Source organism: Vicugna pacos, chromosome 33 (assembly GCF_048564905.1).
Source record: "Vicugna pacos chromosome 33, VicPac4, whole genome shotgun sequence".
NCBI lineage: Eukaryota > Metazoa > Chordata > Mammalia > Artiodactyla > Camelidae > Vicugna > Vicugna pacos.
This window is the reverse complement of record NC_133019.1, coordinates 10,594,347-10,735,503: the sequence shown is the minus strand read 5'-3', so window position 1 is coordinate 10,735,503 and position 141,157 is coordinate 10,594,347. Positions and strand designations below refer to the sequence as shown.

The 141,157-nt window shown below is 54.4% G+C and overlaps 1 protein-coding gene across 1 annotated transcript; it reads right to left on the bottom strand.

Annotated features, from left to right (window-relative positions):
• Positions 1-20,069: 20,069 nt before the first annotated feature.
• Positions 20,070-85,605, bottom strand: NECTIN1 (nectin cell adhesion molecule 1). The gene is made up of 6 exons (XM_006207723.4): positions 84,658-85,605; positions 36,289-36,639; positions 35,442-35,744; positions 34,897-35,014; positions 33,282-33,433; positions 20,070-24,365 (listed from the first exon to the last, which is right to left on the bottom strand). The coding sequence occupies exons 1-6, from the start codon at positions 84,734-84,736 to the stop codon at positions 23,818-23,820; spliced, it is 1,551 nt and encodes a 516-aa protein (XP_006207785.1). The 5' UTR covers positions 84,737-85,605; the 3' UTR covers positions 20,070-23,817.
• Positions 85,606-141,157: the final 55,552 nt, after the last annotated feature.

Below are 141,157 nucleotides of genomic sequence, written 5' to 3'. Positions count from 1 at the left end.
TCACTGAGCCTCAGTTTTCTCTAAAATGGGGGCAATAGTAGGACTTATCGCATCGATTGTTGTTAGGAGTCAGCAGAATAGTGTTTGAAAAGTCGCAGCAAAGTGCCTGGTACCCAGTACATGCTCTGCCCTTCCATGAGGATCCCTCTGTCAGAACGGGCAGGGCCACACACTGCAGCCTGGGATGTGGGGGTGTGGGCGCCCTCACATGGGAAGAGCTTGTCCAGCTGCTGTCTGAGGAATGGACTTTGTGTCCACAGTGAGTTCCAACTCACTTCCAAGCCTCTAGGTTGACTGAGGAATAGTTAACGGCTAGTGGTCTTCTTACCCCCTGAGTAGAACCAGAAGGTGGGGGTTGGGTTGGTCCTCTGGACTTGGCACCCTGGGATAGAAATGCTACCTCCCCTGGGGCAGGATTTGGCATCTCAAAATGGGCTCACTTTGGCACCTCCAGGTGAGTGGAAGGATGGCTGTGTTGTGGAAACAAAAACCTGGCTCTCCCCGCAGTGCCAGGAGAGAATGTGTTATCTTTGGGCCCAGGCGGTCTGGCCTGGGTCTCTGGGCTGGCACCGTATGGGTACTGCCCCTGCCCCCAAGTCTGCTGAAAGGAGCAGCTTTGGGCAGAGGTGGCAGCCATTCAAGTGGACGCTGGCCCTCTGAGCTAGGAGTGGGGCCAGGAGGAGGGGCTGTGGCTGGCTTTCTGGCGGTCATTGGCAGGACCAGGGACTGGGGTGCAGGGTGTAGATCTGGGGTGTGGGCCTAGGGGAGGGAGAGCTGGACATCAGGTTGGGGCTTCGCCTCACTGGAAACCTCACCCTCCCACCCTGGCCTGTCAACATCCCACGTCCGCTTTGCTCAGGGTCCCTGCAGTGGTGCAGCCATGAGGGGCCTCCCCTGTCCCAGAGTGGGCTGCCTGGTGCCCTGCCTGCCCCATCTCCTCAGCCTCCTCTGTCCTGTTTCTCTCTGAGGCAGCTGGGCTCATGGCCAGGCCGGGTGGAGCTGGGTTGGGGGCAGCAGCCTCGAGGTTCAGTGGTCCTTACCGAGGGGCAGTAGGAGGGGGAGGCCCTCAGGTCATAGTAGTGGGTCTGCAGGGGCAGCTTCTGTGGGTCTTCCTCTTCCTGCTGCTGCTGCTGCTGCTGCTGCTTCCTGGGCTCCAGGCGAAGAATCTAGAAGAGAAGAGGGTGAGCGGCTGCACGGCCTCTTCCAGGCCCCTGCTCCAGGCAGCCCTCTTGGCCCCCCAGCTGGATGGGGATCCCCCTGCTCGGTCCCCATGCACCCCATCCTGGCAGTCACCACTCCAGTGATGTCCAGGAGGCACAAGGGCTGTCTGAGCATTTAACTTTACAGGCTCTCCCGGGGTCAGGCATCAGTGTTTTATGTTTTTTTTTTTTCTGACTGAATGAATGGGCTGAGAGGTGGAGGTTGAGGTTCCCCCAGGAATCCTGGGTAGGAAGGGTCCTAGTTTGTCATTTCTCAGCATGGGGGAGGGGAAAGCCCTAACCACGGCCTCTAGCCTGGACCTAGCTTTGTGGGAACCAGCCAGGGCTAGTGGTGCTAGGGACGGTTCAGGGACCCATGGAGTTGGGAGGGCTCTGCCTTCAGGTTGGGCCCCGTCCCTGAGGCCCATCTTCCATTTTTTTCTCCCCACCCCCTCACTCTAGGGACCCGGACCCACCTGGATGTCCTCAGGTGCAAGGTGGCTCTGCCTGTTGGGAGAAGGCTCCAGCTTCTGGGAGAGGGTCAGGGCAGTCCTGGAGGAACAGAAAGGCTCACATGGGGATCTCTGCTCCAGTCAGGCCACCTGACAGTCACTGGCCTCTGAGCCCTCCTCACAAGGATGACCCCGAGGCTCTGTTCCCAGGCAGCCTCCTAAGTAGCCAGAGCTTGGGGTGTGGTTAGCGTAGTGGGGTGGAGGCTGAGAGGCTGAGAGAGCCCCTTGCATCTTCCCAGGTGTCTCTACCCCCAGCCCAACCTGACCTAGCCTGTCCCTCCCTCCAGCCTGGGCATAGGAACCAAGCGAGGCACCCTAGCTTGAAGGACAGTGGGAAATCCCCATAGGCCTTCACTCGGGGCCAGGACCAGGGTGAGGGGACTGGGGCCTCAGGTGCAAAGCCTGTGGGGGCACCGTAGGTCTCAGACATCATGATAAAGAATGTTTTAACGCAATATTTAAAAAATCAAAATGCGAAAAACCCGTGATGAACAAAATATCAACATTTTAAGTAAAGACGAGATCAGTAACTGGGCCATGCCAAGCATATTGGAGCCCGAGGCAGAACGAAAAATCGGTAATGCTGATCCTGTGTTTAAAGTGTTGACATTTTGTTCATTGTGGATTTGGGGCATTAAATTTTGATTTAAAAAAATATTGCATAAAATTTCTCACAGTGATGGAGGTTTTTGGCACCTCATTAAGCTTGGTGTCAGAGGCAAGAGCCCACCCAGCTCCCCTGGCCCAGGCCCTGCCCTCAGCCTTTATCGGAGGCCGGGAGACAGTAGGCTTGTGTGAGGTCTTTCACCGCTGTGCCTCAGTTCCCTCACCCTTAATCCATGGATTATAATCGCACCTGTGCTTCTCAGAGTTGCATCTTCATAACCCAGTGGGAGCCTTTATAACCCAGGGTGGCGCCTGCACACAGCAAGTACTCTGAAGAAGGGCTAGTTCCCTCCCGCCCCACAGGTGGCAGGAGGAGGAAAGGAGGCATTGGGGGCAAGGTAGCCCTGAGTCTCTTACGAGTGCAGGTGTTTCAGCAGGAGACTGTGGGAGTGGGCAGCAGGGGGTGGGGGGAGTTAAGTGGGAGAGGATGGGCTTATCTGCACTCACCCGCCCCCATCCATCTCCATCTGGCTCTTCTGCTGCCGGTGATACAGAAAGGAGACAGTGAGAGCCACACCAAGTATGAAGACCACAGCCACGGTGCACCCCAGGAACCTGGCCACACTTCCTGGGCCCCCCTGGGGGAGGGGCTTTTCTGGAATCAAGAGACCAAGGCAGAGAATGAGAGAGAAGGGGAGAGAGAGGGAGGCCAGGCGGGGAGAAGGAAAACTCCTGGAGTCAGAGGGGTGGGTAAAGGGTAAGAGAATCAGACCCTGAGGCAGTGCCCTGCCCGAACCCTCCTCCTCTTTGCTCCCCTCCCCCATCGTACTCCAGTTCTGTCTCAGTTAGGGTAGGACAGACCTTATACTCTGGCTCCCTGGGGCCCTATAATCCCGGCCGCTGCTCTGATCTTGGGATCTGGGGCATGGAGGTGGGGTTGGAGGATGGGGAACACAGGGCAGGCAAAGGGGTGCTCAGAGATGGGGGTCCCCACCTCCTTGTTCCATCTCTGGCCCTGCAGGGAAGATCCCTGTTGAGTTTAATTTCCTTCCCCTTCCTACCCAATTAAACAAGCAAATGAACTAATTGGTGCTTTGCCCTCCCAGCTCTGGAAAGAGCTCGAGGATCCGGGGAGGGGAATGATGGGGATTCTTGGGTGAAACCTAGCCTGTCCAGTACCGAGAAACTGAAAAACCCAGAGGGCTGTGGTCTAAGGTGAGGGGACTAAGCTCGCCTGCTGTCTGGACCCCCCTGGCCATTGCCCTGGGAGGGCTGGCCCATGGATGGGATGTGGGACTGGGCTATGCAGCAGTCCCTCTTGACTTGCTCTGTGATGACCGGGGCAAGTCCCCCAGTACCTCTGGGCCTTGGAAAGAAAAGGGCCTGGGAGGCTGTGAAGATTTGTTGAACAATTTCTCAGCCTGAACTGGGGCTGCTGGCCATCCCTGAATATAAGGACATCACGAAGCTGCTGGGACTGAGCTTGTGGCCAGGAGCACGTGCTGCTGTCCAGCCGGCCCTGCTGGCCCAGGCTCAGCGTCAGAAGCCATGGACAGCGCCAGGCCTTACCCTTCCCTCCCTCTGCTGGGCTCCATTTCTCACCTCTGACCTTCCCAACACCCAGGGAGGAAGGGATGGAGGAGAAAATCATATACGCTCTCTTCCCTTCTTCCTCCCCATCCCGTATTATATATAATTAAACAGGAGAGCACCTGAATAGAGACGCTAAATTGCAGTTTGCAATAAACATCATGGAGCCAATTTTCCTAAAGTGGGATTGACGGGCACCTGCCTCTCTGTCTCTGTCTCTGTCTCTTTGCTCCATCCCAGTGCCCTGAAGGAGGGGCTGTCTGACAGAGACCTCAGTAACAACCTGGATCCCAGTGACTCTGCAGCCCCTCTGGCCAGGCTCCTGACAGTAACTGGAAGGAGGACTCTTAGCAAAGGCCCTGGGCCCAGCATCCATCCCTCTGCAGCTAGTAGGCTGTGGTCCCACTGGAAGGGCAGTTTCTGCTTGGGTGTATCTGGGGACTTGGGAGCCCCAGACTCCTCCGTGGATCCTGGACACTCCCCAGCCCCTGCTCTCCTCTCCTTCACAGACCTCTTGGGCTGGGATACTGCGATCAATTAAACAAACCTTGTTCCCTTTCTCTAAATCTTAGCTGCTTAGCACCCAGCGTAATCTCCTTCCTGTCTCTCTTTTTAATCCTCAAGCTTTCCGGCTTCCGCACCTGCAACCTTCTGACTCTGCTTCTTCTTTGGTTTTGGAGGCATTTATGGAGCATCTCTTGTTCCAAGGCACTGTTCCGACACTGGGCAACAGTGTGTACATACCCTGCCCGGCTCACGAAGTTCAGGTTTTTCTCCTGCAATAGCCAGCTTAGCTGGGTGGGCCAGCCCTGCATGGGATCCCAGCCAGAGGGAGAGACAGCTTCATGTCACCCCTGCCTTGGCTCCCTGCTTCCGTGAGCCCTTTCTCAGGGGCGCTCACCCGTCGCCCCCTCGGTGACTCTGGGGCCACGTAAGCAAGAGAGGGAGGCAGCGGTCCTTCTTGGGGGCCTTATAGGATGCCTACAGTGCAAATAATATATGCCAAATGAGTTTGTAAAGGCACTAATGTGGTTGTTTGGGAGGTCTAGGGCCAGAAAGGGTGCGAGCAGGGCCTCAAAGGTGCCAGGACCAGAGTGGATAACTGATTTTGTTCCCTCAAATTGCCCTCTCTCCATGTCCCACCTGCTCAAAGTGTAAGTGCCAGTTCCCTTGCAGACCCCGGGCCCTGCTTGCTCCACATGGAGGGCCCTGCGCTGGAGGAGGAAATACTAGTGGAGGGAAAATGGGAAATGCAGACGAGAAAAGGGAAAAGCAAAGAGGAGAATCGACCTGAAGTCTCAGGCATGCCAGGCACTGCCTAGCACCTTGGCTGATTTGGGTTTTCTTTGATCCTCACATCAGGCCTGCATAATTAATGTTATTTCTGGTGAGCAAAATGAGGCTCGGAGAGGTTAAGTGATTTGCCCAAGGTCGCCCAACTGGTCAGTGGCAGAGGGGGCAGTGGAACCAGCATCTGTGTGACATTCCCTGATCAGGCCGTGGGGTCTTAGCGGTCCTGGTCCCTCACGTGCATGGAGCTGCCATCTTCCCACCCTCTCCAGACACATCCCTACCTACCCCCTCGTCCCTGGTTGCTTTCTCTCTCAGCCTCCTCCCCTTGACAGCTGTGAGGTGAGGGTCTGGCGCTGGCCCCAGCTGGAGCCCTGGCACTGAGCCCCCAGACACTCTCTGGTTACACCGGGACAAATCCGTTCCCCAGCCCTAGCTACACTGGCTTTAAGACAGGACGGGTCACCTACAGGCAGCTGAGTCCAGCCAGGGCTGGAGTGCAGGAATCAGGGTGTGAGGGAGAAGGGTGGGAGTCTCCACCGAGCATCTCCTGTGGGCTAGGCTGGGTACTGGGCCAAGGCTGGTCACGTTGGCCTTACTCTGTTGAGAAGGCTCAGAGACATTAAGTCAGTTGTCCAGAGTCCCATAGCCAGGAACTTCATAGCTGGGATTGGATCCAGGTCGATGTCTGAAGTCTCTCTTTTCCCTACTGTGTCAGCAGGACTTGGTCGCTCTGTGTCCTGGGACCCCCCCGCCCCCGGTCCTGGCAGAGTCTGCATCTGTCCTGGCTCAGGCCCCAAGGATGGCAATGACCAGCTCCCTTTTGCCTGTCTCTGGGGTCACGCCAGTGACATCCCCTAAGCTTCACTTCTCTTACCTGTCAGTTGGTGACAGGAGCTCTGGTTTTGCCGTCCCTCAGACTAAGAAAGTGAAATCCCCAGTTGCGAGGTAAACACAGACCTGGATTCCAGTCTTGAGGGGTGAGGAGCTGCGGGCCAGGGACAGTCATGGGCTTCTTGGCTCTTCCTGGAACCGGACCTGCCCGCTGCACTGAGGTCTCATGGTGGGGGAGGGAGGAGCTTTGGATCCCACCCAAGTGTCCAATAATCTCAGCCTGCTTCTCCCCATCACCCCCACCATCAGCCAGGCCTCTGTGGTCCTGAGCCTCAGCCTTTGGTTGGTGGTGGAGACGCAGACCTAGACCCAGATAAGGCCAGCTCCCTTGCCTACCTTTTGCCTCTCCTTCAGTTCTGTAAACATGTCCTGACACCTTCTACATGCCAGGCACTGTGCCAGGTGCTGGGGGTCTTGCCCTCTGGCTAATGGGGGAGTCAGACAGGTCCCCAAAGAAGCACTCTGTTTTATGATTCATCCCTCAAGAGACGTCTGTCCAAGGTCCAGGACAGGGGTAGGGAAGAGAGTGATTATTTCTGGGAGTTCATGACTTCACAGATAAGGGGTCTTCTGAGCAGGGTTTTGAAAGCGTAATAGGAGTTCACCAGGAGCATACAGGGAGAAGAACATTGTAGCAGGATGAGGAGTGCTGCAGGGACATGTGTGTGAGATGTGGGGTATACCAGGGAAAGTCCAAGCATTGGCTATGGCTGGAAAACGGGGTGCAGGAGTGGGTAGGAATCCAGGGAGAGGTATGGAGCGGGCCGACCTGGCTCAGAGGTTTAGATTTTATCTATGGGTAACATAATACCCTCTCTCCTGCTGCCCCTGCCTGGGGACAGACACATTGCATTCTCAGGGGCTGGACTGACCCGGGCTCTCCTGTGGGCCACCCTTCCCAAAGCCTCTTTTCTTTGGCCACAGAATTTGCTCTGGTTCTGCACTTAGGTGGAGGTCAGTTTGCCATCACGTTCCTCAGACCTCCTGGATGGAGGCTGGGGGCTCTGGGCTCTGGAGCCCTGCCCCTTTATCTCCCTTGCCTCTGACTTCTGTGTCATTTGCGTGGACAGACATGAATTATGAAAAGTGTTTAGTACAGTGCCTGGCACATAGTCAATATGTGATAAATGGCTGCTAGTTTTGTTATTAGCTACTCAACAAATGCATATTGACGGTGGCCATGTTGGTGCTTCCCACCTCCCTGCCGTCCTGTCTTCCTCACCTAAGCTGGCGCACTGGGCCAGGTTACACCGGCGGCCACCTTAGCAGATTCACATATGTAATATGATGCCTATATATCTTACATGCACTTTTACTTAAATTACCTCATTTGGTGCTCCCACCCCTTTGCCTCTGTTGATAGGTGGGTAACTGGAGGCTCAGAGAACGTTAGTGAAATGCTCAAGGTCACACAGCTCACTGATGACGGAACTGAGATGGAAACCCTGGCGTCCGGGACCTTGGTGCGGAGCTCGGAGTGGTCCTGATGAGGCTCTCTCCCCGTCTGTCTGGAGAGGAGGACAGGCCAGCTCCCTCTTGAGTTTGCCACTTGCTGTAGCTGTAGGATCTTGGGAAAGTCACTCAAATTCTCTGGGCCTCAGTGACCTCACCTGTAAAGTGGGAATCTCCACAGGGTTGTTGTCAGGTATACATGAGCTCAGGGATGTTCGAGCCCTCAGCCCAGTGCCTCTGCCCAGTCAGTGCTTCATAAGCATTGGTCCTAGGAGGGCAGCTCCCAGGCAGCTGGGACGGGGACCCCTGCTCTAATTCTGCCTGTTGCCCAATCTCATCCCTGCCCTCAGCTTTTCCTAGTCCCTTGCTGGTCACGATGCACAAACCCCAACTTGTCTAGGCATGTGTGGGCCTTAGGGCATCCATGTGTGTGTGTGTGTGTATGTATGTGCATGTGGTCTATGCATGTGAATGTGTGTGTGTGAGAGAGAGAGAGAGAGAGAGAGACTCTGACACTCCTTCGGGAGGGTTGAGGACAGTCACTTCCCACTTTGCACACCTGGAATGTTCTCCCCAGTGTCGCCAGGGTTCCAGCCTCTCCCACCCAGCCCTTCACAGCTTGTCATTAGGAGGAAGAAGGAAGGCATAGAGGCTAACATTCCTAGAAGCCCGGCCCTAGGGTTTGCTCTCAGAGCCCCCTCCGAAGTCAGGTCCAGCTGGAGAGAGTTACTGGGATTTCACGCACATTCCTGAGGGGAGAGGGACTGTCGCCCTGCTGGGGACCCTGCTAGGCAGGGTTCTGACCCCCAGCCCTCTCGGAGGCAGAGAGGTGAGTGAGGATATGGCCCGGTCAGGTGGGGAGGGCGGGGAGCTGATGTCTGTCACACACCCTGTGCTCTGGGCACTTCCTCCCCCCTCTCTGGGTGCCCTCTTCCCTCACCTGCCAGCTCCTAACCCTTCCCTCCCCTTCTCACAAAGGGCTGCTTTGAAGGGGGAAACTGGGACCAAACCTGAGGAGGCTCACATAGCAGTGGGGAAAATAATGGCCTGGATGCACCAGTATTTCTAGTGCTGTGACCTTGGCTGTTCTGAGCCTCAGTTTTCTCGTCTGTAAAGTGGAGAAGCGGTAGAAATAGGTGAGATGACGCACATGGACCTCCTGGCACAGGGCGGCCTCTGGTGACAGCAGTGTCCCAACATTAGCGGTGGTGCTAGTTTTCTGACGTTGAAGTACAGTGTGATGAGGAGAGAAAGTTCTCTCCTTTGTCCAGATGGTGGTGAAGGGACTGGCCACCTGTTGTGAGCTCTAGATTCTTCCAGCACCAGGAAATCTTCCTTCATCACCCGCCACTGCTGCCAGCAGGAGAGCTGGGCGGAGCAAGGGGTCCCAGGCTCAGTCCCCACAGAAACTAAGTCTTGCTGGCTTGGCATCTGTCACCTGAGGTCCCAGCCAGGCTTTCCGGCCACCTTCCCACTCAGCTGCTGGCACTGCACAGCCACTCCTCACACTGATGGACCCTCCACTGTCTCCTGCAGGTGGGGATTCCGGTGGATCAGGGTGTCCCTGAGGGAGCCTCCTCTCTCTTCTAGTCTGGTTGGAGCTCTTACAACCTTGGCCTGCCTCCCTGGGGCTGGGGTGAGACGGTGTCAGTGACAGTGTTAAAGCAGTCAAGTCTGACCCTGCCCCACTGCAGCGTGGTGGTATCAGCACTGTCCTTGGAGCAGAACGATGTGAGGTCAGGGGCAGCTGGGACACTCCCTAGGCATCTGGTGATTAGACTGAAGGCTGCAATGGCCAGTGATTCCAGAGCAGGCCCCAGCCACAGAGCACTGTCTGGAGCTGGTTCAGGGTGCGAGTGGTGGGTGGGGGGAGGGGGCAGCAGCCCCCGACATACACACTGCCCCAGGTCGCAGAGACAGGCTGTCCCCTGAGCCCCCTGCCCCCTGTTTTGGGGGCTCATTACTCCTCCCTTCACTTACCCACAGACCCCAGGACCTGCCCTGCGTGGCTTGAGGGGTGGCCTGGGAAGGGGCTGTGCTTCTAGCTCTTTCCGGCTCTTCCCCTCCTGGTCCCCCCTCAACAGGCTCTGGATTTGGGGGGATCCTCCACCCCACTGCCTCACAGCCTGAGCTTCCTGCCATGACAGTCACTGCCTATGAGGATAAACTTCTTCCACTTAATTTTATCTGACACAAGGTGAGCATTTTGCAAAAGGAATGTTACTAGGAAAATAAGAAGAATAAGAAATACAAAAACACAGGGACAGCCGAGTTCATGGAGAGCCTATTTCTTCTCCTGATATAATTTACCGTCCAGCCACAGACTAGAACACTTCGAAGGTCAGCGCTGCTGGCAGAAAGCGCGGGCTGCCCTGGGAGGAAGTGAGGGCTGTCACTGGAGGTATTCTAGCAGGGCCTAGACGCCTCCCTGGTGGGGGATGACCTTGAAAGCTCCCCACGTAGTGGTGATGCTTCACTTCCGCACGGAACTTCATGGTTTACCAAGGGCTTTCGCTTGCTTTCTAGTGTTTTTGGTGTGCTCCTGGGAAATAGGCAGAACAAGGATTAATATCATTGTTTTACAGGCAGGAAAACTGAAGTCCAAGAGGGAAGTGGCTCTTCCAAAGTTGCAGGGAGGTGGTGACCACACTTGCTAGGATTCACGTGAGCCCCGGGGAGGGGGTGCGCAGAGCTGCTCCACCCTCAGGGCACCTGTGGTTCTTTACTTGCGTCTCCTGTGGGAGCCCATCCCCCCCCACCTGCATATTTAAGAGGTGGCTGGAGGTGACTGTGGAGTTAATGGGCCCTGAGCAGGGAGGGGGAATCCTCTCCACAGAGATAGTTGGTAAGATGGCTGGCGGGGCGGGGTGGTGTGTGGTGTGGTGGGGGTGGCTGGGGGACACTCTTGAGGCTTCTGGGAGGGTCTGGGTTGGGAAGGGGACAGGAAGAGGCTAGAACTCCGTAAGCAAAGACCTGGAAGCCGAGGGGCTGTCTCCCTGGGAGTCTTGGGTGTCGATGGTCTAGCTGTCTATCCATTCCACAGGACCCCTCTCCTTGTGGTGAATCCCCGGATCAGTGTATTGAGAGTAACCTCAGCGCTGTCTGAACTGAAAATTAGGTGATTTAGATGTGGAAATTCTTATGTTAAAATGTCATGAACTTCAACGATGCTCCTCTGGGCCTTGCCAAGGTGGAAGTCACAAATGTACCCCACTCAGGAGCTCTGGTTCTTTGATGGGCTGTACTGCAGCTGGGGAGGGGATGAGCTCCAATACCCTGGGGTGGGGTGGGAGATTCAGGAAATCCAGAGGATTTCAGGATCTGGACACATCTAGGGGGTGAGGAGGAGTGGGCTGGCTTAGTTCTGCCAAGTTCTCTGGGTAGCACCGTGGGAAGCCTCAGAGAGAATATTTGATTATCTTGTTTACCGCTCTTGAGGGGAAAACCATCTTCAGAAAAGAAACAGGGGACACCTGGACTCTGGTGTGGGAGAAACACTGGAAGACATTGGACTTGGACTGAAGTGGGCATCTGGGTGGGGGGCATGGGGCTGGGTGCGGGGCGGTGTGCACAGGCCGCGTGCATCATGACGCCGGCCCCTTCTGCAGCTTTCAAGGTAAGCGTTGTTGTCTCATTTCACACCACTTGCCCCAAATCACCAAGCTACTAAGAAACAGATTTGGTGATTGAGCCCAGGCCTTTATGACTCCAAGCTGGGCCCGTCCACCAGTGTGCCTGGGCTGTGCCCTGAGACTCTGGAGTACTGCCGCAAAGGGGACTGTGTATGGTCCGTGCATGTCATGAGTTATAAGCCAGTGTAAAACTGTGACCATGGTGGCATTTTGTTTCTTTTTAATGGGAGACTCATACAGTGCAAAGAGCACTTGGCTTGGAGTCAGATGGCCTGGGTCCAACTTATGAGTGTCCTTAGCACCACCTGTGTGACTTTAGGCCAGATGTTTAACATCCCTGAGCCTCAGATTGATCATCAGCTAAACGGGGCCCCTTCTTACCTCCCCAGCTGGCTGTGAGGGCCCTGGGTGCCGCGTTCCCTCTCATGGCCCTCGGCACCTGGCTTAGTCTAGTTGATTCGTGCTGCAAACACTTACCTGGAAGTCCTCCCCCGTGCTGGATATTCTACAAGTTTGCCAGATCACTTCCGGTTTACAGTCATCCCTGATACCACCTTTTCCCGGAAGTCCTTTCGCATGAGCCCCACCTGCCTCTGATGACTTCATCCGATACCAGACGTGGTTCCTACAAGCTCAGTGGAACTCTGCCTGGGATACCTGCTGCTTTGTGTACTGCATGTGTCAGGCCCAGGGTCCACCCAGGAGTGATGCTGGTGTGGCTCCCTTTCCAGGCTCTCCTCCCACTCCGTTGTCAGTACATGGCTCTGCCCTTTAGGAGAGGCTGCGGGCAGTGGGCAAGGTAGCAGAGTGGTTATAGCATGGCCTCTGAGGACAGACTGCCTGGGTTCAAAGCCCAGACCTCTTCCGCCCCAGCAAACTGTGACTATGGGCAACTGTCTTCATTTTTTCGTTTCCCTGGTAATGATGGTAATAATAATTTTAAGTTTGAGGTAAGGATTTAATATCATAAAGTACTTTGAACAGTGCCTGGTACGTAGTGATATTATAAGTCTTAGCTGTTATTAAAAGATCTTGATGTACTTTGTAATTTCTAAGCGTTATATAAATGTAAGAAATTCTTACTGTTGTTAGCCTTCTGGGACTCACTTTCCCCATTTGAGGGTGGGGCAAATGATCTTTGAGGTTGCTCTGGTTCTAATGGTCTGTAATTCTAAAATAGGTAGATAGATGTCTTGCTTTGGACCTGCATGTGTTGCCCTGTAGGGGCAACAGAATAGGGCACAGGGTGGGGCACCCTAGGAACCGGGCTCAGGAAAGGAGAGCTGATCACCTGGGAGGTGATGGCAGAAAACACCCAGGAGGAGGCAGCTGATGTTGGAGGGCGAGCCTCCCCAGTCAGGGAGGTCCTGCAGTCCCACCCAGCTCTGGGCCCTGGTTCCTATGTGGGCCTGCGATGTCTCCTGAAAGAGCTACATGTAAGGGACCTATACTTTTCATTGATCAAACCCCCAAATCTTCCTAGAGTGAACCTGTCCAGAGGAAAGCCTGGAGGCAGATAGCAGCCACAGTCCTTCCTGGGGGTCTGGCCACCCCTCCCCAGCACTCCCTAAGTGCACTGTCAGAGGAGACATGGGGGGCCCACTTCAACAGCAGTTTTCTCAGGGGACACCCCTTCTCTGCTCAGCTCTTACAGAGGCTTGGATCTCTGCTCTGCTTTCGGGGCAGATCTGTCACTTCTCTGCAGAAGAGGGCAGCATGGGGTGTTCTCACCAGGGAGGGGGCTGCTGCCCACCCTCCCCCACACGCCCACTGCTGCAGAGCCGGTCTCCTCTGGGAGCTGCTCCTGGCCATATCACTGCAGGCACCTGGCCGCAGGATCAGTTACAGAAGACAGAGGTGATGAAATGGGGTGTGGTGATTCATCACTGCCAGGGCTGCCGTGGGATCTTCCAGCCTGGCCCCCACTTTCTCCAGGAGTAGCCCAGGAGAGGTCACCAAGCTCCCATCTCCCAGGTTCTTTGTCCTATACATAGAAAGTCATGGAATCAGAGAGGCCTTGCTCAAGGTTACTTGGTGAGAAGTAGCAGAGAGGAAGCAGAGCTCAGCCTTCCGACTCCCAGTCCAGGCATCTTTCCAGCATGTTACCTGCCTCCCACCTGTGGTCCAGCCCTGACCACCCACACTTCCTTGCCAACCCATTATAGTTATCAGCGAAAACCCCATCTGAGTGTGGCTCACTATCCCCTGCCCTTTTTTTGATGAAACCTCAGGAAATCTGCATTGCTTAGGAATTGATCATGGTGAGCAGAAGAAGGTTTCCCAGCTAATTCCACCCAGTGTGGTCATGGTGACACTTCAACAGCTTATTTCAGCCACAGGGTATTGCTTTGTGTTCGTGTCAGAATTTCTGATGGATGGCCCTTCCTTCCTGCTACTCTGGGTCTCCTCCAGGGCACACTCTATCCATCCTGTCCGCACCACCCCACTGCCTCCTAGGCACCCAGGACAGGGTCTTCAGAGGACCACAGCATGACTGGATGGACGCTAACCCTCCTCCAGAGAATGCATGATAATGGGTTTTCAAACTTTTTTTTTTTTTAAGTCTAGGACTTCTTCAAAATTCCAAATCTCTGATAGTCATATGAAAGGGCTCGACATCTTTAGTCATCAGGGAAATGCAACTTAAAATCACAATGAGATACCACTATGACTTGCCAGACGGCTAAACCTAGAGGGACAGATGACACTAAGCTTGGGCAAGGAAGTGGAGGCATCAGACCCTCATACACTTCTGGTGGGGGTAGAAAAGGACACAACTGCTTTGGAAAACTGTTTGGCTGTATTTACTAATCCTAATTTCATGCTTTCTCTGGTATATACACAACGGAAATGAGTGTTAATGTGCCCCAAAGTTACATGCAAGAATGTAGCAATTCTATTCTTAATTGCTCCAAACTGGAAACCACACACATATCTGCTGAAGTCAGAATAGAGGAATAGATTGCGGCACATTCACACAATGGAATACTATACAGGAAGGAAAAGAGCCACACCAGTGCAGCTCACAGACATCATACTGAGTAAAAGAAGCCAGACACACAAGTGTACACTTTGTCTGATCCACTTATGTGAAGTTACAGAGTGGGGTGAGAGGGAGCCTGAGAAGGAGCTGGAGCAAGACTCTGTGTCTTGATCCGGGGGTGATGACATGGGTGTACACATATGGAGCTGTTCTCTTAAGATTTGACACTTTACTCTTCATGTTCCTCAATAAAAAATTTTTTTTAAGTTTAAAAATAACATAGTAAAACCTTACACAGAGTCCTGGTAAGTAAAACAGTGGGAAGTTCTTGTTTTCCCACCTTAGGTGGCTCTGGGTGCATTTCTGCAAATGAAACTTTGGAGGACTCTGCGCTGGAGTAAATGTGGCCTCCTGTTCCCACAGCTGGCCCCAGTCCCCCCCACCATGGGGTTGGCCCAGCGCAGGGATCCCCACCAAGAAAGACCATCTCCTGAGGGACACATTGCAGCCCTTCCATGCCGGTGTCCCTCCCACCAGCCAGTGGGTCGTCAGGTGGGATGATGCGAATCAGGGAGGAAGAGACTAAGGGGATGATGGCCACCAGAGCCAGGAAGGCATAGAGCTGGGATTCTACTCAGGACTTGGCAAGTGTCCTGACACCTGATGTTTCCGTGCTGGGTTCTGTTTTCCTGCTGCAGTTTGCTGCTGTTTAGGGAAGATGCACGGTGGTGGAAATAATGGTAAGAGATACTGTCATCCTAGCTTAACTGAGCACTCACTCTGCTCCAGGCATCGTGTTAAGGACTTTACAAAGGGATGATTCTCCTTTAGTCCCTACAGCAGCTCTCGGTGGTAGGTGCCCCTATTATCTGCTTTACAATGAACTTTTTCCGTATACAACTATCTCTGTTGATCCCAGCAGTCTGTTCACATGGATTGAGAAGTAAAGTTCAGGGAAGGCAAGCAACTCGCCTAAGGTCCACACAGGTGATAAGTGGTAGAACCAGGGATTGAATCAGCATCATTGGACCCTAAGGCCCTGCCTCTTTCCTTTTACCAGGTTTTCCATAAATGTCTGGTGTGAACTAAACTGATGATAGAACCAGCCTGTAAAAGGACCACAACAGGCTGAAATGCTGACTCTGTCATTAAGATAAAACATAGCAGAGATGCACTAAAGTCACCACATTTAGGGCAAAAATAGTCCAAGCACAGGGTGAGAGAGACCTGCCTAGAGGCAGCACATGTGAAAAAGACTCAAAGGTTTACTCATCCATCCATCCATCCACCACCCGCCCAGGAATTTAACCACCAGGGTTGAGCCCATCTGGCTCCACGCCACCACCATGAGGTCAGCTGTGCTGGCTGTGCCCACAGCGTAAGAGAGGGTAGGCCAGGCTCAGGGAGGACGCATGGATAATCCCTCATCCCCTGCTGGTCAGATCAGTTCCAGGAAACAGTATTTATTTCCTCAGAATGAGAGGGAGCTGGTAATGTATTTTTTTCAGCAACAGCTGGAGTAACTGGGATTTTTTTTTTTTAAATGTAAGGGCTATTTTTTTTTTTTAGAGCAATTTTAGGTTCACAGCAAAACTGAGTGCAAGATACAGAGATTTCTCATACCCCCTGCGCCTCTATATATGCACAGCTGCCACTACCAAAATCCCACACCAGAGTTGTACATTTGTTACTATTGTTACCTGTATAGATACATTATGACCACCCAAAGTCAAAAGGTAGCTGGGATTTTTGATGTGGTTTTGAGAGCTTTTCCTGTGTTGGGCATTGTGCTAATGCTTTTCTGTGGCTGCTGGTCAACTCAGCCAAGACTTGAACCCAGGTGTGCCCGACTCCTAAGTCCAGGTTACTAACAGATGTGTTGCTAAGTGGCCTGATGGCTAGAGCAGAGGGAGAAGTATATGAAAAAGAGGTTTGGCCAGGAATAACCATCTCCGAATACGTGAAGGACTGTCCTAGGAAACCCAGACCGTGTAGCTTCTCAGGGAAATACCTAGACCAGTGGGAGGAACTTAAGGGAGGGACATTTCGTCTGAAAAGAGAAGTTGCCCTCTGATGGTAGGGCTCAGTTCCGGAGGTAGTGAGCTGCCCGTCTCCAGAGGCACCTGGGAATTTTGGAGGAAAGCCTTGTCTCCGGGAGGTTGGACCACCAACCTGCAAGTCTCTTGACTCTCACTTGGATGAGTTCAATTCTGTTCAACCTTTACTGAGCACCCGCTCTTCCTGCCCTGGGGCAGGTGCTGGAGATGAAGAAGACAGGATCCCAGCCCTCAAGGGGCTTACAGCCTCGTGGGAAGGCAGCTTGTGTGGTTCTATCACTTGCTGCCTCTCTTTTCACCCGTGGAGGCTCTTGTGGGGCTGAGGGTCCCAGGCTTGTTGGACCCCATGGAAAGGAGCTGACCACCAGCTGAAGGGAGAGTGGGTGTGAGGGGTTCAGGCTGAGGGGATCCCAGCCTGCCAGTCTCTGAGTCAGCCATCCCCAAAAATCTTGGCTCCCTGTGGAATAGAATACCTTTCTCAGACGAGGCTCTCGAGGGGCCCTCCCGCCCAGTCCTCGGGCAGAGAGGAAAGGGCTTACGGGGCGCCGGTGGGCCACCTTCCCCTTCTGCCTCTCTCCGAGGGCCCTCCGTCACCTGCCTAACAGGGCTCTAAGGGGTCTGTTGTCCTTTGTAAACCTCGTTTGCTTCTTCCAAGGTGGATAACACTATGGAGCAAGATTCCCATTTGGAGAGGGCCTGTGGGACTGGCTGCCTGGCTTTTAACTCAGAATCCTACTTTCTCCTCCAACAGGCACCCAGAGACCAAGTGCCCAGGAATGGTCTGAAACCAGAAAACTGGCTTTGTTAGCATCAGAAGCATGGCTCCATCCTGCTCCCTACTTGCCTCTAGGCTCTGGCCTCCCTTGCAGACACTGTCTTCCAGGATCCTGTCTCAGAGGTAATGAGGATGGCGATAATCAGTGATGATGAGATGGGAAACTGGGACTGAGGCGGCAGTAACTGCGTGATTCGATGATTTAATACACATTAAAGTCTGAAAGGATGTGTTTGGAGGGCTTCCAGGTTGGTGAACACATGCAGGGACTGGGAGAGGGGTCCTCCTGGAGAGGGCATGGAGACCCCACACCCCTTCTGAAACACCTTGCCCTATGCATCTCTTCCATCTGGCTGTTATTGAGTTGGATTCTTTTACAGTAAACCAGTAATCTAGTGAGTAAACTGGTTTTCTAAGTTCTGTGAGCTGATTTAGCTAGCAATAATCGAACCCGGGCTGGGGGACATGGGAACCTCTGATTTATACCCAGTTGGTCAAAGCACAGGTCACAACCTGGACTTGTGATTGGCACTCAGAGTGGGGGCAGTGTTGTGAGACTGAGCCCTTAACTTGTGAGATCTGATGCTATCTCCAGGTAGATACTGTTAGAATTGATTTTATTGCTTGGTGGTGTGGGAAGAAACCATGCCAGAATTGGTACCATCCCACCTTGTCCAGGAAGTCTTCCCCATGGGCTCTGACTGACTCTGATGGCTCAACTCAACACCAAATATGGCTCCCGGAAGTCCAGTTGATACCCTATGGGCATTCACACTATGCTGGGAGAGAAAGTGAGACTTGGGTCAGGTCTGGTATCCCCTCAGGAATCAGGCTGGTGCCACCCCCTCCCCTGGTTTCTTCCTGCTCCTACTGCTCTCAGAACATGGCTTTGTCCTTGACCATGATTAACACATGCTTTCTGATGATCTGGTTGCCCAACCTTAGTTTCCTTTCTAGGTTTCAGTTCTCTATGTGCTGAATGAGCATGTTGGACTAGAATGGTCTCTTTTCGAACATTAATATAAGATGCTAAATTCAAAGGTGGCTTGGAATACTCTTAACATGGCTCTATTCTGGAGAACTCCTACGCACCCTTCAAAGCCCAGGTGAAATGTCACATGATCTATCAAGCCTTTAAGACCTTCCCCGACAAAATTAGCCATTCCCGTTCTGTGCTACCATAGCACTTTATATATAGCTCTGCTTCAGTTCACGGCTAGCATGGCATTGTTTTGGGGTTTGGGACCCTGGAGGTTCTGAATTCTTTGAGAGCGGGTACTCTGGGTGGGACTATCACAGTGTCTCACAGTGCCTGGCCCAGGATGGCCAAATGAATGTATCTGTAGATAAATGAATCCCTCAATTCATTGAGTTCGTTTTCTTAACTATCTGCAGGAGGTAAGGTAAGGAGGCTGGGAGAGAGGTCTCCATGGTATACAGAGAGGAGCTTTGCCCCCCAGCTATCTCAGTTCTGGGCCCACAGTCGAGGCAGGGCAAAGGTGGGCACACCCGTGGGGGACCTCAGCCACTCAGGTGGATCCTGTCTCCAAGCCATCCAGTGTCTGGTCCTCTGCTCTGCTGAGCGTAGGGGTGGGGGGATGGGGGCAAGGGCTGAGGTTTGGGCAGAACTAGCCTAACAGAAGTAGCAGAAAGTTCTTCCAAAGCTTAGCTCAACTGGAAAGCTAGGTGTGTCCTGGCCTCCTGGTGTCCTGGGGGATGGGGCCGGGTCTGGCTTCTCCAGCCTGGAGAGGCTGTGCCTGGGACTAATTGGCTTGCCCTCCTTCCGCTGCCGGAGAAAGTCTTGGCTAATTTGCCGGAACGCTCTAGTTAAATGCCAATTAGGACATTCTGTCCACTGCTCTCTTCCAATATATTAATAATGTAATTAAGCATTTATTGCCTGCACAAATTAAAAATTAACTTAAACGGACAGCCTGGAAAACTGAGGAAGTGACCGCTTAAACAACCAATTTGCATCTCATTCGAGTATCAACATCTAAGCACAGTCTGGGGTGCTGGATTTGGCTTCCCAATGAGGGGTCCAGCTAGCTGCCAACAGCTGCTGACTTCTCCTGCGCAGGCCGATTCCGCCCCAGTCCTAGGTGTGAAGGGTGTGGTCTTGCCCCAGATGGGCGGGAGGGCTTTCTGCTAGGCAGCCACCTTGGCTTCCCATATCCCCATCCCCTTTTCTCAGGGGTGTTTGGTGTGGATTTCAGTGAAAGGAGATGCTGCTGGGGGTGGCTGGGAGGGGGCAGTCACCGAAGCCCCTGCCACTCCCACCCCAGGATCGATTTGTCCTGCATTCCAGCCCAGGAGATGGGAAGCAGATGGTGCTGGAGTGGGGAGGAGGGGAGGTGACCAAGGAACTAGGAGACCCTCCCTCCAACCAGCCCCCTGGAGGGAGGGGGGTGGGGTCTCTGAGAGAGCTTGCGGGGGGATGGGGCCAGCAGTATCCTCCAAAAAAAAAAAAATGATGAAAGGATAAAGTTCCTGTCTCTTCCCTGTCCTCAGGCATCTGTCTAACACAACAGGTGTGACACTGCTAGTTTTCTTCTCCAAACAGCCACAGGGGGATCTTGGCAGGAGGAGCAGGACAGCAGGGAGTGAGGGGAACTGGAGGGGCCTGAATGGGAGCTCTGCAGCCCTGGGGCAGGAGGGTAGGAGGGCAGGGAACACCAGCCAGCACGGGGCCCTCCCTCCGCACCCTCGGCCCCCAGACTCTCAGGCCTCACATCAAAGGCCTCTCTGCCTGTGCCCCCGCGGCCGAGCCCTCCTGATCCACGGTCTTCCCACTCGTGTGGAGGGCGGTTCAGCAGCAGCCTGTGCACTGTGGTGAGGACCCCGGCAGGACTCCTCCGTTCTCCCTTGGGGCGTGGATTGGGTTCCTTTGGCCTGTGCAAGGGGGGCTCCTTTGGGGTCCGAGTCATTGTCCCAGAACCATGGGACCCGGGCAAGGGGTGGGGACTGCCTTCCTTTCACCAGGGTGCTGGCCTCACCCCGGCTGTATGCTGTCCCGCCCCCAAGGCCGTGGGGAAGGGCCCGGTCCCTAAGGGAGATGAAAGGAGTGACTCGAGGCAACTTGTTTTAAAGACTTTATTTATAAAAAAGTACATTTTTTTTCCTCAATACATTTTCAACCCATCATTTTTTTTTTATACAAGTAAAAGGGGGTGATGCAAACACCCCCCTGGGTTAGAACCAGGAGAATCTGCTGGACCGTCCCCGGGACCAAAGACGAAAACGGTGACTCAGAACCTGAAGCAAAGGTGGTGCATCACACTTGGGGACTAGGGGGCGGGGAAGGGGGCAGCTTCTCCTGGATTTTGTTTCCATTTATACAAAAAAAGAAAGCCATTTTTTTTTCCGGCCTCGAATCCCATTCCTCACAGCAGGAGTCAGAAGAGCAGCAGCACCAGTGGGGTGGGGGCTCCTCTGGCCTTAAAAACAGGCAGCAGCAGTGAGGCCCCAAGATGCCCTCACCGCCTGGGCCATGGCACAGGGGCTGGAGCAGGTGTCCCCGCGGGTGCGGAGCCTGGAGGAACCCACCTACTTCTCACTAGGAGAGGGTTCTGGGTGGCAGTCAGGCCTCGGAGGTCTCTGTCTGGCTCCCCGGGGGCCTGGCAACCCTCCCCTCCTCCCAGGTGAGCTGCCCACGTCACCTAACACAATCCCCGATTCCTCTTCTTGGAGGATGGCGGAAAAATTATTGCATCAGTGACTTGGGCACGTGGGAGGGGTTTGGCAGAGGGGGCAGAGGCCTGGGAAATGGCCCCTGTGAGTCTCTCTTAGGGCCCAAGCACTGAAATCACTGTTTTGCTGAAGGGCTTTCAGCAGGACCAGCCCATCCCCCTGGCCTGTCTGTGGGGCTGTGAGCACACACCTGTGCTGGTGCCCAGGCACCTGTGCTTAGGTCTGTCAGAGGGGTGTGTGCCCCTAGGTACGCGTGTGCAGGCCCCAGGTGGCTGCACACGCGTGCCTGTGGTCCCCCATTCTGTGCTGCTGCTCTTCAGATCCTTCTGATCAAAGAGGACTCAGAGGGTCTGTCACACATTAGAACAATATCAAAATCTTAAGGAAATAGGGGTATCGGTGGAGTGGGGGGCGGGCAAGGATAGGGAGGGTAACACGAGGCAGAATGACAACTGGGGAGGTCTTGGCACAATGAAGACCAAGTTTATTTCACGTCCAGCAAAGGCAGAAGCTCAGCTCACGCTGGGGGCACAGAGAAGCAAGACATCCTTGTCTCTTGATGGGGCCAGACCTCCCCTGTACCAGCTGGCTGTGTCTGGGCCTATCTCCCCACAAACTTGGGGCACAGAAAACCCTGTCTTCCCAGGGTCAACCCTGGCCTCATAACCACTCTTGGCCCTGGGTAGCAGCTGCCTGCTGGGCCCCTGACAAGGCAGGAGCCTCCCACGTGGCCCATGCATGTGGCCCGGACCCCACAATTTGTGCTTTGCAGGAGGGGAGGGCTAGGAGGTGTCTTAAGGGGGACTCAGTGCTTTGGCTAGGCCCGGGGGCCTCCTAAGTCCATCATATAATGAGGAAGAGGAGATGGCAGTGCAGGATAAAAAAGACACAAGAGGAGTCTTTTCAATCTTGTGATTTCAAGGGGACACAGTGCCTCTGTCAGGCATGCCCCTGGGATTTCCTCCTGCCTGGGGACAAGGGGACCAAGCGGAGGGGACAGAGTGGTGTGAGGTGGGATGGGGCAGTGATGTAACATGGAAAAGGTCCTCTGCCCTGGGGGGACACATGCTGCTGGGACATGCAGCCCAGCTCCTCCACCAACCTCTGCCTTGTGGTTAGACCCCAGAATTTTCTCCCAACTCTACCCCATCCAGTACCCCCAAAGCCAAGAGGGGAGAGCCGCCCCAGGGCTGGCATGGCTTCAGACTTCTGCTACGTGGCTACTGGGCGGCCTGGGCTGGGGCTAGGGCAGTGGGGGCCAGGTGAGAAGGGTGGCCCATTTGGTGGGCCCAGGGTTGCCAGGGCAGAGAGAGAGCTGGCTGGGGGTCCAATAGCAGCACCAGGGAGGGGAGGAGTAGGGCGGGGGCTGGGGGCTCCCTTGGGAAGCCTATGGCAGGGTAGATTGGTGCCCGTGGGGCACAGAGTGGTCTGCCTCCCTCCCCCGACACTTGCCATCCCACAGAGCCCCTGCACCCTGGGCTGAGCTACCTAGAATCCTGATGGGCAGGCATGAACCTGCCTCTCCCATCCTAGAGTCCTTCCCATCTAGAGTGCTGGGGGGACGGGGTGGGCAGATGGAGGAACTGAGGCACTTTGAGCTGGGGGAGCTGAGAGAGGGCTGAGAGGGGTCTTCCTCCATGGTATAGATGGGAAGACCATCAATCTTGGGTGATTGGCAGGAACCCAGAGCCCCATCTAAGGAGGGAAACTACAACTCAAAGGGAAAGCTTCTCCAAGGTCCCCCCTCATCCAGAATGGAGACCAGGGACAGCTGAGCAAGACGGGAGGGTGGCAAGCAGGAGCTTCAGACTCAGGATCCCTGGCTACCCCACTCCCCTTGAACTTTCTGCCAGGCCCGGAACATCTACGTTGACCTTTGTGGGTGAGGAGCTGCCTACACTCTCCAGGGTCTTATCAGACAGTGTCTGCAGAGCTTCTATTGTGTGAGCTTTTTTCTCTGTTGCCCTCCACATCAATCCTCCTTCACCTGTAACTCCTGGAGGTAATCCCCTCCTGGGATCCCAGCTCTGACTCCCCGAGAGAATCAAGAGTTAGTTGCTAGCACTTGATAGATAAGGGAGAAATCTGAGGAACTTCCATGCTGTAAGAAGCAGTGAGGGGTCAGCCCGAGATCCAAGGGTGGAGGCACCAAAGGGCCTAGTTGCTGCTACCCTTGGCAGCTTCTGAAGGCTGCCCCCGTCCTCAGCTGGAAGGAAGGGGGAAGAGGCAGAGCAGAAAGGCGGGCCTTGGGCAGTGTCCAGCCTGGGTAAGGCATGTGACCCCAGGGGAGCACAGGAGTAGACACGAGTGGCGTGTGTGTACATGTGGGTGTGTGTAGTGTTGGTAGGGGTGTATGGACGTGTGGGCCAGAGTCTACCTGGAGCCCCGCTCTGTGGGGAGCGGACTGGGGTAAAGAGGAGAACACACCAGATCTGGGCCGACTTAACTCTCTGGAGGCCAATGAGGAAAAAAAATGTAAAACCCACCTTGCCAGGGAACACACTGTCCAAGGCCGTAGGTGGGGGCCTCAACTTGATTCACTTAACAAACAAGGACAACCCTGGGTGCTCTGGAAAGCCACCCCCACTCCTTGGGTGCAATGGCTGTCTAGACGGGAGGCCGAGCTCCTGCTGCGCCAGCTCGTGGCAGGGTGGGGGGTGGGTGCCAGGTTCCCTCTCCCAGGGAAGGAGGAGCAGCATCCAGGGTCGGGTGGCTGAGGGGTGGGGGCTCTTCCTCTTGGAGCCCCTTCAGCCCTCCACCCGCAAGGGAGAGGACACAAACAAATTCCAGTGTTGGGGGGGAGGGCTGGCTCCCCAAACCCTGGAGGGACGCCCAGGTACACAAGACGAGAACAGGGCTCCCTGCAGAGGGCAGCAGGTGGGGTCAGGAGGGAAAGGTACAGCAACACTGAAGCCACAGTGAACACAACTCCATGGGGGAGGGTGGGGGCCAGGGAGGAAGTCAAAACAAAGCCAGGTCCAGGCCCTGGGCTCCCGGTTCCCTGGGGGCGTGGGGCCAGCTTTGGGCAGCTGAATGAGTCTCTGCTGAGCTCCTGGAGGAATGGGAGGTGGGGGGTGGGCAGGGGGCGTGCGGGTCGGGGCTGGGACCCAGGGGGCGCAGAGGCTCTGGAAAGGGGGCTACACGTACCACTCCTTCTTGGAAATGAAAGACCCGTCGTTCTGAGAGACCATGTTCTCGGCCAAGTCCAGCTGCTCGGGGTCGTACTGGTAGCCCAGAGTCCGGTCCCCATAGCCGTCCTGACGGGCCTCTGCCTCATCCACGGTGAAGTAGGGCCGCTTGGCATCCTCGTCGTATTTGGGGTGAGGGCCGCCCACCTTGCGCTCGCCCCCACCGCCGCCCTCCTCCTCCTCTTCCTCCTCATAGCTGCTTCCGCCCAGTGGGCCGGCTTTCTTCTCGTCGTCTGAGTCCTCGGGGTACTGCAGGTTCTGGGCCATGGGCGGGTGGTGCTGGGGGATGCCCGCCTTGCTGTAGCCGTTGCCGTACACGTGCTTCTTGGTGCTGTAGTCACCCTTGAAGGTGTGGCGGCGCCGGCGTAGGGCCACCACTATCCCGCCGACCACAATCAGCACCAGCAGGATGCTCCCCACCACACCCCCAATGATGGCCGTGGGCACTGGCCCTGCGCGCCGCCCATGTTCGGGAGGAGAAGGGGTGTAGGGGAACTCTGGGTGAGGAAAAGAGATGGAGGGGGACAGAGTCAGTGTCTGCTCCTGGGGAGTCGGGAGGTAAGGAGGGAGGGAGGGAGGCAGGGGAGGAAAAGCCAGGAAGTGGGCCCAAGGCCCAAGGAAGATTCTAGTTCCAGAGGCCCCGTGAGCACCCCATCCCTCCAACGTGCTGCAGCGTTGGTTGCTAGAGCAAGGGAAGAGAGAGGCAGAGACAGTCCCATAGCCCTAGAACCTCCCTGCTGACTTCTCCTTGGATGGGGTGCTAGCCCACCCATGACCCAGTGTCCACTAGATGCCAGTCACTGCCACGACCCCCCGTGAAACAGGTATGCTATTAATTTTCATCCAGTACACGAAGACATGGGGCTTAGAGAGGTTAAATAACTTGCCTGAGGCCACCAGCCAATCAGGCATCATTGGTTCTCTTGCACAGAAAGCCCATGCAGATCTCACCACCGTCTGGTCCAACACCTGCTGGTCACTGTGCCCCGGCACCACACCGTGGCTTCCGAGATTCAGAGCCTAGAGTAGACTGGGTGCCCTATGCCTGATGTCATCTGCTCCCAGAGTACAGGGAAGGGAACAGGCTCCCAGGTGCTCGCCCTGTAGATACATCCTGAGTGCCAGAAACCCAGGTTCTTGGCTGCGTTCTGGCCCTGCAGGGTAAGGGGGGAGCCAGGGTGTGCAGCCATCCTGGGCTGTGATCATAGGATGCTCAGCATGGCCGCGCAGAAAGGGGGAGTGAGAGCATGTGAGCAGCACAGATGACAAGTATACACAAGAGGGCACGCGCGTGGGCACAACGAGCCCGCACACCTGTGCTGATGTGATGAGCGTGTGGGTACACACACGTCCACGCTGAGGACAGAGGAAAAACAAAAAGGCAAAAACGGTGAAAAGAAAAAGGAAGTGGGTGGGTGGAGAGAGAAGGCTGGGTCAGTGACTTGGCCAGTGGGGCCAGGCCAGAGGCCTTTTAAAAGGGTCCCCAGGTGAGGCTGAGGGAGGCGCTTCCCAGCACCACCACAGGGTGGCACTGGAGACCACCTCTGGCCTTGGACCGAAGGAACTGGTGGGCAGGTCCAGGGCAGGCCTGGAGGGCTGACCTCGGCAGCTTGCACCCCTCCTCTCTTCAGGCCAGAGGAGAGGGTGGATTTGGGCATACGGTCAGGCCTCTGGGAATCGGTTTCTGCCAGCTTACTCCCTGATTCAGCATCACTCACTCCGTGGGAATCCTGTTCCTCCTAGGAGACCAGTCCCTCCCCCGGGGGGTGGAGCCAGTCTTATGTGTGTGAGCATGTAGGGTGCTGTCTGCAGCAGGCGGGAGCAGGGCAAGGATTCTAGACAAGAAACGGGAGGGCCTTCCAGGAGTTCAGGCTCGAAGAGCTAATGAAAACACTGGGGCCAAGGAGGGGATGCGATTTGCCCACGTCGAATGGCTGAGTGGGGACCACCCAGATGCTCCCATTCCTGGCTTCCCCACAGGCGGGAGTTGGCAGAGAAGCACAACCACTGAAGACTCAGCTTCCCACTTGTCACCACCGTGTCCTCAGTGCAGGTCACGAAGTGACTGTCCAATAAATATTTATTGAATATTTGTCCTCACCGCCCACTTCCAGAACAGCCTCCCTGAACCTCAGGCTGCTTCTCCTGGTTTACCAGGTCCCATCTGTTTACTGCCTTGAAAAGGGCTGCGCACCTGCTCCCTGTGAGATGGGAGCTGCCACCACAAGAAATGCCCAAGGGGCAGCTGGCAGGAACCTAGCTGCCTCTGTACTTTCAACCTGCCGGCTCCCTCATCAGTTCTCACCCCAACCTGCGTGCTCTCTCCTCTCGCCACCTGCCTAATCATCGCTCTGTCCACCCGCCCACCCACTCAGCAACATGTACCGAGCATTGACTTTGCTAGTCACAGGATACGAAGAACTAGCTGCCCAGCTGAGGAACCAAACGACACTCTTAGAGACAAAGCAGCACGTGGACATCAGGGTGCTGGCAGTGCTTCGGGCGTGCAGGGAAGGAGAGCACTGTGGCCTGGTTTTTGAAAAGGCCTCTTGGAGGAGAGAAGACGGGCCAAGTTGAAGGATGACTAAGACTTGGAGAGGCCAACAGAATAAGGAAGGCGTCAGGTGGAGGGGCCTGCCCTCCCTTTCTGACATGCTCCCTTTGCCGTCTAATACAAGTCCTTGATCCTTGTCCCTTCTGAGTGTTCTGTCTGCAGACAGCATTGCTGGGCCTTCTCTCTGCTCCAGCCGCCTGGCTGTGGGCTCTGTTCTTGGGCCTTCAGCCCTTACCCTCTGCTTTCTTTCCTAGGGATAGACCTGATAGCAGTGTCCTGAGTTACCTTCATCCTGCTGGCTCTCCAACCCATCTTGGGTAGCTAGCTCTCACCCAACTCTGGGGCTTTATCTCCAAAGGCTTCGTGGATAGCAGTTCCCAAGCTGTGGCCATGGGACCCTAAGCCATTGGCTCAGAGGGTCAGCAAAAACACCGGGGTCAAACTCTTTGGGAAACATTGGTGGAGACAAAGCCTCAGAGCCCCTCATCTTCTCCGGCACACTGTGAACTGTATGAGGAGCATGTAGGCTGCAGTGTTTCCTAACCTACTGGAGCATGAACCCTACCCCTCCTGATGCAAGGACCATTCACAGGACGAGTGTTTGGGTACCCACTTTGAAAACTCTTTTTTATCTAGCACATCCTCATTTGGAATTCTGTCTACCACCTTAAAGCCCATCTCTCTCAATCCTGGTTCACCATCTTCCCTCCAAACCCTCTTCCCTTCAACACAACTCCCACCACCATTTGTCTGCTCTTCCAGCTTAGAATCTCATTTATCTCTGGTGCTTCCTTCTTTACCTCTTGGGTCCAAATCTGCCATCAAACCTTGTTGATGTTTCCTATTTAATAGATTTTACTGTTACAGTAGATTCCTGAATCTCCCACCTTCATTTGGTCTCTGTCCCCTTTTAGTCCCTCCATCCACAGTCACCAGGTTAATTTTCACTGTGTAGACACTACCACTCCCTTGCTCCAAAACTAGCAGTGACTTCTCCCTTGCCTGTTCATCCACACCAGGCTGGTCTTCAAAGCTTCCATCACACAACTTGATCTTGGATTTGGCCAACTCACTGTCCTTGCTGTCCCAGTTGATTCTTCACTGTAAACCTTTGCTCATGCTGTTCCCCCTGCCAGGAATGCCCTTCCTCATCCCCTTCTGCTCATTTCAGTGCTTCAGTCCCTTCTTTGTGCAGCCTTCTCTTCTCCAGCTCACACTTCCCTCTTGAGAATTTTGATTTACCCATGATCTGCAGCTCTCATTTGCTATAAACAATAGCTTATTCCATGCCATTAATCACATACTGACATATTAGAGTAAAGCCTGTAACAGAACACCCTGCAATAAATGCAAATTAGGATCTACCATGATTGGCTCTGGTCTGTCTGCCAGTTTTCAAATGGCTAAAGTTCTGTTCTGCGGGAACGGGAAGAGGGGTTGAGGAAGTGGCAGCCTCCTGGTAATGTGGGGCTGACTCAATTCAGCCTGTTATAGTTGTGTACAATGTCAGCTCCACTATATTTACTTTTGTCCTTTCTGTAGCAACAGACACCCAAGGAGAAGTAAATCCCTCCTACATTTTACTCAACTGGATTGAATTTTTTTGGACGCCACGAATCACAGTACAGTAGAGTTTACCTGTTTCACGAGAGTGACTAGTGTCCCAGACTAGTCTGTGAATTTGAATTCAAGGTAAATCTAGAAGCTGACCGCTTCTCACCATCTCCATCACTACTGACCTGATCCCAGCCACTGTCACCTCTTACGGAGACGATCACCTTCTCACAGAGGCCTTCCCTAACTACCTTTCTGAAAATGACAGCTGACGAACCCCTGCCCCCAGCACTTGTGAACCCCTTACCTGCTTTGCTTTTCTCCGTACCACCTTCAAAATGACTATATAACTTTTCAAATGTATTTTGTGTGTTAGTTGCCGTCTGTCCTTCTGTGCTAAAATGCAAGCTCCATAGGGACAGGGGCTTGGTTTGGCTCCCTGATGTATCCCCAAGCACCCAGCCTGCCTGGCATGTGGCCAGAGTCCAAGAACATTCGGTGAATGAATTCTACAAAGGCAAGGCCATGTCTGAGAGGCGAGCCTCTGGGTCCCTTTCTCCTCTCGGGCCTTCTGTTTAACTTTCCCCCCGCTAAGTCCTAAGTAGCTTTACTCTTCCCTGGGGATTCTGGGGACCAGAGGGAATCCTGATGATTTTGCTTACTTAAAGGCCAGCCTGCCTAGAGGCAGGAGACGGGTTAACATGACCTTCCAGCATTGCAGACTTCAAAGTGGAAATGCAAGGTAAGGGTGCAGGAGGAGTGGCTATGGGGACCTAACTCATTTGTAAGCAGGGGTGGCTGCCTGGCGTGGATGGAGCGCCCTCCCCTCTCATCCCTCCAGCTGTCACATTCAGCTAGTAGCTCCTGTCTTTGTGCCAGGAGCAGAGCCTCAAAGGCCGCAGCTGGCAGGAGAGAGAAGAGCTGGGCCGTGGGGGTCATCTGTGCTTCCTGGTGGGGGGCCCAGCCGGCTTCCCTCACTTCCTCTTATAAAGAGGGCAGCCCGGCGGCCCCATTCCTGAAGGGCTGCAGCTTTCCCTCTGGGCCTGCGGCCGGCTGGGACCCTGGGCAGTGGAGGTTCTGTATTTCCTAACTGAGGGGGTGGGCTGGAATGGGGGCTTTGGATGGGTCAGAGGCCACATGAAGTTTAGGGCTTCCAGCCTGGGTCTAGGATCTGAAGGAGGTTTGGGGTCAAAGAGGATGTTGGGCTTGCTTTGCAAACCAACGTCTGCTGCCTCCTCAGGCAGGCAGGCGAGGCTCCGGCACCAGAACACTAGGCCCGGAGGCTGGGGGAACTACAGCTCCCAGAGCGCGGTGCTGCCGGCCCAGGGACCCGGGAAGGCCTGAGGTCAAGCTCTGGGAAGCCCTTCTTCCCCTCCTGCAGCTGCAGCAGCTGTGCATCACGGCGGACCAGCAGGCAGGGCCTCCGCAGGCTGGGGGAGAACCGAGACCTCCCAGGGGTGCCGACGCAGCTGCCTCCTCACAGGCTCCCCGACGGCCTGGAGCAGGCACGTCCGCCCGGCGCGCCGCCGCGGGCCCCCTCCTGCACGCTCAGCACGCAGACAGTCACTTGCCTGCTTGTCGGTGCACGTTTACACACTCAGAGGCACACACCCACACTCACAGGCTCACACGCCCGGGCACGTGTGTGTGCCCAGGCACGCACACTCGCAGGCTCACACGCCTCCTCCCGGAAGGACCTCGGAGTCCCACTAACCCTTGGGCTGAAGAACCGGCCTAACAGGCAGCCCCCCTGGCCTGCACCCACAACAGCACTTCGCTGGAAAGGGAAAATGGGACAGACACCCCGCAGCGCCGCGGCCTCCCTGCCCCGCTCCCGGAGTGCCCTGTATACTCTTCTGCAGAAAGCCCCCGCCCCAGGGACAGTGCAGCCTCACTTGGCCTCTCTGGTCTGGTCAAGGCCATACCCTCGCGGCGCCCCCACCCCCGACTCTCAGCATTGCCCCGGGAGGGAGAAGGGAGGGGAGCCCATGGGCTTGTTTTGTGACTTGGGGGCCAACCCCATGAAACTGCTCCTGGGAGTGGGCTTCTCTGAGGGCCCCAGGCCCCATGGAAGTGTACACGCAGATTCCGGTGAGCCTGTCTCCTCCGCTCTCTCACTCAGCGGCACGGCCACAGCCTAGGCCCGTTGTTTGCCTCTAGGAAAACCCTCATCGTACATACAGCCCCTAACGGGTCCCCCAGTGCCATCCATCCAGCCTCCCAGGTACTCAGTCTAAACCACCCTCCTGGCCACACTGCTTCTCTGCTGAGAACCCTTCAGAGGCTCCCATGGCCAAGAGAGAGGAAGTCCTGCTCCTTCGGTCCCTGCTAACTCGGCTCCACTCACCCCTCCCCGCTGCCTCCCTCGCTTGGGAACCTGCACCATCCATCACTGCCCCTGACTCATCCTTGTCAGAACAACTCAAAGGCCATGTCCTCTGGGATACAGGACTCCGAGAAGCCTGTGCAAAAGTGTGTCTGTGAGGCGATGCAGCGGCCCTGTGCATGCGTGCCCTGCACACGTGTGTGTCTGGCACGCACCGTGCCGCACGCCCTCTCCCACCTTGCTCTTCATTTCCCTCTCCAGATGTGCCCAGGGCAAAACTATTAGCCGAATGGATGGCCAAAATAAAAAATTAAATTTCCACTTATCTATCTCATTCAGGCATTCCCTCCAGACCAGCGGGGCTTGGCGCACAGGGCATGGCTGTGCCCCCGGGAGACTAGCCAATGTGGAAGGAAGGCAGCTGGTGGCTGCATGGAAATTGCCCTCGAGTACAAGAACATACAGCTCTGAAAAGGCTCAGGCCGCTGGGCTGAGTCTTCCTGAGGGGGCTGAGAGACCTTCCTGTGGGACGGCCAGCTCAGCAGCTCCTGGGCCGTCAGTGATTCAGTGGGCGTCACGCTTCCCTGGCTCCTAACTGGGCTGTCAACAAGAGTCGCCTTATGCAAGGCCCTTCTCACCACCCACGTGTGCGTCTTTTGTGACCACCCCCGTCCCAGTCTGTACTCAGGGAGCACAGGGGGATGAGCTGCTTGCCTCTTCCAGCCCACCTGCCCGCAAGGCCACCTGGGCCTGACCAGAGATCCCACAGAGGGCACCCCTGGAGCAGTCAGGCCCCAGGAGATGGCTCACCTGCACGGCTGGTTTCCCTCCCTTCCTGTCCTCTCATTTCCCAGCCTGGGCCTGGGCAGTTGCCCCCTTTCCTTCGTCCCTGCTCCTGGACCTGGTGTGACTCCCTGATGAGCAGCCCTGCAGTCATGGTTGCCTGCAACGTCCTGAGCTCTGGGAGAAGGGAGGCCCCGACCTTCCTGTCCCGGCCCTGCCTCTGGGGTTGGGCAGCACCACTTAGCCTCGTAAGCCTAGCAGGGCCTCTGGCCGGTTTGCTCCTGCTGGGGAGGAAATCAATGGGAGGTCACTGCTCCTGGGTTTCTTGGCCTCTGCCCCTGATTTCTTAATCAGCAGCTTCCCCAGAGAGCGCGGGTGGTGAAGGGGGATGCAGTGGTGGGATGGGTGGTCCACTGGGGGAAGGCATCCCCAGGCAGGGAGTCCTCACTGTGTGCCAGGCAGTGGAACACGGGTTTGGTGTGATCATCAGAAGCCCGAGATGAATACAATTATCTCCGTATAACAGACTGGGAAGCTGAGGCTCAGAGAGGGGAAGGGCACACAGCCAGGAGGAGCCCGTATGTAAGCACACTCAGGGCAAGTCTGTGCCGTCCCTCTTGTGAGCTGCCTGCCCACAGGTGGTCACGCTCTCTTAGGACCACTGATCTGCCGCAGGGCCCCAGGGCCAGAGCTCAGGCACCTAGGAGGCTCTTACTGAACTTTGCTCAGACTTTCTCCAGGGGGTGAGAAGTATGTGGCTCTGGCCTTCCTATCCTTGCTAACCTGTGGGAACCCCCAGACCCTAGCCTGGGAGAGGGGCTGTCTCAGCTTTCCCCAGGCTTCACCTCTGTCATTTCCACTACCTCCACTAGCCTCAGAGCCAAAGGCAGGGAGTTGAATGAAGAAAAGAGCAAGTGATTATTGACTCCACCCTCCCCCCAAACCTCGTGAGAGTGAGGACAGAACAGCCCGGAGGACAGGCAGATGCAGCCCCTGGACAGCTCTGGGCTGTACTGTCTGCAGCTGTACCTTGAACGTAACTACAGATGAGGCCTCTCAATTCCGAGAAATAGGCTCAGAGCAAATGACACCTCAGGACTTGGCCAAGCCCTGTGCCCGGAGCCCAGGAACCGCTGCCCAGCTTCCTGGATCCCTGAGTCTGGTGCAGCATCTCCTTGGGGTCACTTTCTGTGCATGACACACACCCTTTGATGTCACTTCCTGTCCATCTCAGTAGCAGCAGGATGACATCACTTCCTGTCTTAGGAGGTTCTTTCAGTCACTTTCTCACCCTGCAACTAGCTCAGGTTCAGGGTTAAACACACCCCAGTTGTGAAGTTGTGATGGTAATTTACCCCTCTATTGGCCTGGTTTGATCTTTCCATTAATAATGATAATGACAGAGTCAACATAGTAATCACAGAATGTGGGCCATTTATGGACAGACTGGTCTGTGCTAGCTACTTGGCCTACATCATGTAAATTTTAACAACAACCTTCAAGGCATGTCATGCTATCCCCATTTTACAGATGAGGGCTTGTCCAGGGTCCCAACTGTCTGACGTTGGGACCCACACTCCTTTCACGTCCCATGCGATGTCTCCCCCAGAACATCCCACCCCTGTTCTCCCTTTGCCTGAGGGGTCAGGTGGCTGCATCTGCCTCCCATCTACATGACAGGGGAAAGTGCAGGGAGAACAGCGATTCAGTGGCAGGGCACACACACCACCATGGCTTGGCTCTATCCTGGCTTCCCCCCGGTATCCTTCTTGAGGTAAGCCTCGCCCTCCAGCCCATGCGAGTTTCCTGCGGGAGCAGTGCTGGGGGGAGATGAGTGCCTCTTGCAAGCCCACCCCACCAAGTCGGCATCCCACTGTGTGCTCTGGAGGCAGACCCACGGGTGGGCTCTAACCACCCCCCACCCCCAACAGCACTGCTATAGATGACAGCACTGACTTCCTCCCTCCTGGAGCCTCCCTCCTGCCCCTCTCGGATCGGGGGTCATCCTGTCTCACACACAGACTTAACACAGGAAAGAGAAACAGCAAAGCAAGACCAACGGCCAGAGCTCAAGGGAGAACCAGAGAAGCAGGAAGAGACGCAGACTTCCTACAGTGACACAACCCACAGGTGGGGGACGCTGGCGGCGGAGAAGGTGGTGGGTGGGGAGAGGCAGGGAGGGGTGCAGCTTCCTACCTGTGACATTGACCTCCACCTGGCCTGAGCGGGTGCCGATGGGGTTGGTGGCCTCACAGATGTAGGTTCCTGCCAGGCTGTAGTTGATCGGTCCTCTGAAGAAGAGAGTTCTGTTCTGGGCCTCCACGCCCTTGGGGAGGGAGCCATTCAGCCTGCGGGCATTGGGAGAAAAGGCAGAGGGTTATGACTCTCTAGACCCAAGAAGCTGCCCCTGTGTTACCCACCCGACTCCAAGTCCTCTAGCCCTCTGGCTGAGTTAATAGGCAGGGTCGGTCTTGGAAGTAGCAAAAACAATGAAACAACAATAATCTCTTGCATTTGGCAGTTTTGTATTACTGAGTGTTTCATATTTGATCATCACAGTACTGAGATGTAGACAGGACAGGTAGATTCTGGCCCCACTTAACAGATGAGAAATGAGGTTCAAGGCCAGGGAAACACAGTCAGTGACAAGTGGAGGTCTAGCCAGATCTTTGGACTCCTGGCACAGTGCTCTTTCTACTAGTCATGGTTCCTGGCAGTTGGTCCTTGGTTTCCCAGGTAATGAGTTAATAATCAGGGGTCCTAACCCCAGATCTATTGAAGCTGCATCACTGGGGTCATGGCCTGGAATTTAACAAGCTACTCAAGTAAGGAGATGTGACCCATGTTTAGTAACTGGGTTCCATTTCACTGTCTCATTTTCTTGCTGGGCATGTCACAGGCCTTTTTTGTGTGGGAGGACATCCTAGAACACAGGGGACCCTCTTCCTGCTTCCTGATCCTCAATGCCACAAAGCTATTATTCTGTTGGACCTAGCAGCTCCTTGGTCCACAGAGCTGATATTGGCAAGCAGGCCCTGCCCTCTCGCACTTTTGCAAACACGCCTTGTTTCAGGAAATGGATGGTAACAAATAGCTAGGGTGTGCCTGTGCCCTCTACTTCCTGGAAAAGGAATGTAGACACAGTCGAGGCAGCTGTCTTCTGCCACTCATGTCAACCTGCTTCTTGGCTTCCCCACGCCCATCTTTCTGTGTGCTCCATCTAGCTCTTCTCTAGGAATAACCTTGGCTCAGGCCATCAGAGCTGGCTGGAGGGGGAGACTGGACCCTCTGAGGTCCAGGCTGGAAGACTGGGAGCCAAGAATGGGATAATGAGAAATGGGGTGAGCACTCCATGAACATGCATTCTAGCTGACTGCTGCCTCCTCCCTGAGAATCTGGGGGTGCTAGAGAGAAGGAGTAGGAACAAAGAAAGATCTAGGATGCTCCAGAAAGCCAGCTTCCCTGGGGACACCTTGATAAAAATAAATACTGGGGGCTGGGGTGGGAGTGATTCAGACTGAATCACCAAAGAATGACAAAATTCTTTATTAGGGAGGAGAAGGAAGGCAGATCATGAGGGGAGCCCCCGCTGGCAGAATGGTTTGTTCCACTGACCCTGATGCTGTCAAACATGGGGGTATGTGTGTGTGTGTGTGGGGGGTCTCTTGTGCCATGTCCCCTTCTCACTGAGAAATCTGAGCCTAGACCCTTGTCTCCTCCCTGCCTAAGGCTCCTAGAGGTGGGGTGGGTGGGCCTCCCTGTAACTAGCAAGGTACCTTGCAAGGTGACCAGCCAGCCCCGCAGCACTTACGTGGTCCAGTGGTACTCGGTGGCTGGGGGGTTGGCATCAGCTTTGCACGTGAGCTTAACATCCATCCTCTGCAGGTACCAGTTCCCATCAAACCCCTCGATGGTCACCTCAGGCTCATCTGTGGGGCAAGAAATAATGTTTGAAAAGGGTAAGGTCAGGAGAGCAGGACTTGGGAGCTTCAGATGGGGAAAGGCTGGAAGGGACAGTGACATGGAAATAGCTGGAAGAGGGGGAGGAGTGACAGGAAGGGTGGAGGTCATGGACCCTCAGAGCAGAAGCAGCAGGGGAATGAGGGAGGAGGAGAGAGAGGATGGGCAAAGGGAGGAGATGGGGGAAGAGAGGAGGGTTGGACAAAGTACCCTCGGAAAGAGAAAGGGAGGAGGAAGGAAAAGAGGGGAGGAGGAAAGATAAGGGGGTGAGGGACAGAGTGGGTGGGGAGAGTGACAAGAGGTGAGAAGCAAAGGAGGAGGTACTGGTGAGGATGGGGACAGTGGTGCCTGCCCCAGGAGGCCCAGCCCTGCCCATCGACACTCTGCTCCGCTCACACTGCACGTTGAGGGTGAGGCTTTCCTGGAAGCGGTCCATGTGGTAGTTGACAATGCAGGCCAGGGACTGCTGGTGGGCTTCCCGGCTGGGCACCAGGCGGTAGCGGCTGATGACGGTCACCGTGCCATTGGGGTTCCGGATCTCCTGGTACTCTGCCTCGCCCTTCAGCCGTGTTTCCCAGGACACCACACTGGGAGGCTTCCCATTGGCCGAGGTGCAGGTGGCCACTAGGACCTTGTCATCTTGCCCCTTCTTGGCTCGAAGCACTGCCTGGGTGCCCTCTATCCAGTTGGTGGGTTTGGCTGTTGGGAACCAGAAAGCACCATGGGTCCGGCTTTGTTGCCTCATCAAAGATGCACAGGCCCCGGAGGGTACGTACCTGCCAGGCCTTGCTTCAGGTCACCTGAGCATCCCTGCCTCTCAGCTGTGCTTTACCAACACGCTCCCAGCACTTCTCACAGGGACCTCTTCGTGTCTAACCCACGGCCTTCCTGCTCTACTCTTTGTAGCCCCTTTTGTCAAGTGGCAGCCCCCCTGGAGTCTTGGCATGCTCTAGGCACACGACTCAAGTGGCTCTTTCCCTTACTGTGATGTCTGCCTGCTTCCTGGCCCCCCCGAAAGTGCCCCATGGTGGGGCTCCAACCTGAACACTGATCCTCAGTTCTGTCCACAGCTAAGGCCTAGCCCCTAGTGAACTGGGACAGTCTCACTAGAAGGGACTGGAAGTGCCACACCCAGACCATAGGTGCATGCCAACCTAAGGAGAGCATCCCGGGTCACTGAGGATGCCAAGCCCCTAGGCCACAGGCCACACCCAAGCAGAGGGGCGCGGTCAGGTCAGCTTACCCATCACAGTGAGATTGAGCTGGCTCTCTCGATTGCCGGCAGGGAAGGTGGCAAACTCGCAGATGTAGACGCCCTCGTCCTCCAGCTCCAGGCGGGAGAGGCGGATGGTGCCGTCGGTGAAGGAGGGCCGCAGGAACTCCACACGCTCGCGGTAGGGGGCCAGCACTGAGACGCCCATGGCGGGGTTGTAGATGGCCACGTTCTGCTTGGAGCCGTTGGTGGCCTTCTGCCACGTGACCTGGGTGATCTTGACTCCGGGCAGCGGGTTGGCAAAGCTGCAGTGCAGCACCACGTCCGTGCCGATGAAGCCATACATGGAGTCGTTCACCTGGACCACCTGGCTGTGGGCACCTGGTTAGGGGAGACGGCAGAGGTGGTCAGGGACAGCCATGGCCCCCAGCCCAACTCCCTGTGCACTGTTTTCTAGCAGTCATTACTTAAAAAATTCTGACCATAAAAAGAATAATTGCTTATTAGAGAAACACTGTGAGCGATACTGGAAAATGGAAGGAAATGACAGCAACCCATGGTCCCACCACTCGGACATATCACTGATGACCTTACAGGAAGCATCCCCGTGACAGTTTTCTCTGCATATCTAGGTAACAACCTTTTTTTTTTTTTTAACAGGATCCGAATGCACCTGTACATATGGTTCCATAGCTGCCTTTCCACTTAGTGATGTGTTATCAAGGTAGTCAATATCCTTTTTGATGAGGAGGGTGGAACAAGCTGCGTTCTGAGCAGAGGCCCAGCGTCTGCACCCTCCTGGGCCTCAGTTCCCTCGTCTGATAAACGAAGCGGATAATCCAGTCCTCGCTACCTCGCAGGTTGCTAGGAGAACCAAGTGGTATGATGGATGAGAAAGTGTCAGGAGGCAGGAAGCACTGTGTGAGCTCTGGGGCCCACAGTGAGTGGCCGTCATTATGGCCACCCCCACTGCCTTCTCCCTCAGGAAGGGCTGAGTGCCTAGGCCCTGGGGTGCGCTGGCTCAACCCCTCTCACCCGACCAGACAGAGAGCAGTAGGCGCTGCACGAGGCTTCGCCCCCTCTGGCTCCTGCTTGCCTTCACAATCAAGTCTGGAGGTCTGAACTTGGCATTCAATGTCCTTGCCATCCAGGCCCTGCCTTTTTGTCCACATCTCTCCATATATGAGGCCTTTCAAACCCCATCAGCTTGGGCCCCTCCTTGGAACACGCCACGTTTCTGTGTCTCCTGCTTCCCTCCTCCCACGTATGTCCCACTTGCTAAGTCTGTTATCAGCACCTGAGTCACGTCAACGAGTGATTCAGTCCCAGCCTCCCGGGAGCCCAGAGCCTGTGGATGCTACACTCCTGCGGTCCACTAGAAGGCCCCGAAGACCCTTCCCCTTCTCCACTATGGCTATCCCACTCCAGCCGACTCCTTTGGGAAGCTTCCCTGATCCTCCCAACTCGATCACAGCTCCTTTCTGCCTGGGAATGTGGTTGCTCACACCTCTGACTTCTCCACCAGACGGTGAGCTCCTCCGGAGCAGCATCCGTGTCTTGCCCATCACTGTATCCCCAGCGCCCAGCCCAGCATCTGGCATAGTAGGTGCTCAGTGAATGCTCATGGCCAGACACATGGGAGTAACGCCGTGAGAGGGGAGCTTTGCATGGAGGCTGTGATCAGTGGCATCAAATGAATGAATACATTCCTAGTTTCCCTACTGATTTTGCTTTATTCCATCCAGGATGGCTTTTGTTTGAACTTTTCCTTAACCCTGAACTTGGCTCAGCCTCTTAACTGGGGGCGGCCACCCCCTCCAGTGGGTTCACTCCTGAGCTCTGTCCTCGGCCATTCCTTGAAAACTTACTTCACTCAGTTCATTTGTTGGACACCATCAATAAAATCAATGCCAGGTCGTGGACTGACCCAGAGGCAGGGGGATGGCCTGAATGGTACCCCCAAGGGAGTGGAGACTCGGGGCTCACACTTCCCTCTGTGTGATGGGATGGGAGCAGGCAGACTCCTCTGAAGGCACCAAAGACCAAGATCAGTGAAGTGTGCTGCCCTCCACTCCTCCCCTCAAAAGGTACAGGCCGGGTCTCTCCAGGTCACTGCAGTATCCCCTGTGTTTGGCACACAGTAGGCACTCAAGAAATGCTTGCTGTAAAAATATATCTTTGGTCCTCCAAGCCAGGCCCTCGCTTTGCTCGGAAACCTTCCCTGATGCTCCCTCCTCCTCTACGCCTATTCACATCCACACAGCCCTCCCACCTGGGGTAACCCCACCCCACCCCTCCTGCTGTCCCTTTGGCTGGTCTGTGGGGTTCTGACGTGTCCTCGGCAGAGAACACTGTGGGCTGGTAGAAGAACCATGGAGGAGGCACCCAGCAGGGAGACATGGGGCTGGGGGGAGGTTCTAGCCCGGCTCTGTCTTGAGTTCATCTTGGCACCTTAGCTGGTCACTTCCCCTTCCTGAGCCCTACTGTCTTCCCCTGTAAAACAGTAGGCTGGACTCCCCAGTCTCAAAGGTCCCTCCTGGCCCTAACTGTCTGATTCCCTGAACTGCAGCCCAGCCCAGCTGGGGCCCCACCCCAGAGACAGTCCCACGGTGAAGTCAGTGGGCCAGTCCGCCCAGTACTCCTGCTGACTGGCCAGCTGGCAAGCACTAGACCCTAGGCCTCCCAGCAGGATATGTGGGTGCTCCCTCCCTCCCCACCAGCCTCTACTCACCAAGCCTGCTGGAGGCTGCCCAGCAGCTGAGATAATATGGGTATAATTGGGGAACTTTCAGCACACAAAGCCAGGAACAGGAAAAGCCAGTTGGGAGGGCTGGGGCCACAGGCAGGGGGTGGGGGGAGGAGGGGTGTGGGCACCAGGACCCATCTTGGGATGGGTGCCAGGGCATGGTGGGTCCTACAGTGGGCTGCAGCCCCCTGAGTCTGCCTTGACCCCATCTCCTCTCACCCACCCTCGGGGTGTGGGAACAGGCGGGGTTCAGTGCCTGGTGCACAGGCTGACTCTCATTCGCCACGTTCTCAGCAGTGACCTCACCCTGCAGCACTGTGAGAGCCAGGAGGGGAGACGGCTGATAGTGGCCCGGGGGTGGGGAGGGGAGGCCGCTGCAAGGGGTTCAGGCACCCAAGAGACCCCCTCTCATCCATCAGTGCCTCTGCAGGCCGGGCTGGCCCTCCCCACCCCACGTCTGTTTGGGGACTCAGGCTGCTCTCTCCTGTCTGGTATGGCTCCCCCAGAAGCAACCCTATGGTGGGCAGGGCTGTGAGGAAGGTGCCTGGGTGTCCGCTCGCTGCACACCAGGTGGGTTCCCCAGGCCCTTGCCCCCTCTGCCCCAGTGAGGAGTCGGGGGTGCGGGGGGCGGGAGGGAGCAGGCAGGCTCGTCCTGACATGGCCTCTCTGCCCACAGCCCACTGGGAGCCTTGTCCACTTTTCACTGGAAGTGTCTTTGCCATAAACGTTTTTGCTGCATAACTTATTGGCCGTAGGCAATTATGCCGAAAAAGATAAAATAATAAAAAATAAAATAGGGGCATTAAAAAGGACATCATGGAACGGGAGAAATGAATAACTAAATTAAAAACACTTCATTTCGAAATACAAAATATTTGAATTTAAGATGTGTGTAGATTCACAGCAATTCAGTGCGAAGGACTGATTTTATTTTGTAGGTTGTACTTGAAGCAGGAAGCGCTTGTCTTCCAAGTCTTTTGTTCATAATATTTTATTCATTTTTTTCTTGTTGATTTGTCTCCTCATCTGGCATCAAACTTTTTCTTTTTTGCTAAAATTTCTTCCTTTATTAAGAGAGGTGTCAGTTTCCAAACACCAGGATGCGTGCCTGTAACTGAACTTTGTGTTGTGAAAGCGTCCACTCCGTTGTGTGTTCTGGGCACATTGTCCCATGTTCTTTGATAGACTTTCCAAAATTCTGTGGGAAACCCGGGAGCAACTCTGTGCCTTCAAGGCCCTTGTTTTCTTTCTCCTCCAGTGTAGTGTGTTTGAAAATACAAAACCAATTCTTGGAGCAAATCGTCATCTTCTGTCAGCTTGATAAAGCCATCAGTAATGTCGCTAACTGGAAGAGACCCTCATGCATCTCAACCGGTTGAAACCAAACTGTCAAACCAAACTGTCAAACCAAACTGTCAACCAGTTTTTTTTTTATCTTTCACGGTGAAACTGCCTCATGGCCAATCAGTTATGCAGCAAAATGTTTGCATTAAAAATGCTTTGGGTGAAAGTACCTAGAACCGCTGTCAGTAGGGCTAGGGGAGGTGATCCTGGGGGCTGGGCGTAAGGCAATGTTTGTAGTATGGGGTTCGGGGGTCACTGAGGGGGGGACCTCAGAGCTGTGGAATTGGGAGGGGCTGGGGAGACTGACAAGGTCTGAAGACTCTCCCTTACCCCTCCCCCTACTCCAGGCTTAGGGACCCAGAATCCAACATGCCTGGCTTGGTCTGAGGATGCTGGGTGGAGGAGAACGTCCTTTAGACTGGGCAGATTGGGAGGCTTTCGGGGGGGGGGCACACCCCACCCCAGCAACTCTCACAGACAGGTCAGTAGGCTGCAGTCAATGAGAGAGCACGGCTCACCATGGAAGAGGGAAACAAGGGGCTGGATGGGGGCAGGGACCAGGACAAGGCACTCCTCTGTGGAGGAAGAGATGGATCGTAAGCTCCCCCTGGAAGGCCTGGGAGAAGGGGCGGACAGCAGGGGGAGGCCCCTTAGAGACCACACAGCCCCTCTCCTCGGCCCGGCCGGTCTAAGCTTTTCCACCAAGCACTCCAGCACCAACAGCCGGAAAACTGACGCTTGTGTCTCCCCTACCCATTACCCAAGCTCCTCCCACCCTCCTGTCACCATCCCCACCAGGCAGTATGGTGGGTTTGCATTCCTTCTCTATCTCTTATGAATTAGCCTCTCTGTGGCTCAGCTTGCACTCAGGTTGCACATCTGTAAAATGGGGATTACGGTAATACCTACCTCATAAAATTGTTGTAATGATTAAATGAGTACATGTGAAACTTAGAGGATAGCACTTAATGCAAAATTAAATGCTCAGTAAATGTTCATCATCATCATCAGTATTATCATCACCACCACCGTCACCATCATCACCACCATCATCATCTTCTCTCATTTATGAAGCAGTAGGCCTCCCTCCCTGGAACTTCATTCAACAAATATTTATCAAGCATCTACCCAGTACCTAGGCACTGTACTGGATGCTCCTAGCCCCCCTCTTCTGGGAAGCCCTTCTGGACTCTCTTCACCTCCTACTTAGCTGACACCTCTATTCATTGCCCAACTGCAGATAACACAAATCTGTACCCCTTTCTTTCCTCTTTCCTAGCATGCATGTCTAGTGTAATTTCTGTTGTGTACCTCTATCTCCCAACAGATTGCAAGTCCCCATGGGAGAAGGAAGGAGCGGGCTTGCCTTGGGTTGAACTGATCATGTCATGGCTGATGCTGGGTCCAGGGCTTGGAGAGTACCCTGCAGACTCTAGTTCCCCAAGCAGCTAGGGCTGGTCTACAGGAGATACATATCTTCTTCCTCACAGGCTTCCTCTTATGTGAGAAGCAGAGGCTGCCCCAGATGTGGGAGCCAGGACCACCAAAATGGTAGCACCATGGAGCTTAATGGACTATGCAAGCCATCATTTTACAAAGGAGACCAAGGCCAAGAGCAGTTGGATCAATTGTTCAGGGACACAGAACAGCAGCGCCCAGCCCAGTCCTCTTCCCACCCTGCCATAAAAATAGACTCAGGTTCTCAATCTAACTCCGCAGGGCCTCATTCTGGGTGGTATCCCTCCTGCAATGTAATCTAAGCGCCGTCATTGCTTCTTTTGAGAAATGACACCTGTTACGATACTGTGGCCACAGTGTCCTGAGGTCACCCTGCCCTGGGCTTGGTGGGCACGGGGGTCAAGGAGCGAATGGTGCTAGGTCTGAAATGGACTTCTGGGAGCCCAAATGGGGGGCACCCATAGGAGGCTGCTCTGGGCAGAGCAGGAAAGAGCCAGAGAGGTAGGGAATGAGGGTGGAGAGACTCACGGGAACCTGTGTCCTTGGCGGAGTGGTTCTTGCATCCCAGGGTATCAAAGGATAAGCCTGTTCCTTCTGGCCTCAAGCACTGCCTGTCTCTCCCTGACCACTCTATGAGCTCCAGGGCCTGGGGCCTGTGCACAAATGCCTCAGTTTCCCCACTGGTGCTGGGATTGGGCAGTTCAGGCTGCCTTCGTGGCTTCTCAGAAGTGCTGAGCCAACAAGGCAGGCGTCAGGCCGGCCCCCTGAGACGTCACAGACCTGCAAAAGCCCCAGCTCAGCAACAAAACACAAAGGCTCCTCAGTTGTGGCCGACAAACCTGCTCCCCAGGGCCCTGCCCTGCCTGCCATCGAACTAATCTGAGGCTGGGGCCACGGGTTCCCACGCATTGGGGTGTGGCCCAGGGAGGGGGGTGCTCTCCTCCTCATACCCACCCCAACCAGTTTCTCTTCCCAACCTTTGAAACCTCAGACCCCTCTCTCCCTAGCGAAGCAGCCTAGGACTGGGCCCATGTAGTGGATGAAAGCGAGGACCGGGGGATTCAGGGCTCTCTGGCCTAGGCCTCTTCTTTCTCTGTGCCCCACTCCTTTCCTGAGATTCTGCCTGGGTGCCCTCAGTTGCATGAGCAGAAACGGCAGGCCTGACCTGGAGGAAAGTGGGCACACACTGCGTAGGTGGCACTGGGACCCCCAACGAGGGCCTCCCTGAAACCAACATCCTTTAGGATCCATCTCTAGGGCTTTCCAGGGATGCTCCCCTGCTCCCTGCCCTGGAACTGAAAGAAAGGAACAGGATATCCGGTGAGAAACCAGCTAAGTGCTAAGTGGGAATGACTCACCCACTGAGGGGGGAGGGGAGAGGGCCTCCAGATGAAACTCTGCTGAGTTAGCACAGTGACCTAAAGGTTATAGGTCCCCACCTCCCAGCGCAGCTACTTCTCTAAATGTCAACTCCCAGGGCTGGCTGGCTCCTCACTTTCTGATGCCAAGACCCAGCCACCTGGGGGACAGGCTGGTGAGGTAGAAGGGTGAGTTTCAGAGGGAATCTCCTTTCTAGGCTCCCCTCCTCTGGGAAGGTTTTGCCAGTCAGTGTCACCTGGACCCAATCTTTCTGCCAGCAAGAACCCACGTGAGCAGGAGGGCGCTCACTGAAGTCCTTTGCACTTGTCCTGTCTTGTATCTACGCCCTGGGCACGCTTGCCTGTTAGTCCAGGAGCTCCCCAAGTGACCAGGCTGCACCTCCAGCATCCAGCCTCCAGCCTCCCCTTCACACCCAGGATGGGGTCCAGGGTGAACCAGGGCAGAAGGCTCAGTCAGGAAACAGAGAAATGATACCCCTAGCCACCCCTGCCTGGGGCTGGGCATGGTGGGAAGGTGTGAGACAAGTCTAGGCTGAGTTCCCCTGCCCTTCAAGGATGTTAGCTCAACACTAACGCTTCCCTGGCCTCCGGCAATGCAGGGGCTTTGCATGGTGGGAGTGGGCCCTGGGGGATTCTCTCTGGGAGCAATGCCTGCTGGGATGGCCCCAGGTGTCTTGGGGCCTTGAGTCCCCTCCACGTCCACCTTGCCAGCAGAGGTGATAACATCCCGTGATCCCACAGTCAGGGGCTAATTGCTACTGTGCAAACCCAGGCGCCTCCACCCCTCATTTGGGGTCACAGAAACTGCCGATGTTTTCCTCTTGGCTGATGTACAGCCCCCCCAACTCCCCACACGGAGCTGGTTAATGATGGGCTGTGGGGCTGGCGCCTGGCGCCTTGGGCAGATGAGCACAGTGCGTGGGAGAGGAGGGGGCGCGGCAGCCTGGGAAAAGCCCCGGCAGGAGCCGGAGTGGGAACCCAGGAGCTTCCCGACAGGCTGGGCCGGCCCTGCTCTCCGACAGCGCGGAAGCCCCGGGGTAGTGGTGGCGGAGGGGCTGCTCTGGCAAGTCCGATCTCTCTGAACCCCAGTGGGACAGGCTGGGGGACAGGGATGAGTCAGGGGCCTGAGTTTGCCATCTCTCATTGAGGAGCCAGTGACCAGGGACACCTGGACTGCTCTGCGGGCCTGCATCATGCCAGCCGCTCAGCCCCAAAGCCCAGGGCAGGGCTTGTCCTGAGCAGCTCCTGATTCCACTGGGCTTCCCAGGAAGAGGGAGTCTCTCTGGGCTCTGCCCCTCTCCATGTCCAGCTCCACCTCCCGGTTCTCTCTGTACTGCTCATCTCATACCTGCCTCCTTTCCCCTGGCCAGGTGGTGGGGAGGGAGGGTGCCTACTGGAAATTGGGAGAAGTGGGCTCTGGTCCTCACTACTTGGTCACTTTTTTTCTGTATGGACTTAGGTAGGACAGTTTGCTTCTGTGACTTTAGTTTCCTGTTCTGTAAAACGAGTGTTGGACCTGTGACCCTGGAAGACTAGACTGTGGATGTCACCCGTCCAGCACTCTGTCCCCGCTCTCCGCTTTCCCTGGATCAGCCTCTGGAACTTTTCTACGAAGTGGCTGTTCTACCTCTGCATACTGCCGAGCTCCTCCAAGAAGACCTCCCAGATTGATTAAGTGGAGGGCCAGGAAAATGCAGGCTGCACGACAGCAGAGCCAGGGTGCACAGGGCTCTTCCACAGCCACATGATGACCAAGTGCAGCTGATGCTAGCTGCTAAATGCTTTTGAATTCATCTTTGTTCTCCTTTCCCACTGGCCCCAATCCAGACTCCTCCTAAGCACCCCCCACCCCCAACCAGCTCAGCCCCTTCCCTGCCCCCCCACCTCCAGCGGAGTCTCACTTCCTTATTTTCTCAACATTCCTGGGCTGGGACCAACCCAGTTAGGTAAATCCCAGCGCTCTTCCTTTGATCCCAGCACCTACCATCTCATCTCTGCCCCCCCACCCCCGGCCCCTTCTTCTCCCAAGCCTTGCCCCGGTACAGGCTACAGTCACCTCTTACCTAGTCTACTGTACGAATGCCAAGTATACATACCTGCCTCCAGGATTCCCCCTCTGACCCATTCTCTGCTCTCTAAAATATAAATCATTCCCTATTTAATATCCTTCCATGGCTTCCTGAAGCCCTCAGGATCAAGTCCAAAGTCCTTTTGGGCTTTGGACCTCATCTCAGGCATCCCAGCCTTCAGCCACCTCCTCCCGCTCCCCTCTCTCCCCTGCCACATGGGACAAGACCACAAGTTCCCTGCCCTGCTACTCTCTCCGCTAAAAACACATACCCTGCTACCTGCCCCAGTCCTCTTCAACCTTCCCAATGACCTTAGCCTTGACTTTAGGGGAGGTTTCCCCCCGTTTCCTCCACTATGAGTGAGGTGTTCCTCCACCCTGAGGGCCCCGGTACCCCAGCATACACCTGTCATAGCATTTGCCCTACTGAGTGGAAAGACCAGGACTTCAGCCCAGTGCCTGGCATACAGTAAACATCAGGCGGCCCCAGATGATTGGTGGAGAAGGCTGTGAGCCAGCTGGGGTCCCAGGCCAGGGTCAGCCATTTCTCAGGTCTGTCGGCAGCTTCCTGGAAATTGCCAAGGAGCGGGGTCATACAGGCGGACACAGCCCGGTGTGGGCAGGTAGGGCTGGAGACGGAGACAGAAGCTGAGGCCTCACCCCTGCACGGATGGGAAGCAGGTCAGGCCTGAATCTCCTCCTTTTTGATGGAAGCAGGAAGTGACACCCCCAAAGGGTGTAGGCCTGCCTGACCTCTTATCTGCCCCCAACCCCACATCCTGGGCTTATTTCCCACATGTCACTTCCCGAGTTTCTTTCCTCTTACCTCTGCCCCAGTTCCTAGCACCCAGCCCCACTTCCCTCCTCACTCCAGACCATAATGTGAAAATGCTCTTCTCACCCCAGCGAGCTGCAGCCCTGAGGCCCTGCTCCCAAGGTCTCAGCCCTGCAAAGCCCGCACGCTTCCCAGCGCCACACCCCTCCCAACACAACCTGGATTTCTCCAGGCCTGGCCTGGCTTTTGAGGCCTCAAAGACCTGGAACCACCTGGCTCTGAGGCCAGGATTCAGACAGGTCCCATCTCTGAGGCCAGCCCTCTCCACCCCAGCTGCAGCAGACGACATCGTCTCGCAGCAGACACGCGGCAGCCTGGATTCCCCTCGGCAAGTGTGCATTTTTAATGACACATTTTGGGGAGTGTAGGCAGTAGCCTCTTTGGAAGGCTAGTGTGGGGGTGGGAGACGGTGGGGGCTGCCGAGAAAGCAGAGGGAGAACTCCCCAGGCCTCCCCAGGAGAACCTTTTAAAAGCTCAGTGGTGACAGATGCACTGCCTCAGCCCTGTGGGTTCTGGGTCGACGGTCACCACCTGTTTAGAAGTGGAGGTTCTCGACCTGCTTCCTACCAGGAGGGGCCTGGCCACCCCGGTGCCCAGCTCTGCAGACACCCCGTCCAGCTCCAGGCAGCTGCCTTACCAATGGCTGGGGGCTGGGCCTGTGCGGGGAGGGGAAGGCAGTCAGCAGGTAGATGGTGCCAGCTTTAGGGAAGGCTCATTCTAAAAAGATGGGATAGGGTTGGAGACTGACAGGGAGGGGCTAAGAGGAATGGGACATATATAGGTAATTCATCCACGAGCACTACTCTGGATTCAGATGATCTAGGCTTGTATCTGCTCCTTATTAGCTGGGTGACTCAGGCTGCATCAACCTCTCTGTGCCTCAGTTTTCTCATGTATAAAATGGAAACAATTACAGTACTGTCCCCTAGGGGGGATTTGAAGATTAAATGAGATAATTCGCGTAAGCACAGTGCTTGGCACACAGTCGTGGTACACGAGTCCTTGTATTATTTTTTATTGTTGCTATGATCGTCTTGGGGAAAGGAGCTGCCTAGGAGTCAGGTCAGCTGGTTTCCATCCCATCCCCGTGTGATCCTGAGCAAGTCCCTGCTGTGACGAGGCCACTTTCCCAGAGCAGAGGTCCTCCACCTCGGCACTGCTGACACCTGGGGCCTGATCATCCTTGGTTGCGGGGACCGTTCTGTGCACTGTGGGGTGTTTGGCAGTATCGCTGGCCTCTACCCCGCTCCACGCAGTGGCGCCCTCCCTCAGGTGCAACAGCCAAAAACATCTCTAGACGTGGTCAATCCTCCCTGGGGGGCAAAACTGCCTCAAAATAAGACCATTGGCCTAGAGAAAGGGGCGCGAAGCTCAGGCAGGGGCTGGAGATGCAGGGCAGCCAGGAGCCAGCTGGGTGCAGAGGGAAGAGCCCTGATCTGTCCTGGGGCAGAGGAACTGCAGGTTCCTGTCTGGAGAGCCTGCTCTCCGCCGGGCAGGAGGAGGGGCAGGGAGGTGAGTTTGGAGAGAACAGGAGACCTGGGGAGTTTGGACCGACTGTTGTTTGCTCTCAGGGTATGGAGTGGCGAGCAGTCCTCAGAGAACGGAAAAACACGGGAAGGGAGAGCCGGAGGCAGAGACGCAGACAGGGAGACACGCAGTGCAGGCGTGGCTGGAGCCCTTGGACAGGGAGGCAAAGAGGCCGCAGAGATAAGTGGGCTGTGTTTCTGGGAGCAGAAACCAGGTCGGGCAGCATCGTTCTTCGGCTGGTAAACTGCTATCATTTCGGAAGGATTTTCACCTCATTTGGTTCCTGCTTAAGTGAAATCCACAACATGTGTTCTCTGCATTAGTGGAGTGTTTGTGCTTAATTAGTGGCAAATTCTTTCATATTAAAGTCATTAAGTTTTGCCGTTTGCTCTTCTCACACCAGGCTGGGCTCGCCTCTGTCTCTCCCTTTAACGCAGGCGGCCTGATGGCTGCCGCGCAGGTTGTTCAGCCTCGAGGCCTCGGGAGGCGAGCGCACACGCACGCGCACACACATATACACATGTGCACACCACCCCCTCCCTGTGGCATTTGGACCCTACAGCACCAGTCCTTATGCCTGTTCCACCCTGGACTGGCATTCGTGGCTCCCAGCACCTCCGTCCACGCCCCGGGCTCCTCCAAGTGGGTGCGAGCTCTGCCTCCTGCTCCCCCTCCCACCTCTGGGGGCTCCTCCTAGGCAAGGCTTTAGGGTCAGAATTCTTCCTGCAGGGAGGGACTCTAGGGCTGGAGTCGGCGGGACCGTCCAGGTCGCAGGGTGTGGGCTGGGTCACTGCTGCTCCTGGAACAAGCAGAGGAGGCAGCCCTCAGCTCAGGAGGCCATGTCCACAGACTCCAGGGCCACGTACTCCAACAAGGCGGCAGGGCTGTGCTCGGCTTGCACTGCTGGTGCCGTGGGGAGGGTCCCTGGAGGGATACAGCGGTGCAGTGGGGAGATTGGCTCTTGATCGTGCCCTGAAGGAAGGCCTTGGTCTCACCCATCTCTTGTGCTGAAATGCAGCGGCCTCTGTGAAGATGCTTGTAGCCACAGCATGGTGATGCCCCTGGACTCTTGCACAGGGAGTCGGGGTCAGTGATTAGGGCCCAAGGCAATTGCTTCCCTCCACCCGCTTCTGAAGTGGCTTAAAAAGGAGAAGGTGGCTGAGAGGGAGAAGGTGGCAACCGCAGTCACCAAACCTGCTATTTCATTTCTGGGCAGGATGTGGCGGTCTGGACCAAACGAACGATACTGTAGCTACATTGCAGCCGGCTTAGCTCTGACATAATGTTCCCAGGCAGGGCTGGAGGGGCCGGGCCTCCGCTGAGCCCCCTCACTGTACAGATGGTACAAGAGTGGAGCTAGGCCTTGGGGGTGAGCTCCTGGGACTCTCTCTGCCAACCTCGGGGGGCATTGGAATAGGGTGTTCTGGGGCCTGCAGATGGGGCCTCCTCTGGACTTGGACTCGGGTGCCGGGAGAGGGACTCAGGTGCAGCAGGAGCGGCCCTCCCTGCACAGCCCCTTCTTGATGAAGCCCCTCCTGAATGTCTCAGTTGCCACAACCTGGTCCCAGACGCCAGCATGTCAGCCTCCCTCTCCATACCTCCTGCTTCAGGGCTGTCTTCATCCCCTAAAAGCCTCCCCTGACACCCTGTGAGCTCTGCTCCTGGACTTCAGGTGGGAGGGGAGCGGTCTTGATCTGCCGCGCTCACTCCGGGCAGTATTAAACTTCTTTACTGGGCAGGGTTGAGACAGCAGATAAGAGGAGGGAGCCGGAAGCAGGAGACTGGAAGTCACTCGAGGCCACAGTTTCTGTCTGACTGACCTTCAGTGAGTGTTACCCTAGGCGCCCCCCGTAAAAGGTCTCCAGCAGGAGGTGGACCAGGAAGGCAGGCCCCCAGGCTCCAGATCAGGGCTGAGGGCCTGCTGAGGTGGAGAGGAGGAGGCAAAGGCCAGTCCTTGCACTCCCCTGGCCGATGGGAGAACCCAAACCCCACACAGGAGAGACTTGCTGATGCCTCAGAAATTCAGGCTTACATCTGGGTGGCATCTGAGTGGGGTCTGGACCAGAGGATGTGACAGAAGTGAGCAGAACTCCATGAAAAGGGGAGGAAGGGTCTTTCAATGATCCTTCCGTCACATTCAGAACCCTCCCCCCTTTTCATACCCTGCACGTTCAACTTGCTGCCACCCCCAAGCCTGATTCTCTCCCTAGTCCAAGGCTCAAGTGAAAACGAACATTTCTTCTCCAAACATAAGTAGTCGGTGCTGGATCCCCACCACCCCAACCTCTCTGATAATACCCCTGAGCTGTGATACCCCCAACTCACTGTCCCCACCCCAGTGTTAGCCCAGAATAGCATCCTTCTGAACCACCAGTGTTAACTCCAACAACAGCCCCAGCCCAGTTTCACTGTCAGTGCCAACCTAGACCACAAGGCCTGGGTCACGACCCTAACACTCAGGCTAAACTCTTCTTGGTTTTAACCACAGAATGAAGCAGAATCCTACGTGTGGTTCTAACCTCGACTCACTCCAGGTCTGTGAGTTTTGTGGCATCCCAGAAAGAAGGCAGTCATGACTAATGGTTTTCTTCCTACCCAGCAGTCCCCTACTTGGGATGGTGAGAGAGAGTGGGGTCTTCAAATGGTCCTGACAGTACGTTGTTGGGAAAGGCCTCCCTGTGTGGGTGGGTCTGCCTGACTGCGGGCTCACGCTGCTCCCTCCTCCCACTACCCCATGGCCTGGGACCTTGTGGACATGTCCAGTCCCTGGGCTATCCCTTCCCCAATGCCCAGGAGGCTGAAAGGGGTAGGGAGGCACACACTCTCCAGTGTCCTGATGCAATTTCAGTATCAGCGATCACTAGCAGAGGGACCCACTGACACGTGCCACAGCCTTCCCGAAGCCCAGCCTGTTTCACCTGTAAAATGGGCCTAAGCACGTCCAGCTCTTTGGTGGGGGTAAGGATGGAGGGAGGGCATCTGTGTCAAATGACCTCCGCGGTCCCAGGCTACCTCCTGGCAGGCCCCACTGTGCTCCCAGCACTGGGCTGCCATCCTCCCTTCCTCCCCGTCCCTTCTCCTCCTCTTCCCTTCTCAGCGGTACTGAAATCATCACCCTCTTCTTCGCAAAATGCTGAGAGGAGCAGGTCCCTGCTGTTGTCACAGCCTGTCCTCTTCCTGTTCTGCTGGGCAGGGGCAGGTGGGGTGAGGGGACCCAAGAGGCAGGAGGAGAAAACCCCGAGCCCTGGTCACTTCCCCTCCGTCCTGCCCACTCTCCCCCGCCACTGGCAGTGCCAGAGCTTCGAGTGTGTGGGGGGTTCTTTCCCATTTCCCCCATCCCCTCTAAGCTGCCATCCCTCTGCCCAGCACAAATCTTTCAAGAGTCTCACCCAGTCTCACTTCCAGCTCAGACTTGTTGGGGTTTCAGGAGTCACTGGGTAGGGGCCCGGCATGCCAGGACCTGCTCCTCGCCCTGCCTTGCGGAGAGAGCTAGCACGTAGGCAGCGGGGCACAGCGCCCAGCTGCAGGGATGCAGCCCAGCCTCTGCGGCCACCTGCTTCCCTTCCCCTCCCCACCCTTCCCATTCCCACGCCCTTCTCACCCCACCCACCGCACTGCCCAGAGTGGCCCCCGAAAGCCCAGGAGTGGCTCTGGTAGAAGTGTGGTGGTGGGCTGGACCCCCATGTTCTACCAAGTCTGGGAAGGGTGCTGCCTGCTACCTACAACCACGACAAGACTGGGGCCATCCCCTTAGCAGCAGAAGCCAGGGGTCTCGCATGGTCCCCTTCCTCCCTAGGAGACAGAGTACAAAGAATGATGTCCCGGCCAGGCCCCTGCTGATGGATGGCAAGAAGAGTTGACACATGTACGTTACCAGTCTGTGCCAGGCCCAGGTCTGAATGTTTACAGATATTAACTTGCTTAATCCTCACAACAACTCCAGGAGCTACATACATACAACTATTGTCTGGATCACAGACATGAGGAAACAGAGAGGTCAAGTAACCTGCCCAAGGTTGCACAGTCTTTGAACAGATTCAACAGGGCAGTCTAGCTCCAGAAGTTATGCTCTTCCCCACCACACTGGCTCCCCATGGCCTCCCTCTCTCCCCTTCATAGGAAGATGAGTGGCCAACACATACCTACCAAGCCTCAGAATTGTGGGTGAGGGTGCACACAATACACGGGACCCTGACCCCATGGGGCTGGGGCTGGGAAGGGATCTTAGTCAGGAAGGCAGACATGCCACCCCCTTTCCACCTCTCATCCAGGCTCTGGGTGAGGCTGAACCCCCAGCTTCTCTCCTATCAGGACTACAGGGCTGGCTGGCCCCAGCACAGCCCTGGCCAAAGGGACAATTCTGGGCACTGCAGACACCTTCTTCCCCTGCTCTCTTACTTCTGGTCCAGGAGTTAAGACATTTGGCTTCCAGTCCACTCTCTGCCTATGGATCTTCCTCTTTCTGTCCCTGGGATTCCCCATCTGTGAAAGGTGGGTGGTCACATCTTCCCCCATTGCCTCTGGGGCCGTGGGGCTGTGAGGACCAGCCTGCAAAGGGCTAAGACTGGCCACCATTAATTAAGCACCTATGATGCATCAGGCATTGGCAAATGCAATCTTACTTAATCTTCACAGCCCTCCCATGGAGGGGGGGGAGTCCTTTTAGCCTCGGGCCCAGAGAAGAGAGTGGCTGCCAATGTCTGCCTTTCCCAAGGCCCCAACAACGTAGAGTTTTTCTTTTCCTTCTCATTCTTCATCCCTGCTCCTCCCACCTGGCGTGCACCATACCCCCAGCCCCGCCCCGCCCCCTCTAGGTTTATCAGCTGCCCTGAAGCCTGGGAAGTGGGTGGAAGGCTCAAGACACCCCTCCCTGACTAGGGGGCTGGAGGGCTGGAGCGGGTCCTGGGGGCCTGGCTCAGCCCCCAAGGTGAGCAGGAAGCTTGGACACATCTGCCCACATCTCCCCCGGCGGGCTTCCCATCAGAGGCTGCTGGGATGGCTTGTCAAATTAGCTTAATGAGTGAGGCCCCAGCTTTAATGGGGGCCTCTGCTTTGCAGCTCCGGCTCCTGCTTTCACTTTTAATGCTGGGAAAGGGTGGGTTTTCCTTCTCTCTCATTCCCATGCATTTTCACCCCGGCTAATGGCTCCTCACTCAGAAAGGCCCCTACAACTGCTAATTGGGTTTAATTACTGGGGTAATTAATGATGCTATTGGAAAACTGAAATGTTGTGGGTGAATTCTGTGTATAAATAGATAGGAAAGTCAAAGGGACAGAGAACTCAGAATGAGACCCGGGGAGGAAGGACCAGGCTGAGAATCCTTCAGCTGTGGTGGGGGTGGGTCCCTTTGATGGAGACCATCTGGCCGAAGTTCTCCGGTTTATAGATGAGGAAACAGAGGTGCAGAGAAAAGCAACTCATCCAAGGTTGCCAAGAAGTTGGTGGGGATGGGGGAAGGAGGAGCTGGCAAAGCTGGGCCCCAGAGAACAGCAGAACAGCGGTGGGAAGGTGTGACGTTAGCCTGCCTTGACTCGATGCTGTGATAATGGATGCGAGAGCACCTGGGGATGGTTATCAGCCAGACACCAGCCCATAGTAATGTACTGTGGTTGTTTCTCTTGTTGTGGTTACAAAGGCCCTGCCTCTGGGTCATTAGATAAGCAAATAGCTCATCAAACCAGGAGCCAGGCAGGTGTAGAGAGAGAGTGGTGGGCAGGTAGTGGAAGGCTAGCTCCTCTACGTCACCTCCAGCTGTAGCTCTGTCTCCTGGCTGGTCCCTAGGGAAAGGGCTGGATGGGAGTCTCTTAAGGCATCTCCTGTGTCTTTCCTGCTTGGCTTACCCCACCAGCCTCATCCTGAAGTGATGGGGAGGAGGCTGAGGTGGATAAGACATTTGCCCCTTGAACTTCAAGGTGACTTACAGGTCTTGTACTATTCTGGGGAGGGAGGAGGCTGGGGGGAGTAGCATGAGATGAAGGGAGGAGAGAGGACTGGCTGCCTGGGGGTGGATGTTTGGTCCATTCTAGGTTGGCCCACATGCCCCCATGGCCTCAATGATGCCTCCAAGCGGAGGGCCCCCCAAATCCACCTGGGCATCTCACTCTCCATGTGCCTACACTGAACTCTTCTCTCCAGCTGCTCCCTCACCCACCTGCATCCTTCCCAGGGCCCTATCACATCAGACACCTCATTATATTCATTTGGCCCTCTTTCCCGTGAATCTCTAGAATACAGCCTTTGACCTCCCAACCCTATTGCAGCTCAGCTAGGAATTAGGACCCCACCACTCATCTGGAATCCTGGCCAGGATAACTAAAAACAGCAAACCTTTAATGAGAGCTCACTGTCTAAGAGGTGTTGTTAGGCCCTGATCCTCATCTCATCCTCACAAAAATCCTCCCAGAGGAGTCCTACTGTTCATGTTGGGAAACGGAGGCTCAGGCTGGTGAAGTGGCCTGTCCAAGCCACAGCTGCTCATAAGTGGATTTGAACACAAATCAGATCTTGCCACACAAGTCAGTGGAGACTGCCTTGGGGTAAATCTAAGGCAAATCTGAGCTGCTTATCAGCCTTCACAATCTGTCCCTGCCTGTATCCCCAGCTTCTTCTCTGCTCCCTCCCACATCCCCACCCTCCACACCAGCCCCTGTGGAAAGATCCTACCCAATTCAACATTCAGGTCCCACAGCCACCAGCTCTCCCCGGGCGCACAGTGCGGGTTATCTCTGAGTTACTCTGAAGCCCCAGCGCCTCTCACAGGGCAGGACCCTGATCTGTGTTTGCTCAGTGAACTGGGAGCCCAGCTAGAGTCAAATCTCAGAGAACAGACTTGGGGACGGGGGCTCTGTTGACTTCTCTGGTCTCTGAGATCTTTTAATTAAGACTTCTTAGGAGGCTCACGATCAAAGGAGGACCAGACTCCCTGGGGAATGTCATGATTATTTATAAAAAGGAAGGAATCCCTATAAGAGAAAGGCTGAGAGGCCCCATATATGCGAGATGCATCCATCCAATTCCAGGCCCCAATGGGAGGAGGGAGATCTCCCTTCCTTTGCAATCCAGTCCAGCCTGTCAGGGCTAATCCCATCACTCTGCTCTTCCAGCCCCATTTACCCTGATGATCCCAGAGTCTGGAAAGATCCAGAGGAAGGTGCCACCCATTTGGTGGATGTCGAAACTGAGACCCAGAAGAGGGAGGTGATTGCTCGAGGCTATGCAATAAATTAACTGAAAGCAGAGAGCGAATCCAAGCCTCTTGACTCTTCTTTTACTTTGGTCTCAAAGGGATGAGGGAAGGGGAATGGCATAGAAGCAGCCCCCAACCGAGTGAAGGCCTCGGGTAGGAGTCTTTGGAGGGCTGCTTGTCGTCCCCTGCCTGGTGCTCGGAGACCCAGGCTGGCCCAGACCAAGGTGAAGATGGGCAGCACCCCTACTCCCCTGAGTGGTCCCAGGCTGGGCCCCTTGGGGGTGCAATCAGGAGGTGCTCTGGAGTTCACCCCCAGCCTGCCCCCTGGGGGTGGGGCGGAAGAGGGAGGGAAGCCTGAAGAAGCAGGTCAAAGCACATCCTCCCCACGTGCCCCACCTCCACTGAGAGCGAGCAGACCCAGAGCCTGTAGGACCAGAACCTGGACGCCCTGCCCGGACACGTCCCAGAGAACAGCTTGAGTGGGAAGTGAGGGAGTGAGACAGGGCGGGGTTTGGCGGGGAGTGAAGGGGAGAACAGAGAGGGGCGGGCAGGGGGCTGGGAGGTCTGTCCCACCTCAGAGGGCATGGGGACAAGGGCTGGCAGGAACCAGGGAAAGGGTGGGTTCCCAGGGTGGGAAGGGAGCAGAGTTGGCTTAGTGGGGCTTTGGTCCAAGCCCCCCTCTGCCTCGGGCCCTCCCCACCAGGTTACAGGCGCAGACAAGTCCAGGAAGCAGGCCTGCTGGCTGCAGATAGGGGCAAGGTAGGAAGAAGCATCTAGCCTCCATTGTCTGGGGAAGAACCTGTAAGGCTTGATAATAGTGAGATAGCTGTGCCACTTCACCTCGACAATGAGCTACAATCCGCAGGAGGCCTGGCAGGCAGAGGTGGGGGGAGTTGCCTTTATCTGCCATCTCCCATCTCCCCACTCCCCACCTCCCATCAGGCCTGACAACTCTGGGTGCTGCCCACCGAGGGCAGGGGAAGGAACCTCTCCCATTAGATGGATGCAGGGGGTGGGGAGGTTGGGGTGAGGATTAGGGTGGGGAGACGCTTTGAACCCAAGAAAGGCTGGTGGGAACTGGTTCTTGACTCATGGCAGAGAAAGTGGGGGATGGGATGGTCAGGGCTGGGGCCTTATTTTTTTCTTTTATGAGATATGAACTCAAACAATTAAAAACATGCATTTTATTTTATACCATCTGCCCGGCTGTGTCTCTTCATCTTTGTTCCAGCCCTGGTCCCTTCAGAATGGCTGGCATTTTGCAGCAACTTTTCATCTTCAAAGTGGTTAGACAGACTGTCCCTAAGTTTTTACAAGGCTCAGCCCCCCTCCTTTAAAGGCTCCCCCACCCCTAAAAATGAGTATTTGTGCTTCCTGCCTCCCAGAAATCTAGCAGTAAGTTATTTTATTTCCTCCAGTACAAACTCAACTCTCCCTACGTACCAGGCACTGGGAAGTGTTTCCCGTTTAGGATCTCATATTTTCCCTTCCATCCTTTGGAGCAAGTATTGATATTCCCATTTTACAGAGGAGGAAACTGAGGCCCAGTAGTTGAGAAATATGCCAAGCTGCGTAGCTAAAAAGTGGTGGGTCCAGAAGTTGAGCTGCAGTCTTCTGGCTTCTGTGGACTTTCAGAATGAGGCTGCCGTCTGAATGTTCAATTGGAGCCTCTCCTAAAATCAGATTCCAGTTTTCTGGGCAGGCAATGCTCAACTCACTGGCCAATGACATTCATAGATTCTCTGAAGATATGCTGAAGTGAATAGGACGGATTTCCCCACAGGACAGGGTGGGCATCAGAGGCTGAAGCCCTCAGTGACCTGCCCAGTCCGGGGCTCCTCCCAGCCCAGCTCCGGGAGCAAAGATTGGGGTTTTGGAGTGGCCGAGCTCTCACTGTGGATGCAGGTAAGACAGATACCCGGGCGCCACACCTACGCAGGCCCTGCCCTGTCCTACATGCCGCCCCAGGCACCAGTTAGCAAGGGCTCCCAGTGGACTTGGGCAAGAAAGCATGTCCTTGGAAAGGTGACATCTATGCCTGACCCTCTGGGCCAGGAGGCAGCAGCAGAGGACAGCCATGCCCAGCCAGAGGTGGAGGCCTGAGCCTCTGAATTACCTAACCAGAGGTTATAGAGAGGGGCTGTCATCCTCTGCCCTCTGCAGCTGACAAGGTTTTACCCCTCAAAACTCTACCTGGGTGATTAAATAAATCCCTTCCCCTTCTTTCAAGGTCTGCATAGTAGGAGCTCCTACCATTTCCCCTGGGAAACTGCTAAAATGTTCATTGACAGAGAAGTTCTTCCTAATGTTTGTTCTCAATTCCTCTTAACTACAATGGAAGCACACTTTGTCCCGTGGTGTACTTGGACCAGAGCTGGAGATCAGGCAGGTCCCCCTCTTAAGGAGAGAATAGGAAAGGTAGGGAGGGCACTTGGGTAGCAGACAGACCTGGGCTGAGCTCTTCCACTCATCGGTAGTGAGCCTTAAGTTTCCTTACCTTTAAAACAGACTTAATATTTGATCACAAAATGGCTATAAGAATTCAATAAAATAATGTTATGTTCATGGAGGGTGTGACACAGAATAACTGCTCAGGGGGTGGCAGCTTGTACGTAGGTACTTTGGGGTCATGGACAGAGCCAATAAGCTGAGACCACCCCTCAGGCAGCCCTCCCCCAAGGCCAAGGCCAGCCACTTCCATCTGCCCGGGTTCTAGTAGCTGTCTGGTGCCCCCTGCAGAAGAATGGGCCGTCTCAAAGCTCCATGGCAGGTCTCAGTTGCTTTTCCCCCCAAATCAGCACACTCACTCTGGTGCGTGGCCTGGTCCTGGAGTCCTACGGCAAGTGGACTGGGGAGCCCTGCAAAGCGCTGGCTGGGGTGTGCTCCCCACAGAGGGTAAAGGGCCTTGGTGGGGGGAGGGTGCCAGCACAGACCTGTAGTCACACTATGGGCCCAAAGGATGCAGAAGAAAGAAGGACCAGAGGTTCGACGTGGGCTGAGGGGCTTTCCCCAACCTCCTTCCCCAGTGCCGGGAGTCTAAGAAAGTTCAGAGTGTCCTCACAGGAACTCTGGGACTCTTTCCCACGTCCAGCCAGCAGACGCCAACTCTGCCAGCTCCACCCTCTCCCTGCGTCCTTCTCCCCACCACCCCAGGCCGGCCACACCCAGCACTGTCAGTGCCCAGCCCTGAGTCCTGGAGAGCAGGGGCCCCCATCCCAGCTGCCTGCCGTGCCCCTGCACTCTGGCACCTGGGGCCTCTGGGCCTGGCCGGAGTCACAGGATGGCTGGGAGGGCCCCTTTGTGACATCTCTCCCTGCTCCCTTGTTGCTCACAACTGTGCAAGGGCCGGTGGCAGGAGGCGGGGGTAAGGCCTTTTGAAAGACACTGGCGGACTCACTGGGATCGGCTCACCTGGCTCCTGTGTCCTCAACACTAACTTCCAGAGCAGGCGCTGGGAGGCAGCAGAGGGAGTGGAGGCTCAGAGGCACTCATCCTGGGGCTGCCGTGAGCCAGCGAAACGTGTGACTTTCTCTTTTGAGGCCTCAGTTTCCTCATTTTAAATTCAGGAGCTGGACAGTTGATGCTGCCTTCAGGTTCCCTCCAGCCTGGCCAGTCCTGGGGCGGGGGTGCGGGGTAGGGTGCTGCCTGGGTTGGGAAGGTGTTCACCGATACGTGTTCCCAGGGGCTGGGAGCTGCCAGCTAGCAGAAATGGGACCTCTGCGACGCGACCACAGCATGGCAGGCTAGAGAACAGCCTGGATTTTGCAACCAAGGCGTGGCTGACTCTCAAGGGCTCCCCCCATAACCTCAGCCCCGGTGTGGAGAGGCATTTCTCAGAGCTGGTTGTTCTCTGAAATGGAAGGGCTGGGCCCCATTCTGGGTGGGATGGGGGTGGAGGGGGGGCTGGGTGGTGAGGGAAGGCACCAATCCTGCAAGACGAATTCCCACCCTTGTCCAAGTCAAGGGGCAGCTGGGAGGAGCTCCAGGTAGCGAGGGGAGGCTCCTGGGCTGGGGATCTTGAGCTCAAACCCAGGAAGTGAGTAAGTGAGACTCTGGCCCTGAGTCAGGTTCCTGCAGAGCCCAGAGGTGGGGGTGGGATGGGACAGAGCACGTGCCCAGCCGAGTTCTGAGCCTCCCTCTGCAGCGAATTTGCTGTGTGGTCTCTACAAGGCATGGAACCGCTCTGTGCTCCCTTCTGGTCATCTGTGAAATGAGAATACCAGTGACCGCTGCTTAACGCCTCTTGAGATTATTGTTAGGGTCAAACCAAAATGACCTTGTGCGTACGAAGGAACTCTGGGACCTGCCCAGTGTTTCACTCGGGCTCCCTCTCCCAGAGTGACATCTGAGAGTTCCATCTCCCCGCGAGCTGGCCGCGCGGAGCAGGTACTTCCTGCTTCGCGTTCTCCCAATACCTGGTGGGGGCAGGCGCTGACTTGGTTTTTCAGATGAAGCAGTAGAAGCCCAGAGTGAAGTAGCTGAGACCTGGTGTGGAGGGGTTTCTGGGACTCAGCACCCCAGGAAAGTAGAAGAGAACTTGGTGGGGTCCTTCTCAGCCTGCAGTCCCTAGAACGGAACCCCAAAGCCCAGATCTAGCTTCTTCCAGACTCCTCCCTTTCTCCTGCTCAGGGGGGCAGCTGGAGAGGAGATGAATCTGGGGGAGATGTTAATTAGTTCTGACAAATTAATAAAGAAAGCCTCATTTATTCTCCAGATCTAATTTCCTTCCCTGCGCTTTATTTTCCCGCCCAACAGGCTGCTGATAGGGAAATGGAGGGGAAAGGTGGCGGCGGTGGGGTCAGTCCGAATCGGCGCAGCCCAGATCACCCGGCCTCCTCCTCGCCCCTCCACTGCTCCAGGAAGCCAACCCCAGACATTAAGCTGTCAAACCACTCCCAATTATCTCCCTCTACGCTCCCCGGCTCCAGGGGCGACAGTTGTAGCAAGCTGGCGTTGACTCATTCTGTCACCGGCCTGCCCTGCTCTGGGAAAATGCAATTTAATGAAGTCTGATGGTAGGACTGGGGCAGACAGGGTCCCGGGAAGAGGGTGGCACCAGCTTGGGGATGGTGGAGAGTCTCTTTCTGTGGGACAGTGCCTGTGATCTGACATCATCTCACCTTCGGAGCCAAGCCGAGACCCAGCAGGAGGGGTCATCTCATACCTCCCCTGCCTCCGCTCCTCTCTTCTGCAGTTCTGAGCAACCAAGACATTGACCTTCTCCACAAGGGCCTCCACCTCCCTTGGCTGCCCGTTTTAATAGCGTATGGTCATGACAGCTGGGAAATTCTTCCTGCTGTTTCATCTTGATCCCTTTCGCTGAAAAGCAAGTGCATTTCCCCATGCCCTTTGATACAGAGCCTGGGAGAGGGGCAGTCACCGCCAGACGCCATCCAGGCCAGTCCAGGGTTGGGGAAAGAGGCTGTCTGTGTACTACCAAGCCAGCTCTGTGCTGGAAGAAAGTGTCTACCCTTTTGATTTTGGCTGGTCTGGGTCTGGCCCTGCCACTTGCCCCCATCCTGGTCCTACGTGATCGGGGGCATTTGCTGGAGACCTGAGTTCTTTCTGGTTGTATAGCAGAGAGGCTCCTGGGTTTAAAGCCTAGCTCAGCCACTGGCTAGCTGGGTAACTGCAGACTTTCTGTATTGTACCTACTCTTTCATCTATAAAAATCGAGCAAATACCAGTAACTTCCTCAAGGTTGTTGGGAAGTTTAAATGAACTTCTATAAACAAAGCACTGAGAGCAGAGCCTGGCGCGGGAAACGTGAGCATGACGTGCCGCTGCCCATCAGGTCTTCTGTAGATGCGGGGCCCACCCCCCACGTGCTCTTCTCTTTTCTTTTCCCTCTCTCCAGCGTCCCCTCATCCGTTAGGATCCTCCAGACTGGGCTAAGCCCCCTTGCTGTGTGTTCCCACCAGGCCATTCCTTTGGCCATTGTCACACCTGCAGTATCCTGTTTACTGTCTGTCCTCCCCCCTGCTCCCAGTCCATAAGCTCTATGAGAACACGGATGGTGCCTGCCTGCTCAAGGCTGGATCCCAGCACCCTGCCAGGCCCTGCACTGGGCCTTAGTGCTCAGCCACTGATAGCTGACTGATGGCCAGCATGTCTGGGAGGCCAAAGTTCTGAACTTGCCCCACCCCAATGGAAAGAGTATGGGACCCTGTTAGGTCTGAGAATGCTCCTGGCAGAGATGGAGGGGCCAGCAGTTCCTGCCTGGCTCCACTCCGAGGCCCAATGGTAGTTGGGAGAGCCTTCATGCTAGCTGCCGGGGACAGAGAAACATCTTACAGCAACAGCATTTGGACATCTCCAAAGCTCAGGGACCAGCCGGCCCCTGAGAAGTCACAGCACCACATCCTCCTGTGCCCCTCTTGGTCCCTGAGTGCCTAGGACTTCACCAAGTGGTGAAGCATAGTCACTGGTTCCACATAGATCACGGAGCACTGAGGATGGGCCAGAAGAGACTACACAGGGATGACTAGTCTAACTCTCTTGTGGTACAGATGGGGAAACTGAGGCCAGACAGTGCCCAGGGTGACTCGGCCAGCAAGTGGCTGAGCAGGACTCCTAACCCTGAGGCTGGTGCTTCTTCCCCCCAAAGCACCCTTGGCCCATGTTAGCAAACCCGCTTCCTGTGTGACTCCCACATTCGAATCCTGTCACCCTACATTATTGCTAAATTAACTCCCCGCTTCCACGCTCAAAGGGAGATCCCAAAAGGATCAATCACATGCGATGTGAGGTAGCTCTCTGCCTGGTTAATTTAATGCACGCTTGGCCCTTCCAGACGGTCCACTCCACTGCACCACGCCTCTTCTCCAGGACCAGTCACCGCTCTTCCCCCCGACTTGGGCCCAGCTCCTTGGGGAACCTGCTCCAGTGAGCCCCTCCAGCTCCCGGCTCGGGGACACCACCCGAGCACCAGGGGACATGGATCTGTGGTGGAAGGAGCACCCCATCCGAGGCCACACAGCTGGAGTTCCCTGTTAGCCACTGTGTTCCTGCTGGTGCACCTAGGGCAAGTCTGTCTCCCTCTTCCCTCTGGATCTCTCCCAGGACCACCCCAGTGTTTCCTGAGATGGAGAGAGCCCAGAGCTATGAGAGAAGGGCTTCTGGAGGCACAGGGCCGACCTGAGCATAGGAAAGGGGTCCCTCAGGCCCTCCAAGCTTCCGCTTCTCCACCTGTAACTTTCCTAAGTGCTGTAAGGGCTCAGAGAACATCCGACTCTCCTCCTCGGGGCAAGGACAGGCCACCCTGCTCCATCCCAGGGGGCTCTTTCCAGCCAAGTGGACAGATGCAGAGAAAGGGCTAAAAGATCAGCTATGCCTGTGCACACGCCAGGGAGTGAGGGGAGGAGGCGGGAGGGGACCCAGATGAGCTGGGACACGAGGCAGCAGGCGATCAGTGGGAGCCAGGCCAAGACCCAGACTGCCCTTGGCTGTGGGCGGAGAGCTGCTCCCAGGACCAGACAGCCTGTATCCTAGGCCAGGGTGTCAGACTCGAGGCTTGGGGAGGGCTCGAACATTCTTTCACTCAGCCCGGCTGGAGCTTCTGTGGGAAATGTGCACAGCTCTGGCTAAGAGCCTGCCACTCACATGTGGAATTCTCCAGCAGAGTTCTGGGCCTCGCTGGACCTTCCTCATGCGTAAAACAGGAATGAGCACCCTGACCTGCAGAGGTTGCCAGCAGGATAGGGTGAGAGCATTCCACAGATGCTATGAAGCCTTGCAGGAAGCAGGGGCGCTGTCAGAGGGGCCGGGATGCGCTCGTCAGGGACAGCCCCTGGAGTGCGCTGTGGTGAGCAGGACTTTCAGGGGACCATGTGGGTGGTTAGTATGGACATGTGCGAGGGCTACTTGAATTTAGATCAAGGGTGGCCAGCGAAGGCCTCACTGAGAGAGAGGACATCAGAGGAAAAAACCAAGGAGGCGAGCATGCCGACCATGTGGCTACCCGGAAGAGCATTCCAGGCAGAGGCAGTAGAGGTGCAAAGGCCCTGAGGCGGGTGTGTGTTTGGTAAGTTTGGCCTGTGTGGGGAGGGGTGCATGGGTCAGATGCTGGAGGGCCCAGGCTTCTGTGAGCGAGATGGGAGCCGCTGGAGAGTGTGAGCGGAGGAGGGACATGAGTTAGGTTTGGACAAGACTGCTGACACTGGAGGGAGTGGAGGCAGGGGCACTGGTGAGGAGGCTCTTGCAATCACCTGGGACATCTCATCAGCGTCTACAAAGATGGGGAGAGCCAAGGCCAGAGTCAGGGGTGGAGGGGTGGGGGCAAAGTGCCTCCAGGTCTCCGGAGCCCACCTCTCCCACCTCCCCAGGTAAGACAGCTGGCAGCCCACTCCCTCTCCCAGCAGACAAGCTGTCTGCCCCATCCTGGACCTGAAAGGGAGGCTGGGAGGGGCAGGGGTGAGGAGGAAGCCTGCACAAAACAATGGCCTTGAGCCAAGACAAGAGAGATGCTTGTTCCCCTTTATTTATGATTGTTTTAGGGAGAAACAAAGCCTCAGCTCGGCCTGGAGCCAGGCCCTCGCTCCTCTCTCTCCTTCCACCTTCTCTTCCGTTCCACCTCTTCCCTGGGCACAGGCCTTCTTCTGACACAGAGAGATCAAATAACTTTTCACTCAAAGGGAAAGATATTATCTCCCCTTACAATTCAGCACCAACACCAGCGGCCCGACATCCCCAGATTAAAAGGCAATTAGGCAGCTTTGTTTTTGCCGGGGCAGAAGGTCTGCCTGGCACCCTCCTTGGGAATCGGATCCCACCGTGAGGAGGGCCAGGGGCTCTGATGATTCCCCGTGGAGAAGGCTGCTGGCTTCACCTTGGTCCCCACCCCAGCCTGGCCCCCCAGCAGCAGGAAGGACCTGCTTCCTTCTGCTCCAGAACTGCTGGGTGCACAGAAAGATGGAGGGAACCCCTAACCCAGCACCACACTCTTTTCTCTACATACCCAAGCCCTCGGAGGAGGGGTGGAGGCTAAATTTGTTCCCCTCACTCCCCTCCCCTGAAAGAAAATACAATTCTGATTGCTTTCTAGCCTATTTCAAATAAACAGCACAGAACTGTCCCCATCAGAGTTTCTAGTCCCTTGAGAATGACATAAAAGACAAGAAAAGAGAAGGGGCCTTGGTGAGTCCTTCAAACTGGAGACCCCAGGCCTCCACTTCCCTCTCTCAGTTAATTTGTGCTGATAGCACACGGGAGGGCAGATTCTCCCTCAGCCCTTTCAGAGCACCTGAATGTCCCATCTCATTTAATCCTCACGCAAACCCTTGGAGTAGTATTGTTACCATCCCACTTTTATACTCAGTTGGCCAATATTTATAGGAAGAGAAACTGAGGTTCAGAGAAGACCCTCAACTGTTCCCCATGGGGCTGGGTGAGGAGGGAGAGGGTTTTAGAATCCATCGTTTGCCTTCTGGTAGTTTCTATCTGGCAAGGACAATAGGACCACTGGTATCCCTGCAGGCTGGGGTGGTCAGGGAGAGTCCATCCGTCCTGAAGTGACCCTTGAAGGATGCAGAGCTTTTCACTAGACACAGGTGTAAAGGCCACCACCCTAAACTTGTCATAAAACTCCCTGGGCAGCTGGGCTCTTGCTCACTCCACTGGCTTAAGTCTCACGCCGCCCTCCCCTTCTGTGCTGGGCTCCTCCTCCAGAATGTCTTAGGCACTGGCTCCCACATGCCTGTGAAGCACTACTGAGCACATACTATGTGCCAAGCACAGTGCTAGTTCCTTTGGGTAGAGGTGATAGCGGTGGCGTTAAGAGGCAGGAAGGTAGAGGAATAAGAAAGAACATGCCATTTTTTTTTTCTGTGCAAGTTCAGTCTAGTAGGGGACCAGACATGAAAACAAATAATTACTGAGTGGTAAGTGCTGTGTTCTGCTTGTTTGTTTTCTTAAATATGAACCAAGATTGATGGGAATTCAGACGAGGAGTGATTCTGAGGGTGATGGAGGGGCCACAGAAGAGGTGAGATGTTTAGCTGGGTCTTGCAGGATAAGCAGGAGTCTCTCAGAGAAAGAAGGGAGAGGGAAGAGGGTCTTTCAAGGCATAGGTGTGGCTAAATCACTGGCTACGTGGTGCAGGGTTGAAAGGAAAGGGAGGTGGGCACCAGTTAAATGAGGGCTCTGTGTTAGGCAAGGGTCTGCACTTCACCCTGCCGGCAACTGGAGCTGTTTCAGCAGGAGGAGATGCAGAAAGAGGCACATGGGATGCTCAGCAAAAGATATCAGCCACAAAAGGCCACACACTGTATGATTTTACTTACATGACCCGTGTGAACACGAATCCAGAGGCATGGAAGTAGACAGTGATTGCCAGGGGTTCGGGGTGGGGTGGGGTAATGGGGAATGACGGCAAACGGGGCACAAGGTTTCTTTCTGGGGTGATGAAATGTCCTATATTAGGAAGTGGTGATGGCTGTATAATTTTGTGACTATACTAAAACCTACAGCATTGCACACTTGAAGAGGGTGAATTTCATGGTATGTGAACTGTGTCTCAATAATAAAAGGAGAGGCACATGAAGCAGGATGGACGGCGGGAAGCTAGATCCCACCCAGTCGAGGCAGGCCGGCTGCTGGGAGACCTCTGCGAGGCTGCAGCACCCCCTAAATGTGGAGGGGGGGGTCCCCTGCTCAGCACAGCTGCACTGAGGATCGACTTTCTGAAGCCTGAGGCTGTCATTTCCTCCCTCCTCTGCCCAGGACTGGTCTGCTGGGGTGGGGGGCACCAGAGAGACCCAGGTACCCCTATCTCTGGGCAGGCTCCTCTCCATCCCTCACCACCCGGCATCCAGGAGGTGTGGTCTCACGTTATGCCTGGGACCAGAGCGGCAGACAGGTCACCTGACACAGCCACATCACTTATTTTTGAAGACAGGCGGGTCCCCTGGTAATAGAGCAGGCACAGAAGAGGCCGTGCCATAGATGGGGAAATTAGGGCAGAAGATAACACCATGAAAACAGAACTGCCTGTCTAGAAATAGGAGAGAAAAAGCCTCACTCATGTCCCAGTGTGTCAGGGCCTGCCTGAGTTCCTGGAAATCCAGGGACCATCCAGCTGCAGAGCCACATTTTCTCAGCCAGGTTCAGGGTTCTTCTATCTGCCAGGCACTTGCTGGGGCCACTCTGCCATCAGGGTGAGGGTGGGAGAGCCTTGGGGGCACGGGGCTCTGACAGAGTCCTTCATGTGGGCCCCTGAGAGTCTCTAACAGGGCTGAGGGAACATTCACTCCCATGGAGGGAAGCAAGGGACCCCACTCTCAAAGCCCTGTCACCTGGAAGGTCCATGGGGACTGAGGTCCCCTGGACACTGGTGGGGAAGGGGAAATGCATTAGCCATCACAAGTGGGTTGAAAGTTCTGATGCTTGTAAAGTGGTGTGTGTGTGTGTGTGTGTGTGTGTGTGTGTGTGTGTGTTTGAGAGAGAAAGAGAGAGGTGGGGAGAGAAAGGGGGGAGAGAGAGAGAGAGAGAGAGATCCCTGGTTGAAGGAGATTTTAAGATGCCTGGATGGGGAGAGGAAGTGGTTTGGAGGCAGGGGTGGCTAAGGCTCAAAAGTACAGGCCAAAACTACAGGCTTCACACCCCAGGTTTCCCTTCCAGTCCCAGGTGTGGGTAGAAGGGCAGGGCTAGCTCCCCAGCCTGTGGATGGCAAGCGCTTATGAATGGAAGCGGGAGGGAGCCGTGTGTGGGAAGCCCAAAGGAGCCGGTGAGAGAACAGGGCCCGGCTGGGCTGGGAGAGCTGGGAGAGTGATGCTGGGGCTTCCGACACCCTGGCAGGCAATGGCTTTATTTTTACTCTGGGCTTGGGGGCGAGGGCAGGGCAGAGAGGAAAAGGCAAGGCGGAGCCGGTTTGAGGGGGAGGACCTTGCTGATTTTTCCCAGCATCCCACAGGCCACTTCTCTCACCACAAACCTCAGTCTCAAGCCACTTGGTTGTCATGGAAACAGGATGGAATAGAACAGATGGTCTCCACTAGCCAAATTCCAATTAAACAGGGCAGAGATGGATCGGGAAGGGGGTGTGATGTGAATAGGCCACAGAAGGCTCTGCCCTCCAACCCAACTGCCCACCGTAGGCTACCCCAGGATGCACAGGAAGCCCCTGGTCACTTCCAGCAGACTGGGGGCTGGGGTCAGAAGGGAATTTTGGGAGGGGGAATCTCAGGTTGGTGGAGAAAGCTGCCCAGGGGGAGTCACCACTCAGCTCCCCTCACCCTCACTCCTTCAATTCTCAGAGGTGGGGGGCTGCACTGGGGGCACACACATATTACAGAAACACTGCAACAGAGACGTGCGTGCATACACGTACATCCAAGCACACGTGTGCGACTAAATGGTGCTGTATACATGCAGATGTGTATGTATGTGCACGTTTACAGGCACAGAAACACATGGGGCGCATGCAGAAAGGTTGAACAAAGTCATTAATTAGAGACAAACTCTTAGAACAGTACAAAGAAAGTGCTTTAGGAAACAAAATAAGCACTTTATTGAATAAACGTGTATTAAGAATCTATCAAGTGCCTGAAAGTAGGGATTATAAACACACACACACACGCACACACACACACGAGTGATATGGTCCTGGGCTCAGAAACACAGGATAAGTGAACTATTACCAGGATCGTGTGCTATGGTAGGAATGGTCACAAGTGCCAAGACAATGCCAGGAAGGAAATGATGAATTTGGGGGGAGGTGGGTTAGAGAAGAAAGGACCGTGAAGGATGAATGGGACTTGGTCAGGCAGGGAAGTAGGACCAAACTGATGGGACAGCGCAAGCAAAGGCCTGGTGGAATGAAAGGCGAGAGATGGTGTCTCTCAGGGATGGGCGCGTGGGGGGTGCAGCATGGAAGAGCTCGTGGAGGACAAGACCCCTGAGAAACCCTGGTGTGGATGGCACAGATGCCTACTCAGACACAAACACCTGCGGCTAGTAATGCCCCAGCATGCACCAGCCAGGGGGACCACACATCCACTCACAACTTCACACACACACACACACACACACACGCACAACCACAGAGCCCCCTGCTCGCCAGGGCTCCACGCATGAGGACTTAGTAAATGTTGACTAAATGGAAAAAAGATGCTTTTGTTCGTTGCAAACAACATGAGGTGAGTATGGGAGGTGTCGGGAGACAGGGAAGCAGCAGAAGTTCCCACATCTTAGCTGTGGGGGTTAAGCCAAGTGCCAAGAAAACAGAGAGGTGCGTGGAGGAAGAAAGCTCATAGCTTACTGGGCTTGAGAAGGAGGGGAAGCCAGCAGCTCCCATCAGCTTACTGTACATTTATGGAGCACCTACTGTGTACAAGGCATTGAGCTAGAGCCTGCAGAGATTGTAAGGCAATCCTTACAGCTGTCCCCTCCTTCAAAGAGCTCAGTGTCTAGGGTGATGGGAGGAGAAGGACTGTACCAGACGACACAGTACCGGGAGACTGCGGAAGACGTCAGGGGAAGGGGCCATTTGGGAACCAGGTATTTTCACATGTTGGGGCCCTGGGCTCAGCCAGCAACAGGAGCCAAGGCCCAGGGGCAGGAGTGGAGGAGCTGGGCGCAGTTAACTTTGACTGGAACCTCAAATGTGTGCGTGCCAAGTAGGGGGAGATACTTGAAAAGAAAAGTAGCTTCTGGCAACAGCAAGAACCTAGACCAGGGATTCTCAACTGGGGGTAACTCTGCCCCCAGGGGACATTCAGCAACGTCTAAAGACACTTTTTATTGTCACGTGCTGGGGGGTGGAGGGAGGATGCTACTGCTATCGCCCTGGTAGAGGCCAGGGATGGTGCTAAACATCCTATAATGAACAGAACAGCCCCACACAACAACTTATCTGGCCCAGGACGTCAGTAGTGCTGGCTGGGGGTGAGAACCCTGACCTAGATCATGGAGTCTGTGGCACTGGGGGGCCCATGAGGGCTTCAGGCAGAGCAGGAGTGTGTCACACCCCAACCTCTCCTCGATTTGATGGTGTGCAGGCCACGCAGGAATGGGCAGAGGCCTCTGGGTGTCCCAGAGGGTGGTGGTGCTGGGACTGGGGAGGGGTCCTGCAGAAAGGGAACCATTAAGAACTGACAACACATCAGAAGCAGAGGACAGAGTAGAAGGGGTCACAGCATCAGTGAATGGCAGAATTGGGGTTCCGAGCAGAGAAACGGGGAACAGGGCTGTGTCCTGCGAAGAGGAGGACTGTACACTGGGCATGAAGCGGGGCTATCCAGCCGACAGACAAGCTTGCCCAGGGCGCAGGTCAGGCTGAGACTGGACAGAGAAGATTGGAAGATGGTTCTCTTGAGTCCAAAATCCTCCGCGCGGCCTTTCCAGTCTCTTCCTTGGCCGTGGGCTCCCAGCTCCCTCATCCTGAAGACGTTCCAGAAAATTCTAGTCTTCTTTCATGTGTATCCCCATCTGGCCTCCCTCAGGCTGCCCTGGTCACTCTCCTCTGGTGCTTCCTCCAGCCACTCCTACTCAGACTTCAGGTCTCAGCATCAAGGTCACTTCCCCAGGGAAGCCTCCCCCAGGTTGGGGCCTGGGTGTCTCCTTCACAGCCCTGTGCATACTTTAATCACCAGAATAATTCCCTGGACAGCTCTGGGCGCCACCCCAGAGCAGATGACACCTGTTTGACAGTAAGTACATCACAACTCGGCCCCAGCTCATGCCAAGGACTGAAACAGGCAGGAGAGGCTCCCTGGGCCCCTCGCTTCAGCTCTTGCCTCCTTCCCTTGGTCTCTTTCTGCCCTTTCTTTGCCACCTCCCCCTCCCCTGATCACCCGGCTTACAAAAACAGTTCGAGAAAGAACTGCTCTGATAGCCACCAGGATGGGGTGGCAACAGGGATCCAGGAAAAGGCACAGAAACCCAGACAACCTCCAGTGGGAAGTTTTCCAGCAATTAGAGGGAAAAATGCCACCAAAAGGCCAAATCTCAAAAACACGTGGCCTCCTCTCCTCCTTACCTTAAACCCCTAATCCTGCTTCAGTTTGGGAAGTTACCTGGTTTTTAGGTTATTCCCCCAACACCCTGCTCCCCGCCCCTCCCCCAGCACATCAGCCCTTGAATAAAGCCTTGAACCTCAATTTGAGTCGCTAAAAGTACTTTTTCTCGACATGCAGTACCTGGCACATAATAGATGCTCAAAGAACCTCTGTTGACTAATGGACCTCACCTAAAGGACTAGGGAAGAGTTACCCACAGGATCACCCCAGGACCGCATCTGACCAGCAGAAGGACCCAACCAAGTGAGCCAGTGGGGCCAAGAGGAGTGAGCACTCAGATGCTCTCTGGGGTGGTCGCGGGGCCGGCCCTCCCAGCAGGAAATATCTGGGTGCATCCAAAGAGTCTGTTGGGGGAGGCTTGCAGGTCACTAATCTCTCTTGGAGATTAAACACCATGTTGATTCTGGAGACCAGACACTAGCTGGGGGAGGGGGCGGGGCGGGCAGGGGGACAGTTCCTTTCCAGAGGCCTGGGCAGAACCTAGAAGGATCTCCAGGGTTGGAGGTGGGGGAACTGAAATTGGGGAAAAAACACTAATGATTTATTAACTAGAGTTACTAATTATTAACCAGTTAGACTTGAGAGCCCAATCTCTGGCTTCTCGCCTTCACCAGTGTTGGAACTCCCCACCTCCCGACCTAGCCTGCCGGCCCCTCCCCGCCCCACCCGCACAGACTATCCCCAGCCTGGCCTCGCTCTTTATCTTCCCCTGCCCTTCCCCGTGGCTGTTACTACTGAATGTCAACACATATTCCCTGCCCTGGGGTGGGGGGGAGGCAGGAGAGAGGGATGACAGTGATTGAAATTGTTTTGGGGGGGGTGTCTAGGTGATCTGGAAGCAGCCACAGGGAGGACCCATCCCCACCCCAACCCTCGGAGGGTAGCTCAGCTCCTCATCTCTCCCCCGCTCAGACTCAGGGTTTGGTACGGGGAGGTGTCTGGAGGAGGGGAGGGGTGGCACTGAAGTGTGCCACCCTGCTGGAGAGGGGTCTGATGGCAGGGAGAGTGACAAGGAGCAGCAAGCCTGTGGGACACGGCTGAAGGGGCTCTAAGCCATGCCTCCTGGGTTTTGGAGGGGGCTGAGTAGGATGGAGACGTGTTGGGGGACAGACCCTGACTAATCTCTTGGGGTTCAGGAAGGAAGGAGGCTTCTGGGTTACCCTTAGGATAAAGGGAAGCCCAGACTCTCCAGGGGCCAAAGACTCATTTAACTGTTGACCATGGGAACCACGGCTAAGAAGCCCACTGGGGTCTGCCTGTAGGGTTTTTAGTGCCTGGACAGTACAGATGGACTTCCCACTGCAGAATCTGTACCATAAGGTCAGATGGCGAGGTGCCTCACCCCGCTGCATGCTGTGGCTCACTCTCCCGGTGCCATGACATGCCACAGAGCCACTGTGCCATGGCATGAAGCACTGACGGGTGACATGAGAGGCTGCGGGGAGATCACCCCACCAGCAGCATCGCCATGTGCACCGCCTCCCACTGGTGACCACGCCCATTCCAACCGGCCAGACCCATGCCCACTAGGGCGCAGGCTGCTAAGTGAACGAGGGGGCTGCCCCCACAGCATCAGGGTGAAGGGACTGCATGTCCTGCTCCTCAGCCCCCCACTGTCCCCAGCCCTCCCCACTGTCCTCATTCTGCCCTGAATCTCTGCAATATGTTCCCTCTCTCGGGCCCCACACCAGCTTAATTCCTTAATTCCCACTGGAGATAAACAGATCTTTCACTGCAATTTATTGTTAATCCAAAGGAAAACAGCGGGTGGGAAGGGGTGAGGTGGGGAAGTGTGAACGCAAACACTCTGCCTCCTCCTGACTCCTCGGGACAGCGGTTCCAGCTGGGGAATCCTAGGCCGAGCTCCCTGGGCCCACCTTTGGAGCATCACACCTGGTAGTGGGGAGCTAGACAACTCGGTCTCTAGGAAAGCATCTGAGATGGTGGGTGTGTCAGACTTGGCTGGATGAGCTCATGGGAAAGAAGACTCTGGGAGCCAGAGGCTGTCTGTAAAGGCCTGAAGGACCCCACATGCAGAATCAGATGCAGTCCACACAATTCCAAGGGGGCAAAAACAAAACTAAGGTGGGAGCTTCAGGGATACAGATTCCAGCTCAGCACAAGGAAGAATTTGGGGCAGTCAGAGCTGTATGGGCTTCTGTGTAGGGTGGTGAGTTCCCCATCACTGCAGGTATTCAAGCTGGGCAATCAACCAACAGGTAGGGATGAGGTTTTAAGAAGTGAATGGGCATTACATTATTTGACTCCCCTTCCAATGCCGAGACTCTCAGGTTCTGTGACTCGCCCTTCTGATCCTCCCCACCTGCCCCTGCAGGGCAGGAGGTACCTTCAGCTAAGAGCCCAGCTAGTGGGAGGCTCTTTCCAGACCTGGGGCTGGGAGGGGATAAGTGGGCTGAGATGTGTAACCTTTAAGGGTGAAGGAGCATGTAGCCCCCTGCCTAGTCACACCTGCCCCTTTGCATCCAAGCAGGGAGGGCTCAGGGAGACATGAACTCACAAGGCCCCAGCTCCTTCCCTGTCTCCCAGGCAGCCCACTGCCGCAGGGGCATTAAGAGGTGGTACCCTCAGGTGTCACCTGCTGTGTGTGAGGTCAGGGGGCTAATGCTGTCCCATGCTGGGCTGGAAGCTCTGGGAGGCACCAGGACACACACGGTCAAGTAGGTGCAGGAACGGGCCTGCCACCCCTCCCCCCTCACACACCCAGGGCAGTGGGATTCCCATCATCACTGCACACAGCTCTCATGGCAGCCAGACTCCTGCATCTGGCGTTCCTTAGTTGAGGGTGTATAACTCTTGCTTCTAACTACCCTTTAAAAAGGGAGCACCGGATGGCTCCAAGGAGTCACCAGGCATCTTCCCAAGTGACCATCTGAGCATGGGGGTGGTTTTCCAGGAGCCCAGGAGCCTGAGTGCCTGACCCCTCCTGAGTTCATGGCTCTGGAGAGGTCACAGGAGCCCCGCTGAGGGACATTCCCTACAACAGCATGCTGGGTTGTGAACTGCTGGGAGGACTCCTGGCCCTGGCTTCCCAGCCCCAGGGAAGTGACCTCCCTCTAGACACAGGGTCCCTGGGTAGGCAGTAGCAAATAACAGCCAAGTGGTGTGAAGACTCTCTCTGTACCAGGCACAGTGCTAATCACGCCACATGCATCATTTACGTCTCCTAAACCTCCCGTTATCACATCCCCATTTTACAGTGATGAGAACTCAAGTTTCGAGAAGACAGGATACAGATATACACATGGCCACATGTAAGTAATAAAAGGCAGAGACCACTTGGCTCCAAAACAACCAGTTGGTTCAGTCAATTTGCTGGGGAAAAAAATAGTCAAGCCAGTTGTTTGTGATCCTATAGACAAAACAATTACCTAACACTGACCTTCTGCATGCTCTAACTGGTGGCTGGAGGGCAGCGCAAACCCTGCCTCGACAGTCATCATCTTTGACTGCCTGTCTCTCCCCTCTTCTTCCCCTCGCCCCCCAGGATCTGGACTCTGTCCCCCCAGGCAGCTGGGTTAGAGCCCCATCTCCCCATAGAAGAGAAGATGGCGATCCGAGTCTGATCAGGAGCAGACACACACACACACGGAGCATATGACCTCGTGCGTGTGCGCACACACATACACCCATAAACCTCTCTCATACACACACAGAGGACATAAAAACACTTGTAAAGAAACACATAAACCAGCACAAATTATCATTACAGTGCAAACTGTGTACATAAGTGCCGAGGGGTTAGGAGTAATGGAGTGATGGGAGATGGGAGAGGATAATGGAGCCATTTCCTGCGAAGGGTATTTCTGAGCAGAGCTGGGGGGCGAGGTGGGGGGGTGGGGAGGTGACCTCCAGAGAAGCTACCTAGTGGCACTGTCTGTTCCCTGTCCCAGGCTCCCAGGGAGCCAGAGACCCTTCCTAGTTATCCCACAGCAGTGCTGAGAGGTGGGGGTTAAGGAATATGTCTGCCTCCCCTCTTCCATCACCATCCCCTCGTGACTACCCACTTTCAGTTCTGACCTAGAGGCCCATTATCTGACTCCTGGGAGGCAAAGAGGGTTGGGAAGGGTGCTCGGGCCTGGGCAGGGGCGGGCACAGGGGAGCAGGGGCAGGGAGCTGTCATCTAAGTTCCCCAAAGGCCCATCCATCAACTGAGCGGAGATAATCAGAGTGCGCAGCCGGCCCAGGACACTGATTACTCTCTGGGCACCGTAAACACTGGGAATAAATCTGGGAAGGGGCCGGGTAGGAGGTGTCTCGGGAGCAGGGCCAGCCATCCTGCCTGAGGAGGGAGAGGCAGCCCATCCATCATTCTGAGAGATGCAGCAATCTAGGCCAATGAGATCAGGACAGTTTGGGGGCGGGGGAGGTGGGCAATCATAATAAAATAATCCAGTGCAATGTGGCTGCTCTGCTCGGATCTTATTTATACTCGGGGAGAACTCTGTCCCTGCCTCTGCTCCAATTTTTACCTAGGAGCTCCTGCAGAAGCCTCTGCCATTGACTCAAAACCCTCAAAGGAGGCCTGGCCTAGAGGGCAGACAAGAGGGGCTTGAAAGTGGCTTGACTCGAGAGCGCCGTGGGCATCGCGGACCCTGGGGCAGGCAGGCTCTGTGCAGAGCTGGCCCCTTTGTGCTGATGAGGCAGTCTGTAGGTCTGCATGGAGGTCAGCCGGGTCTTAAGCCTTCCTTCCCGCTATTGCTTCCAAGCACTTCCCAGGTGCTGGGCAGATTCCAGCCCCAGGAACTGATCACACAGCTCTGGCCTGTGTCTGGGCCGCAGAGGCCGCGCCGTAATTCAAGCTAACGGAGCATGGATAATCTAGAACAGCGGAGGGTCGAGGAGGAATTTCTTTTTGGCATTGAAATATATCAGATGACTGTTCTGCAGCTGAGTTACCTTCCTAATTAAGCAAGGGAGTTTGTGAGGCCTGAGCCCACGAGGTGACCTGCAGGGTCAGGGTGTGCTGGGAGGAGCCCTGGCCCCAGGTGACCCTCAAGAGGACAATCCCCACGTGGGCCATCAGGAATCCACCCATAGCCCTTAGCACAGCACTGGGAAAAGGTTTAGATTTTTCTGCTCCCACGATCCTCTGTCCTGGGACAGTTCCCTACCCCAGCGGCAAGGCAGGGGAGGCCTCTGTCCCTGGCTCCCTGTCCTGAACCTGCCTGGGGCAGAGGAAGCACCAAGCCCTTTCATCCTAGAAGATCAAAGCAGTCAGCAAAGGTGAACACCCTAAATCTCCTCCCTGCCGCTCTCCCCAGGTAGAGGCCCCTCCCTTGCCATCTTCTGGGATCTCTGGGTGAGGGCAAGAGAGACGGGAGCCTTCCAGAAGCTTAGGATAGGCCCTGGCATAGGATCAGCTTGCTGAGCCATGGACCCACCCAGGATCTGGGGCCAGCCTGGGAACACCTGCTGGAGGCAGTTCCAGACAGATTCTCTGAGAGGAGCTATTACACCTGCCTCTAGTCTCACAATGAAACATGGCAAGAAGCCTCCAAATGACATCAGTGATGCCCAAAGGCTCAAGGGATGAAAGAATGATAATGTCAAGATATTTCCCTCCAGCAGAGCCACATTATACTCCCAAGACACAACAGTGACTGTGGCAGGGTATACCAGGAGCTTAATGATTATACCTCCAGTACTTGTATGGTATCCAAAGGATACAGTAGTAACAGCTGCCAAGACTCTCTGATGATAAGCGCTAATAACTCCCCAAATGCTCCACGGAGGTATCAGGTTATTCCGGCACCATCAAAGAAAGCAGGAGGGTAGGTTATAAGATGCTACACAGAGGGGTGGGCATTCTGGAGGCAAGGTCCCGAGTTACCCCAGGCTTAGTAAGCTCTCCGCCCTCCGTCACCCAGAAGAGGGGTAGCTTAGCCAAGTGGTAGGATCATGAACACTGGGCCTGACCTCCTGAATCTGAACTTGACTAGCTGTGTGACCAGGGGCAAGCTACCTAACCTCTGCTTGGGCTTGCTTTCTTCCTAAGTTAAAAACAGGGAGACGTATCCTCCCCAAAAAGGAGGTATTGTTATGAAGACTGAATAAGTTATTAAATGTAAGATGGTTGACAACAGTGTCAGAGTGCCCAAGACCTTTTGATAACAGTTTGCTATTATTATCATCATCACTGTCCCAACAAGCAACCGTGTATCCACTGAGCACGTACTACCAGCCCACGGTGTGGCCAATCCTGTGCTAGGCCCTGGGGATTCCAAGCCCCATCAGCAATGGACTCTATCCTTTTGAAGCTCTCAGTCTTATGAAGATAAAACTCAGGCCCCAATAACTATATTGCAAGATGCAGAGTGGTTACTGCCGCAGGTAGCATGGATGAGGCGTGGGGCGTGAGGGCTTTGAGATGACAGAGGATATCTCCAGCTCGGGGTGGTTCTTAAAGGCTTCATGATAGAAGTGGCTCCCGAAAACTCAGTATTTAGATGGGAAGAAAGGGAGATTTAACGGGAACAGCATGTGCAAAGGCACTGAGGTGAGAGTACCGGGATGGAGGGGTGGGTAGCTGCCATGCAGGGAGGGGTGGTGGGAGCTGAGCCAGGGAGAGGGGAGTCATCAAATGCTTGTGAGCCTGTGAGGGTCTTTCTCAGGTGCATTTTTGGTATATTCATCGAAGAAGCAGTGTAGGCAGATTGGAGCCAGAGAGCCAGAAGTCAGGGAGAGAGGGGAGCCCGGGGCTGCTACAGCAGTCCCACAAATGAGGATGTTGCTACAAGCCTCTCCCACAGTGGGACCCACATCAAGTGGCAGCAAGGCTGGCTTGGCTCTGAGGCACCTTGTCTACTTCTTCTGACCTAGCAGCAGATAGCATTTGCCCAGGAGATACCAGGAGCGAGAGAGGGAATGCCTGGGGCACTGCTCTGGGTCAGAGAATGGAACCCATGGAAGCAGCTTTCCCACCCACTTGGCGCTTGAATTCCAGAAAAGCTGCAGGGCCTTTCAGGGGAGCGTCAGGGTCCAGTACAGCTCTACAGCCCCCTTTTCTCCAGAGCAGGTCTGAGTCGCACGTCTGCCCAAACAGATCAGCGGGCGCTCCCAACTCCCGCTGACTCATTTGGCGGGCGCTCATGTGCTGAAGTGTGGGCTGGCCTGCATGACCCCTGCATGGCGCACACCAAGTGTCTACTCACTAAGAACCAGTTCCTCCGGCCCGGCGCTCTCTTTGCTCGACAAGACTGAGGCACCAAGAAGGGCAAGGTTTCTATGGCCCTCATCTTGTTTTACATGGTGATATCCATGAACCCTGGTAGTATTCTGGTGATGGGTTGGGATGGAGGGTTCCAGGGCAAGAAAGATAAAGCAGGGGTGTAAGGTTCAGGCAGAGAGGAAGCTGGCTGTCAATAGGCACGAAAATCTACTAAGAAAGAAATAATTCTGTTTTTGCTGGGAAGAACCCCAAGATGGAACCAATGCTCCATCACAGCAACTGTGGGCAAGTTACTCCACCTTGGGGAGAGGGGTGGGACCAGGAAGCCCCTGCCAAGGCTGCCAGCTGATGAAACTGCATCTACAGGGGATGAAAAATGCTTCTGCCATGGGGTCCCCAGGTCTCTACCCTCACCTTTGGACAGAAAGATGGGCTAAGATTCAGGCCAAGGCCACGGGAAGGACTCTAGACTCCACCTCTGCTGCTCAGACATGGCTCTCAGGGTATCCCCAGTCCTGTGGGTGGGCCTGCTGTCCCCCAACCCCAAAGGCCCTCCTCCATGGAATGATGATTTGCTCAGCTGCTCAGCTGCTCCACCCAGAGAAGGCAGACCACTAATCACAGCCCTGGGGGGAGCCGTGTCCTTGTCTCCTTAAGGCAAAGGGCAGACCTGAGGGTCCAAGTGGGCAGGAGGGACTCCGTGTTTCCAGGTTTGGGGAACACGCACTCCAGGAACGTGAAGGTGGGGTGGGGAGGGAGGACCCACTTAAGCCCACAGATCAAACTCAAACTCCCAGTGGGACATTCTTGTGCTCACGGCCACTGGCCTGTTTTGCTGCCTGGGCCACGCCTGCAGCTGTGTCCCAACGGAGCCACCAAGCCAGCGGAACTAATGTCCTCTAATGAGATCCGGGCCAGCGTGGCCAGGCGGGTTTTATTGTCTGTGGCTTGGTAATGAGACTCCTCATAAACTGGGAATGAAACTGGGGTCTGCGTGGACCAGAGAGGGGTGGGGGTAGCCCAGAAGAGAGAACTGACTCTGCCTACCAAATCTCATCCCCCTCCCACTCTCTGCTGCTCTGTCCAGTCCACAATGCTTTCCCCTCCCTCTCGCTGCTGCTCCATCCAGTTCACAATGCCTTCTGAGCATTGCCCCGGGCCGGGCCAGGCCCACACCCTGGCTCTGTGCCTGCCAGTGCCTTGAGGCTCTGGGCTCACACCTCATGGGCCCTGCCCATGTCTCAGGCCGGATCCCCGGGGATGATGCTCTAGCGTCTGGAAGGACATGGCTCCCTCCCAACCCCCTCACCCCATGCTGTGCTGTCACTGGGCATCTTGTGCTCTGTGCCAACCTGGGCTCCGTGGTCAGCTCCCGCTGGGCCACCCTCCAACCTTACCCTCAACTTATCCCTCACTTCCCCAGGGAGCCACCATGCCCTGGCTTTTTGTGAGGGAGAGTGTGAGCTAGTGGTTGCTGGGGGAGTGCATGACGAACTGACCGGACACATTCTGTCATGGTCTGCCTCAGCCTCTCCTGCATCTGTCCATCCCAGCCTACTTCATCTTCCTTATCTACTAGATGTGGAGTCAGAAGGCCTGGCATCTAAGTTGCCTACACTGGCATGAGATGGTCAGCAAGGTACTGAAACTACACCTCACTTTCCTCATCTGTAAAATGGGAGAACTACTGATACCCTTCACATGGGGTTATGGAGAGGATCGGCTGAAACTAGGAGCGGTAAAGAGTGCCATAAACATTATTCCTATTATTGGCAAAAGGATTCAGTCTGCAACGGGAGAAAGAGAAGGGGTTTTCTGCCAGGGAGAAGGGCATGACCAGGGAGGGATTTTCTGCCTCTCGGGCTGTAACTGTCCTGCCGAATGAGATGGTACATACAGGGGACTGCAGGGAGACGGTCCTGTGGCCTGCCCTTCCCCCAAACGTGGAAGTTCACAGGAAGGCAGGGGCTGAGTCCCGGGCCCTCCGTGCCAGCCCCAGGCTGCCGCCACAGCCAGAGCTCCAGATGGGCAGTGGCACCCAGCTGGGCCCCAGCCAGGGAGCGGGGCGGGTGCCGGGGAGGGCCCTTGGTGACATGCTGCAGAACAAAGGCGGCCCAGCACCTGCTGCTTGGGCAGTACATGACCACCAGGGCTGGGCTCGGGCCACCCAAGTCCCCGGGGGCTGCTGCAGCCTTTGCCATCATTTCTAGGTGGGGAAGGGAAGTCGGCAGTGGGCAGGGAGCTGAGAGGCTCTTTCTCAAGGGGGTGCAAAGTTGGCCCTGCCTGCTGGCAGACACAGAGGGGGCCAGGACCACTCAGAGGAAAGGCACGGAGAAGAGGACTAGCTACCACTACTGCATATTTATCGCATGCCTGGCAACGCATGGAGTGCTTTTCACAAATCACTGTCTACCTAATCTTCACAAACCTCCCTTGAATGCTGTAGTAGCAGAAACCCATTTTACAGATGGGAAAACTGAGGCCCACAAAGTGACTTAATCGAGTCCAGTCAGCTAGCAATTGGTAGGGCTGGGATTTAAACCCAGTCCACCTGGCCTCTCTTTGCTGTTTTACTCTGCTGGGTGGCCAAGATAGGGTGACCTCCAGGTTGTGGGGAGAGGGACTACCCTCTTGGCTGTGACTCTGCCCCTGAAGAATGTGAAAGGCACAGATCCCACAAGCCCCTGAGAATTCACACCTATTGCCCCTCCCCCACCCCAGGATAAACCTTGGGATAATCCATCGCCTTGAAGAGTCTACAGTATGCTGTCAGGAAGACTTTCTTTGTGCCCTTCTTGGGTCTCTCCTGTTGCACTGAGTTCATCTCTCCTTGTGGATTGGGTCAGGGTTCGCAATACTAGGTTTGATGTGTTTTCGCCTATCATTTCCCTCTCGCCATCTCCCAGCTCCAAACGGCACAAGAGAGTCCAGAGCTTACAGGGTTAACTGGACTAAGGGGTGTTATCTCCAGCTCAGGGCTTTCCCTCTGCAAGGTGATCCCTGCTCAGATCTTAAGTTACCTCCTGCCCCAGCCAGCACATCTGCTGCTGGCTCTGCAGACCTGGTCTCTATGGAGAGGGGCTGGCATCATGGGGGAGAAACACTTGCCAGCTGGACTTGGGCACAGGGGCCTGGGCCCCCAGGATGGCCCTCTTCCCTACTCCATGCCCCTCATTTCCACTTCCCTTTCCAACAAGCGGGCTCCCACTTTCTGCTGCATGAACTGGGGTGCCTACAGACACATGTATGTTGCCGGCCTAGGCACGCATATGCTTCTGCAGGGCTGTGCACAGAGGGCCAGAGCCCCCAACCCATGCTCCTTTTTAAATGCCCAGAGTATACCACCTTTCCCCCAGTTGATCCTTTTCCCCAGGTATTCATGCAGGCATGCAGCAAGCAAAGATACCAAAGTAGTAGCTGAAAACCTATCTCCTACAACCCTTCTCAGGTGGTCAGGAATGCTGAGAAGCAGGGGTGAGCCAGGCCTCAGTTAATACCAGGTTCCAGTGCTGCTCTGTTTGCCAGGGAGACAACAGGAGGCTGACAAGAGAGAGAAGTCTCCCCAGATGAGCATCTCCCCATGAGGATGCAGAGGCCCAGTCTAAAGTTAGGGACAGAGCAGAAAAAGAAAGCAGTGTCCAGGCTTCCCACCCTCAAAGGACATGGCAGCTTGCCTTGGAGGGAGCTGGCTAAGGGCAAATCCTAGGTCTCCTCCAAAGGCACCCTCACTGATACTCTGACATAAACACAGGCTCAGAGCAACTCATAAAATCCTAGCTGGAAGGCCATAAGAAATCAGCTACATGCGGACATACATTTGATGTATATCTATGGTCCCAGTCCCATGGTGACCCACAGATCCCAGTGCACGCCGCTCCTTGTCCTAGTCCCCATGGGTCTGCACGTGTACAGTGAACTGTAGATAACCAACACGTGCACACACAGTCTTGCACACCTGTGTGTGCATCCAGTCTATAGTGAAGGTGAGGTCGTATGCAGGTTGTCAGAAATATTACAGCCTAACTCCCACAGCTGGCTAATGTCCATTTGAACTTGGCCCACTGGCTAGCATTCAAAGTTTAAAAATAAAAATCAGCAAAACAGGTGAATATACAGACACCTGCTCTGTCCCCTCAGTAGGTAGGAGCCATTCAATTTACCAGGCTAATCAGGAAAATCGAAGGTATATTCACACCTCCCTTGGGTATTTTCTGTTTGTGCTGAACAATGAACATTAGTCAGCTGCTAAACAATGGCGGTATCATAGCCACAGCAACTGGGGCTGACCCTCTGCCCACCCGCCTCCCCAGCCTGGCCCACTGGCTCAGCCGTCAGCACAAGGGTTCTGGCTAGAGACCATCCTGGCAGCATACAACTGGGTCCTGGTTCAGGCCGATGAGGTGGATTCATTGTGCAAAGCTGAGCGCCCTAGAAGGGAATGGATAGCACAGTTCTGGCCAGCATCAAGCAACAGGGGGCTGCCCATCCCACAAACATAGAAAGGCAGGTCCTGAGACCCCCTTGAGGCCACTCAGCCCAGGCTGCTGGGCCCAGGCTCTGCAATATCTCCTCCACGGCTCCAGCCTTGACTGTTCGGCCTTAAATCTGATTCGGAGACACTCCACAGTGCGGCCTCCAAAACGGCCACTGGGATTCCCACTTATCTGCACTGCAAACCCCAGGCCAGCAGAATTGGTTTTGCTATAAGGTCCTGCCCAGCAAGCCTGAGCACACCACTCTCCGTGAGCAGTCGGGAGACAGGGAAATAACCCAACAGTCCTGACACCTCGAGTTTCGAAGGAAAGCACCATGGCAGCGAGTTCTGCACAGGCTGCAGAGAAGGGGTGTGCTGCGGCCCCGACAGGTCTTCTGAGGGTGTGCATGACACCTGGGGTGTGTGTTCTCTTTCCAGACAAAAGGTTTGGGGAAGCCAATTAGGGAGGGTGTGGTGTAGATGGGACACCAGCTCAGCGCACCTGCTTCTGAGGCAGGCTCTCTGCCTCCCCTCCCGGGCTCCTCCTGTCCCTTTGGAAGGCAGTCCCCATGTCCCACTGGCCCTCTCCTCTGAGTGAACAGGCAGGGACCACAGATTGTCATCTTAGAGGCTTGCGGGGCCTCTCCATCCTGCCTGGTAAAGTCTGTGTTGTTAAAAACATGCTTCTGTGTTTACACAGCAATAGCCAGATTTGGAGTGTTTTGAAGTCAAGGGCTCACCACCACCACTGGGGGCTCACCCTCCCCCACCCCCACCCCCATCGGGCTCCTCTCCTCACCCCTCCATGCTCCCTGCCACAGCCCAGGAGAACCCAGAAAAGAGCATCAGGCTGGCACATCCCCAGAAACAGCAGCCAGCAATCAGGAGGCTGCCCAAGGGTGGTGGTAAACGGGGTGTGGGAGGGCAACTTCTGGGCCCACCAGCCTCTGTCCAAGTGTCATATGGGCACTACCACATCCACCTGCCTCCCTTCACAGAGGCAGCAGGGGCACTGGGTGGAGGAGCTTGGCTGGTCAGGGAACTTTGGCTTCCCCACCGAATGACGCTACCCAGCCATGACAATTATGATCAATCAAGGAGCGCTTATTAAGTGCCTCTCTGAGCTGGGGTTCCTTCTCTGTGTCCCACCCCCTCAATCTGGATTTTTGGTGGGGGCAGTGTCCACACCTGAGCCAGGTGAGAGTGTCACTTCCCTGCCCTCACTCCCTGAGTGGGATGGAAAAGGGCAGGCCTCCAGCCCCCCAAAGAAGGGAGGGAATTAACTAGATGCACCGCACCACCACAAAGCAGGGGAAGAGAGTAACAAAAGGAGGGGAGAATGTGGGGGGCGGGAGTTCACTCCCTCTCCCCAAACCTTCCCGCTCTTTGTCCGATCTGGGATTAGGTTAACCCCTAGTATGCCGGACTAACCAGGCCCCAGGAAAGCTGCCCTTTTGCTGGGTTCTGGGTGTGGGCAGTATGGAATTGAAGGGTTCCCAGAAGCCCAGTGGTTGGACAAGTGCTAGAGTCTGAGCTTCCAGTATCTCCTGCCAGCTTCACAGGAGGTCCAGTGTGAGATCACTCACTCTCAGCATAGTCGCCCTGCTGGTGAGGGACTCAATCATGCCCCTTTGAAATGGGCAGTGACATCTGTGTGTCCTGGAATTTACCCCACCCCACCCCCACACACCTAGCAGGGCAGCGCCCCCCCAGGCTGCTGGGGGCACCATGGTGCCAGCTTTCACAAACTGCTTTCGGTGTCAATGGCCACTCTGAGACATTTGCGGAGCCCCTGCAGTGAGCTGGCTGCAGATGAGGTATAAAGGTGAATGAGGCTAGGTTCCTGCCTTCCTAGAGTGCAGCCCTGCCCCACAACTTAGCAGCCAGGCTGGCCCCTCAGGTAACAAACCGCCCCCCGGGTCTGCAGCATAGCAGGTATCTCCTTTCCTTCACTGCCGGCGCAGCTTCCCAGATTTAACATTCTTGCCCCAGCAGAGCTGGTCTCCGTACTCCCACCCCCTATTCTGCCACCTAAGGCCAGGGCCACGTGCTTCTGCCAAACCCCCACTCGACCCACCATCCCAGGCCCCACCTAGCTAGGGTGGAAGGTCGTCTCAGGTTTCTTCCACGAAGGCTGGAGGAACCCTCCCAACCCCCATCCCGACCCACGCTGGTGTCGCCAGCCACCGTGGGAGCCGGGCAGCTTCCCCAGGGACACAAAGAGTTAAATCCAGGCGAGGGGACTCGGTCGGATTTGCCTCCTAAACGCATTTTCCAGTTCATTCCCCAACACAATACGCCCGGGCCGGTCCCAGCCTCCGCCCCCACCCCACCCGTCAGAGGGGCCACCGCTGGCCACCCCCGGGGTCGGGCGTCGGGTTAACCCCTCGGCCGCCAGCATCTCGAGGAAGGACACGAGGGGCACGCTCGGGAAAGTGGGTCATGAAGCCACCTGGCTGGCACCAAGCCCGAGGCACCTTCTGCGGGGAGAACCCCCCCAAACTGGAATTGAAGTTCCGAGACGAAGACCAGCCCTGCGCAAGGCGGGAGGTTGCGATCCCGCGCGGCCCGGGCCTCACCCTCCCGGAAAGGAACCGCAGGTGAGCGAGAAGCCGCCGCTGCTGCAGGAGCGGGCTCTCGGCGCCGGTGGTGGGGCGACGCGGTGCGGGAGGGGGCCCGAGCGCCCGAAACCGTCTGGCAGAAAGGCCGGCGAAAGAAAAGAAGCCCCCCTGCCATCCTTCAAGCCCACAGCCCCACCAGCTCCGAGACTGACGCCCTCCCCCTGGGGCTGTTGTCTCGTACCCCGAGACGGTGATTACCGTGATTATTTTGCATTGATGTAACATGCAGTGTTTCCAAACTGCTTCCCGAGCTGAGAGCTGGTTATTAAATAAATAGAACGCTATTACATATTATTATTTTTTGTGTGTGGAAAAACTGCGCGGAGAAAGTGCTTTCTTGCTACATTGAGACGTGCACCCGACTGCTTCCCTGCTGGGCAGCCTGTTCGGCTCCTCAGCCTCTCTCCTCCGTGCCACCCGCACCCCCCTTACCTAAGCCGTGACCCAACTTTTCTGGCTCCTTTCACTCCCTACAACCCAGACGTGCCCGCCAGCCAGCTTCCAGCTCTGGGGAGGCAGTGTATGGGGGAAAAAAGGCAGAGGCAGAACGCGCTTACCTGGGAGGAAGAAGGCGGTCAAGCCGAAAGCGAGTCCCCACCAGCGTCCGGCGGCGCCCGCAAGCCCCATCCGAGCCATCGGGGGCCGGGGATCCGGCGAGAGGGGCCGCGAGGAGAGCGCTCCTCGCGCTCCAGAAAGCAGCCTGGAATCGAAGGCGATCCCTGCTGGCCGGTGGGCGCTCCGAGGATCCAGGCCAACCTCAGCCGTCGGCCGGGCGGGGTGGGCTGGGTGGGATCTGCGCGGCCGCAATCCGGGCCCCGGGCCGCCGCCGGCTCAGAGGCTCGGCAGATGCCCGCCGCAAGTTGCCCGAGTCATGCCCCCTTTCTCCTCCTCCGCTCTCCTCGCGCCGGTCCCCGCCCTCTCCTTCCACGCAGAGCCGGGCTGGGGAGAGGGACCCACCCCCGGCGCGCCCGGCTGCCGGGCTGCGCGGCGCGGGCTCCCGGCCCCCGGCGCGCTCACACCCTCCCGCTCGGCTCCAACTTGAAGGCGTCCATGGCCGGCCGTCCTCCGAGGGCGGCGGGCGGGTGGCGCGGTGGGCTCGGGGCCCAGGCGGCGGGCGCGCGGGTAGGCGGCCGGCGTCCCGGGCGGTCGGGCGGTGCGGCTCCGCGCGAGGAGAGCCGGCCGGGGACGCCGCGTCCCCGCCGCGCCGCCGCCGCTCGCTCTGCCGGGTCCCGGCGATCCGCAACAATGTGGAGCTGCCCGGGCGCCGAGTCGAGCCGCGCTCGCTCCTCTCCCTCTTTCTCTCACTCGCCGAGCTCCAGCCTCTCAGCCGCTCTCCCCGTGATGTCAGCCCGAGAGGGAGGGGTTAGCGTTAACCCCCTCCTGGCTCCCACGCGCGCCCGCGCTCGGCCCCGGCCTCCGCCCCGCCGCACACACCTTCCGGCCCGAGATAGAGGCGGGTCCCCGGCGAGGGCCGTGGGGTCCCGCTCCGGCCCGCTGGCTCGGGAGATGCCCCTTCGACCGCCTTTCAGCCGGGCAGAGGGCGGGAGGGCTAGCCGGCCTCCTCTGCGCTGACAAAGGGAGGCAGTGACCCCTAGCGGCCGGCGTTGGGGGAGAAGCTGCTCGGCGGGGGTGGAGTTAAGACGCGGTGGAGGCGGGGCTGTGGAGGAGCGGGCGTGCAGTATGGAGAATACGGGATCTAGCAGTGTCCGGGCCGAAAGGGCTTCTACAGGCCCTCTCCTCCAACCCTGGCCTCATTTTACAGATGAGGAAACAAAGGTCCAAAGAAGAGTAAGGCGAGTCGCCCAAGGGTCCAAGAGCAGAAAGTGACAGGGCTCGGACTAGAACCCAGTAGCCAGAGCTCCCTCCTGTGAACGCTAAATGGAGAGGCAGCTATGCGGGGACCCTCCGGAAGCTGCCAGAGAAGCCGGTGGTGGGCATTAGCGAGTGTGATGGGCCACGGCGATTTCTGGTCTTTTCTAATCCTTCGCTCCCTACAGGAGTTCCTTTTCCAAAACCCGAAGCCCCCCACCCCTCTCCAAACAGAGCGCTAAACTGAGCTCTACCCCCTTTGCGGGACCTCTGTTTTAAGTGACTTGCGGGATTCCCGCGAAAGTGGCCCATCCAGTCAGTGTCCGTGGCAAGGCAAGAACTCTCCGCCCCATCCCGTTCACCACCCGCCACATCCGGGTGCGGCTGGCTTCCTGCCAAGGCGTCTGGGTCCTCCTGGCCCTTGGCAGCCCAACCCGAAGCCTGCCTCTACTCCTTCCCGCTGGACCCCGTCCCCTCCCCCAGGAGGAGACAGGCAGATAGATAGAGTTTCCCACTGAGGCGAAGCAAATTCTCAGACGCCTGACCAGACAATGCTCCCTTTGCCCATTGCTGCCCTTTGCCCAGCTGGCAAGAGCAGAGGGGAAGTGGCCAGTTCCTGATACAATGTAAATTCTAGTTCCTGGGAGAAGAAGAGCAGGAGTATGGGCAAGAGAGCACCACTTTCCCACTATTTGGGATCTAGCCCTGGAGTGTCTCTTGGTTTCCTGCTAAAGTCCGTAGTCTAATTCAGTGCTCACATGAACGCTCACATGAACACTCCCACTCGTGTGCATCTTTTACACATAGCAGATGCAATCGGTCTTTCTACCAAATACCACGCCAGGCTTGGGGATGCAGAGACAGTGTCAGTGCCCTAAGGGCACTCAGTCTAGTTAGGGGCCAGTGGGGGAAGGTGGACAGAAACTGATGTTATAAACAAGCACTTAAGGTGTGTGGTGTGTCCCAGAGATGCACATACAAGATTTGGTGGATCTTGGAGGAAGTGCCCAGTTCAGCCAGGCAAGGCTTCTGGGGGAAAGGGACACAGGGGCTGAGTGGTCATCTATTAGACAAAGGCATGTACTGGAGGGGAGAGGATTAGGGAGACTGAATTTAAGGTAGCTGTAGCCTGAGCCTAAGGCTTGGGTAAAGAAGAGACCTGCAGTGAATGCTGGGCAGCCACTAGGAGGAGGGTTTTACACTAGTGAATGCCTTATCCATTTGGTTTGTGGCAGTCCAGTTTGGCCCTAAATATTTTAAGGACCAGGGCTGGACTGAGCTCACTGTGGTGGCCTCAGACTCTGCCTCTGAATATTTGATTCATTCCCCACTGGCTGTCCGCTCCTCCAGGGCAGGACTACGTTGTAGGAGCTGAATGGATGGGTTGAGGGGGCAATTCCAGTTGCACCAGTGCCCACGGGTTCCCTGCTCAAGTTCTCCCACCTCTCCATCCTTGGGCAAGTTTTCTTTGATCTTCTGCTCTTAAGTGGGCTTCCAGAGAGTGTGTCTAGGGATTGGCATGGCTGCCTGGGGTTGGGTTGGGTGGAGAAGATAGAGGAAGGTAAATGAGATAGTGTGGTTGTTCAGTCATCTTTAAACAGGCCCCTGAAACATGCAAAGCGCCAACACGGGTGCCAGGTGGTTTGCGTGTGTGTAAGTGTAAGCATGTAGTGGATTGCAGGAGACAAAAGGGAACCAGGAAGAGGCAAAGGGGAATAAGATAGAACTTGTTTACTCAGACAGATGATTCACTGAACAAATATCTTTTTGAGCACCTACTATGCTATGTACTGAAGATACCAAAGTGAGGAAGAGCCAAGACTCTATTCAGATAACTATATTATAGTATGGAGGCCAAAAAATGCTGGCATCTAGAGGAGAGAGTGGGTGAAGGCTTCTGGAAGAGGTGGCCCTGAAGACTGGATTAGATTTGGACCAAGGGAAATGGAGGAGAGCATTTCGGTGGAGGGAACAGCTCATACAAGGACATGGAGATGGGAGAGGTCGGGGGCCTATTTGGGAACAGCAGGAGGTCCAGTTTGTTCTGCATTTTGAAGATTAGAAGAGAAAGGGACAGGTAGGTGCAACCAGATTGAGAAAGGTCTGGAATGTTTCCCTCAGTGGCAGAAAGAAGCACAGGAGACTAAGTTCTGGTCCCTACCTCTAAGGTGGAAGGAAGCCCAAGAGTCATTTTTGCTTCTTTCCTCTTTTTCAACCACCATATTCCATTCAAAAGTAACTGTTGCATCTGCATCTAATATATGTCTTAAGTCTAGTGATTGACATCGCTCCATTTCTGCTGTTATCACCCTCGTCCTTGCGCTCATGATTTCTGCCTGATCCTTAGGCAGTGTAGCTAGTGCACACTGGGGAGGGAGCACAATGTAGTGGTCAAGCACTCGGGACTCTGGAGCTAGACTGCCAGGATTTGAATCCTTAACCCCCGCCCCTAGCTGTGGCACTCAGTAACTGTGTGTCCTTGGGCCACTGACTTAACCTCTCTGTGCTCAGCTTTCTCATCTGTAAAATGAGAGGAAATAAAGTACTTACCTCATGGAGTTGTGAGGATTAAATGAATTGAACACATTAAGTGCTTGGAACAATGCCTGGTGTACAGGCAGAACTGTTTAAGTGTTAGTCATCATTATTACTATAATCTCTCACCTTGCATCCAGCTTTGCTCCTCTCTGCCACAGTGCCAGAGGGATATATGTATTTTAAAACCTTTTTTAAAATTTTGAAATAGCTTAGGATTTACAGAAGAGTTGCAAAAATGGCACAGAGGTTCCATATGCCCTTCCTCCAGCTTCCCCTAATAGTGTTTTACATAACCGTGGTACCTTTGTCAAAACTAAGAAATCAGCATTGGTACAATACTATTAACTGAATTACAGATTTATTCAGGTTTCTTGTTCTTCCACTAATGTCTATTTGTGTTCCAGGATCCAGTCCATAACACCCCATTGCATTTAGCAGTGGATTGTCTTCTAATGCAAATGATTAGGTCCCAATGCCTGAGAACCCTTCCTTGGCCTGCCAGCCTCTGGGGCCAGGGTCAGGTCCTCTGCAAGGTCAGGGGGGCTGCCTGCTTCTGCAGCCCTGTCTCACTCTGCTCCAGGGTTTTGAGTAGGAGCCCCTGGGCTTTCCAGACATTCCAGCCACCAAAATTGCTTCCTCAGCCTTCACCTAAGCTGTTCCATCTGCCCCAATGCTCTTCCATTTCTTCTGGCCAGCTCCTTAGCTGTCCTAAGGCTCAGTTTACCCAGGGTAGCCCACTCTGCCCTGCAGACCAGGCAAGTCCCCTCCTATGTGCTCTCTCACTTTCCTTTCCGTACCTGTGACCACTTCAATGGTTGTTTATAATACTTGATTTGCTCCCCACTGGGCTGTTGGCCCCTCCAGGGCAGGACCACATTACTCTTGTCCTCGGCTTTATTGCACCTGGAACGTGCCTGGCACTTGGTAGGTACTTAATGAAAATGTGTGGATTGACTAACTCATATCCCATGCCACTTTCTACCAATCAATTCTCCTCTTTGGGCCTGTTTTCTCATCCGTGGACTGAGGAATTTAATTTTTTCAGTGGTTTTTCAATTGTGGTTTGAAAGCCCTAGAATATCCTGGGGTTCCCGTTCCCTGCTTCAATAGAAGCCATGTTTAAAGAGCATATGGTTTCATGCTCTTTAAACATTGGGCTTCTGAGAAAGATTCTTCTTAAGATTCTGCTGCTTAAAAAAGTTTGACCCCCCTGACATGTTATTACATTATTTATTATGTATTGCAGATAATTGCATCATTTTATAACTCCATGATTTTTTTTTTCCTGAAGGCAATGGTAAGCCATTGAAGGTTTCCAAACAGAGAAGTGCTTATTGAGAGCTGTTGGAGCTGTGCTTCCATAGATCAATCTGGCAATAACGTGGGTAGGACAGACAGATGAGTACTGGTCAGTGAGGGAGGAGGGGAGCGAGGAGGGTTGTCATGGAAGCCAAGCGAGGAGAGAATTTAACGGAGGAGGAGGTTGCCAACAGTGTCTGATGCTGCAGAGAGCAGGTGGGAATCAGAAGAGGTCTTTGGAAACAGTGGCAGAAACACCTGTGACCTTTGAGAGAGTAGTGTGGGGAGCAGAGCAGGGGCAGATACCAGATCAAAGCGGGAGGTTCTCATATGTGGAAGGTGAAAAAGCAGAGGCAGTTGGTGTCCACCCTGCTCTTGAGAATTTCGGGGGTGGGTGGAATGAGCAAAGCGATCAGAAGCTTGGAGAGGATTAGCACAACAGAGACCAAGGGGCTTATTTCCCGCTTCATGATGGGAAATCAAAAGCTCCTGAGCGTCTTGAGGCAGAAGGAAGAGAGCTAGTGGACCGCGGGGCTTGGCGAAACATGTGTAGCCAAAAACACAGGTGTAAGAAGCGAAAGAGGGTGTACTTCATGGAGCAGACCCTGGAGGAGGCGTGGCTGCTGGGACTGGGGTGGAGGAAGGGTCAGCCTTGGGAAGGAGAGGACCCATCTTCCTCTGAGTCTGGAGGAAAGGTGAAGAGAGCAGTGAAGATGGAAGTTTTGGGGTGCAACGCAGGAAAGTTAAGAATAAGATCATTGTAGTAAAGGCAGGAGTTGGAGTTAACTGCGGAGAGACTAGAAGGTGGCTTCAGAGCTCATTAAGGAGAAGGCCAAAGCAGGTGGAAGGAAGGTGTGATTAGCAAGCTTCTAAAGCCCAGAGGGGAAAAGGAACAGGCATAACCCGTGCGCTTTCACAGAGAAGAGTCACGATCAATGAGCATAAGTGTTGGGGAAGTAGATTCAACCTAGTCTACGAAAGACTATTTAGGGAGCCGACAGTGGGGTGAACTCCCTGTCCCTTTTCAGATGGAAGCCCCAGGTCCGTTTATCAGGGATGATGTAGACAGAATTCTTGCCCTGGCGGGGAGAGTAGACAGGATAAATACCACGTCCCCTCCCGGCTCTGTGACTCGATGACTTCAGGAATGACAGCCCGCTCAAAGGACAGGACTCACCTTTCTCACTTTCCCCATGGCTGGGGGCAGTGACTAGATGGAGACCCGCCCTGAGGAAGGTGCCCTCCCCGGAAAACTGTCCCCACGACCCACCCTCCCTCGGCTTCCACTGGCTCTTCCAGAGAGGCAGCTGCTGGGCTTGGGAAAGGCCCAAAGACAATACAATAATAACTTCCCCTCCTGGCCGCCTCCCAGGCCCCTCTGTGTCGTTCGGTAATTGGCCAATAAAGCTCACTTTGATGTGAGGAGAGTCCTATTAAAAAGTCCCCAAGGTTCCCCAACCCCCGAGATCTATTGATAGGATGAGATAAACCTGAACATACTTTAGAGTGATATGCCGAACGTTAAGTCACCCTCTCCTGTGTGCCCAGTCCCCAGTCTAGGGTCAGCTGAGGCTGAGGGTGAGGGGAGAGGAGAGGAGAAGGAGGTCTCCAGTGGAGGATGTACGGCCAAAGTCCTAGCAGCCCCGGGGAGGATCCACTGGCATTGGCGCCCCCTTCCCCAACCTAACAGGCCAGCCTCGCCCCAGGCAGTGCTCCTGGGGGGTAGTTGGGAAACCACAGCATCTAATTACTGTTATCATCGCCCTGGTAGCTGTGGTGATTATGATGGTGCCTCTGCATCCCACAGTGCTTAGCAACATTTAATTATTGTTATTCTTCTAGAGATCCCTGCAGAGCCTCCCCATTGCCATGGCTGCCATTGCTCTTGAAGATGGTAGATCAGCTGAACGCAACTGCCCCCCCAGCTCCAATGATCTACTATGTCAGAGTGGTACTATGATGGCTAACAGGCAACTAGCCTCGCCCCTGTGGGCCATGGTGTCCCAGGGATCTCCTGGCTTTGGGGGCTGGAGTTCTGAGCAATGATTAAAAGGCCCCAGTTCCCTCTTGAACCACCCAATTCTCTGGAAAGAAGGGATTCTAGAAGGTAAATTAGTCTACACTCTGCCTCTGGTTAGAAGGCTCTCAATATATTCCTGTGAATCACTACATCCAAAATCCTAAGGAATTCTGCATGTGATCGGAGGAGCATTCTTAATTTGGAGTGGGAATACTTAAAGCTCAACAGTGATGCTAAGATGATGGTTTCGGTGAGGATCCATCAGCAGGGACCAGGGAGCTCAGAACAAGAGATGGGAAGGGGATGGGCAGAACTCCAGCTTGGAGCATCCCGATGGAAAAAGAGGTGAAAGGGGAAAGACTTAGAGAAAGGAAGACACTCAACCTCCCACCCGTATGCCCTCCACTTCGACTGTTCTTTAGATCTGGGGTGGAGGGGGGGCGTTGTGGTCAGCATAATTAGCAGGATGGACTATTCATCTTTTTTTTTTTTTTTGAGAGCAATATGGAAGCCAAGAAATGGAATTTATGGTAAAGGAGGAGCAGAGATCCTGGGTCAGCCCAAACCCTGCAGAGAAAGCGCATGGTGGACCCCTGCCCTGGGAGCGTGGACATGAGGCTGCATGTCCTTCTCTAGGGCCCTGATCTTTTCAGGATCTGATGAAAGCTGTGTCCTGCTGCCCTGCAAACGGCACACATGCACAAGGACAGTGTTTACATGGCAACCGCAGGAGCCCAGCTGGGGCCCTGAGTTCGCAATCCCTGCTGAGAAAGGGGTCTTTCAGGAAGGAGGCAGCCCTGAGCCTAAATTCCCTGTGATCTGGGCTAATGAGGGGTGCTAGTGACATGGAGGCAAATCTGAACCAGGGTTCTGTAATGTGAAGTGAAAAAAAAGAACAAGCTTCATGCTTCAACTTCACTGCAGTTCTGTAAAAAAAAAAAAAAAACGCACCTAGAAAGAGAAAAATGCAAAGGCAACACGGAGAATTGAAAACATTTTGTGGATGATGGGTTTTTATTTTTAAAATTCGCTTTAATATCATTATGAAGTTACCTTAATAATAGATTTACTTTCTTTCTATGTTGTGTAAAATGCTTTTCCTCCAGAAATGAGCCTCTGAATTGTATTTGATTTAGGTTAATACTAATGCCTTGTACTCCGTGAGCACATGCTTCTGGGGAGAGGTGCTCTAGGATGGTGCCAAGTGGCCCATCCACAGGGTAGACAATGCCCAGGCGGGCCAATGAATTTTGAGGCCCCTCAAGAGGGAGTTGAGCAGGGAATGGACATGTGATTAGGAGTCAGGAGTCCTAGGTTTGCGTCCCGGATCTGCCAAATACTAACTGGACAAGTAGGGTGACCAGCTGTCCCATTTTGTCCAGGAGTGAGGTGGTTCCTGGGACATGGGACTTTCAGTGCTAAAACTAGGAATGTTCTAGCCAAAGCAGAGCGAGTCGGTCTGCCCCTATTAACAAGACACTTTAAGGAGGGAGGAACAGCTCAGTGGCAGAGTGTGTGCTTAGCATGCATGAGGTCCTGGGTTCAATCCCCAGTATCTCCATCAAAAAAAATCAAACCCTAATAATAAATAAAGAAATAGACCTAATTATCTCCCCCCGCAAACAAACTAGACACTTTTAACCTCTCTGTGCCTCAGTTTCCTCATTTGTAAAAAGGTGCTGGTGACTTCCAGGACCTTTGTAAAAGCACTTTGTAATCTCCACCAACTTCACATCTGTTGGGGGATGATATTTTTGGTGGGGTGGGATCAGGGGGAGGGAGTGGGGTAAGGGCTGGCTCTCCCCAGCCTTGAGACCTGAGGGACCAAGAGCCCTCTCAAATGCACACAGTGATGTACGCATGGAGAGCTTAAGGCAACTCTCTCAACAGACTTTTAACAGTAATTCATTTAACAAATATTTGTCTACCACCTGTGAACAGGTACCATGCTAGGCACTGGATTAAAGCCACGAACTACTGAAACACTCTCCCTTCCTTTCTGGGGCCAAAGTCTATGTGGAACAAAGGGTCCATTAGGAAGTGGGACGAGAAGGAAGTCTGGGGACCGATAGGAGTGTCAGTGAGTGGGGACCCTTCCATAATCTAGGGGGTCAGGAAAGGTCAGGGAAGCTTTCTGGCAGAGGTGAGCTGAGCCCCGAGGGGTGAGGACTGGCTAGCCAGGAATGTCGGGTGGAGAAATCAGGCAGAGAGGGAAAGGCAGCAAGAAGGGTGCGTTGAAGGACTGAGAGTTGTTCGGTCTGGCTGGTGTGGGGCAAGAGGGAGAGGGGGGGTTGGGAGGTGCGTGCCCAGGTTCCGTGGGCCTTGTACACCGCTATGGAGTTTGGACTTAATCCTGAGGGCGAAGAGGAGCTGTGGCGGGTGTGGCAGGGCAAGGATGTTTCACACCTGGCCACGGGGGCCGCAACCCCTATTGTGCTAAGATGGCCTTCCTGGGCCAGGCACCAGCTTTAGCCTGTTATGGCCACGTTCTCCGGACCTGAAGGAGCCAGCTGTCTTTTCTGCTCCCCAAAAGCCTCGAGCCTGGCCCATCTGCTGAGTGTTCCTGAGCTTCAAGCCTGGTGTAATCAATCTGTACCTTCCCCTGGCGAGGGCCCTGCTGCCTGGTACAGACTGGGGCTCCAGAGAGTAGGGTGATGCCCCCCTCCCAAGCACACTGCTGTCACCACCACGTGTGTGTGGGCTTGATGACCTCATGGTAGTGAGCTCAGGGCCCCCCAAGGGCTCACGTAGCCCAGGCAGCTGATAAATAATGAACAATTACACCATTGACCCAGGTACGGGGAGGGGGGGTGTGCACCCGTATGCATGTACGTGCACACACATGCGTGTACACGCTCAGATCCACTGACGTTTGTGTCCACATGTGCACTGAAACTCAGGCAAGCCCTCGGAGAGATTCCCTGCTACGTGCATGAGACGAACAGGCACACATGACGTTACACTCACCCGACACGACACGCAGATGTTGCTGACATTCCACATCCAGCCTCGCTCAGATGCCTGCGCACCTACACTGGCCCAAGCCCTAGATTGAGTGTTTAGCTAAGTGCCTGGCACATAGGATTATGACATATTGTTATATTTTAATATGATATTATACTAAGACACTTGAACGTGTGCCCATGTACCAATATAGTCATAGCCACATACTGGCCCCATAGGCTCCTTTAAAGGCAGACGCTGATGCAAGAACGCTGTCCTTCCACGACACTGGTACATACACCCTTGTGTCCACACGACATCGGCTCACGCTCAGAGACGTGCAGGTTGCCCTAATTTGCTCTCCCTGTTGCACCTACACCCAATCACAACAGCAATAATAATAATAGCGAAACCAGGCTGGGTGATTGCTTTATGTTTTCCAAAAGGCTTTCAGGCCTATAATCTCATTTGATCCTCACAGCAGCCCGGTGAGGTGGGTGGGTGGAGCAGGCATGATTACGCCAGGTGTACGGTTGAAGAAGCAGAAGCCAGAGAGGTTAAAAACACCATCCGGGAGGCGGCCTGGAACCTAGATCTGACCTTCTCTCTGTAGCGAGCTTCCCATGGCCGCCGGTGCCTGTCTGACAGCTTCCAGCGCTCGCGATGGAAAGCAGCAACCCGGCAGGGGCCTGCTGCTGGATTCTGGATTCCCAGTCAAAACATTTCCCGGAGTCAACCCGGGCTGAGAAGTGGGAATTGGAGGCTGATAAAAGGAAACCGCCATCATTAGAAATCCCATAAAGTCTCATTTACAGCTCCTGTCAGATGAAAGGAGCAATTGACTGTGTTGGAGGGAAAAGCAAATACTGATTTCCTTTAGGATGGCCTGGCCTTGGACAGCTGATCTCGGAGGGCCTGGAGGTCCTGGAGTGGGGGGTCCTGTCCCATTTGGGCTCTCCCTATCTCTGTGCACTTCCTCTCCCGTCTGTCTGGACTGGCCTCTGGGTCCTTCAGCTCGGGTACTAGGAGGAACAGAGAGAAAAGGACAAAAAAAGGTGCTTCCCTTCCCTCAGACCTCTCTCCCCTGCCAACCTGCACTGCAGTGGAAGCCCCCCTCTTTTGCTCTGTCCTGAGCCTTCAGGACCTGTTCACCATTCTGTCCCCCACCTGGGGCAGAAGCGGGGAACAGTCTGCCAGCCCCACACCTTGCCTGCCAAGTGCATGGAGGCCAGGCCCGTAGGCCTCGGCTCCAACCGCTTTGCAAGTGGTGAGACAGCTTTCTACAAAGGCCCGTGCTCTGTTGGGAAGGAGGCCTTCCAGTGAAAGAGCAGGTAGTACGATCATCCCTTATTTTGCTTTTGATTGTGCTGTTGCTTCACTTCGGTTTCATCATCACTGTGCCTTAGTTTCTCCATCTGCAAAATGGGTATCATAAGACCAACCTTCCAGCACTGCCATGAGGATAAGATGAGGGGTGTGAGCCTCCAGCACCGTGCCTGGCACACTGTTGGGTTCCACTATGTCAGTCTCCTGGGTGACGGCCTCCACTGCTGGGGCTTGAGGGGTCCCATGGCAAGAGATGCTCCCCAGCCTCTTGGGTGTGCCGGCTCTGGCTGGGAGGGAGGGAGGGACAGGGAAGGGACATCTGTTTGACACTCATGTCAGCATCCGTTACCTGGTGTGTATTTTCCCAGGAGCTGATTACATTACAGCATGTGTTGATAAACATTTGGAGTCAGAACGGAGTGGAAACTGAGCAGAATGTTAAGCGGGTGGTGGTTTGGTAAGGATGCTGAGAAAGGGCTGGTGATGATGAACAGGAGTTGGTGACAAGGGCCCCCATCTGGTGGCTTCTTAGCCAGCAAGGCTCCTTTGTCTGCCTCTCTCTCCCTTCCCTACGCTCCCTGCCTTGGACCCCAGCAGGGCATACAGACATGGCCCCAGAGGCAGCATGTTACAGCAGGATTTGGGTGGGGGCTTCGACTCAAGCAGTTAGGGGTTCCAATCCTAGCTCTGCCACAGACTGGCTCTGGGCACCTTGGGCAAGTTCCTTAACCTCCCTGAGAACTCAGTCTCCTCTTCTGAAAGGTGGGTTTCACATCCACTCCACAGAGTGAAGACTAAATGAGAAGACATCAACCACCCTGACACATGGAACTAAGTACCCAGTAAACGTTGGTTTTTCCCCAGTTCACCCAGAGAGAAAATGTCACGCTAGCCTTGATCGTGCTTTGAATGTTAGGCAACTGTTTCTTCCGTCTACAAAGAGGAAGTGGGCTCCTCTTCTTTATAATGCAAACTTCCTCACTTCCAATCCTGGTTGGGACTGGAGCAGACAACCCAGGGTGAGTGTGGGATCTTCCTCCCTAAATCTTTATACACCTGTACAGGGATGACAGGAGCAGTCACGTAATTATTTGTGTAGTTATCTGCCTGGTGTCTTTCTCCCTCACCCGTCCACAAACTCTCTGAGGACAGGGACTGTGTTACCTGGTCATAATCAGATGCTCAGGGCTTAGCCCTCTGCTTGGCACTGGAAGGAATGGGTGACTCGCACCCACCCGAGTGGTCCAGAGCAGAATGGTCAAGATAATCCTTATCAGAGCTCCATACTGCCTGAGTCCACGCTTGTTTCTGAACTCAGAGCACTGGCTGTACTTCCCACTTGGACTTTGGGGTAGATTACCTCGCATTAACCTTTCTTGGGTCTCTTTTCTCTCTGAGGTTGTGGGCTTCAGAGGACTGGGGCATTTAAACCATCAAGAGAAGGACCCGCAACCGAGGACGGAGGCCTTAGAAATTTGATGGACGTGAACCAATGAAGGGGGGAATGCTGCTCCTATCTCCCTCCCCACCTCGGGGCACCTGCCACCCCAGCCCACCTCCAGGCCTCCTGGGGCCTCCGAGGCTGCTGGGGTGGCCCGCGGTGGGAGGAGCACGACTGCCCAGCGCCACCTAGCGGGCGCTGGCAGGGCGGAGGGGGAGAGCACGTCTTCCCGGGACTTTGAACCTGGCGGCTGGCTGCCTCACCGCACAGAGTGGGGGAGGCTCCAGCCACTGCCCCGGCCGCCCCATCCTCTATGTCCAGAATGTGGGCCCTCCGCGAGGGCCCTGGCCCCTGACGGCAGCAAGTCTGGGTCGTGTGTGCCTGGGTGCCTACGAGGTGGCCTCCCACCCTTCCCCCCATGCTTCTTGCCGTGTTTCCCGTACCTTCTCAGCCACAAAGAGGCCATTGATTGGGAGGAGTAGCTGGGTTGTGGTAGGGAAGCTGGAGGGGACGTGCGGCGGATACACACACACTCACACACACACACCCTGCCTCCTGCAGCGCAGGGCTGGGTGCACTGGTTCTGGGGAAATCTCTGCCTCCGGGGCAGGCTCCTTGTCCTCCTCCTGCTCCGCCTCCTCCTCCCCCCCAGCCTAATTTTTGCATCCACCTTTGGGTTGAATCCGATGCAAATGGTTCATCCCAGGCTGGCCCACTGTTCCATTCCCCTCAATGTGTGTCTCCTGTCCCAGCAAATATGTTCATGGCACTTAGGGGCCCTTTTTAATACCAGGCGAAGCCAGTATTGTTAGGAAGGAGGAACCGCTGTCGCAGCTGCTGCAGACAAATAATATGCAGTAATGCATCCCGGGCTGATAGGAGGGTTTGAACGTGCTGCGGCTTTATCAGCACTCGGCCCTCGCCATGGAGGGGCTAATAGATGGCGCACAGCTCCCAAGGGAGGTGCTGGGGGACTGGGTAAGGCGAGGTGCCAGGCTGGAGGAGGCAGGGGAAGGAAGAGGTCTGGCTGGAGGAGGGGCTTTTGACCATCCTACAAATTCTTGCTTCATTACTTCCTATCACAGCATCCAAATTCTGGGCATCCTGGCCCTTTAGAAGCCAGGACTGCCCCAGGTTCCCAATCAGTCCATCTACATCAGAGGTAGAACCAACACCCACCTACTTGCCCCATTCCTGGTCACCCGGCCCCTGTCTTGGAGCTGGCCTGCCATGGGGGTGGGGAGGCTTCAGCTGGTGTCTGTAAAAAGACAGCTGGGAGTGGTAGGAAACAGGCTCCTTGAAATCCGACTTAGTGCCTCTCCGAAAGCTCCTGCTTGCCACCTGGATGCCTGTGTGTACACAGGATTAGGCTGGGTGCCGGGAGAGGGGCTGGCTGGGGATGCTGGCTTGTCTGGTTTAAAATATTCCTTCCTGGTCCCCAAAATTGGTGTGGAGCCTTGTATGTGTATCACCACTTTGGGCAAGGCTGTGCCCACATAGGTGCTGGGAATGTCAGTTTATTCACATCTTTACAGTATCTTGGAGTTGGAAGGGACTTTGGAAGAGATCCCCCACCCCAACCCTGCTTCTGTCACATCCATTTCAAATGCTCATCTGGATTTTGCTTGGTTGCTCCTGGTGACAGAGAGGTCACTACTTCTCAAGGCAGTCCACCTCTGCTCTGACAATTGAAATACTGAGTTGAAAATTGTGCCAGGCAGCCTGGACAATGCTCCCCACCTCCCCGCTGCAGGAAAACAAGACCAGGACAAGGTGTCAAGAAACAGCACCCCAGTATAGTTACAGCCAGTGTTTACTGTGTACCTGGTATCAGCCAAGCACTGCGCTAAGTGTTGCCCATATAGTCACTCGCATGATCTTCAGAAAACCCTGAGGTTATGTTTGTTGTTATCCCACTTTATTGAAGAGGAAACTGAGGCAGAGAGAAGCTAAGGAACTTGCCTGTAAATTCACAGCCAAGTAGTGGCAAAGCCAGGATTCTAAACCGGGAGGTCTGGCTCTGTCTGAGCTTAATCACCACATCATATTGCAGGCACCGCTCAGAGAGAGAGTGCGCCTGTGTGTGTGCACGTGTGCACATGCCCGTGTGTGTGTCATTTCCGGGAAGCAGAGCTCAGTGATGTTATAGGCAACCAGGAAACCAGGGCAAGAAATTAAGACATGAGGAATTGCCCTTCTTCTTTCTCTTCCTCTCCTTCTTCCAGCCCCCCTCCTCCTCTTCCTTCTCCTCCTCCTCCTTCATCACCATTGCCCTCACTTTCAAAATTAAAAGTCATCTTCTGAGCACTTGTGTGTGTTCAAGGGCTCTCTGGAAGCAAGGAGTTCATCTAGGAGTTTCCAGGCCAAGACAGATGTACTGGCCTAGACAGACATTAGGGGACATCTCACAGTGAAGTAGCTGAGGATAGATGTCGCTGTGGACGGGGAATAACTGGGGAAGAGCTATATTTACGTTCCACACCAGCCATGGTTTAGGTGGTGCACGGTTCAGAGAGTTTTATGTTCAATTTTGTGTCTAGACAGAGTTTGGGATGAGGTTATCACTTCTCCTCTAATTAGTGCAAGAAGGCTTCCCCAGGCGCTGCTTTCGGGAGCTCTCCTGCTGTCTTGGCTTTGCCATCTGTCCCCAAGAGTGAGGATAGTGTAGAGAAGGGTGAGGGAAGAAGCACTAGATTGAGAGTTGGGAAGTCTGGATCTTTGGTCTTGGGTCTGCCACCAGCTTGGTGTGTGACCTTCGATAAATTACTCCGTCCTCCTGGGTCTACACTTCCTCACTTGTAAAATGAGAGGTGAAGGCTTGTGGGTTTATTAGACCCCTTCAATGGGTGTACTGCCTAAAGTCTAACAGGGCTGTTGCATGCCGTTGGGCAGGTTGTGCACTGTACAATGATAGTTGGCCAAAGGGTAGGCGAGGCTGAAATCCAGCCTGTGCCCTTCTCACCAGGCTGTGCACCAAGGTGGGTCCAGCTTCGGTCTGGAGAAAGAGGTGACTTTTCCTAATTTGTGCAGAGGCACCACATGGATCAGCAGTGGCCCTACAAAGCCCCCATGCAGATCGGGGTGGTGGTAAGAGGAATTTCTTTATCAGAAAGGGAGATTGTGGGTTGGGGGATTGAGGGAGGAACAAGGAGAGGTTCCTCGGTCCATGAACCGCCAGAGAATGCTGGGCGAGCAGGGAGCAGTAGGAGCTAAACTTCAGATAGAAAGGGAGACTGCAGGGGGAGGCAGGTCTGAGCTGACCATGGGCGACCCACGTGGGTTGGGCCCTTGGGCTGAGTCAGGGTATCCTTGGGGCCAGCGGTTCTCCTAGTCCCCTTGACCCAGCTCACTCCTTTTCCCCATCCCCCAAAGCAGCTGGTCTCCTTGGGGTAGTGCTTTCTTCTGAGCCCCCTTTACAGGGAGGCAGGGAAGGGTCAGGTTTTTTACAGGGCCCTCTGAGAGGGCTGTAGAGGGTGTTTCCTTATCCAACAACGGCTTTGGAGGCCCTCTCTGGGGCAGTGCCTGTGGTGAATGGACAGGCGTGGGCCTGCCCTCAGGAAACTTACAGTCTAACAGTGCTTTTGTCCCCAGAAAGCTTCTCTGCTCTTAAGGATTCATGGGATTAGGTTGGGCCCACCGAGATAATCCAGGATAGTCTCTTTCTAAAGGGCTGCATTTAAAACACGTGTGCAAAATTCCTTTGCCATATAAAGGAACATATTCACAGGTCCCAGGGATTAGGGCCCAGACATCTTTGGGATCCACTATCCTGTTCCCACAGTATACTTGAATTTTTTCATATGATGGACCAATGGGGTAGGTAGTGTTATTACCCCATTTCAGAGGTCGGGAAACTGAGACACAGAGAAGGTAAAAGTTATTTTGCAGGTAGTGATGTATTTGGATTCAAATTAAGGCAGCCTGACATCAGAGTTGTGCCTTAATCACTGTGACAAAAGCAGAACCAGAGAGCAGGAGGCAGAAGATGTCCAAGATTCAGGTGGCATACGGCCAAGTCCCCCTAGATCAGCTGAGCAGTGGTGCAGTGGGTGTTTACTGAGTACCGACCAAGTGCCAGGTCCCAGGAGGGGCTTTCAAGGGGGTGCGATGGGGCTCGGGTCTGAGCCCCGGCACTAAGCTCATTCTCTTTCCACATCCTGTTCTGTATGAAGGGATGGCCCTCTCCTGCAGAGGTCAGCTGGGAGAAAGGATTGTGCCCTAGTGGGCATAAGGCCCTGGGCTCCGGGTGGGCTCAGGTGGAGGAGCTCAGGTGAGCTCAGGTTGCCCCACACCCCGCAGGACCCTGCTGGACCAGCCCAGAGCCCGTGGGGGCCGCCTCACCAGGCTGACTCTTCCTGCCCATCCATCATGAAGGGGAATGGGCCCTCAGTGAGCCTGGGACCTGCAAATCAAAGAAATTAAGACCAATTAGAGGGGGAACCAGCAGCCCCTTGGCAGGGCTTCCGGCCACAGAGGCTGCTCAGGTACTTTATGGATGTTTCCTCCCATTTTGTGGTCCAGCTGGGAGGCAGAAACATGCCAGCTCAGCACAAGACCTCGTCTAGATGCTTCTGAGCAACTTGGAAGGAGGGCGCCTCTTCAGCGGGATCCGCAGCCCCGTCTCCAACCCACACAGATGCTGCTTTCCCAGCCCTGGGGACCGCTCAAGGCAGCATCTAATCCGTGGGGCCCTCTCAGCCTCAAACACGGCTCGGCTCTCTTCCTACTCGGCTCTGTTCTCCACCCAAGACCTCTGGAGACTCGAGCCCAGAGTTGGAGGAAGGAGAAACGCGATGGCAAGCCACCTCGCCGCCCTGCCCCTCCCCCTGTGCGCCCATGCCCCCCGCCCCGCCCCCGCTTCCCTGACGGGAGGACTCCTGAGCAAACCCTCCCCCTCAGGAGGCTAAGCTCTCAGGACTGCAGACCTGAGGAGGCGGGCCCCAGGGCGTCCTGCGGGTGGTGGCAGGCTGGGGCTGCAGATGCAAGGACAAAAGCAAAACAAATTCTCCAGCTTCCTGTCCTTTTCCGCCTTTAATCCTTGCCCCCTCGCCCTCATCCATCACCCCACGCTCTTCCTGTGAAGAGGACAGAAACCTGTGCCTCATGGGGAGGGCTGGCACCAAAGGGGCCCCCAAAGGGCAGAGACTTAGCTGGACTTGGGGGCAGGGGGTCCGGGACAGAGGAAAGCTGGTTGTCTGAACCCTCCTCCGGGTGGGAGCTGTGACACCACAAGGGCCACCCCGTGTCTCCGCTCTACCCTGGGGTCTGGTTTTCCAAGATAGGCTGACTGCACTGGGTTGAGGTCAGCTTCTGAAGAGAGAGACCGAAGTCGGGTGGAGGGGCCACCCTGCCCTGAAGCTTCTGAGCTGGCCATCAGCTGACCTTCTTCCTTCACTTCTTCCGTCATTGTGGGCAGAACAGCCCTGGACTCCCAGCCTCTCCTGATTCAACTGCAGATGGAGATTTTTCATGCGGGCACTGGGGCCAGGCAGTGTGTCAAGCACCGAAGGGAGACAGAGCTGGACGGGGTGGCATCTACACCCTGGCTTGCACGGGTGAACCGAGGAGGGGGGAAGGACCAAAGAGAAGCCTAGACCAGGATACTGGGAGACAGGTGGGCGAGAGAGGCCGCATGGGGAAGTGGATCAGGCTCAGCCCAGTACCGGCAGCTCCCCTGCAGCTGCGAGCCCACCCCGCCTTCAGCTTCTAGGTGGTTCCACTCCAGCCCTCTGCAGCCTTGTGACTCATCTAACTGGCCCTGGCCACATGGCTTAACCTCTCTGTGCCTCAGTTTCCTTTCCTGTAAAATGAGAATAACAGTAACGTCTACCTCATAGGATTATTGTGGGGATTAAGTGACATAAATCTGTATAAAAATGGTACCTGCCACACAGAAAGTGTTCTGTAAGTATTAGCTATTATATTATTACTCATGCTATTAAAAAAAAAAAACCACAGTATGTTGTTTTAAGGCTGCAGGGTCTGCAGTCAAGCAAACCTAGGTTGGAGTCCTAGCTGTCCACGAATACGCTGTGTGACCTCGGGCCAGTGGCTTAACCTTGCAGAGCATCAGTTTCTTTTTTTCTGTAAAATAGACATAATAATAATAATAGCAACTTCATGGAGTTGTTGTGGTGATTAAATGAGACTGAATGTATTTACTGAACGAACTATAAAGTCCCAAGCTCAATACATTGCTTCATCTTCCGGGCTGGCTGTTAGATTTAGGACAGTCTCTAAGGGAGCAGGTAGGACTCCTGACAAATAGTCATGACCTTCCGAGTGGCTGCAGTTGATCAGATAATGTGAGCATCGGGAGCAGGACTCCTGGTTCTGTCCCTAGCTCTCCCAAGTCCAGAAGCGGGGTGGTGGTGGTGGCAGGCAAAGTGATGGGGTCTCGGTCCTGCCCGGGCTTCCCACACTGAGCGGGAGCAGAGGCACTGCCGTGGCCAGACCCGTGAAGGACACAGACGGGCTTCGTCCTCGGTGGGCGTCTGCTGATGGCGATGACACACCCAGGGTGGTCAGACTCGGCGGGGAAGAGCGGGTAAGCATCACACCCCAAAAAGCCTTCCCTGGCCTGCAAACCTGCTAGGTCCCCTGTTATACACCCTCACAGCTCCCTATCTTTGTCTTAACTGCTCTTATCACAATTTGTAAATAGGTACATTTCTTTAGTGATTATTGAACGTTGGTCTCTCCCACTGAAACATAAGCCCCGCGAGAGCAGGGACCGTGTCTGGATGGCTCACCACGGGATCCTAAGGTTTGGACGCGCACCTAGCGTGCACAGAGCTCAATAACTTTTGGATGACTGAATAAATAATCATAGCAGTTAGTCTTTATTCAGTTTTTATTATGTGGCAGCCATTATCCTAAGCCCTTGACATATATTGACCCATTTAAACTTCACAGTTCTCTTAGGAGGGAGTTAAGAATGCTATCTATTTCACAGATGAAGAAACGGAGGTACGGAGGGGTTGAGTTACTTGCCCAAGGTTGCACAGCCATCAGTTAGTAAGGCTGGGATTCAAGCCAGGCTGGGCTCAGAGTCCATGCTTTCAGTGGCCATGCTGTCCTGCTTCTCTGAAGGAATGAATGAATGAAGCACATTCGATGTTTATAACATGTACCGCATTTGGGCAAATGAGTTTGTGGGGAGTGAACGGCGTGACCCCTGCAGGTTAGGCTGCCTGGTCCTGATGAGCAGGACACAAATGGCCTTTCAGGATCCTTTGGAGGGAGTCTCCTTCCAGATGCGCAGCCCCGCCCCATCAGGTGCTGCAAGGTAGGGGGTGATTGCGAACTCCAGGGTCACTAACTTGCCCTAGCTCCTGGCTCCAGCTCTCTAGGACTAAGGAAATGCCAGGAACCAGGCACGGACTTGGGAACCTGAATTTCCTGTCCTGGACTCCACCTCCTCCCAGGCCTCCTGTGTCTCTAGAAGCACCAGCTGATGGGGTGGGTTTAGGGGCACTGCTTTGTCACTGCAGGAGTGGGTGAGGAAGGTGAGCCTGGAAATGTTTCTACTCATCTGGTCCCTGGTACCTGCCACATCGGTCCCCCAGCTGTGCTTCTTCCTGCCTGATATTCTTGCACCCCCTTCAGCATTTCTCTTCCCACTGGCTTGATTCCTGGCATGTCCTGCTCTTTCTTCTGGCCAGACCTCCCCCTGGTGCAGTCACCTCCTGCCCATGCACTAGGCTCTGCCAGGAACCTTCCCATCGTGTGTGATGAGCAAACAAAAGGAGCGTGATCTCTGCTGTCCTCTCGGCAACCAGCCTTAGCTCCTGCCCTGGGACTCCTGTCCTCCAGGGAGGAGGCATGTTTCAGCACAGTCCTGCAGTCCTCAGCACTGTTGATCCCGTTGGCTATGACTGAGGGGTGATGAGGACACAGAGGCTGGATAAAGAGCCAGATGTGGGGCCTGGTGAGACAGGCAGCTACCTGGCACTGGTCTGTGCTACAGAAATATTAAGAGGAGGAGAAGCCTGCACTGACTTGAGATTCTCCTTTTAGGGAGAGTATAGGGTGTGGGTGGAAGAAATCCCTTCATCACTTCCAATGGACTGGAGTTAACCCCTCAAGGGACCACATGAGAGAGACCACAGATGGGCACAAAACTGCCTTCTAAGAGGCAACGGGGGGAGTGGGGAGTGGGTCCAGTTCTCTTCAGAGCTCTGGCTTTGCTAAGTGAGAATGCAAGTCAGGGGCCAGAGCTGAATTGCTCAGGACACAGGAGGGCATGGCTCTGTCCTGCAGTGTCCTCCTTCTCTGCCCTCTGCCCACACCTCGGGGCTCATCTCACCCCCAACCCAACAGGGAATAAACATTCCAAGAACATCGCTGTGAATATCCTCCAGCTCTGGCTGAAGGGAGAAAGCTGAAGGCTGGTGGTCGTGGAGCAGAGGACCTGTGTTCTTGTCTCAGCTGTTATTAATACAAGTTACATATCTCGGAACCTTGCGTGTTCACTTACAACCTGGGGGTGAGGTGCTCAGACCACATGATATCTAAGGCCACTTCCAGCTTTAGGGTTTCAAGAAGTTGGTGCTGCTTGGGAAGCCCCTGGGGCTTTGAAGCAAAAACCTGCCCCTGCCCCAGGAACGTGAATTAAGAGACTAGGAATGGAAGGACCTACTTTGTGGTTGGCACAGTCCCAGGGGCTTCACGCAGTTTATCTTATCCTCACAAGAGCTCTATTCTTTTTTTTTTTTTTTAATAGAAGAAATTAGGACTTCAGCCTAAGTGTTGCTCAAGGTCACATAGTACAAGAGGCAGAGGTAGAATCTGGAGCTGGGCTGTGTAACTCGAGGTCTGTGCTTGGCACATGCTTGGAGACAGAAGTGGGTGTGGGAGGTGGGGGGGGGGCATGGCAGGGTGGTTGCTGTATCCAGAGCAGAGAGACTGTTCCAGGCTGGAAAATATTGTCCAGGGACACTAATCCCTGGGGAGGAAGGAGGAAACTCCCTAGCCGAGGGGTGGGGCGGTGAGCGAGGGAGGTGAAGGCCGGAGAGGACCTTTGCAGCAACTGAGGGAGGCTGGCAGCAGGGGTCCTAGCGAAGGGGACATAGGGGGCTGTCTGGCCCCGAGAAGTGTGAAAGGACGTCTGAAGGGTATCCAGGACTGGGGGCTGCCCTCCCTCCCCACTCTCTCTGCAGGTCCCTGGGCATGCCCCGCGCTGCACACATGCACGGACGTGCTCTGACATCTTGTGTCCCACGCCCCCATCACAGACACAAATGGCCTGCACCCTGGCTCGCTTCGACAGCTCTTCGCCTCCTGGCTCTCCCTTTGGCTCCATCCACACCCACTTTGTGTGTGTGTGTGTGTGCATGCATGCACGTGTGTCTTGCCCCTCAGCCTGTATGATGCTCTGCTGCCTGTTGGCTTCTCCTGGGTTTGCACAAACACATATGCACAATCTAATAATGTCTCTGTGTGTGTCTCCACACACACACACACACACACACACACACACACTCCTCCTTCTGTCCTGCTTCTCTGCTGCTTGTCTGCTGGCCTTTCTTTCTCTCCAATCCAGACACAACTCTGGGTCCCAGAGAACCCCATGAATCTTTAAAGGGCCTGGGCGATTTCTTCTCTTGTTTTCCTCTTTGCTGCTCTTCTTGCAGGCTCTCCCAGCCTGGCTGCAAGGCTGGGCAGGCGCCCTCCTGGAAGTGGCACCCCAGGAGCAGCTGGCCAGGGAACGGTGATATGGCGGCGGGGGTGGGGGGACAGGCTAGGCTGGGCTGGGAAGGGATCTGTTTGCCTTGGATTCTCTTCTGTGGACATTTTTGTCCACTTGCCATGATGCTTCATTGGTTTCAGCTGATGTCATCCTGGTGCCTGGGAAAGGCTTGACGTCTACGTAGAGCGCGAAGGTGAAGGTGGTGGTGGGGGAGACTGTTGGTGGGGTGCAGAGCACTGACCCAGGAGTCAGGAACCCCTGGTTCTAGCTCCAGAAGAACCTTGGTTCCCTCATCAGATATACGAGGGGTTTGGAACAGATGATCTCAGGTATAGTTCTAAAATGTTGAGATTCCAGGAGACCTCTGCTTTATTTTATTTATTTTTATTTTTATTTATTTATTTTGGTTTTCTTTTTTGGGGGGGTTAATTAAGTTTATTTATTTGTTTTTAATGGAGGTGCTGGGGATTGAAACGAGGACCTCATGCATGCTAGGCATGCAGTCTACCACTGAGCTATACCCTCCCCTTATTTTAAAATATGTCTACACCCTGATCATTCCTGATCTCTCTCTGTACCTCGTTTGTATACACAGGCATCATACATACAGCCATGCAGACACACACGTGCACCACCCCTACCCCATCCAAATACAGCGACACTAGATTTTTCAGGAACTTCCCCAACCTAGCTGGGCCCCAGGGCCCTTTACAGGGTGGGGGTTGCAAGCAGAGGGGTGTATGTGGGCACATGTGGGCGCACATACAGGTATGCACGCACATATGGGGCACAGACACACACACACACACACCACTTTGAGGTGCATCTCTGGGTTGAAATGTGACCCCCCCATGACAATGACCTGGGAACTCACCAGCCTCTCCACCCATTCCCACACCCCCTCCCCTAAGAGTAAAGACCTGAATTCACAGTCTTATTCTTGCTGTGCTTCCCGCCCCCTTGTCTGTAAAGAAGAAAAGGGAGGTAGGAGAGGCCCAGGAAGGGGTGTGGAAGGAGCATGGGAGCCTCGAATGTCAGAGCCAGAAGGGGCCGCCTTGACCACTAGGTCTAATCGGCAGTTTCCAAACGTTTCATTTAAAGTGCGGAACCCAGGTTCTGACCAACTCTTACCTGGACGTACAAACAAACAAAAGTGGTTAAAACTGACCTGCTGGGAGCAAGGTGGGTGGGGGCTGGGGCCAGACTACTCAGCACCCCCCGCCCCCATCACCACTCCTACTGCCTCTTGAGTGAGCGTGTTTCCTGCAGCCCTTGGAGCTTTGACAAACAGGGCTTAAAACCCATCCATCTAGCCCACTGGTTCTCCAGTGTGGTCCCTGGACCAGAAGCAGGAGCATCACCTGGAGACTCACTAGCAATGCAAGTTCTCAGGAGACCCCACCCTACTCCTGCTGAATCAGAACTCGGGTGGGCCCAGTGATCTATGCTTAAGCCCTCCAGGTGACTCTGGTGCCCTCCCATTTGAGAAGCCCTGGGCTAGTACAACCCTCTGGCTTTATAGATGAGGAATGGAGGCCCGGAGAGGGGCCTGTCTTACCCAAGGTCTCAGAAAGTGGCATATGGTCAGACTATGACTCTAGGTCACATGGCCTGTCTGCAGATGTCTACGTGGCGAAGCCCTGGAATATTCCTGCCTTGTTGCCCTTCCTTTCTTGGGCTGGGCTGGAGCCCTTTCCTTCAAGGGGGCTGCACTGAGTGGTGGGCAGTGAGAGCAGCCCCTGGGCCTGCACGCATCGGGAGGGGTGTGTGTAAGGGCCCTGCTGAGGGTGAGGACTCTGGGCGTGGCTGGTCATCACTTGTGCATTACATCTAGGGAGTCTTCTTGGAAGAGGCAGATTCCAGAAAACAAGACTTCAGGAAACAGAGGTGTGTTTTTGCACACAGGCCAGTGTGCAGGAGTGGGGATGGCAAGCTTGGCCACGGAGGAGGAGACCCAGGGGGGCCCAGGCTGGCAGGGGAGGGGCTGGCCCAGGGTGGGGAGTAGGAGGAGTGGAAGTACTCAGCTCGCCAGCCCTGCAGGCTGTTCCCCAGAAGCCTGGGGACTTCTCCAATGAATTAGGGAGCATTTAACATCTCCGGCTAATTAGCCGCTGCCTGCTGCCGAGGAAGGAGGAGAGGGGCGTTTGGAGCCAGGCAGCTTTGAAAGGCAATGCTGCTCCTTGACAAAGCCGGCCTGGGGAGGTTTCAAAGGCAACTTCTGAGCGGCCCGCACGTTTCATGTTCATTAGATCCTCGCTTCCCAGGCTCCAAAGACAAACAGTGGGATTTAAGGGTTTTCTTTCCTTTTTGGAGACATTTCATTCTGAGCTGTGAGCTTTCAGCTGGGGAGGAGGCAGAGCCAGCTGAGATGCTGGCTCCTCCAGAGGAAGAGCCTGGCTCCTTTCTCTCTGCACACTGGCGGTTTCCCAGGGGGCCCCAAAATCTCTGCACCAACCCCCACCAGGAAGGCTGGTGGAGGAGGCCCCCTGCTGGCTCGGCGTGGGCAAGTAAAGGTACAGTCCAGGAGCCGCAGGACGCGTTCCCCCCGCAGCACAGAGGTCCTCAATAAATGTTTACTGAATGAGCAAGTGAGTGATGGAATGAATGAGTGTGCCGCTCATTTCCCTGTTGCTCCCGGATCCATTTCTGGCCCTTCTCTGTCCTAGTTTGTGGCATGGGGAGCTGCATTTCCCAGGCTCCCTTACCTACTGGCTTCTGGTTGGGTTTGACCAACAGGAGGCACTGGAAGAAGGCAGAGAGGAGGAGGAGGGGAAAAGCCAGGATATTTCTTCCTGTGCTCTGTTTCCAGCCAGGACTCTGGAGCATCCTTGTCTCCTCTTTGGCTCCTGCTGAGCAGCGCTTTCCTGCACACCCCAGCTCCCTCTGGCAGGCCTGTCACTGGTCCAGCTTCTGTCTGGGTTCCTCAGTTCCTGGGATCCCAGAACACTGCCTCCTCCATCCAGCCCCAGGAAGGTGGTGGCTTCTCCTGGTTGCTGACCTCTGGGTTGTCCTCCCTCTTCTGCCACTGGAACACTCAAGCCCCGATTTAAATCCCTCTGCTTGAAAGGCCTGGTGTGGCTTCTGTTTTCTCAGTGAACTCGCTGCAGTGCATGAGGAACTGTGCAGAGAGAAGCCTGTATACGAGCAGCAGGTCTGAGCAGGTTCGATCGGCCTGGGACCTGGAGTCCTACAGACGTGGCAGCCATGTTCTGGGCAGGACGCCCCATCCTTCTGCAGAGGCACATGTCCTGTGCTGCTGGAGCCCTGGGTACCTCCCTCCTAGCTCAGTGTTGTTCATTCCCTCTGACTCTGCTGCAGAAGCATAAGACGTGGCATAAAGGAACAGCAAGGTTTGAAGAGGAGGAAGCCATCCACCGCCCGCCAGACCCCGTGCGGGCCTTTCGTCTTTGTCTCCGTGAAGGCTCGCAGTGACCCCGTTGGGTGGATCATCTTGTCCTCATTTTATGGAGGAGGAGGAGACTGAGGCTGTAAGAGCTTGAGCGACCTCTTTCCTCTTTCACCAAATGGTCCCTCCGTTCTGTCCGTTTGGTCTCACTTTCATGCCTCTTTTCACAACCCCGCCCCTCCTCGCTGTTTCTGTCTCTTTAAACACTCGTGGTCCTTTGCCAGTCTCCTACCTGGGCTGCCTGCCCCCAGCTCACCTTCTTTCCACGCATCCTTCACACCCTGCCAGGGTCATTTTCTAAAACTTAAATCGAACCCCATCTCCCACTGCTTAAGCCCTGGCAGAACGCCTCACCACCGAAGGAATAAGGCCCAATCTCCTTGGCAGGGAGCACGCCCCCTGAGATCTGGTCCCAGCCTCCTCCCCAGCTGTGTCTCCTCCCTCTCTCCGTACTCCCACCCCAAACATAGTTCAGCGTCATGAAGCCATAGGGAGTTTCTCTAACAGAGAAACTGGCGATCGTACCTCTGTGCCTTTTCCAGGCAGTGCTCTCAGCTCTGAGGACCTCCCTACGCTTCCTCCCCATCCCAGCATCCTGGGAAGCTCTGGCTCTTTCTTCGAGTCCTGGCTTCGGCATCTCCCTCTGTAGGGACACCTTGCAGCTCCCTTGCTCCAGGTGGGTCCCTTCTCCTGGCTCCCACACACTTTGTCTTCTTGTTCCTGCTTTGTGTCCCTCACACTGCACTGCAACCATCGGTTCACATCTCCACTTCCCCTCCTAGACTGCAAGTTCCTTGAGGGCGGGAACTGTGTTTCATTCATTCATTCCTTTATTTAAAATATGCGTGACTGTGACACTGTGCTGTACCCCAGAGATTGACACATTGTAACTGACTGTACTTCAATTAAAAAAAAAAATGCTTCTTGAGCACTAACTTTAAGCCAGACCCTGGGACACTTGGCTCGTGTCACAGAGTACATGGTCTAGCGTGGGATCACCAGTCACACCAGTAATAATAATAAACCATCACACCAACACACATGTAACTGTAGGTTACGGTGTGATATCCTGGGTACCTGGTACCGGAGGTGTTCAGTAGATGCTCCTTTTCTATCCCCGCCCCAGTCCCGCGCACCAGGACGCAGCCTCACTGTTGTGTTTATAGCTCTGCTCCCACAGTGGGGACATTTGCCCGCCACGGGCCTGCGAGCTTTCTGTGGGAGGGACTCTGTCTCTTCAGCTTGTGCCTCCAGGGCCTGGCACATAGTAGGTGTCTGATAAATGTGGGTTGAGTTTAAAATGGATTTGCTTCTCTGTGCGTGACTCGGGCTGGCCCTACTATCTGGAGGAGCCCAGGCCAGCGGCAGTGGTGTCAGCTGTGCCCGTGGCTGCCTTTCTCTTCCTGAACACCCCCGCCCCCATGGCCACGGAAAACAGGAGAAGGGGAGTCCTTTCAACTGGGGTACTTACCAGCTATGTGACTTTGAGCAAATCGTGGAGCCTGTCTAAGCCTCGATTTCCTCACCTGTAAAGTGGAGATAACAATGGCACCGATGTCCTGGGTTCGCTATGAGGAGGCTTAACACACGGAAAACATTAGAGCCGTGCCTGGCTCACAGCAGGTCTTCCGTAAATCGGCAGGATTACTATTATCATTACCATTTCTACTGCAGGATCCCACTGAATGCCTTACTGTCACCGGCACGCGTCTCCCCTCCGGATCCCACACCCGGCCCAGCCCCCTCTGGCCTGGCTCGCGATTGGCGTCCCATCCTTTCCCCTTGCTAGGAAGCTGTGGGTAACTAGGGCTTAATTAAGCATGCTTGACTGGGGTGTGATTAGCGGTTGCTGTGAGTCAGCAGAGGGCCAGGATGGGGAGAGGACTGGGGCGGGGGGAGGCAGAGGGAGTGGAGCAGAGGCTGCTGGTGCCTGGGGCTTGATTTCCAGGCTCAATCGTTCGGCAATTAAGGGGGACAGGGTGAACGATCCTCGGGCTCACCAGCCACCCCACCCTAGCTCCAGAGCTGCAGCTGTAGTTGCTACTCCTCTTTCATTGCTTACTTCCTGCTGCTGGGCATTGTCCTGGGTGCTGGGGTGGTGGAGTGGACAATATGGACACAGGTCATTGCTCCTATGAACCATGCAGACTGGGGAGGGGCACAGAGAAGTAAACGGAGAGGAAAACACTCTTCGATGTCTGCCACCACTGGGGGGCGGTGCCCGGGAGACCCCAGGAGGAGCTGGCTGGCTTCTTCCTGCCCCGAGTATCTGGTCCTGCCTGCATTGCCTCCCAGCATGCAATGGGGCGACCTTATTTCCTTGCCTGGCCACCTCCCTCCCCCACCAACTGTAGGTAACTGAGGGCATGGACTAAGTGACATCATCCTCTGTACCTCCAGCTCTTGGCACACTGCCTGGAACATAGCAGGTGCTCAAAAAACTGTTCGTTTGTTTGTTTGAATGAGCCCCAGCTCAGGAAGCAACTAGCTGTAGGGTCCCTAGCCCAGGGGTTGGCAAACTATAGCCTGCAGCCCAGTCCTGCCTATAGCCAGGCTATTTTGTATAGCCCTCCAGCTAAGGACGGTTTCTACACTTTTCAAGGGGTGAAATGTTTATTAAAAAAATCCAAGAATAATATGCTGCAGAAACATCTGTGTCTGCAGAGCCTAAATTATTTACTCTCTGGTGTTCTACAGAAAAAGTTTGCCGCCCCTCCGTTCAGAAGCCCCCTCCCTTCTGCACCTTCCTTTCCTCATGTATGAGATGAAGAGTCTGGCTTAGAGTCCACGAAGTTTCCTTAATGTGAAGTCACAGGATTCTGCGTTCCACCGTCCTTGTCTCTGTCCACGAGGGTCTGTGTTGCGTTCGTATCGCCAGCAGCCCCCACAGTGCCTGCACACAGCAGGCACTCAGGCGATGCTGGCTGGCCGGCGTGGTGACAAGACAGGGAGCTCAGAGCCTGGCTCTGTCACCACACAGCTGTGTGAGTTTAGGCGAGCAACTTAACTCCCTGAGCATCAGTTTTCTCACCTGAAAAATGGGGGTAATAATTTAGTACGTACTTCCTAGGGCGGCAGTGATGTTTAGAGGAGACGACTTAAGGTGCAGGTGCTTTGTAAGTTCCCAGTGCTGTTCAAAGGCTGGTAGCTGTGGCTCCTGTTATTACTAGACATACATTATTCCTTAGTTCTGCTTCGTACAGTTGAACTCATAGGGCGGTTTCTGTAAGAAGGATGATTTGGTTCTTGAAGGTCAAAGTGGATTCTAAAGCTGCCCAGTCAGAAAGGCCCAGGCTGAGTGGACTCGCTGATGGGGTTACCTGTGGCTTCGAGGGGGTCCCCTGCCTGATCTTAGCCTGCTGCCTTCAGACTACGGGAAGGGACAGTTTAGTAAGATTTGGGGATGGTGAACCCCCAGAATCTTGATCCCTGACCATTCCCTGGGGCAAAGGATGGAGCCAGATCCGCACAGCAGTCTCAGCACTGTCCCCACAGTCGCTTCTGCAAGGGAGAATTGGCTTTCCTGGCAGCCTGACTGCCCACCCCAACCCCGCTCACTGCCATTGGATCCATCTTCATCTCTCCATAAACTTGACTGATCTTTGTTCAGTATTTTCTTTTCAATGAGCTCTCCCATATGTATCTACTTTGTTTTCCATAGGAGCCCTATGTGGTGGGGATATTACTCCCCACTTTTATAGATGAAGATACTGAGGTTCAGGCAGGTTAAGTGACCTGCCCAAAGTGAGTGTCCCAGCCGGGGTGAGATCTGAGTTTCTTACTTCCAGGGCCCTTTCTGTCACACCAAACTGCCTTTCTTCACCTGTTTCAGTTGTACCGAAAAATTCATCTTCTCTCGATCCCTCTCCTACTCCTACACTTCCCTTCGCTTCATCCCAGCTGACTCACAGGCCAGGGAGAAGCCCTGTCTATCCCCCTGTGCTGGTGTCGCAGCAGGCCTGCTCCTGCAGTGAAAACTGTTGTGACAACGGTGGGGCTTGGGGCCCTCTCTTGCCTGACCCTGACCCCTGGGGGCGGGTCTGGGGGTAGAGATGGCTGGGGAAGGCGCGTCTCCAGGGAGGACATGTCAGATTCAGTTACCACAACATGGAATGTTTATGCTGCCTTGGGGGCCTTGGTGTCACACTGCATTAGGTGGACACTCAGGGCCTACTCCTGCCAGCCAAGAGATCAGCTGCTGGTCCTCTCTCCCTTCCTCCTGCTGGATGCCATACAGGGGCAGGGGCCTTCCTGACCCCTGGGGATACACTTAGGGTCTCCTGAGTGCTCAGTCTTTGGGAGGTACCACTTTCTAGGGACTGAGTGTTCGACTGGGGACAGGAAGCCTTGGCCCCCAATAGTTCTATCTGGCCTCCTATGGGGCAGGCTCCTAGCTCCTGGTTTGGTGAGGAGAGTACAGGCTTCTAGAACCCCTTAATCCCTCTCTGCGGGCTCAGCCCAGAGGTGACGCCCTACAGAATGCTAGATGCAGAGGTGCCCTGCAATGGGGAAGAACCTCAGAACTTACCTCCCCAAAAGAGAAGACCCTGATAGGCTTACAGGGAGACCTCGACCCCCCACCCCCTGCACTCCTATCTCTGCCTTGCCCGTCTTCAGCTTTGTGTCTGCCACTCTAATTTCCTCTGTACCTGGCAGTAGGTTGAAGATGGGGATGGGCAGTGAAGGAAGAGCAGAAAGAGCACAGGTCTGTGACCTTGAGGAAGAAAGTGTGTTTTGAGGGGCACATGGCTCTGTGGGTGCCCAGCCTGAGGACTGAGGGGTGGCAGGTAGAAGGCATGAGCTGGGCACAAGCTGAGCCCCAGAGCACAGGGGCTGGCGGGGTCCTCTCTTCCTTCCCAGGCCTTCCTAATTGCCCCTCAGGGTCTGGCCCAAGCCCTGCTTTCCAGTTCCATCAGCCCCAGACTCTAGTCTTCCCTGTGCTCTGCCTGCAGCCTTAACACCCTCCTGCTTCTATTGCCTCCTCCGGGCGGATGACACCCTAAATGCCGACCCCCTGCCAGGATTGACTGTTACGGCACCCCTCCCCCCGCCCCTGCCTTTCATCACCTAGAAAGAGTCTACTGACCCTTTGAATCTCCTCCACTGTGAGGCCTCCCCGGCCTCTGCTCCCACTGGGACGCCACCCGGTCGGGCACATCTCCGTTGTAACTGCATCTGCTTAGATGTGGGTTGCTTGCTGATGTTTCTCCCTGACTCTTGACAGTGAGTGACTGAGGATTGGGATGACAATGTCTTTGTCACCCTGGGACCCTCAGCGATAATTCTATGCTCGGCCTAAATTGCTGACATTAAATAAATGTTTAGAACATGCTTGAATTAATGAAACTACTCAGTGACTAGGGCCACGGGAGAGGTGCCCAAGGAGTCCCCCCATCCCCTGGTCCTTCCCAGTGTCCCCGACTCCTCCCCACGGGACAGGGAGAGACAGGCCCACATTCCAGATCCCCATAAAGGGGCTTGGAAACCGAAGACTGGGCTCCCAGGAAAAGAGCAGCATCTCCGAGGAGCCTGCCCTAGACCTCCCCCACCCCCAGTCGTTCTCAGATGTCCCCCGGGACAGTGCTCTTTCCAAATTTCTGGCATTCAAAGCTGAATCCAGCCTCACAGCCCAGCACGCTAAGCCCCGAGGAGCTGCATTTGCTCTGGCTCATCCACCTCGGCCAGCTCCAAACTAGGTCAGGCCCTGCTGCCGGCCAGCAGGAGTTGGCCAGCACTGCCTGCCCAGTGGCCTGGCCACGTGGTTGCAGCTCCTGGGGAGCGACAACCGGGAAGCTGCTGAAGCAGGGGGTAGTAGCTGGGCGGGTGGGCAGGGGGTGGAGGCGAAGGTCTGACACCCAGCCCCTGGGTGGGGTGCGCTATTACCCTCACTCAGCTCTCATTAGTTCTTTCACTTATTTATTTACTCAGCAAAGGTTTCTTGCCTGTTTGCCTTGTGCTGGGCACTGTGCTAGGTGCTGAGGCTGGAAGAAATGCTCTTTGGCTAGACACATACCAACCCTGGCAAGATGCACCAGAGTGATGCCAAGGATTGTACCAGACGCCCCAGGCTGCCCAGGGGAGAGGACAATTGGGAAGGTCTATGGAGGTCAGGCAGCCACCATGTCCCGAGGGCCAGCTGCTCGTGCAAAAGTAGGAGCTACCCTCAACTCCTTTTTATCTCCACCCACACCCTGTCCCCAAATATATGCTCTAAACTGTGGCTCCAAATTAGACCCCGAAGTGTCCTCCTTGCTTGCATGACTGCCACCCTGGTCCAAGCCTCCTCTCACCTGGCCACTGCAGCTGCCTTTAAATGGGGATCCCTTTCACAATCTATTCTCTGCAAAACAGTGAAAATGACCTTCTTCTAAATACATATTTTAATTTCAGGTAGATAATACATGCCCTTGTTACAAAATAGAGTGTTTTAAAAAACGGGAGTCAGATCATTCAGTCCTCTGCTTAGGATCTACCCAGTGACTTCTCATCCACTTAGAATAAACCCCCAATTCACTGCCTGGCTTGCAAAGCCCTCCCTGACTGGGGGTCTGCCTGTTCCTCTGACCCCACTTTGCATCACTTCCCCCTCCCTGACAGTGAACCAGTCAGCTCCTCAAACAGGCCAGTCTCCCTGCCTCCCAAGGCCTTTGCGCATGCTGTTCCATCTGCCTGCAATGGTCTTCCCCAGGCCTCCGCTTGTCAGTCATATCTCGGCTTAGGGTCACCTCCTTAGAGAAGCCTTCCCTGATTGCTAATCTAAAGTAGCCATGAGACACTCCCTAACCTATCACTGTATTTTAAAAAACAGCTTTATTGAGACATGATTGACATAAAACAAGTTGCATATATTTAAAATGTTCAGTTGGATAAGTTTTGACTTACATATACACCTGTGAAACTATCACCATAATCAATGTAGCCAATGTATCTATCACCTCCCAAAGTTTCTTTATGCACTTTTGTAATTCCTCCCCTCAGCCCCTCCCAGCCTACTCTCCTCACCCCCTGACAACCACTGATCTGCTTTCTGTCACTATAGATTAGTCTACATTTTCTGGGATTTCATATAAATGGAATCGTACAGGATGTACTCCTTTTTGGGGAGAGTCTGGCTTTTTTCACTCAGCAAATTATGTAGAGAATTATCCATGTCGCATGTATCAATAATTTATTCCTTTATATTGCCAAGTTGCATTCAATTGTACAGATAAACCACCATTAATTTATCCATTCACCTGTTGATGGACATTTGGATTGTTTCCAGGGATTGGCTGTTATAAGTTAAGCTTCATGACCATTTATACACAGGTTGTTTCTCTTTGGTAAATACCCAGGAGTGGAAGGGCTGGATTGTATTTAACTTTTTAAGAAAGCATCCGAATTGTTTTCCAAAGTGGTTGCACCATTTTGCACTCCCACCAGCAGCGAATGAAAGCTCAGTTCTTCTACGTCCTCAACAAAAATTGCTGTGGTCAGTTTCTATTTGTAGCTACTCTAATGGATATACAGCGGTGTTCCTTAATTTGTGTTTCCCTAACGGTTAATAATATTAAGGATCTTTTCATGTGCTTCTTTGCCATGTGTAGATCTTCTTTGGTGAGCTATTAAAATGTTTTGCATCCCTTTTTCAAAATTAAGATGTTTGTTTTCTTATTACTGAGTGGTGGGATGTACTTTTCATATTTATCAGATTTGCAATTTGCAGCTATTTATCCCCTGTCTTTTCATTCTCTTAGTAACTTCCAAAGAACAGAAGTTATTAATTTTGCTGATTCAAATTTGTCAGTTTCTTTCTTTTATGGATCAAGTGTTTTGGTGTTATTTCTAAGCCATCTTTGCCTCTAAGACTGAGTTCTAGAAGGACAGAGACTCTCATTTGATTTTTGTACTTGTCACAGAATATGGGCTCAATTAATAATTGTGAAATGAACAGATGTTATTTTAATTTTCACAAGATGACTGCAACACTGGGGAGTCCCATTTTACACCTGTGCAAACTGAGGCTTGGAGAGGTTAAGTAAATTGCTCAGTAAGTACCACATAATCCAATAAATGAATCAAGCGTGTAATTTTGCTCCTACATGGTTTTCTTTCTGGATATTGATTTGGTAGCAAAATATAAGAGTAATGCTTGCAGAGAAACAAGACAGTGGGTCACAGACTTCAGTGTGCATGCAATTCCCTTGGAGAACTTACTAAATAAGCCAAGAATCTGCACCTCTAACAAGCCCCATACTCTGATAGGCTCTGATCCAGCCCGTGCGAATGTAGGGGAAGTGAAAGGTCTGTTCTGTTCAGAGGAGGAGGGGATCTGCCTGGTGCAGGTGGACTCAGAAGCACAAGAGTGGATAGTTGTGAATTCTGGGAGTTCAGGACCTCAGCCTCGGAGAGTGGGTGTTTGTAGATATACACAAGCAAGCCCCAAGGGCTAAATCAACCCCAGCAGGTCTTTTTCCAGGTCAGCAGCTTCTTTATGAGCCAATTATTTTCCCTTCTACTCCTGTGTTTCTCAAGTTTCCAGAGATAGGGTCAATGCTGTTTCTCTGCTTTCAATAAAATGATAAATGGTAGGGGTCCTTCAAGCTCTTCTTGGATAAGGTCCTAGAAACTTCACTGCCCCATCTAGACCCATTCCTCACTTCCCACCTGGCTCCACTGGGAAGTGGGGACCAGGATGTGAGGGAAGGAAGACAGGGAAACAGAGAAGTTCTGGGCCACGTTTTTAGCGAACAACTTACTTAGCAGGTACCTCTCAGGTAGCTACCTTTTGGCATATTCAGAAGAGGGGTGTGGGGAAAATGAGGAGACTCTAGGCTCTGGGACTGCACCATAGGATTTTTTCTGGAAGTTCTCCTGGCTTACCTTCAACCTGTGCAGATCAGGGTATAGGTAATGGAGATGACAGGAGAGTGGGAGGGTGCTGGGATAAGGTGGATGGGGCCTATGCTCCATCCTCATCCCCTGGACCTTGGTGTGGCACATTCCAAAGCCTCAGCTAGGTTCTCTGTCCCCCTGCCCTCTGGTGTCACATTGGATGAGGCTTCTGCTACAGTAAGGCAGAAGTGGCAGGCAGAGGCAGTGAGGGCTGGTGCCCCATGGGGCAGGCAGAGAGGGGAGCAAGAGGGAACCCACAGAAGGACAAAGGGCAGAGGGCAGGCATCAGCACTAGGTGCCAAGGTGCTGTGTTATGGGAGGTGGGAGTGGGCACCCTCCTGGAGGCAATTTACATAATGCATGGCTTGGCTGTCAATTGCCCTGGAAGCTAATAGAGTCATTTGCATGCCATTACCCGATTGGCTGGGAGAAACAGAAGGGCACTTGTCCCCTGGGGTGGTCTCTGCCATCCTGTGTTGGCACTGGGCTGGACAGATGTCATTGCCTTCATATGGAAGAAGGCAGCACCTCCCTGAATGGAGTAGCAATTTGTCTTTGTGCCCTAATCTCAGTGACGGGGACCAGATCCCTCTGGATCTGGGGCCTTAACTCCCAAATAGCGGAGAAGGTGGGCTACTTGAGCTTAGCATTAGAGTGGGATACAGGCAAAATCCTATTAGGTGGTGCTAGTGTGTGGTGTCTTATTTATTAAATATTTGTATTCATTTTCTATTGCTGGGTAACAAATTATCACAAACCTACTGGCTTAAAACAACACACAGTTTATCATCTGACAGTTTCCATGGGTCAGGGAGTCCAAGCACAGCTTAACTGGCCCCTTGCTCAGGGTCTCACAAAGCTGAAGTCTAGGTGTCGGCTGGCCTGGATTTCTTTCTGGAGTGGGATCTTCTTCCAAGCTCATGTGGTTGTTGGCAGAATTCAGTTCCTTGTGGTTGTAGGATTGGAGCTGCATTCTCTAGCTGGCTGTCACCCAAAGACCTCTCTTGACTCATAGAAACTGCTTGCCCCATAGTGCACTCCTTGGCTCACTTACCACACGGCAGCTAACTTCTTTAAGGTCACCAGGAGAATCTCTCTCCCCTCAGGAAGGGCCAGTCCCTCTTTTAAGGGCTTTCACTGGTTAAGTCAGGCCTACTCAGGATAACCTTCCATTTAATTAACTAAAAATGAACTGATTTGAGACCTTAATTACCTCACTCCATCATCTTCATGAGTCCCACCCACACTGCAGGGAAGAGAATTTATACAAGGTGTGTGTGCAAGGAGGCAGGAATCTTGGGGCCACCTTAGAGTTCTGCCTATTACAATATTTTACTGAGAGAGGGAAGTAGGGAAGGAGAGAGGGAGAGAGAAGTGGGGCAGAATGAGAGAGAGAGAGAGAGATCGGATATCTGAAGATAAGAAGGAGTGATGGGTAGAGAACAAAAGAGTTGCAGAGAGCCCACCTGCAATTCTGTTCTGCTCTGCTCTCTCCTTTCTTGCTTATAATGAAAACAGTTGATAATTCAGAATTTTAATTATCAACAGTGACTGTCACATGGATAGGAATCAAAAAGAGCATTTGCTGTATGTGCTCATTTCTTACAGGGAATTGGTGGGAAACAGCTCAACCAATGACTGTTGCTGCCGGCCATCTGCTGGGGTGCGCAAATAGCTTATAGAATCAGAGGATTACAGACTACTGGAGCCAGCAGGAGCGTTGGGGATCTTGTAATCTAACCCAGACATCGCACAGATGCTGGAACTGAGGCCCAGAGAGATGTGAGTTGAACAAGGTCACACAGCTAGTTGGTAGCAAGGTTTACTGGGAACCAACCAATACCCACTCATTTAGCAAGCAGGTTTTGTGTGAGGATTGGGAGGGGGCACATGTGTCCCAGGCCATCTCATGCACTTTCCACTATACCAGTTTGCCTCATTACACAGTCCCTTTCCCTCTAATGGGACTGGCTTCATAGAATTCTTAGTGTGTAAAATATTAAATAGTAGTTGCCTTCCTTGTCCTGCTTGGCCCTGGGGAGCAGACAGAGGGGCTGCCGCCTGAGCACAGATGGGGTGGCAGCAGGAGGAGGGGGCTCTGCAGTCTGCAGAATGGCAATGTTTGTATGCACATGTGCATGTGCGTGTGCATGTGCGTGTGTGTGTGTGTATCCAACAGAGATTAAACCCTGAAAGCAGGACTCACCCCTGCCTCCTCCTCCCCCATGCAATCACATCCTGCCTGTGACTGTCACCTCCATCCCTCCAGAAGCTTTTATCAGTATCACAGATGCTGATTCACAAGATGCAGGTTGCCAAGGAAGGTGATTAATGGTGGCAGCTGTGGTCCCTCTCACTCTCCCAGCCTCCCTGACCTTGTTCTCCCTCCTCCTCTTTCCAGTTTCCCCCCATCACCACCATCCTTTAAGGAAAGAGATAAACATTCCAGGTGTAAGAGGAAGGGGGAATTGGGCCCTTCTGGAGTAGCTGCTATGGGTCAGGCACTGTGCCAATCTCTTTCATTTGTTCTCATTTAACAATGTACATAGAGATATGCTGTATGATGTCCTGGGATGCAGGGGAGGGCTGTGTTCTTTCCATGTCCCCATAGAGGGCAGTGCCAGGCTGATTTCCCGCAGACACAATTGCTATCCTTTGGCACATATGTTGCTCGTGTTGGCTCTGATGTGCACGTTGTCAGAGTGCCAGGCTCCAGAGGACAAGCCCATGTAACACTAGAGCCTTCAATGTCGAGGCTGTCAGGGACCTTAGCAATCACTCACTTTCCTAGAAAGGGTGAGATGGAGGCTCAGAGGAAAAATGACTTGTTCAAGGTCACACAAAGGCAGCCTCTCCTGACTCCCATCCTAGAGTTTGTTTTCACATCCAGCTTCAATTTCTCCTGCTGTATTTTTACTCTCTGGAAGCAGAGGCACTGTCACTGAGAGATTCAGAGCTGCAGGATAAAGGCTAAGGAGGAGTAAAGGTCATCAGCAAAGGAGATTTAAGGCATGAGGATGGCCTCTCCTGACACCCACCTCTGAGCAGCTTCACTCAGCTCCCTCCTTGAATGATGGGCCTTCTTGTCATAATGACTAGAATGGGCTGCCAGCCTGCTGATGGGGCCTGGGATGTGACAGAGCGTCTTACACTAAGGCAGCCTCCATACAATGGACTGTTTTCCTAGTCCTTTTTCATTGCATCCAGGTGTGTGTGTGTGTGTGTGTGTGTGTGATCCAGGTGTGTGTGTGTGTGTGTGTGTCTGTTTGGGGCCTGGGGTCATGAAGGACTGCAGAATGTATACTAATTGTGTACATATTGTACTAATATGCATGCAGAACTTCAAGACAAGATTCTAATTTATGGGATATGAGAGGGGCATTCTCACTTCCCCTTGTTTTGAGGAACTCCAAGGAGTCATGAAATGGGTGACAGAATCCAGCTTCCTCTGTTGGCTTTCTCTAGGTCAGGCTGGGCGGTTCGGAGAAAGGACTGGGCTCAGCCCCCAACTTCCTGCTCTCTGCAGCCTTTGTCCTTCAGTGAACTTGGAAGAGGGATGGAGAGACAGGACTGGGAATTCAGGTCTGGCATATCTGAGAACATGAGCTAAAGCCCATGGCCCCATTTGCTTGAGGAGTGTTTGGTTGGGTAGTAGAGTCAAACAGTGTTTTCCCTCTTTGGAGAAGTTCAGTAAATTCAGCACCTTGGACAGGGTCCACGACAAGGCTGTGAAGGCAGGAAGGCCCTTCACGCCCTTTGGTAACCCCAGCAGGCCTGCGGGTCTAGTGGTCATGGGTGCCACCACTCAAAATTCCCAGTAGGTCCAGATCTGGGCCCCCAAGATACTGGGTGGACTGGGCTTTCATGACTGGACTCTCGGAGGACTTGAATGCCCAGGACTGGTCAGCAAAATGCAAGGGAGTCCTGGGATTAGGCTGTTCCTTCGGAGGCGGACTTATAGACGTGTTGCCAGGACTGCAGTTGCTGGAACTGGATTTGGGGAGGTCATATCCTGTCTGTTTGATGTCCAGCTCTAAGCTCCTTGAGGACTGCTGTGCCCCTAACACTTAACAGAGAGCCTGGCACGTGGTAGGCGCTATTCAATGATTAATTATTGACTAAATTTTGAGGAGCTTGATGGGAACAAAGAAAAGACCTTGAATGGGCCTCTGTTGGGAGCTATCTTCCCTGCCCTGATTGATTTTCTGTTGCCCTCACCAGGAACCTCTCTCCCCAACCATGCTGGTCTCCCCTACTTCCCCATACCATGTGTACCTCTTCCTCTTGACATCTGGTTACCTCCAATCTATCCTTCAAGGCTTCTCCCAAGGCTACCACCTGACCCTTCCCTGACTCTTTCTTTACAGTGCAGTGAGCTTTCTCTTTCCTAAATTCCTGGGTCACTGATTTGCTGGACCCCTTAACACTGACAAGGAATTCATATTTTATGTATGTTATGTATGTGTCTTAGTTCCATTTTGGCATGCCAGAGCTTAAACAGTTTTTTAAAAAATTTAATTTATTTTATGTAACCCAATAGTATCATTTCAGTGTGTTCATATTAAAAAAATTATTAATGAGATATTTTACATTTTTCTCCTCAAAATGTATGGTGGGTTTTATACCTTGAACACATCTCATTTCACACTATTCACATTTCTCAGTAGCCCCAGGTAGGGTGGACAGCGCATTTGAACAATTTTTGGCACTGAGAACAGGCTATTTAAGCTCGTGTGGTGCTAAGTGCCACCCCAGACCTATTTGCTGGGTGTCTGCAGGCTAGTAAGTCCACAGAAGCCCAGATCTTGGATTCACGCTCCATCTCTCCTGTTCTTCACTCTGTAACTAGCTAGGACTGGTCCTCCGTTCTTCTGTCACCTGCCCCTGTAAAAGAGGGGATCATTTCTGCTTCCCTTCTATAGCACCAGAAGGCTCTAATGTGCTTTCTCAGGTTTCCCACAAATAGAAGGTGCTATATTTCCTTTTGCATAAAAAATTTCAGCCTATATGCCCCTACATTCTATTTTGCCTCACCTTTCCCTCCTCTTGTACCCCCCACCCCCAAACTGTCCTAGAATATTGAGAAGCTCTCTTTCTGAAAGAATTGCCCATCCACTGCTGGAATAGGTGCTTTGAGAGGTACTGAGCGCTCCATTACTGGAGGTGACCAAGGCGAATGGGCTCCTGCAGCTGGGCTGATGCAAAGGAGAATTCTGCATGGGCAAGAAGTCGAGAAGGAGAACTTCAGATTCCATGACGTCATCAAGCACTTACAGTGGAAGTTGATAACGGACTGTCTGAAGAGGTGTAAAGTACAGTTGCTGGCCTCAAAGACTATACCTAGTTCAGTTGGTCAGTTGTGGAGACAGAAGCGATACAGAGGAAATTGGGAACTGGCCTGATTTGCCTTTGCCTCTGCCTTTGCTGCATAAGTTCCTTAGAGGACTTGACAGTGGCAGAACATGGGAGCCCTGGGAACAGCACAGAGTGGAGGCGAGTGAGGAAGCCCATCCTTCCTCCTGCAGAGTTGGATTCTGTCCCCTTAACATTTCCTGATGCCCCAGGCTGCTGTCTTGGGTCACCTAGCACGGATTCTGCCACTGCCTACATGACAGGCAACCCTCTGCCTGCTGAGTCCTCTCCTCTGTGGGCTAGAGTTCCCATTCCTTCACAGCTCTTTGTACCTGGGAGGCAGTGGAGTGTAGGGGTTAGGAATGTGGATTCTGGAGCTGGATCTCCTGGGCTCGAGTCCTGAATGCACAGCTTACCTTGAGCAAGTTCATCAAGCTCTGTATGCTTCAGTTTTCTCAGCCCGAAAGTGGGCTGATAATAGTGCCTGCCTCACAGGACCATCACGAAAAGGTAAAGAGTTAGCAGTCGTGCTGGGCACTTGAAAGAGTGCCGGGGATACAGCATCATATCAGCATTTGTAAAATTGCAGACATGACATGGCTGCCCCCTCCCCTGCTCTGATTGTATCCTTTTGGAAGTGCCTTGGTTGTCAGTGTCCCTTCATGGCGGGAGACCCAGGACTGAGTACAGGACTTTAGGCGCACCAGATCTGAACTCCTCTCCTAATGGCACTGTTCTGTTAGCCCGACCCGAGACACTTATGTTTAGACATTTCAGTGGCCTCATTGTGTTCTTATCTCACGTCAAGCTGGTTTTCAGCTAAGCCTTGAGTCTGTTCTCCACATGTATCTGAGAAATGGGTTCTAACTCATCCCATACTTGTGCAACCAGACTTTGCCTCTAAGAACAGAATTTCCCCTGTCTCTTTTATCTGCTGTTGTGGGAGATGCTACCTACTACCTAGCATCATATTGGCCATGTGGATGCTGTCCTTCTGCTCAGGAGCATCTGAGCTCGCTGTGATCTCTGAAAGGCAGGGGCCGCTGGGACCGGGTGATGCTGAGAAAGCAGACCTGGTTCTTGTATATTCTCTTTGGCCTTGGTGGTCTGAATCTTCCTTTGCCTTTGCCAGAAGGCTTTGCTGAAAGGCTGTTCATCCCTTGTGGATCTTGTCCCAGGGATGGCTGGCCCTCAGTATGTTCTTGTGAACTTGCCTGGTCCTTTCCAGGCCTTTATGGCCCCATCTGCTTGTCTGCATTCTTTCTCTCTCCCAGCTGCTGGGCCTTGTCTCTGGCCTGACACCAGTCTGAACTTCCTCTTCGCTTTCTGGATGGTTCTTATCTCTGCAATTAAAAAGGGAGCTCTCTGAGGGAAGCAGGCAGATCCCCTTCTGTTTTCTCCCCACCATTGTTTCTGCATGGCACTGGTGACCAGCTTTATCCTCTCCACTGACCTGATTATTAGTTATAAACCAGTGTTTCAGAACTGTGGGTACTCCCTTGCTCAAGTCCATGAAGAGTTTTCCTGCCCGGGACTCTCATTTGGTGTGATGCCACCAGAGAGAGACAGATATAAGCAAGGAGATACAGGGGAAGACTGACAAGGACTGAGAAATATACAGAGAGGCATGCAGCATCTCCCAAGCAGATACTGAGAGCTGCTTACGGGAAAGGATGGAGCAAGAGATAGAGAGGGATGGAGGGAGAGCTTGAGGATGGAGTCACTGACCAGTGTTTCTTCCTTTCTAGAATTAGACTCAGAGCTGGGAGGGATCTCCCAGGCCCTCCCCTCACTGTGTAGGTGAAGCCACTGAGGCATTCCTACTCCCATCTCCCACTCTCTCCTCGTTCCCTTTTGTTGCTCTGCCCCTCCTGAGACCCCCTCTCTTTTGGCTCTGAATATTCCTTGGATTGGAGGATGGATGCTCCTCTTGCCTCCGGGAAGAAGCCGCTATTCCCTTGGCAGTTTTTGGAGAGATGCCAATCTTCTTGTTCTTCATGCAGCTTCCTTCTTTCCACCCTCTGCTGAGTACCAGCCAGCCCCTCTCTTGGTCCCCTACAGTCAGCAGCTACTAAGGAGCTTTAAGCCCTCAGCAGAGAGCCTCCCCAGACTCAGAGAGGGCAGTGGCAGGTTTGGCCGAGTGCAGCATGGTGGGGGGTAGGGGGTTCAGCTCTTCTCTTACAGCTCGGGAAGGCAGTCATCACCCATCTTGCAGGCTGAGCAGCAGCAGTGAGAGAATCCGTCGCCCCTCTCTCCCCCCGACTTAGCCCAGCCATCTGCAGCGCTAGGTGTGTGACTGAGCCTTGAGCAGGCTGTGGGGCCTGAGGCTGTCAGACGGCAGATTCTCATCCCGCCTTCTGAGGTGTTGAGGAAACATGAGATGCACCACCAACCCACAGCACGGTGACGTACGTGGCTCTGCCATATGCCAGCCTTGGGGTGCTCAAGTCTGCACACCCTGGGTGTGGGCCGACATTCCAGGTGGGAGGATATGATGCTTACGGGGCAGCCAGAGGCAGGCAGAGAGAACTGGGTGTTTCCTCCTGCCGTGGACTCCGGGAGCACCGGCTCGGCTTGGTCCTAGTAGGGAAGGTGGCAGGGAGCTTCCGGTGCCTGGAGGGGGCTCATCCAGCTGCTGAACATCTGCAGGGCCAACCAGCTATGGAGCACATTTGTCCAGGGCAGGCTGGCAAGGAGATGCTGACTTGGTATAGCTGTAGCCAGGGGAGTGAAGCAGAGGGATGGAGAAAATGATGTGTCAAGGTGCCTCATCATGCGAGGTGCCCAGCTAGTCAGGCCTGAATCTTCCCCGCTGGGGAGTAAAGGGTTCTAGGACAGGTAGTGAAGCATCTTCCTAAGACAGCAGGTCTGCCAGCTGAGCACTGTTCTAAGGCAGGTTGACGCAGATTTATGCTTCTACACGGATTCAATAAACACCATAGTCCTCACCCTCCCACATGCCGGCTGGCAGATGACTGCAAAGCCCCACAGGCAATCTGTGAGGCTGGGGGCTCAGCTGAGTCAAATTGGGGTTCTGAAGATCCCAACAGAAGGGGCGCTTGAAGGACCAGGGGTCCAGGGGAAGGATTAAGAAAGCTGACCTGGCTCCTGCCTTTAGACATCCCACGCCTGCCTCCAAGCAGGCACATGTCTGCCTGGGTCGCTGCTGCCTTCCGGCTTTTCGCTGACTTCAGCCCCAAGATTTGCAAAACGAGGGTATGGAATGCATGGTCTTTAGACTTCCTTCTATTCTGAGAACTCTGGTGTCCTGAGTTCCCCACCCATTTCCTGCCCTCTCTGCACGCTGACAGAGTCCTCTCAGCTCCTGGTTGGGGCAAGATCATGCTGCCAAAACCACCCCAGGTCGGCCTGTCCTCTGGGCTCCTGCTCTGGAAGAGGGTACGGAAGGCACCCCCTCCTGCGGGGCCCAGTTCTGCCCTGGCCAGGAGTCTTCTGCTCTGGAATGGGGGTGTGTGACCAGGGCCCATAAAGCACCCAGCACCCTGCACCCAGCCTGCTGCCAGCTCAGAGAACCAGGGGTGTCTGTGCTCTCCTCCCGCCTTGCCATTTTACAGATGAAGTCATGGAGGCCAGAGAGGGGAGGCCCTTGCCCGAGGCCCCAAAGCTATCACAGACTGGTGGAAATGGCTCCAAACCCAGGCCTCCTGGATGTCAGTGTGGTGAACAAGCACTGTCCCAGGCTATCAGCTGGATTGCACCCCCTGGAAGGGACACCCTCCTGGCAGGGGTTCCCATAACGCTACCCCTCTTACCAGAACAGGGAAGTGAGGGCAGTAGAGGCAGCAGCAGTTGGTTCTCACTGTTTCAGCGGCACGATAGGCGCTCTATGTCCTGCTCTGTCCAGCTTCCTCGGTGCTCCTGTCTTCTGGCCCCCCGACCAGCACTGGTCTAGAGCCCCTCCTCCTTTCACCCAAGGCTCCCCAGGCACCTGGAGTTGGCCCTGACAGAGGGAAAGGGCAGAGGGCCGATGCTAATGGTGGGGTTTCTGGCACAGTAAAGAACTGGGGTGAAGGCAGTGCTTTGGGGCAGGGGCCTGACTCCTGGATGCTTTGGGGGGGCATCACGGGTGGGTATGGGACATGAAGGTACGGGACAGCATGACCTCGGAGCCCCAGCATGCTCTGGGAGGCTGCTCCCCCCATTTGCCTGCCAGCTCGAGGGCTAAGAGCTTCAGATGCCACAGCTGCTGCCCCGCCGGGTGCCCCTCGCCCGCTACAACTGATTGCAGTGTGTGCCATTCCATTTTTAACAGCCCAGCTCGGCCCAGGCTGCCTGAGCCGATCCAGAGGCGGGCCCTGCTGTTGATTGCGGCTAAAAATACCGGTGTGGCTTCTGATGAGAGCAGGGGCTTGGCTCCCCCTTCACCCGGCACCTTGGCTCTCTGCTGCCTTCCTGCAGAGTGCTTTGGAGGGGACTGTGGGGGCTAAAGGCAGAGAAGCCAAATTACTCCCATGCCCTTTGTGAGCATGTAGACGAAAAGCAGAGAGGCTTTCCAGATATTTGCGGACCTGATGGCATCTAGGCACTTTCTGAATGTTTTGGGTTGTAGGTATTTTTTTCCCAAGTGGACAGTCTTATGGCATTCTGTGATTCGAGGTGTGTGATTTGCTGGATCTATGCTGGGGAGGAAAGTTGGAGATTTCCTAGGCTACCTCTCCTTTCCTCCCTCTCCTTGGTTTCCCACTTCTGGTCAGTGGCTAAGTCCTGGGGGTCCCCTCTTCTGTATAATCTCTCCCATCTGCCCGCTCCTGCTCCTTTCCATCCCTGCCTCTGCCTGGTTCAGGCCCTCACCTGAGTGTTTTCCTGGCTGCTGGGGCCCCCTACCACCCTCTGACACTGGTGCACGTAACTCATGGCTGTCAGGATATTTTCCTAAGCTCACCTCCCATCAGCCACTCTTCCGCTCTGAAATCTAACCCCTTAGCTCAGCATGTAAGATCTTCCATGATCTGACCTTGACGGATCACCCTAGCCTTATTTCCCTCCAAGTTACCCTCAGTACCAGTCACACTGAGCAAATCTCTGTTTCTGGTACAAGCTCCAGGGTCATCTTGCCTGTGTTTCTCTAAGATGGTCAGTCTGTGGGAGGCTGATATCAAGTCATTTCAGGGACATTGCTGATTAACATGATCACGAAGTTTACTGGTCTCCTTGCTGAGAAGTGGGCTTTGGAACAGAACAGTAAACCCTGTCCTGGGAGCCTGGTCCCTAGGTTGGAACATTGAAAAGCAGTCTGCTGGGGTCTTCTTGCTTCCACACCCGGGTAAGGGACCTCACTGAGTAGGCAGCAGCGGGGATGTCCTTCCTCGGAACAGCCTGGACCTTGCCAAGGTATTGAAGGTTCTTGGTCACAGAGCATGCTGCGACATCACTCCTAGACCCTTAACTGAAGGGCTGGACCCAGGGTCCACCCCGTGTTGAATTAATATTGCATTCACAGAAACAGTGATGAGACAGTCTTACCAGATGGGGCTCCCCTGGCCTGGACTCGGGGCAGCTGCCCATCTGGCCCAGGCAAGCTGCCTAGAAAACCACTGAACGAAATCAAACTATAGAAACTCTGTTTCCCAACCTGCCCCTCCCCCCAGCATCTGCCGCCATAGATTCTCAAATGGCAACATCATTAAGTCAAGCTCCCTTGTTGACCAATGGGAAACTGAGGCCCAGAGAGGGGAAGGGGATCTTCTGAGTTAATGACAGAACCCGACCCACAACTCACCCTTCCTGGATCCTTGTCACGTATTTCTTCCCACCACAGCCTGCTGCCCACCTCCCGTGTCTCCAGAACATCCTTCTCTCCCATGAGAGACCCTGCTTCTTCTTCAAGGCCTGACCCATCTTTCCCCTGAGCTACCAATGGCCCCATCCTGAGTGTCACTTAATGAGTATTCTCCACGTCTCATCACTACTTCTGGGCTGGGAGGTCCCTGAGGGCAGGGATTGGCTTGGTTTCAAGTTTGTACCCAGTTCAGGGCCTGGCAGTTAGAAAGGGCTCAGAGAATGTTTGTTGAATGAAGCGATGAATAATTCAAAAGTCCGTTCTATTGAACTTGCATGTGAAGATGGGTATGGTTCCTGTTGTAGGAATTCATGCTGCCTTAAAGCTGAATGATGCAATCTCAGGGCAAGAGGAGCCCCGAACAGAGGAAGCGGCGTTCTCAGGCTCTCCATCCAGCTCCTCTGCTTCTCCTCTCCTTCCCACTTGCTATTGGCCTGTTTTCCCGGGACAACATCAATACCAGCTACTTAGGGTTGCCCTGTCTGTAGCACATTGTCTTTCCTGCTCACCTCTGCCCCGAGGGGTTGGGAGGGGAATCAGCAGCTGTAGTGTCAGACTTTTATTTCTTGTTTCTGCTGGGTACCAGCTGCAGGGAGAGTAAGGAGGAAAGGAGACGGTGATGCCAGAAGAACACACCACTGGGAGAGTGGAGCAGGTGCTATGTTTTGCTTCTCTGGATTCCCTGGGCTTAAAGAGGGTGGCGTGTGAATGTGACAGTCTTACCCAAAGGCCCTTCCCGGTGGCATTGCAATGAGGCCCCGATCCTTCTGTCTCCTTCACCGCTTTCAGGTCTTAGGCAGGATTGTCTGACTGCTGAGAGAGAAATCACAAAAACTTGTTTCAGGAGCAGAGGATTTAGCACAAGGATGCAAGAGTGCCTCTTGGGACCCACCACCATTCAGGCCCCAGGAGAGTTGAGAGGTGCCCGGTGACCCAGCGAACTGTTCTTGCTGCCTGTTCTCCCACTCTGATGCCACACTGTGAATCACCCTGACGCTCTCCATGCTCCACTTTCCTGCCTTACTCTGCAGATCAGTTTTCTTCGCTTGCTCATCAACACGTGTTCCTAAAATAGCTGCTGCATCCTCCCCCCACCTGCCCTGACTGCCTGACCTCTAGCTCCAGGCCCTGCCCTAGACTAACTCCCAGGCTCTGGGCCCTTTAGTGCCAAAACCTTAAGACAATCTGATTGGCTGTTGGTCAGCCAATGACTTGTCGTCTTGTGGGTCAGGTGTCCACTTCCCATCTAATTGTATGAGGCCAGCAGACAGCAGTAGGTGGTACAAGATGCTGCCTTCTCAGGATTGTAAGTGGGCAGGTTTGTTAGAAGGGGAAGCTGGGGAACCCTAAATTTTCCCCTTAGGCCAATCAGGATTCAGTGGAAAGTAATCTCCTTTTTAAACCCATGAGCTTTGTCAAGGGTGTCCCTAGAAATGTTCCCATTACCTGTGCAGGGTATAGACAAAGCCCTCCTCCCGCTCAGTTGCAGCCTGGGGCCAGGAGTGTCCAACACCTCAGTCTCGCCTTCCCCCATATGCTCAGGCTTGAGTGAGGGCAGTCTCCACCACTTTTGAGCAGCTCTCGCCTCCTCCATCTCAGCTACTGTCTTGGGGCTCCTGGTCCCCTTGATCCAGGGTACCCCAAGTTGTTGTGGTGATGAGGGCATGATTTGGGGTCTGTGGCTGGGGTGAGGGGCCTTCTGGTGCTTCTGGGAGAGCCTGCAGCCCGCTGGTCCTGACCTGAAGGTTGTCTCCTGCATCTGTTCTGAGCACACTCTGCCTATCTGAGGGTGTTAAACCCTTTGGGGTGGTTTAAAATATGTCCACAAATTCTTGGATGCTCCTTTAAAAGGTGGAGCCCAATTCTTCTCCCTTGAGTGTGGGCTGGATGTAGAGATTTGCTTTTAACATATAGAATAAGGCCAAAGTGATGGTGTGTGGCTCCTGAAACTAGGTCATAAAAAGTACTGTGGCTTTTTCCTGGTTCTAAGGAAGCAGCTACCATGTCCTGACACTCAAGCAGTCCTATAGAAAGCCAACGTGGGGAGGAGCTGAGGCCTCTGGCACACAGCCATGTGAGTGAGCCACCTTGGAGTGGATCTTCCAGCCCCAGTCAAGCTTTCAGATGCTCATGCCCCTGCTGACATCTTGTCTGTAGACACATGAGAGAACTTGAGTCAGAAAGAACCATCTTGCCAAACTTTTCTCAAATTTCTGACCCATACAAACTGTTAGATAATACATATTTTTTATTTAAGCCACTAAGTTTTGGGGTTATTTGTTACACAGCAATGTATAACTAATGCACCCCGTATTTGTATGTGTCCCTCAGGTATTTGGCATTTCATGGGAAAGATGTTAATTCACTTTTTAATTTCTGCTAGGAATTTGCATAACAAAGTGTAAGTCCAGTGGTGGAAAAATTCAGGCTAGAAATCAGGTTTTAATTCTGGTTTTACATACTCACGAGGTCCTGAGGAATTTGCCCAATTTCTTTATCCTTTTGAGTTGCTGTTATCTCATCTGTAAAATGGGCCTAATTGTCCTGTGTGCTTACAAGATTGTTATAAGGATCAAATGAGATCATAAATGGGAAAATGTTCTGTAAATTATAAAACACATCACACGTATGAAGACTAAAATGTCAGTATAAAACACAAACTATGACAGAACTTAAGGCTTATGCATAATATGAACTATCATCTTTTTAGAGTATCTACCTTATTTAATTCTGACAAGCATTACTCAGGTTGGTGTTTCCATCCCCATTTTAGGATTAGGGAACCAAGGCTCACCTGAAGTCCAGGCTCTTACAACCACACTGCCACTGTTTACACCCTGAAGAATCCAGAAAATTGCTGATCTCCATGAATAGCCCCCGGCTCTGGCCCCTGAGTTCCTCCGGTGGCCTCATCCAGCTCAAGTGGCCCCTCAAAGGCTCTGGCAGCTCAAACAGTCAAGATCCTGACCGCTTCCTTTGTGGAATGAGCCAGCCTAACACGCTTTATCTTGGGTGTGTCCTGGGGGGTGGGAACAAGGGGTCATGGGGGCAAAGTGACTCAGACCATCTTGGGGATAATAAACCAAGCCCTGCCTGAAGGAGAAAAGTTTGGAGAACTACAGGCGGAGACCTATTAGTGAGAAGTTAAAAGCCAGATTTGCTACAGTTAAGCTCTGGGTGATGACGCAGCCGGGAGGTCCTCATCCGTCAGTACTTGTGGCTCTGCGAGGCCTTCAGACCATTTCCCCACTGGGCTGAGAGCCTGCCCCTCCCATCCTGATCTCTTGTTTAGGGACAGGGGAATTGCTTCAGTGAGTCAGGCCACACAGTCCAGAGCCAAGAGGCCAGCTGTCTCACAGACAATTGCTGCCCCTCTATGGTCCTGCACCCCCCCAGTTCTGCTCCTGGTCCCACTCTCTCTCCCCTTTGTGGGCCTGACTTTGCATATAACAAAGGATTGCTGAGAATTTCCCCCAGGGGTGCCTTGCTCAGGTCCAAGGTGTCCCTGCCTCCAGCCTTATCCTGGTGCTGGGGTCAGCGAGTTCACATCCTCTTTGCCTTTGGAAAAGGAAGGCTCCTTTGCTTTTCTATGGTCCTGGGAGGAAGCCGCTCTCTCTCCCAGCCTCAGAGCTGCACACAGCCTCTGGGGTGAGGTGGGGACAGGCACCTTTGGGGAGCCTGGGGACATGGCCACAGTGGCAGAGCCTGGGAGCAGGGTGGGGTGGGCACACTGATTTCTCTCTGAGCCTGAGAAATCTCTCTTGGTACTGCTCATGGGCCAAGGCAAATGTTCTCTGGCTCTGGGAGTACCCGACTGCCACCCGCCGCTTGCTGGGGCTGGAGCATTTGTCCCTCACTAGGGGAAGGTCAAGACGCTGCTGAATTGCACTTTCCTCTCCCTTTGCTGTGTGTCTCTGAGGATGAGTCATTCTCTTTCCCCTCCTGTCTTCCCCACCTCCCTCCCTCCCTTCTCCACCCAGTCACTGGATCCGGGGTGGAATCTGCAGCCCAGTCTGGCTGCCTGGGCCTCTCCCCAGGAGGTGGGCTCCCAGGCTCCTCAGCAGGATAGGCGATCCTCATCCTAGGCCCGGGGGCCTTAGGGTTCAGCCTCCTTAATCTTGTCCCCACAAACACCTATTGAGTAGCTTCTATGTGTCAGGAACTGTGCTAGACACACTGATGTGCCTGATTCCTGCACTCATTGGGCCTAGAGTTGAGTGTAGGAGAGGAATATTAAACACGAGATCACACAACATCCCCATAATCATAGGTAATTAACACTGTGATATGTGTTATGAGAAAAAAGTACAGGGAGATTTGAGAAGGCCAGAGGAGCACCACGTGTAGATGGGGTGAGGGACGGTTCAGAAGCCCCCCTGAGGAATGGATAGTAAGGTGAGACTTGCAGAACAGAAGAGTGAGAAAATATTTCAGGGAGCAGAACCAGCACACGCAAAGGCCCTGTGGTCAAAAGAAGCTTGGCGCTTTAAAGGAACAGCAAGCAAGAGTGTGGCTGATATGCAGTAAGCAAGGGAAGAAGGGAGGGAAGGTGGGGCTGAAAAGAAAGGAGGGCCAGGGCATGTAGGGCCTTGAAGATCAGGCTAAAGAATCTCAAAATTTATCCTAAGGATCAGTTTGGCAGTTTCTTAAAGAGTTAAACGCGAATTTGCCATGTTAAGCTATTCTATTTCAATTGCTGTATTTACCCAAAATAAATGAAAATATACGTGCACAAAAAGACTTGCATGCAATATTCATAGCAGCTTTACTCATTATAGCCCCTAAACTGGAAACAACCCAAACGTCCGTTAACTGGTGGATGGATAAACACACGATGTATCCATACAGTGGAATACTGTAGAGCAAGGAAAGGAATAAATTAGCCATTGCTCCATGCAGCAGCCTGGGTGAATCTAACGTTGTTACACCGAGTGAAAGCAGCCAGGCACAAGAGCACACAGTGCATGGAATTCCAGAAAAGGCAAAATGAGTTCTCAGTGATAAAAACCGGTTCAGTGATTGCTCAGGGTGGGACATGGGAGGGGGTGTGGGGTGTTGACTGGGTAGGCATCCAGGGAACCTTCTGAGCTGATGGCAGTGGGATGGGCTGGTGGTTACCCAGGTGGATATATTTGTCAAAATTCATTATCTTTCCATTTAAATGGGTACATTTTGTTTTCTGTAAGTTATATGTCAACAAACTCCATCTTTGAAGAAAAGCACATTGTTGTCCTGAAATGAGTGTAGTTTCTACCACCCAGATAAACAGACATACCATTCACACAAACACAGACAATGCAAATAGGTTGTGATTAGATTTGTGCCCCCCTCCTTTTTTTTAAAGCCCTCTGGCTTCTATATGGAGATGAAATTGGAAGAGAGCAGGTGTGGAAGTGGGAAATTATTGGACGAGTTCAGGCAAGCCAGGGTGTTGGTGGGGACTGCGGTGATGGACCAGAGAAGCAGGAAACAGGCGGAAACTGTGTGCCCCCAAGGCTGGGACATGTGCTTCCTCTCCAAGGTTGAGGGACTGTCCTTAGCCTTCAGCTGGGTCTGGGTGGATGGAGCCTGTGGTCCCAGGAGAGGACTCACATACTCTGCGGTGCACATCTGTGGGCAGACGTGCTCCCCTGGCCCCTGTGCTCTTGCACGTATGTGAGCCTAGCCAGCCCTCAGCCATCCATCTCCACACTCACGCTCAGCCCCAGGTTCCCGAACATTCAGGCTCACATTCATTGGCTCCCAAGCCCCACGTAGCCTGGTGGATCAGGTTTGAATCCTGCTTCCCTTACTGGTTAGCTGTGTGACCTCACCGCAAGGGACAGCCCCTGTGCCTCATTTTCCTCATCTGTAAACTGGCAGCAACACTGGGGCCTGCCTCCCGGGTGGCTGGAAAGACTGGCCGCAAGGAAGGGCAGTGGGCAGTTCGCACTGTTCCCGCACCACATCCTAGATGCTCTGTAGTGAGGACTCGAATTCCACATTCGCTCTCACTTTCATTCATGCCCCAGAATTAGCAGGAGGTGCAGCCGGAAAGGGTAATTCGTTCTCTGTGCATTCACTCCCCCGCTGCACCCCCTTCCTGTCCCGGTGTCCTGCATCTGGTCTGGCCCCGCCTCCCCTTCTGATGCGCTCCCCTGGATCTGCCCAGGAGCCCAAACTCACCTTGGATATCAGTAGGTCCTCTATCCTGCGCCTGTGCCGGCTGGCAGGCCTAGGGGTGCAGAGCACAGACTCTGCCCCTCGCAGCCTGGCTCCCTCTGTCAACCCATCCTGCAGCCTCACACCTGGTCCCCAGGAGCTAGGCCTGCTCCCAGCCCTCCTGGGAGGCTGAGGTAATTGGCTCAATTAATCAGCTCAATTAGCACCTTCCGTGTGAGCGGATCAGCTCAAAGCCTACCCAGCCTCTGTCAAGCGGGCTCAGCCAGTGCCAGCCCGCTGCTAGGCACAGCGGCTGGAGCAGAGGGCCTGGCGAGAGGGACTCCCTGCCCTGGATGTGCTGGCCGCAGGGTCAGGAGGTCAAGTTGCCAACAACAGGGCACCTGGGACTGCGTCCTTCGAGAGAACTTCCAGCTCTGCCAGTCACAGTCACCTGCCTCCGCCCTCTCTTCTGCCCCTCCCTGCCCTGCCCCTTCTTCCTGCTCTGGTCCAGACCTTTGTAGGGGCTTAGGGCCTTCCTAGGGGCTTGGGAGTAGGGGTGAGTTGGGCCTGGCCTCTGAGACCCATTTTGTTGCTGGGTGTCTTCTCAGAACACCCGTCTCAGGGTCTGAGTTTTTGGAGTCCCTCCCCATCCCTCTTGGCATAAGTGCCTTACCCTGTCCTGCAGCCCCCAAGACTCCCCGAGTGTCTGCTGCGCTTAGGTGCACCTGCCTCGTCCTCCCACTGAGCACGATGCTCCAGATGGGAAGTCAGCAAATGCTAGTCTTGGTCACCGATCTCTCCGGCTTCAGTGTCCCCATCCAAGAGGTCCGGATGAGCTCTTGGTTCCTTTCTTGCCTGCCTTACATTCAGGGAGGAAACTTGGAGGCACTGTCTCTCAGCCCCTAGCCCAGTGCCGGGCACACCCCCAGGAGATCAGCTGGGCTGCCCAAAGTCGTGGGCCTTGGTCCCCGACTCTCCCACTCTTTGGCTCTGTTCTCCTTCCTCCAGAGGAGGGGCCCTCGTGGGGAGGGTATAGCTCAGTGGTAGAGCACGTGCCTAGTGTGCACAAGGTCCTGGGTTCAATCCCCAGTACTTCTATTAAAAAATACTAATAAACAAATAATCCGATTAACCTAATTATCCCCTCCTCCAAAAAAAAAAAAAAAAAAGAACGAACAGAGGAGGGGCCCTGGGCTCTGCACTGGCGGAGAGGTGGTGCCCAGGGGCCTGGCTGCCCAGGCAGGCCTAGAGCGGGCTGCTGGGGAGGAAATTCCAGGGAGAAGCAGGAAGTCCCCAAGGTGAGAGCCAACAGAGAGGATGTGATGACATGGGCCTTGGAGGCAAAGTCCCCGGGGGGTTCCCAAGGGAATGGCCCAGATGTGTCCCTTCTCTCCCAGGTGTGTCCTCCACCCTCAAAATACTGACTGTCCGTGGACTTTAGAGATCTGCTCAAGCCTCGGGACCCGGAAGCAGGGCAGCAAGGGTTGCTGGGCTTCAGTTTTCCTTTTTCCTGCGGGTGGATAGTGTGTCCTCACACTTTCATCTCCTGTGTCCTCAGGGCCCCGGCGCCCAGGTGCCTGGGGGATATTTACAGCTCCCTTGGTTGCCAAGGCGGCTGGGCGCTGGGGAGCAGGGGACAGGGAGGGGGCGCAGAAAGACTGGGTTCCTGACGATTGACTGACAAACAGGAGCGATAGCATCTCTCCCAGCCCTTCCCCGGGGAGCCTGCTTACAGAGGAGTTCAGCCCGAGTCATCTCTGCCGTCAAACGTACCTCTCTGTCTTGTGGAGATAAACTCATCACTCCCAAAGGCAGGCGGGGAGGCCGTGGAGGGGCGGGGTGGCTGTCGCAGTAGGCGAGCGGAGGGGGCAGAGCTGCACGCACGTGTGTGCCGGCTTCTTGGCCCCACTCCTGGCTCCTGGTGGCTGCAGGGGTAAAAGTCTTATCAGGAATGCTTCCTTCTCCTCTGTCCTTCACAAAGGGCCTGGCAGGATGGCTGATGACCCAGCTTCCATCCACCCTGCAGGAGTGGGTGGGTGGTTGTGTTCTGTGGCGAGGGGGGTGGTGGAGATGCAGGAGTGAGGCTGTCTCTCCAGAAAGGAAGGGAGATGTGGAGATGGCTCAGCCTTGTTTGAGTCCACAGAGCAGGCCCTCTGGTCCTCTGCATCCCTCGCCGAGGCACTCAGGCTGTCCCCAGTGGAACTGGACTGAGAGGTGATCTTTTGGGGGTTCCACTCTTCTCAATTGCTAAGTGAACCAGCAATGCAAGATAATAGTTTTTAGCTTTTTGGGGAGCTATAGATCCTTTGAAAATCTGATAAGGACAACAGACCCTCTCCCCATCCAAAGGCACACGTGTGCACACATGTGGACAAGAGTGTGTGCACACACATGCACTTTTGCCTGTTGTTTGTGGGAATTCACAGACCCCCTGGAAGGCTCACCATGGTCTCCAGATTCAGAAGTCCTGGGCTTGATGGCTCCCAGTCTAGTCACGCATGTGTGCACTGCATGTGTGCAGCGAAGTGGACCTGGAGCCTGGGAAGGCCTGGGCCGTACAGAAGTCTCTGGCTGAGGCAGACATCTTGGGCCGAGCCCAGCCCAGTTCTGCATCTGCTGAGGGTGTCCGTGTGACATGTTGGGGGGCCCTGATACTTGCCACAAGACTGTCCCCTTCCTAGCTACATCCCCTCCAGCCTCCTCATGCTCACTCCTAGTGCCCCATTAAATGTTTAATGGGCCACATGGAGTGTGTTTGGGAGATGGGGGTGGCCAGGAGTCTGCCAGAGCTGTGTGCACTGCACGGTGCGTGGCTCTCTGTGGGAGCTAGAGTGAGCTGGTGTGGGGACTGTCACTGTCCTAGGCATATCCCAGGTCCCAGCAAGACAGAGCCTGCCCAGGCTTCTCCTGTTCTGCTCTGAATTAGAGGACAACCTTGCCTGCAGAGACTGAACATTTTGGAAAAAAAAAAACCTCCTGGTTTACTGAGCTGGGATCTGCCCTGATCGGCATCCTGTCCTAAATCCTTTACAAAGGGATAGTAATGGAAATAGCCGTTACTGCAGCCTTGCTATGCGCCATGATCTCATTCAATTCTCCAAACTTGCTATAAAGTAGCTCCTACTAGGGTCCCATGGGCGGACAGGGAGCCCGAGCACAGAGATGGAGGGACATGCCTGATATAGCACAGCTGGACGCTGTCTGAGTAGAAGAGTCTGTCTGTCCGAGGTCTGTCTGTGCCTGTGATCATGCGCTGTCTCAGGAGCCTGCGTGGGGACATTAGGGAAGGACTGAGGTCACTGGTCACCCCACAAGCTAGTGCCCTCGCACCAATGCTGCCAGGACAGCAGAATGATGGCATCTGAAGCCAGAAACAGGGCAAGAGACAGGGCACTCTCCGTGTGTGTGCGTGTGTGTGCGTGCGCGCGTGTGTGTGTGTGTGTGTGCCTGTATGTAAGAGGGAGAGAGAAGCAGGTAGGGCTTGAGAGCACCTGGTGTGGGGACCCATGGGGAGAAAGCACCCCTGGGTGCGAGGAGAGGCTGTGTGGAGGCTAGGACAGTGCCTCTCTGTTCTCTCCTTTCCCTGGTTTGGACTGGGTGAGCGCTATGCCTGGGAGCCCCTCGCTCAGTTGCCCTCCCAGGTTCAGCCTGGTCCTGAAAAGGTGATTTCCAGCAGGTCGGCTCTTTAACCCCAGTGTTTACAAATTCACTGGATGCCCTCACTTCCCTGCCCTCTGACTGATGTTTCACGACCTCCCCGATGTATGTGCAGCAAACGGAGGGCACAGGGGCCTCCGCAGAGCTGACCTGAGTCCTACAGGCCACAGCCAGGAGAGGCCTTTCCCCGGGAAGTCTCCAGGACCCCAGAACCGGGAGCAACAGTGTGGGTCTCCTGCCTCCCTGCCCCTCTGGGTCAGCACTGGAGGCCCGGGCTGGGACAGCTTCCCAGCTCAGTGGGTGGCTAGGAGTTACTCATCCTCACATTCAAGAGCAAACAGCAGTGGCTCAGCAGGGAGGGCGGAAGTGGGCCAACGTACCCTGAGCTTGTGTTGCCAAATTTGTTTGTGTTTATTTTGGTTCCTCTGCACAACATAGAAACAAATGTGCTCCTCCCTCTGCTTCTTTGTCTCTACTCTTCACAGGTAGTGACAAGGGGGTGTGGCTTAGCTCAGGACCGCCCCTCCCTTCCTGGAGAGACTCCCTCTCTCTGCCCCCTTGACAGTTCCCCCAAGGAGAGGTCAGAGGCTGGGGTGCAGGGCTAAGGGTGGGCAGGGGGAGAGAAGCCATGTAGATGGGGCAGGGAAGGGGTAAGTGGCCAGGCACCAGGAGTCAGGAAACCTGGGTTTCCCACTAGCTTAGCTGTGACCTTGGGTGACAGGGACTACCATTTAATGAGCACCTACTAAATGCTTTGCAT

Excerpts from the sequence above, each read along its gene's own strand:
- NECTIN1 (XM_006207723.4), bottom strand. The coding sequence starts at position 84,736 with ATGGCTCGGATGGGGCTTGCGGGCGCCGCCGGACGCTGGTGGGGACTC. Across the intron at positions 35,015-35,441 it reads CCTCACCCTCAACGTGCAGT|ATGAGCCTGAGGTGACCATC; the intron begins GTGAGCGGAGCA and ends CTTGCCCCACAG. Across the intron at positions 24,366-33,281 it reads GGTGGAGGTCAATGTCACAG|AGTTCCCCTACACCCCTTCT; the intron begins GTAGGAAGCTGC and ends TTCCTCACCCAG.